Here is a 132,915-nt window from a genome sequence, read left to right as displayed (position 1 = left end):
GAAGAGAGAGATCAGAGAGAGATCAGAGAGGGGCAGAGAGAGATCAGAGAGAGATCAGAGAGAGATCAGAGAGAGATCAGAGAGGGGCAGAGAGAGATCAGAGAGGGGCAGAGAGAGATCAGAGAGAGATCAGAGAGGGGCAGAGAGAGATCAGAGAGGGGCAGAGAGAGAGATCAGAGAGAGATCAGAGAGGGGCAGAGAGAGATCAGAGAGAGATCAGAGAGGGGCAGAGAGAGATCAGAGAGAGATCAGAGAGAGATCAGAGATGGGCAGAGAGAGATCAGAGAGAGATCAGAGAGGGGCAGAGAGAGATCAGAGAGGGGCAGAGAGAGATCAGAGAGAGATCAGAGAGAGATCAGAGAGGGGCAGAGAGAGATCAGAGAGGGGCAGAGAGAGAGATCAGAGAGAGATCAGAGAGGGGCAGAGAGAGATCAGAGAGAGATCAGAGAGGGGCAGAGAGAGATCAGAGAGAGATCAGAGAGAGATCAGAGAGGGGCAGAGAGAGATCAGAGAGAGATCAGAGAGGGGAAGAGAGAGATCAGAGAGGGGCAGAGAGAGAGATCAGAGAGAGATCAGAGAGAGATCAGAGAGGGGAAGAGAGAGATCAGAGAGGGGCAGAGAGAGAGATCAGAGAGAGATCAGAGAGGGGCAGAGAGAGAGATCAGAGAGAGATCAGAGAGGGGCAGAGAGAGAGATCAGAGAGAGATCAGAGAGAGATCAGAGAGGGGCAGAGAGAGATCAGAGAGAGATCAGAGAGCGATCAGAGAGAGATCAGAGAGGGGAAGAGAGAGATCAGAGAGGGGCAGAGAGAGAGATCAGAGAGAGATCAGAGAGGGGCAGAGAGAGAGATCAGAGAGAGATCAGAGAGGGGCAGAGAGAGAGATCAGAGAGAGATCAGAGAGGGGCAGAGAGAGATCAGAGAGGGGCAGAGAGAGATCAGAGAGAGATCAGAGGGGCAGAGAGAGATCAGAAAGGGGCAGAGAGAGATCAGAGAGAGATCAGAGGGGCAGAGAGAGATCAGAAAGGGGCAGAGAGAGATCAGAGAGGGGCAGAGAGAGATCAGAGAGAGAGATCAGAGAGAGATCAGAGAGGGGCAGAGAGAGAGATCAGAGAGAGATCAGAGGGGCAGAGAGAGATCAGAGAGGGGCAGAGAATGGTGTCTCTTCATGTCTGTGAGCATTTGTTCAGCTCACTGTATTTATTTATTTATTTATTTATTGGCTGCCAGCCCTGACAGAAGTTTGTTTCTGTTAGCGGGCAGATTCCAGGCATGTTGACCTCCCGTGACCTCTCTCTCTGAGAAGGTTTATCTGGGACACCCAGCGCTCTCCGTGACCTCCTGTGACCCCCGTGCTGTTACGGGAAGAGGCACCTTCCTCAGCAGCGACATCTGAGACGCGCGCGGGGCAGACAGACGCCCCGCTCCTGACCTTGTGCGCTCGCAGTCGCGTCTCGTTCGGGGCTGTTTCCGCGGCTGACCGATTACCGGGGTGTCTGGGTAAAAAAAAAGCGGCCCGAGGCTTCTTCCTGCGTCTTCAGCTGCAGCCGAATTTAAACTTCCTATTCACAGCGCACGCAAAAAAACGGTCGGGTGCAACGACAGTAACAGACGCTGTTTTAATTTTTGCTCTGTTCACTTTTTGTTGTGAGTGCGTTCACATTTACGTAATCATCGTTTTATGTAATGCGGTCAAAGATTGTAGCCTAAACTAAATTCGGTGTAAATCCAGAGATATTGTTGATAGACATATTTGCAGTAACTGGGAAATGTGCATAGCTAAATAAATAGCTAAACATGAATGAATGACAAAATGGCTATCGGAGGTTCAGAGCACTTTCCATCTTGTGTCTGTGTGAATTCAGGCTTGTGAAGGGCACATTGTGCAGAGATAATAGAATGAGTGCTCTCTACCCTTAAAGCAGCATAGGCAATGAACAAGCAACTGCCTCCTTATTTCTGTCAAGTGATGCACACTAGACACTGTACAATCAAAGGAGAAAATGTGCATTATCATGTCCTTGTGCTTGTGTGCACCTACCCAAACTGACATTGAACCATGGGGCCTCCTTACAGCTGCGACTGAGCATTCCAAATTTAAATATATTCCATCTTATATTTGTATTAAATCTTTTATAGCACAGGAAGGAAATGCTTTTATCAGGAAGGAAATGCTTAGTGCTCAGCAGTTTTCTATCTCTTCTTTAACCTGCATTCTCTAGCCCCAACCAGCCCTTACTTTGGTGGAGCGCACCTTCCCGTGGGTTTGAACTGCCAGAATCCCCTCTCCTCATTGGTGAACTGCCGTCTCTCAATCCCCTCTCCTCATTGGTGACCTTCTGTCACTCAGTCCCCTCACCCCATTGGACAGGCCACAGCTACGGGGACACCGGCCAGTGTTTTTCCCCCGGTGGGCTGCGATTGGTCGCCGCGAGGCTAATTAGCCTGAGATCTGCGCGCGGTTGACGCTAGCGCTGGCTGCTGGTCGGAGCTGGTCGTGGGTCGGTTGGGCTGAAGACGTTTTTTGGGTGTTATTGAGCGGCGCTAAGGCGGCGGGGCGCCTCTCTTCGCCGAGGCACGTGGCTGGTGACCCCTCAAAGCGGGGCGCTGTATTACACGGCGCTGTTGGCGGTCGGCGGGCGGGAGACGGATTCCCGCCATTCATATGCTGATCCCGCCGCTGGGCCGGTCCGGATCCACGCTGCCCTCATTTCCATGTGCTCCGCTGATTTTTTTTCCGAGCGGACAAAGCGACAGGATTGAATAAAGATGAGGTCTCTCCCTGAGCCCCTCCACCCCACACACACACACACACACACACACACACACAGACACACACGCACACACACACACACACATAGACACAGACACACATAGACACACGCACACACACATACCCAAACACACAAACACATACACACAAACACACATACACACGCACACACACACACACAAACACACACACATGCACGTGCACACACACACACACACATACACAAGCACACACGCACACACACACACACAAACACACACACATGCACGCTCACACACACACACACACGGCTGTTTTCTGAACTGTGGCCCACCCGTTGGCTAACACTGAAGCACATTGAATCATTTTTCTAGCAGAGCGACCACATCTCCTCTCCTCATAACCCATGCAAAGCAATTCAAGCTGACAGCAGCTGGCCCTGCTTCATTTCTGGCATCTCAATTTGTGAGCATTTTTTCCCTCCCCCCTGGACAGTGGCTTTCTCTGTAATTTTGATGAGATAATGGAGGAAGGCCCCTTTGAATAATGCCCCCCCCCCTCCCTGCCCAAACATAAGCATGCCGGGGTCAAAGGTCAAGCCTGTGAAAGACCAGTATTGTGCGAGCTGACATACCTGAGATTTCCCTTTAATGCACTTTTCTTTTTTCCAGTTCCTATTGAAAATCAAATCTACTGTTAGTCCGATGTATACTATGCCTGCAAAGCAAGGAAGCTACTCAACACAGTTTAACTCGCTCTAAACAGACTTTTGTGTTAAACTTGAGCCATTACATTACATTACATTACATTACAGGCATTTAGCAGACGCTCTTTTCCAGAGCGACTTACACAACTTTTTACATAGCATTTTACATTGTATCCATTTATACAGCCGGATATATACTGAAGCAATTTCGGTTAAGTACCTTGCTCAAGGGTACAACGGCAGTGTCCTACCCGGGAATCGAACCTGCGACCTTTCGGTTACAAGCCCAGTTCCTTACCCACTGTGCTACACTCCGTCCTGACCATCTGTCCATTACATTTATTATGCCCTGTGTTTCCCACAAATTTAGAATGGAATGTCCAATTGACACCCATTAGTACTTGCATCCTCCAAAACACTTGCAGTGACCTGCTGTCCCCCCCCACCCCCATTTTGCAGCACATCAGATGGGTAGCTGGAGCTAATAGGCTATTGGTGTAGCTACCGCAGGAAAGCAGTTCACCAGAGGGGTCGCTGTTGAGCAGTAAGTGGGGAGCTCTCAGCTGGCTTTAGCCCTCCGTCCCCGGGTCACGTCACAGCCAGACGACCCCCGACCTCGCAGGAGTCCGCAGTGACGCCATCAGGGTCCCACTCAGGCGGCAGGGGTCATCATCGCCGCGGTAAAAACAAGCGCCCCAACAGGAGGGTCTCCCCACTCAGGAGGTCCCATCTGGCCCCTTTGTGTTTAAAGACTTTCCTGGAAAAATGAAAGTGACGTGCAGAATGTCTTTCACGCCGCGCGCGTCCCCCACAATGCAACGCCCGCGGCCTTCTCGCTCGCTCGCCCGCCGCTACGCTTCCTGCCAGAGACGTTACACAACTCTAACTCACACAATTAGAGTACCATTCCCCTTCTGTCATCGGCCGTTAAAAGAACGAGGCCGGTCCTAAAAAAAAAGAAAAGAAAGAAACGGCCCATAGCGAGGGTGAGTCCAGGTGTCCCCGCTCTACCTAAAATGCGTGGACTGCGGTGGGGCCAAAAAAAAAAAGGCGCCGGCTTTAAAAATGAACTGTCAGCGGCTGAGGGCTCGGGCCGGGCCGGGGGCACAATGGGGCATTGTGCGCTGCCAGCGGGAGTCGCGCGGGCATATTGTCGGTTTTAATGAAACCGCAGTCCGTAATGTTTCCCACCCACATCGTCCCACCAAAGGACATGACACGGCGAAGAATCGCTGCCACCCCCTGCCACCCCCCTCCCCACCTCAACCTGACTGATGCACGAGCACCGCGGTGCACCTGGCAACATGGGCTTCTCAGAAAACAGGGTTGTTTATGGCGGAGGGCTCCGATTGGCCGGCGAGGGGGAACGCAGCGGGGGACGGCCCCCTTTCACTTCCCCCCCTTCCCCCCCCCTTTTTTTTTTAATGGTTTGTGTTCCGAGATGCCCCATAGGCAGCCCTCTGTCTGCCCCCCCCCGCCCCCTTTCACCCCCCTTTCACGCCGTCAGCCCCCCTCAGTGTGAGTGAGAAAGGTAATGACGAGTCGAGGCGGGGAGATTCAGGAGGCTGACAGCTCGCCCCCCCCCCTCCCCTCCCCTCCTCCCCTCCTCCTCTTCTTCTTCATTCCACTCCCTGAAAGAGCGGCTCAGAGAATTACACTGTAAAGAATAAACGGAGGCTCCTTGTAAGACCCCCGCCTCGTCTCTGGAGGGAAGAATGGGGATTGTGGAAACCCGAGCGGGTGCAAAGAGGGGGGACGGAGAGCGCACAGGCCTCTCGACCACCCCCCAGCGACACGTGGTAAACATTGGGGGCGACGGGGGTTCGAAGCGTATCCCGGCTGTCTGTTTTCTTCGTCCCCCCCCCCCCCCCCCCCCCCCCCCGTGCGGGACCGGGGCGAATTCTAAGAAAGGCCCATCAAAGAAAGGCTGTAAATCCCCGCGAAAAATACTGTGACGGCCCTCCTGTCTCCTCCTGTTGATCGGCCCTTGGAAACCCTGGAGATGTAGACCTCGTATGTCTTGTCACGTGAAAGGTCTTTGATGTAAGGATCTGATGGCGAGAGGTTGCAGTAATTGTAGTTGTAATAGCAGCAGTGGCTTCCCCCGGTGTCCTGGCCCAGTTCCACACCTGGCCATCTTCTCCTACCCGTTGCATTGGCTGGAAATTTTTATTCATCCTCCCCCCCATCCTGGTCACCTGATGCGTGCTGTGTGTTGTGGTTGGATGCTTTTTGGGTTTGAGTAAGGCCTGTTTCCGTTTGCCACCGGTACGTGTTTGCTGTTTTAGCAGCGAGAAAAACCCAGGACTGGGGGCATGCTAAGCTTTCAGATGTCTTTGTGAAGTCCATTGACTTAGTTAGCTTGTGTGCATTTGCGTGCATGTGTGCATGTGTATGTGCCTGCATGTGTATGTCTATGCGTGAGTGAGCATCCTGGTATGTGTGTGTGTGTGTGTGTGTTCTGTGTTTCTGGGCACCCCTGTGTGTGCAGTGTTTTGGGCCCTCCCTGTGTATGCAGTGTTTTTGGGCTCCCCTGTGTGTGCAGTGTTTTGGACACCCCTGTGTGTGCGGTGTTTTGGACACCCCTGTGTGTGCAGTGTTTTGGACACCCCTGTGTGTGCGGTGTTTTGGACACCCCTGTGTGTGTGGTGTTTTTGGACACCCCTGTGTGTGCGGTGTTTTTGGACACCCCTGTGTGTGCGGTGTTTTTGGACACCCCTGTGTGTGTGGTGTTTTTGGACACCCCTGTGTGTGCGGTGTTTTTGGACACCCCTGTGTGTGTGGTGTTTTTGGACACCCCTGTGTGTGCGGTGTTTTTGGACACCCCTCTGGATTGGGATGGACATGCTGAAAAAAGGGCCTCTGGGCCTCAGAGAGACAGCTGATTTGATGCAGTGTTTAATTCCGAGCGATTGCAGAGGGAGAAAAGGCCGTTTTCCCCACCGAATCACAGCCTCCGCTGGCCTCACCCTCCTTCACCCCGGCCCTCACCCATCACCCAGCCCAAGTCCATCTCGGATAAATCACGCATCGATCCGGGGCTGCTTCGCCACAACTCCTTTTGGAGTCGCGCAAAAGCGGCGCGTTCATTATCCCACACGGGCTTTAGGATTCCGTGCGTGTTTTCGTGGAGCTTCGGGGTGGCCAGTGGGACGTGGGAGCGGGCGAATGCCCCGAGCGTGCTCAGGTAAATCATCAGCGGCGTAAAACTCGCGGTTTCAATTCAGTCTGTTTCATGTCCGGCGCTGGCGAGTCGGAGCCGACTGTGCGTTCCGCAGCGCGATGCCGAGCGCCGTAGAAAACGACCGGGAGTACGCGGGCCGCGGCGTTCCGTCTGGAAGCGCGGTGGAATGTGCCGGAGGCGCGGACGTGCACCGCGAAACGGCCGCCGTGGACTTAGCGGGGGATACTGCCTGTGGTCCCGGGACTCTTCTCTCATTCGATCGTGTAAATCGTCCGCCGTGAGCCTCCCGCGTTGATTCATGCCGTCCTTTGGCCATTTCAAACGAGGATATCTGAAAAGGAAATCCCCCCGTGGCTCCCTCTCGCACACTTTGCTGCTTCCATTGTCTCCTCCTGGCGACAATTACAGCAGCCGTTTGGCTCGGGGAAGTCCCTTTGGACGGACACAAAGGTTGCACCTGCTTTATGAATGTCTTTAGAAGGGCAGGCAGTTGCACTGTGCCTCGCCCGTCATCGGTTTTTGACAAACTTCATTAGGTCTCGTTAGTTTACGATGCGCATTAATTCGCCCTACGCTGTGTTTTCTCTCCTGAGCTGTCCGTCAAACCGCTCTATGCATATGCAGACTGCGGCCCAGAGAGGGATAGAGAGGGAAAATTCCACTCTTCTCTGATGTTTCATACACACAAATCGCGTTGCATGGGCTTACTAAACATCCGCATGTGGTGTAATGGACACCGCGCTGATGTTCGCCAGCCCCTATGCACTGACAGTACGATCGACAGGAATTGTGTGAAAGTCCTGGTGGAGGCCCAGCTGTGGGTACGCCTGAGGATGAAAACCTCCTGAGGGTAGAAGGATAGGACCTCCCTGGTGGCCAAGGCAACGGTCATCACGGCAGCAAAGCACCCCTTAGTCTCTTAGAGTCTAATTCAGACCCTGCTGGCTGCAGTTAGGAGCCTGGAGCCCCACCTGGAGCAACACCTGGAGCGCCACCTGGAACATCACCTGGAGCCTCACCTGGAGCCCCACCTGGAGCCCCACCTGGAGCCCCACTTGGAGCACCACCTGGAACATCACCTGGAGACTCACCTGAAACATCACCTGGAGAACCACCTGAAACATCACCTGGAACATCACCTAGAGCCCCACCTGAAACAACACCTGGAGCATCTCCTGGGCAGGGAGCGCGGCAGTCAGCAGGGCCTCCACGTCTTAATTCAGCCAATCAGGAGCCTGCAATGCGCCAGGCGTAGCTGCGCGTGGCGTGCGCTCCTGCAACGCAGCGGATGTCGGCGGGCTGCGGAGCGCCAGTGACCAGCAGCCGGAGGCACGAGCGCTCCAGGGGCTGCTCCAGGGGCTGAGAGCACTCCAGGGGCTGAGAGCGCTCCAGGGGCTGCTCCAGGGGCTGAGAGTGTTGGTCTTCAGCCGGCCAAACTGACACGTGAGACGGGCCTGTCAGACGCTCGCGCTCTGGGGGCTGAGAATGCGGGGGAGACCGGCAGAAAGCGAGCAGAGAGGGGCGACGGAACATCGCTAACGAGCTCGCTCTGGGAGCTGCGCGGCGGCGGCTTGGCGGACCCAGCGTCTCGCCTTCCGCCCCGCGGCTGGCGGCTGAGAGGAGGGAGGGGGCGGGAGCCGTAATCACAGCCGTCTGGCGCGGCGCTGCGGGGGGGGGGGGGGGTGTCTCTCGCCGTCCCGTCACGTCGCCATGGAGCGCGGCCCACGGCGACGCAGCGAGGCGCCAGCCCTCGCACTCGGGGACGGGCCGTCAACGTCCCGTTTTTTGAAAATGTTCTTCCTTTGTTTATCGTAGTCGGTTTGTGAGAGGGTTTATTCATCATTTTAAAAACTAACGAATTAATTTAAAAAAACATGTTAAAAACGTCATTGCCTGGTTCAAAGGAGCAGATTCCCAGACAGCTCAATAATAAACAAAATCCATTCAAGTACAATACAAACAGTTTCATCTAGAAAAGTACAACGCATCAGAAATATTCACACGAGCAAGACTGCTGCCTCACGCGCTTACATCGCAGAACAAAGTGTCCGACGCCCGTAGCCTTACTGACGTCTCAACCCGCCCGCCGGCCTTCCCCAGCGCCAGCGTTGACGGCACGAGCTCGGGCGCGTTCCGCCACTCTGGAGCTAGCGAGCGGCGGTGACCTCACGGAACGCTGACGCGGCTGTGTTCCGTGTTGTCTGGGCACCCGGAGAACGTCTGCGCTTCATGCAAATGGAGGGCGGCTTCTTCGGGGCTGATGGCGCTTGGCGTCCGGGTTTCCGACGCTGCGCTTCTCCGTGGTTACGCCCGGCGGGCTCGTCACACGTCGCTCTTGCCTTTGTTGTCATGGCGACGCGGAGGCATAACGCAAGGTGTACTGGAGAGCACGTTCAGGGGTGAAAGTGTACAGCCAGGTGCATGTGATGCCAAGGGGCTGGTACATCAGTGTTGTTGATGGTAAGTACAGAGAGTTACACAGTTTGGCCTGATTATGCCTATGGAAGGGGATAAAGGGTGTGAATGTGCCAGTGTGTCCTGAAAACCTGTCACTTGGTTTTGCATGAGCTGGAGCATAAAGCTCTCGACATAGCCTTATTTAGACACTCCTCATAGCTGCAGCAGCTGCATCACCGATGACAAACACGGGAGGGGAATGTGTTCGGCTGTGAGTTTTAAGATAAGGGAAACAAGTGTGAGAGACAGCGAGGCACGGGTGTGTGTGTGTGTGTGTGTGTGTGTGTGTGTGTGTGTGTGTGAAAGACTGCAGTAAAAGGTGTTTGTAGGAGAAGCCGAGATACAATTAGAGATGGTGTGTTAAATACATTACATTTCATTACATTTTCAGGAATTAGCGCAAGGCCACGGTTCCGGGCATCGAACCCAGAACCGTGGAGTTGCAGGCCCAGTTCTCTAACAGCTACACTACGCTGCCGCCCCCTCACTGAAGCAGGGACACCGCAAGTGTGACCCGGGTGCGTGTGAACCGCTGTGTAGGCATGCGGGACGAGGCAGGGAGTAGAGTGCGGAGGAGGAAGAGCGGGAGACGAGGGTGCGAGGTGCGTGACGCAGCGCAAAAAGGGCGCGGGGGGGGGGTGGTTTAGGGAGCAGTGGCTCATTACCGTGGTAACAGCTGTCAGAGGGAGGTGCCAGAAATCCCATCTGGAGAACCCACGCGGAGTTCAGAGCTTGGATCGGCAGGCCTGAGGTCTGAGTCAGCGGGTCGGCGGGGGCTTTTGAAAGGGCTCCCCGGCACCCCGTCCGCCGCGGCTGCTCAACTCTGATCCCGCGGGGCCACAAAACAGCCACGTGGGGCCGCAAAACAGCCCTGTGGGGCCACAAATCAGCTGTGCTCTGAGCTGCCTTTAAACCCTTATCACTGCTATCATTAAACGGCCTTTACAACTGAGGAGGCAAGCTAACCTAGTCTAGCCAAAGCTGTGATTGTATTGGTCGGGAGCAGAGTGGAGAGGCCCCTCACCCTTCACCATACCCACGAACCATCAGTCTAAAATTGCCACAGACTTGCCCGTCATAACCGTTTGGAGCAGTGCCCAAACGGGGACCGGAAGATTCTGCCAAGGTTTTTAATCACTTCTGTAACTGCTCTCGGAAAGCGTTCACTATTGCGGCGAGCACGAATTGTGCGGATATTAATTGTCGGAGAAGAACAATGTTCAGCAAGGCAGAACGATACAAATGAAGTCGTGTAGATTTTTTTAACCAAGGCTTGGATGAAGGCCCTGTTATCTGCCGCTTGTCGTTGATAATGCCGTCGGTTTCAGAGGCGTTTAAACGATCGGGAGGGGGTTGACGAGCGGAGAAACGCGGTTATTATCCGGTTCCACGCTCGGGAAAGGGGCCGCGGGCTAACGGGACGCTAACGGGCTAACAGGACGCTAACGGGCTAACAGCGTCTGTCTGCGCCGCCGTCGGGGACTGCAGGGGTTATAAAAAGCGAGCTCGAGACAGCCTGCGAGGACAAGCCTCAATGTTCCCCCCCCCTCCCCCCCCGAGTGCATTAACAGGAGCTTTCAGGGAGAATACTGCTTATCCAGCACTGTGCACAACACAAGTAAGAAGAGGCAGGAAATTGGCAAGACAGTGCGAGGACTGGAAGTCCCCTCGGACTGATGATGTGTCCAGAACAGGATCCCCGAGAAGCTCTAAATCAGGAAACCCTCGTGTGCACGGTCAATGGATCATTCCAGTCGACACCCAAAGTGTGATTTCTCCTTCTATATTTTTGCCTAATCTCAGAAGGAGTGGCACCGACTCCATGTCAGAACTTACAGCACAAAACAGGCATTTCTACCTGCAGCAACAGCCAGAAAAGTCATATTTACTGTATAATTTTGCCAAATTAACATTGTGAATACCGTTGCACAAATGTATATTTATTTGTTGTTTGGTTGATTCAGCTTTTGATTGGATTGTGGATCTGTTGATTGAACAGTCAGCTTGCTGGTCGGTTGAGTATTTAATCGTCCTGAATGACATCACAGCTTGCTTGATGAGTAACGGATATGACTGAAACGGCAATGCCGTGTGCTCTGAAGGTAGCCACGGTAGCCGCAGCATAAGTTCGTCTCGGCCACTTCCCCTCAAACGCAGTCCAAGTTCTCACGAACGCACAGATCCTCCTGCGAGGGAATTTCAAGTGCCAGAGTTTTGAAGTGGTGATATTTCCGAGCGGAAGCCATCCTCAGATCTCAGCGTTCGCAGCTCCTCAAGGACTCTTCGCCGGTGGGACTTCTGTTTTTATCGAAAACCCCGGGGGATGGGGTGGGGGGTGTCTGTACCATCGGCGGGGAGCGCGAGGCTCCCTGGGGGAGAGGGAGGGAGCTGCTCTTTGGATGTTTTTTGAGCTCAAAGTGGAAAGGTGGAGAGAATGGCTTATCTCTGACCGTGAGAGAGAGAGAGAGAGAGAGAGAGAGGACGAGGGAGAGAACACTTTCATAAGGATCTTTATGCATTGCCACTGCGATACAAGTGCATGGAGTGTCACACAAGTTTGTGTGAGCCAAAAAAAAAAAACTTTCCCCATCTCTTTGAGGAATTCGGATAAACTCTCAGCGCTGCGTCTCACTCTGTGGCCCTGGTGGTCACTGCTATCGTTCGGCCCACCCTGTCCTTCAGCAGTGTGCTGCATCTGCACGGCCGGCCGTCGCTACGATGCCCAGGCAGATGAGAGAATGAGAGAAGAAAGGGTTGCTGGAAGAATGGCAGCTATAACAGAGCAGGGAGGCGGGAGGTGGGTGAGCGTGATTCGGGGGGGGGGGGGGGGGGTGGCGGCTGCCGGCCCATCAGGCTCGCTGAGTCCCGTCGGCAGTCATTGAGGTCACTGGTGTGGAATGAGTCGGTCAGTGTGTGTCTGTGACATCACAGCGATTAACTGCTTACACAAGAGGATTGACCTGAGCAGGTGGAATTCGTTAGCCTGAATTACAGACTGGCACTACTGCCATTCTCTCTCTCTCTCTTTCTCTCTGTCTGTCTATCTATCTCTCTCTCTCTCTCTCTCTGTCACACATGCACAAAGCGGGATATGTATCGTATGATCTTTTAATTTATTGTTTCCTATTTTCTCTGTTAATATTGATGTGATGAATTTTGTTTGTTTCCTACAGGATTTGAGACTTTGTGGCAAGAACAAGACATTTTGATTATTGCAATATGTAAGCAAAAGTTTCTCCTCTCTCACTCTCTCTCGCTTTCTCCCTCAATCTCACTCTCTCACCCTCTCTCTCTTTCTCTCTGTCTACACCCCTCTTTTTGCTCTCGGCTTCATCCCAGTCAAGGAGAAAGAGGGGATGGAAGGCTCGCTTGTCTCCACAGGGATCACAAAGATTAATCACAGGTGCAGTTAATGTGCCTTGTTTGGCTCTAAAGGTGGTAAGTGTGGAATTCTCCTGGCAGACTGGCTGGAGGTGGTAGCGGGGACAGTTTAAGGGGCGCTGCTTCTTCGATTAAAGTTATCGTCCCGTCCCATCGTCAAAGCCGGGTTCTGCAATGGGCCTCCTGAGGGTGACTCATGAATCAGATCCAGTCTGTCTGGTCACTTTGTCCGGAGTGGACAAATCGTCGGAACATCGCTGGAGTGCTGTTGGAACTCGCCGTTCTGCCTGTAAGCTGGCGGAATTACTCCAGCCATAGTCCCGTCATGGTGACCCAGTGGCAGAGCTCACCTAGAGAACGTGCAAATTAAAAACACAGTCAGTATCCACAGGGATAAGAGCACCTCTCCACCAGCACCACCACCAAACGCACACTGCAGTACTATTTCAGGTAATCGAGTACAAAAACACTATGTCAATAAGATTTCGAACGGCGAGGCCCTCGTAGACACCCGTGTGTCCCAGTGAAAACCGTGTCTGGAACGCACAGCTCATCAGCTCGTGTGGACCTGGTAACCTGGCAACTGGGAGGCTGTACACAGGGCGTGCTGAGGAAATGATGCAATAATAATAACAGGGCTGGCGTCATGGCACCGGGCTAATTCGAAAGGTCAGGCTGAGCTCAGACGTTTCCCCAACTTCCCTGTTCTCTCCTTCGCCGCGAATGGCGTAAGCGACCGCCCCGTGACCCGACTGACAGATTCGCTCTCTCTCTCTCTCTCTCTCTCTCTCTCCGTCAGTCCTCCTGTCCGTCTGCGGTGAGTCAGGTCTCCTCCGGCGGGCTTACGCAACGCTGCGGAGAGCTGACTGGCAAGATGACCAATCCTGAGGCCCGTCTCCTCGCGCCGTTGCGGTAGCTAACGAGGCGAGAACGCGCTGGTATTGCGCCTGGCTGCGGCTCGGACGCCATGTCGGCCGGCTGCTTCCTCGCTGCTGCGCGAGGGCAACGGCGGGTCGATCTCCGTGGCCCTCCTGTCGCCCAAAAAGGACCTTGGCCTTGCTCGTGGGTCAAGCGCCATGGGGACAGAACGAAAGACCCCAGGTCTTCACCCAAGAGGAGTGAGCTCCTCTCCCCTGCCCCCACCCAAACTCAACAGCTTTTAGCACCATCACAACAAAATGCGTTTCTACGGGGAAGAAAACAAAATGGCTGCAACTCGCTAGGCCGCAAGTCACGTTACTGGTGGAACACTAGGCGTCTCCTGTTTTCTTGCCAACTTAGAAGTTTAAAGTTCCGTTCTGTTCAAGCTTTGGTTTTGTGTGTACTTGCACCGTAAGGCATGAGAAATGTTACTGAATGACGGTGTCAGCGCACACTCAGACTCGTCCTCCCCTCTGTCTCTGCAGACAGATTATAAGGCTTTGTTCCTGCTTCACCACTTCAATCTCCATCATCATCATCATCACCCAAAATCTAGACAGTAAAACATAAAATTGCATTGCCTCCTTCTTAGGAGTCTCTTCTTAACCTGAAACAGCAGTGTGATGGTGGGCTAGCACGGTAAATGCATTGAGGTATGTGGTTGGCTAAGCTCTGGCTATAATAGCAAACCCAGTTGGTTTTGTATTGGCATTACCCAGTTATTATATATGCCATGCAGAAAATGCATCATGGCCACAAAAGTGAATGAGTAATTAGGCTCAGCCATTTTGTTTTGGCTGTGTTTTCAGAAGGTAGACAGTGCCTACCTTGCTTTCCCTGACTGCATGCCATTGGGCTACAGTCACTGTACTGCAGTGCAGGGTGCATGTGGGCTTAGAGAAGAATGGAGTCAGTCATTCAGTCTTCAAGCAGAGATTACTATCCAGTGATGCAGGAGGAAACCATTCCAAGGTGTGGGAAATATTTTGGAACAGGTTCGGCACAATGCCGAGGAATCTAATTAGCCTTGCGTATTCTGGCGACACGTCTCTGCGTTATGAAAGTGAGGTATCTGCAATTTTCAGCTTTGTAATAAGGCAGGAAGTGAGGATGTTCCTCTTGAAACCAAAAATAAATTCAACATGCTGCTATTATGGTGGGATATCAGTATCTTCATGATAACAGCCGTAAGGGCGCTGGAAATATTGTTGTTGTTATTGTTACCATGGCAGCCGACAAATAATCTGCTCCTTTGTTGGAGAACTTCCTGTCTGTCTGTGAGCCTATCTACAGTCAGTGCTCAGGTACTCCTTTTCCACTCTTGAACCCAAGACACACTCGTTAGCCAGGTAAAGCTCCACCTCGTTTTCCTCACAGATTTTTGTCATTAGCGAAGTTAATAGAAGGGATTGATCAGGTCCATATTTTGGCCAATATTCATAAGATGTTGCCATGGTCTATAAATTGAAGAAATGCCCATTCAATGGCGTTCTCACCAAATAACTTTAGCACGCACTTACCTGTATATGTTATAGCCGCAGTTCTTGGTAGTTATGCTAACTCTAGATCATTTTTAGAAAGCATGACTATTGGATGTTTATATTTAGAAGCTTCTTTGTTATATGAATGATTATGAAGTATGCATATGGGTGCACAGGGGTGGCTATTTTTTTTGTAGTGAAATTGATTTGCTTGTTAGCTGGCATATAATTTATAACTGAAAAACGGAGAATGCTGTTAACTTTTCTGGTTCTTCTCGAAATAGCGCAGCGCAGCCACAGCAGGGCTCGGCTCGGCGCAGTTTCCCCCGCACGAACGAGGGAGTAACAGTGTCCCTCCAGATCTGGAGATTGGCATTTCACCCAGACGTTACTTCATCCTCCTGGGCCGAATGCCCGTTCGCCCCCCCCACCCCCCCAGCCCCCACCCCTCTTCAATGGCAAAACAAACTTCCACCTGTTGATAACGAGTCTGTGGCGCACACGAGATAATCTGCGGGAACTCCCTGGCTGAGGTGCATAGGTGGATGCGGAGCGGAAGATATGAGGCGCCTGAGATAACTGGCCATTGAAGCTGTGTGGCGGGAGGTGGACGTCTCTGCTGATACCCCTTATCTGCTTCTGTGCAAGGCCACAGATAGCAAAACAACAATGACACGCTAGCCAAATTTCAGCCGGGTCCCTGCGAGAGGAGTATGCCGACCTCCTCTGCTCTGCAGCCATCGATGTTCCAACTTCTTCCCTGCCTTAATATTTGGGACTGTTCTTAAGGTGTTTGTTTATGTTTTAACAGATAACCTTATTCACCAGATGGCCTTACTGGGGGGGGGGGGGGGGGGGGGGGATTGGCATTTTCTTCCTCCTGCAGAATTTCAGATGCTGGTACACTCTATGCCATACCCCTACACTGGCCAAATTTGATAGCTTAACACCCTTGTCAGACACTACATTGGTGCTTCTATTTTGTGTTCACCAGCGGTATGTACTTCTTTTTGCTCTTGAGTGCCCCTAGAGGGGTAATGGTTAGTTACTACACGATTTGTCAGTGTTACAAACATGGGACACTTGTCAGAGCACTTCTGCCTGTGTTAGGTTATGAGATTAAATATGTTTTCAAAGACTTCCGTTTTTAATTATGGTGTTTCAGATAGCCTTGTGGTATGTAGAATAATAATAAGCATAGCATAACCTTTTATCAGATACACAAACAAAAATGTGCTGTGTTCAGCTATAAACTAAAAGATGTGGTTAATGACTTTGCCAGAAGTGTTCACTCTACCTGATTAAAAGTAGGTTGGTCAGACATTAAAACCAGTCCGTGATGTAAATAATAACAATCAAGTGCATATCTCTAGGTCTGCAACAAATGATGCACAAAAATAAAATTAAAACAAGGAACCAAAAACAATCAAATTTATAATGTTCAGTATATGGTACTGCAAAATACGAGAATAATTGCACACTATTGTGTATTTGTTTAGCCACTTAGCCACGGCAGTGTATTGCCCATTTATGAAACTTGATGTTCACTCAAGCACTTCCGGCGCTGTAAACATCCAGCAATATGGCGCGATGCTCAGCATGGAATTCTGCTCTGCAGTCTTCCCTTACAGTCACACAACGCTGTGACTCAGCCATGCCGATGTTATTGCAGAGAATAAAGCAAATTATGGAAGAGCTATAAACACAATAGCTTACTTACAAAATGTTTAAATTATAGACTTCCAGGGCAACAATAACGATGGTATGTGTACATCTCCATACATATTAAAATGTGTGGTTATAAAGTAATGGAAAAAAACATAGAATTAAAATCAAATTATCAAAGGGCAAATTGTGCTGGTAAAAGCATTTGTTGTGAGTGCTGATTTGCAATTATTCGTCTTTCATGGATTCAGGTGCTTCGTATGATGAGCAGTTTGAAATGCCTTATGATTAATGCTTGGGACTGATGTTATCTGTGTATTATATATTAAAAATCTGTCTTTGACTGCAGATCTCAACAGTTTATCAAAAAAATTAATACGTCAGATTATTTGCCATCAAATAGCCAATATGATATGAAATATAATAAAGTTTTACATTTAGATATAAATGGCCCGTCGGACATCAAGAGTTGCAGATATGTTTTTTTTCGGTCTTTCTCCCAAACTCAATATGGGCGCAAGGTGGCGCTAATAGAGAAAAAGAGTTAAATTATTTTCTGTCGGATTGGACGACCACCCAGTAAATCATAGTACTGACACTTCCGTATACGGAATACGGGGCATGCCCCCGCCAAGGCGTAACTTGGCGGGATGGCATACCTGCCATCCCAATAAAACTAGTTAAACTAAACTAGAGTTTTAAATGGTCGATATATAACATTACTCCATATTCCATTTTACATTACGTCTGCATATTACATAACCAATTGCCATCATTGCTCTTTGGCGACATGGATTTTTGTATGTTTTAAAATCATTTCTGGTTGCCTGTAGCAAATAAATGTTGTTGGCAAACATCGTCATAATGTGCACGATAGTTGGAAATAGAATCCCGTTGCTCGTCTGAAGCCTGTCTATTATTTCTGCCTAGAAACACAGTTGCTAGAGAGGAGAAAACTTCGGGCAGATTTCATTTTCAGACGCTATCTTTCTGTTGCCGAGGGTCTGTGGGCGGGGAATCACGTATCACTTTGTGCGCTAAACTATTGGCCCATATGTGGCAACCTGGTTCTCTGAAGTTACAGTGGGCCGAGAGGAGCTCATTTCGAAACTAGCACCGTTTTACGGTCATGCAGAGAGATCACTGTTTGAACATGCTCATATGGGGCGTTTTTTTCTGAATTAGTAATGACAGAAAAACACTTAGGTTTTCAATCCATATTTTAACCAACTAGCATTATATGTAACCCTGAAATGTGAAATAATAGATTTATGATTGTGATTTTTAGAGCGGTTATAACGTTGGTTGGGTGCATTTAGACCTTGTTATCTTTCTTGTCCAGCTGGACTTTACAAAAAACTGCTTCAGTTATTTATAGACGAGACGGTTTGGGTGGGTGGGGGTCGGACACATCTGCTGAAGATCAGCGAGACAGCGGGGTCACACCAAGGTTAGGTTCTTCAATGGCTGCCTTGATTGGTCGTGGCTGGCCGTAATGAGTGTGTGTAATTCTAACCGCCCACACTCCCACTGGCTAGACCGGCCGGCCCCTCTTTCACCGCCATTGTCACCAGTCTCTCTCCTTGCAGACTGTCTCAAACGGCCCCACCCCCACCGCCACCCCACCTCACGTCTGGCTGGAAACGCTCCCTCTTTCAAAGAGCAGGAGGGGGTTGGGGGGGTTTTGAGCCTGCCCACAGGAGCACGTAACCGTGAGGCAATCTTTTGAATGAATGCGAGACGAGAAGACGGGGAACAACGCAGGACGGCAAGATGTGGGGAGCCGACTCTTAATTGCCAACGTTAGCTACGCCGGGAGGCAGCGATCATGGCGTGAAAAAATACGGGGCCGGAAAGGAAGACTTTTACAGCTGGCCGCTGTAGAAGTAGTCCTCCCTTTCCGCGTAGGGCCGCTAACTGGCGGCTCTTCCCCGGTATCCAGTTTCTCCCGATCCTCATGCAAAACCTAACGGTCCGGGGCAGCTCCAACTCAAACTCCAATGTCATTTGTTCCTGCAACTGCACCGGATCCCAGCCCCAGGGGATGGATATATGTAAGTTGTGCGGTATAATAAACTCTATTTTTTCTTCAAAATAATTTGTATATAATGCTTGGGGTTTTAAGCAGTTGAATTAGATTTCTGAAAATATGTTAATCAATAATAATGTCCGGTTATGGCCGAGACGGGATCGCAAAATAGCTAGAATATTTCTGGATTGACTGTGTTAGACTAGCTAACGAGCAAGTTAGCCAGCCAGCTAAAGGTTTTCAAGACGACAGTGAATTTGTCCGAGTGTGGGTGGGGGGGTGAACTGGATTTTGAAGGCAATACTTAGCGGTTTAGTAAATACGTTTTATTATTTATGTATATGCTGGGTTGTACTTTTTGAGTTAATGTTACTCTTTCGTGTTGTCTTTCGGTTATTGTAATAATTACCTAGCACTATAGCGCAAGCCGGATCGCTAACGTTAGCTAGCCAGTTGTCTGTTCGGTTTAAACTGATATGTCCATTTTTCAGAAAAAGAAACGGTTACCAAGCGTTTTATCCACTGGATGTTTCCGATATTATTTTTCAATTGCATAAAGCGGTTACCATGTTAGTAGAAGTTTGTTTTTGTAACTAGACGTAACTTAATGTTTTAATGTGGCTAGACGTAAACTTCTGTCTGGGTACATTCTCGTGTTGAAACTCGTATGAATCCCGAGGAAATTAGTGCGGGGCGAAAAATCTTTGCCTCGGTCTTGCATTTCAGACATTGCATGACTGCAAAGACGTGGGAACGAGCTAACTAGGTAGCTACCACTAGCTATCGTTACTACTGCGATAAAAATATTGCACCACTAGCTAACCTTAGTCTTTATATTGCTACTATAGGCAGACGTTATTGGTTTGTGGCTTATTTGATGGTATGTGATTTCGGATGTTTAGATCTTTATGCCATCATAAGTGTTTTGGGTTTTTTTTTCAGTAAATGCTGGCGGTTAAAAGTTTTTTTTTTCCTTTAGTGAAATGGACACAAATTCGTTGGAGAATAAAGCACTCACCCTTCCCCCACTTCCCCCTAGACTGTCTTGGTTCAGACAGAGCTCCGGGTTGTCTGAACCACACGGAGGACAAAGGGGCAGTAAAGAATAGGGTGGGGGGAGATTTTTTTTTTAAACCACTCCTGGGAACCGGACTGTCTCTGGCCAAATTATGACAAATGGCCAGAGATATTTGCTGATGAGAATTGAAATTGCAAATAGGAATCTAGCTCACAAGACGAGCAAAAGTGATCCAAGCCGTAATGGAACTAGCTATTTTTGTTCTTTTAGATAATGACATTGACAGTTAAAATTGTCTGCCCGAAGAGCTGTTAATTTATCCTTGTCATGTGACAAGTCCTGCAAATTTGATAAACGTTAATCAATGAATATTTCTGATTATTACTGTTTTTTTTGACCTTTTCAGTAAGACTTGTGTTTCTCAATGTCTCATGTTGTTAAATATGGGAAATGATGGTCTGCAAGACAATTTCAATTTCACAACCTAAGGACTTATTCTCTTTTCATGTAAATATTTACCTTCAGGTCATTGGCCCTCATGGCTTCTTAGCCTGAAAGCTTGACACAAAGAACATTTAAATATCATGGACGGGTAATTTCTGTCAGACACATGTAGCGTACGCTAGAACAACTAAAGTAGTGTAGCTACGCTGAGATCACAAGGCTCATTTTCTGGCAAAAATGTATGTTTGAAAACCCCTATTCTTGAACCTAAAAGAAACAAAAACTCTCACTAGAATGTCATTTCTTACAAAGGGCAAAAATTCAGACATCAGAAGGGTGCAAGCTCCTGCTAAATGTTAGACATTACTAGTGGAAATTGCACTTCGGGGTAACGAACCATCACAGAACTGGAGGCTGAGCCCTTTGATATTGTGGGTTTGAATCCTGGGATCTCCGAGACACTGAAGTTGCAGCTTTAAGCAAAATGAATTTAGCCCTGAGCAATCTTGGCAATTTGGTTGGAACGCTGGTTTCTAGATCTTTAGGTTGTGATTCTGAATCTCGGGTGAGACTCCGCAGCTGTTATGTAGAGCAAGACACTTAACCTTAATTGCTGCAATTAAAATTCCAGCTTATATTAGCTTGTGACATGTAGTGTATGCATTGTTTTTCACCTTGAATATGGGAATCCACCCACATAGAGCCTTGTATCGTATAAATAAGGCTATATCATGCAGTATTATGAAGTTCAATTATATGATTAAATGTATGTGTAAATATATATAAATACAATAATATGTGACCTTTGATTACACAGCTTTGTTCTGTCTCAAATGTGGTGTTTTTGTTTTGGTGTTTTGCATCTGTATTTCAGTCATGTAATTGAGCACTAATTATATGTAATTACACACTGACTTGCAGAGGTACTCATTGCAGAGGTGCTCATACATTATGTCTTATTAACAAGCTTTTCGATGTTTTCAGAAATGATTAAGCGACATGACATCACTACAATGCTGGCAGGAAGTGCAAAAGGAAGTTATCTGTCACTTACGGAGTTCTGCGACTCTCCCACCAATGAGAGATCAGGAACCCTTGCACAGTTCAACCACGCATAAATTAAATGGAATAAAATTAGAAGAAGTGTCAAAAGCTGAAGAGCTTCAGCATTATAACATTTACAACTGCCTTCTCAAATTCGTTAGCGAGTTATAGGCTGTGATTCCAACCATTAGGCTGATTGAGTAGGGAAAAACATGCAGTACGACACTAGGTGTTGCCTGGCAAGCCACCCCTGGATAGCGACCTAGCCTTTCGTCTGGTGTTTTTGTTTAGTCATTTGTCACTAGGTTGGGTTGCATAATTTGCAACAAATTCTGCCAGAAAGCCAGTCTTTTAGCCAGCTAGAGATTTTATTTGTTATCTCCATACAATTATGTTGCACACTTGTGGTCTACTTAAAAAAAAAAATGTGTACGGTGGCCCAAAATGCCAGAACAGACATTGACGTTCTTCTTTGTTGAAGGATTTTTCATTTTCTTTTGTCGTTTTTTTGCCTCTTCCTGTACATGGATTCTGTAGTCTTCCCCAGTCTATCACACACTTCTGTGATGTCATTGCCAGTGAGTTCTGGTTTTCTCCATATCCTCTGGGCCCAGGCCCTGGCCAGTAGTAGGTAGTAGGCCGTGGAAACAGACCCTGGGTCTGTGTTTAGGCAGCCGCGTCCAGAAGTTAACTGTAAACCGTGCACTGGGGGAAAGGGTCATGTCCTCATTTTATATCTTTTCCCCGACTGATATCGCACGTCTATACCGTCCAACCCACTTCCTTGCCGCGGTTGAGCTTTATTTTCTTGTTGGGGACGCGCAGTCAGAGCGGCTAGGCGTTAGCTCGACAGGATGTGCTGAATTCACGCGTCCGCGTGCGCGCTTCATTTTAACCATGACCCGATTTCTCTCGTTAATTGGGCGCGGGCTGTTTCTGTCTGAGTCTGGGTGGCGTACAGAGCGTCTTCTGTTTTCGGAATCAGAGGACTGGTCTGTGCGGAGGGCGGCAGGTCGCCCGCCCTCTCGCAAACGCCGCCGCGGGGAGGATCGTTTTGCTCGCGGTCGGCGTCCCAGTCCCAGTCGGAGTTTTCCCCGTTCCTTTCCGGAATGCCGCCTCGTCCTGGAGCTGAGCTCTGCACCAGCCGGAATAATACAGAGATTCCCGGTGACGTGATGCATGGGGTTAGGGGAGGGGATGCACTTGATGAGGTGACTCCAGAGGTCAACTGTCACCCCCCCCCCCCCCCCAACTAATATCATTGCCCGGGTTGCCGGTCAGGAGTGTGCTCTCTCCATTGTCTGTGTGCAGGATGGGTTGGGGTTGATGGTGGGGGGTTGGGTTCCGCGAAGAGGCTTTTTATTTCATTGTTTTTCTCCTCCTTGTCAGCTTGAAAACATCCCAGCGAAACCAAATGGATCAAAAACCTCACAGGGGGCTTTTGGTAGGCGCCGTGGTAACCAGAGCTAGCATAATTAATTTCAGGAGGAATTTGTACACAAGTGGGAGCCCCAGTAAAAAGCTCCTGTACATTCATTAGTCTTTTTTTTTTTGGGGGGGGTGGGAAGTACTGCATTCGTTTTGGGGTTTAGGGGGTTGGGGGGGGTGGGGGGCAGAACTCGGCCGGCCTGCTCCCTGTTGGGGGGTGTCATCCACGCAGCCAAGCAGAGGTCAGCCCTGGTTTTTGTGTATCCTGCCCCACCCCCCCCCCCCCCCCTCTCCCAAGGTGGCAGCTGAGCCCCAGGCCTGTGCTGTAGATAAGGGGGTGCGGGGGTACATTCAGTCAGCCTTGACTTTGGCCATGGTTCCCTTTGTTCCCTCTCCCCCGCCCCCCCGCGCCGCCTCTGGGACCCGGGGCAGATTGGTAGTCCCAGCGAAGCGCGGCGTGGGGGGGCGGCAGTCACTCTTTGGGTGGGTGTCGCTGTCCCGGCCGCCGTTTATTTACTCGGGGAAGGGTTGGGGGGGGGGGGGGGGGGGGGCGGTGTTTTTGACGCGTCGGGATCTCTGATGGATAGCGCTCAAGGTCGAGGTCTGCTCTCCCAGCATGCACCGCGCGTTTCTGGAGAGCACTGCGGTAGACCTGCGCTCGCGCGTCGGACGTTAATGGCTCCTTTGGCTCGTCTGAGAAGTGCTGGTGCAGTCGCTGTTTCCGCCCCTTGCAGGCTCCGGCTTTAGAAATATATTTATCTAATGGTTAAGTCCATACGCTTGCTCTTTCTGGATACTTCACCGAATTCGGTGTAATTTTTGAGTCTAAATTTGGAGTCGGGCGTGTTGGGCACCTAGGACCCGGCGAGGGCGAAAAGCGTTTCTGAATTTCACACATTCTCTGTCCTAATGCACCTATATTTGTGGATAACAATATTACGAATGGTACTTGAGTCATGTGAGAAATCAGATCAGACGTGAGTTCATGCAAGGTTTACATTCACCTCCTGATGTCCTCCATTTTATGAGCTCGGATGGAAATGCGCTTGGCAAATTAGAATCATGATTACGGTTCAAAAAAAAATCTTGCGAGTTTTGAAAAAGTCTTGCCGGACTTCGATTTTAAAAAATTTGTGTAGTCTGCTGTTCTTGTTTTGCAGTGAATTGATCCTGGATCCTTCAAGGTCATGGCTAAAGTAGCACAGGTGCTCCCTGTGCCCAGAGCTGCCCTGACTTTCACAATCAAAAAAAAACAAGACCAGGTTAAAACCTAGTATATGGGCGGCTGGACCTAACACACGTGATCCGGCCGACCAATGGTGTAACTTCATCACTCGGTCACTCACTCAGTCACAGACATTTGCGTTTGTAGGGCTGGCCCCGTCCTTGCGGTCCAGCCAAAAAAAAAAAAAAAGAAAAGAAGTCGGCGAATGAAAAGGCCGACAGTCTCATGACCGTTGCAAGGCGTGAGAATTACATTTGCGAATGTAAAGCGCTTAAAAAAAAAAAAATTTTTTTTAAAAACCACAAAAAAACGGCCAGTCACAGCGATGTGGTAACGGGTACATCTGTCGTTTTTTTCGTATGTTTGCGACGCGTCTGGTCGAATCGGATCTATTTAGAGCCTTTTCACAGGTTCTAGTCTGTCGCCTCTTCGTGCATCGCTCGAGTGCGAAGCGAAACCTGGCTGGTTTCACACGGGTGAAGTCCTGTCTGCTGGCTCCCCTGGAGATGGCCGATGTAGGTGACATAACGTCCTACAAGCGCTCGGCTCTCTGGAGGCAGATGGGTAATTTTTCTGAAGGGCGTCCGGTCTCGTCCTAATGGCCGATGTTGTTTGTACGGCACCGTCAGAACCTGCCTCGTTTTATAGATATGAGGGCGTAGCAGCTACTGTGGTGTACAGTACTGTAGCGCCTCTTCTGTGGTGTTCCACGTCCCCCAAATCCACTCACTCTCCCGTGCTTTAGTACATCAGCAGCACCACCGTTTCAAACGTCTGGAGAAACCGAACCGGAGTTGCGCTCTGTGCCGAGACGCGGCGAACGTCTTCTAGCCTGAGGAGTAAGACGGGGCTGAAGCTGCCATTTGGCTAAGTATAGGTGAGAAGCATCAGGGGGTCGGGCGCCGCGAAGCCGACGCGTTGGGAAATGCTGAAGGGCACGGGGGAAAGTAGGTGGCTATTTTTTTGAGATTTGTTGCTTTTTTCCCCCCCCCGATTTGTTTGCGCTAGCCCGAGAAGAGGGTGTTCTGATTTCTGCGGGGAGTCGGTTGGCGAAGCCGGGCTTCTTGCCTCAGACTAAACCGAGGGGTTCGGCGGAAACCGTTGGTGGAAAGCACCTTCGGCCGCGGCACCGTGCCTACCCGCCGCTGTAATGCTGAGAATTGAGGGGGCGTAAGCGTGGACCTGACCTTTTGGTTTTGACGGCTTGTGGCTAGCGTGATCCAGCCGGTGGGCCTAATGATGACTAAGTTAGCTAGCTGCGGAAAGTTGGCTAAACGGCAAGGAATTGATGCTGACTGCAGGTGCTGATGTCTCCCGTGGAGCTTGACCACAAAAGAAGTCACCATGGCACAGTTGAATGAGATCAGAAAGAGGAAGATTGGTATGTTCAGCAACAATGAACTGCTCACAGCACTTAGGGGTAGTTCACCCTATCTATCCATCCAGATAGTTTTGCTGAGATTGTATTATTTTTTAAATTAGATGAGTTTCTCTGGATGCAGTTCACCTTGATGCTATGGACCTCTATTGACCCATATTTTTGTGGCGCTTCAAAAAATTAATATTTAAAAAACTCATCGGCGACCTCCCTTCCAAGGTATAATGCCACAGTTACTCACCCCAACGTCCACAGAACTTAATTTGTGGCAGTTTCAATGAGAACTACTTACGCCACTTTGTATATCTGAGCACAAAGTCTTGTGCAGGCGTGTGAGTGTGAAACCTGAGTGGTGGTGGTGATGCTGGTGGAATGGAGCCGTTTGTTATAGGCTAGTTAAAGTATAGCAACCTGTTAGCAACTGACATAAAAAGCACATAGCAGCTTCAGAATTCATGGTTGAGATATTAACGGGTCTGATTTAATGTCGTAGACCCACATTGAGCACCACAAAAGTATGGATTTATAGAGGTCCGTTGTATCAAGGTGAACAGCATCTAAAAATATCTAGAAAACTCGTCAAATCGCAGCGAAACGATCTGTATTGATAGATGATACTCTGGCCAAATAGAAGCATCCTTCAATTAAATTTTTTGGTGTGAACTGCCTCTTTAAGACTACTGTTTTATTAACGAAATGAGAAATGACGCACTCACACTGTGGGGCTGTGGGAACTGGCTTAGCGTTCATTTTTCTGAGTAAGATTGGAGTGACCTGGACGAGATCGGTGGTCATGTGACTGCGATTCTCAGTCTCGTTTCCCATCCTGGCTAACCACGATGTGCAACAGCGCGAGCGTGAACGACGCGCTTTACTTCTGCAAACGCTTCTGTGCTTTGTGTAACAGTTTTTCTTTTGTTAGTGTGCATGTCAGTTGGATTGTTAAACCGTTTTCCTCTCTTCTGGTCCAAAACCAGCACTTTTCATGAAGTCCCAGGGATACATGTTAAATTAAATAATGGTTGAAAGTGATTTATTTATTTATTTTCTGAGCAGGAGTTGTCCATTCGCTGGTTATTATTTATCCCCTTGTGTTGTGCAGCCGTGGGGTCTGTGATGAAACATGCCGTCTGGATGCTATCAGATGCTCGTTGGACGCTCTGAAGCTGGAGAAACTGCCACTGGTGAACTCTGGCAGGGCGGCTTAGCAGGGTCCTGCTGCGGTTAGCCACCGTTAGCCGCGGTTAGCTTGGGGGTCTGCCTGGTCAGGGCGTGAGCTTCTTAGTACTGCGCGGTTACATATAAATGGAACTGGGAGCGGGTGGAACGCGCTAGGGTTTCGAAAGGTTCGCGTTTCGCGGAAAAGGGCTGTTCACAGAATGGGGAAGCAGAGTCCTTTCCTTAAATGTGCGGTGGGTGTTGAGTGCTGGGTAGTGGAGGCATCAGCTTCCCCACGTCTGTTCGCTGGCCCTGCAGAGTGTTCAGCGGGACTGCAGTAAGCCTCCCTGGAGGATGTGATATCTCTTGGATTTTAGCCCTTTGAAGAGTAGGTTTTTTTTGTAAAGTTTTGGAAGGTTTTTTTTTTCCAAAATTCAAAATTCAGTGTTCTAGAACTGCATTGCTTTCGGTCACCAGCAGCGATTGTGACATCAGCATTAGAATGTTCAGCTAAGAACGTTCTAATCACGTATATTTGCGATCTCACACCTTGAAAATAGTTAATTCCGCAGGATAGAAATAATAAAGCTGGGATATGTCCCCAACACTTGCATATGAAATGTGCCCCCCGGGGAAATTAACAGGCAAAGCGTTCTGATTTGAATTGCACGTCACTTGCGAAGAAAGGCAGCGCCTCCTTCGCCCTTTGTCCTCGGTGGCCAGACTACAGAGCTCGAGCAGGCCAGACCGCCATTGTTTTAATGCTCCCCTTGCATTCAGATGTCCTCATCCCGCATGCATTTATTCACCGTGGAGCGTCATCGTCCCAGGACCCGGCCTCTTGGGCTGACGTCCCCCCCGCCCCCCCCCCCCCCCCCCCCACACCCGTGCACCACAGTCCGGGGTACCAGTCAGGGGCACCCCCTTTGTGTCTGCTTCCTCCTGGACGGCCTGAAGAAGATCTCGCTGTCAGGCGTCTTGAGTCCCAGCTCCGCCACCTCCGAACGGACGCTTGCGCCTTCTCCACTGCCCCCTGATATTAATCAGGCTGCAGATATGAAGCTGACCGTAATGTTGGTTTGAAGCCTCGGTTTAATCAAGTTAAGTGTCGAGTCGTTGTCCACATGGCCCTCGTGAAATCTGGCGAAACTTTGGTATTGAAATTGAATTGCGCCCCATCCCCCACACCCCCCTCCCCCCCCCTTTTCCCCCCCTCCCAGCCACAATGCCGGGGCTAAGGGGGGGGGGGGTGGAGGTTGCGTCTGGTTTGACCCTCATTTATAATTCCGACAGGGATCTGATTGTCTCCCCTCCACCCTTCACGGGGTGACCCCAATCAGGGAGAGAGGCGGCTCCATTGTGTGCCGGGGAGAGGGGCTGTGCGGTCTGCTCTCCTGTGCTTTAAATTGACATTTTGAAAAATGACCCCTTTTGGACCCGAGCAGCTTGATTTGGGTGCCGTGCACTTAACAGGGCTTTTTGTTGTTGTTTTTGTTTTTGTTGTTATCTTTAAATTCATTACCATTAACTTTTCTCAAAAGTTGGAAGCTGGCTTATACACGGTCTTTGCTTCCTGTTTATTGATGGGACATTGATGGGTGCTGCGTTCATATGTTGTTGTTTGTTTTTTCTTTTTCTTCACTCAAAAACAGTTTTTGTACATCATTTTTACCGTACATACGTGCCACAAAAAACCACTGTGCCCTCTCAGAACACAGCTTCCCTGGTCCTCATAGAGAAATGGCAGTTTTACACCTTTCATCGTGTTGTGTGTGAACCTCTATGGCCCTTTCCCTCTAAAGACTGCCGCTGCTCGTTTCCAACGGGGAATGTTTTTTGTGAAACGGTTGCTTAGTTTGACGGGAATCAATCCGCGAAACAGCACGACACTGAGTCACGACGGGGAGACTGCAAACGTCTTATGGCTATAATAAAGAGGGTTGGTGATGTTTATATGTGATATGCCAGTTTAGGTGCACGCGCAGTATTTTTTTAAAGGATGTTGTTCTTATCGAGAGACGTGCTTACCTCAGGCTTCTGAAATGTTGGTCGAACTAGCATTCATGTAGGCTATGAGAATTTTTCTTGATGATGTAGGCCTATGTACACTTAGGATTTAACTCCTTCAAAATATATATTTTCTATGAGCCTAAAAAAATGTTCTCATGATTTACGGTGTCATCAACCTAAGCATTTACTTTACAGAAAATTATACATTATTCTGCCAACAAAGGATTTTGTAGTACATACAAATGCTGGATCTAGTAATATTTCTGATAAAAACGAGCTAATTATTATTGGTGACAATGTATAATCATTGATGTTGGGAATTCCTTTGTCTACTGTCTGGTGTAACTTCGTGTTTTATGTCTGGTCCCTCTTGCAAAAGAGGTTTTGATCTCAAAGGGGTTTTCCTGGTTAAACAAAGGTTAAATAAAAAAATTAATAAAATACGATGTGATTAATGCTATAGGTTAAGGCTTGGGTCTTCTTTTTAAGTTGCCTTTCATACAATTCAGCGGTCCACCTCCGAGGCGATACACTACAGGAGTTATGGGCCCGCTTATGAAGACTTAACAGTGGGTTAGCGTCGGTTAGCGAGCGCGCGAGCGTGCAGGAGGTTTCGCGGCTTGAAGGATGGCCCGTCTTCCGCGGGGCGGCTGCTAGAATGATAGCCGGCCGCGGATCGCGCTCAGGAGAGCTGATTAGATCCATCAGTCACGGCGAGTCTCTGCGGCGCAGACGGGCGCCCGCTATACTGCCTTAGGATCGCGCGCCGCGCAGGATTAATGTAGGTCAGTGGCACACCTTTCGCGAGCGCCAGCTGTCTGGAGACGTGAGCGAAGCGCATCTGCAGCCATAGGCCCCTGCCGCACAGGAAATTGGCTTTTTAATCTTGAGGCGGGCATTGCGCCTTAAAAGACGCGATCCGACTTAACGCGTGATTAATACTCGTTTATTACTGCGCGTGTCCATTTCGCGTTGCAGCTGTGGATAGCATTTTGCTTTGACATTTTTCACGTTGCCAAAACTCTGGTGTTGAACGCACCCTGCAGTCTACTGATTAGGGACAAGTCCAGCGGTCTGCCGTCTAGTAGGTTTCTCTTTTGTTGTTAAGGAAATGAGCAAGGTGCATCATCATGGGTGTGGTAAGAACAGGACAAAGAGAGGAGAGGGACAGTAAAACACCCATTTTAGTGATGCATAGGGTTGACTGAAAATAAGCAGATGAAGTAGCTTCAATGTAGTTAACTACTTTTTTTTAAAGTAGCTTATGTTTAGTGAACTACTTCTCTCTTATTGGTAGCGGTGCTATAGCTTAACTTCTTCCAGCATTGAGTAATTGGTAGCTTTGTTAACTACTGAGTAGCTGTTATTAGGATAATAGTCCAGTTGCGCAGTTTGAATGGAACCGTAGGCTAAAGCAGTGGGCTTGAGGTGAGCTCAGCATGTTAAATTTGAACAAACTTGTTTTGCAAATTTTATGGGAAATTACAAAATATGCCCGTGGAACTTTTTACAATCAATGTTTATTGTTTTGAGGCTATCTTTTTGTGTAGGCCTATAGCCTGCTGAGAAATGATGTTTTTGTGTGTGGGCGGAGTTCCGAATTGGGCGAAATCGTTCGGTTGGGTGTTCTGTGGATGAGTTATTGTGCGAATTCGGGTGAGCATTGACCTGCACGCCAACGATGCAATAAAGTTTTGTGAAAAAGCTGTACAAGAAATTGCACAGGTCCACTGCTGTGCGCCTCCCCAAAACTACAATATTAACAAAATGGTGAGAGCAAAGCCATTTTAAATGAGCGGTGGGCTCGACCCAGCCCTTCAGGATTGAGTATCGAGGCTCAGCTTTGCTTGAGCTTTGTCTGAAGTGTGGTACCTCTCCGAAGACGTTGCCGGCAGGTTCCACGTCCAGAACTGATCGTCGGAGTCAGGCCGGAGCTATTCAAAGTGTCGGACTTGTGTCTTTGGCTTGTGCGACCTCGGTTCGGTAGAATTTCGCACACTTGAAGACCGTGTTTGCAGTTACCCGTATCTGTCGTCGGAGTGGCCTGGAGTCGGTTTGGTCGTGTTAGTCAGTACCGAGCGTACGCGACGGAAAAAAAAGACGCGGGCATTCCCGAAGCAGGCGTGGGCTTATCAGCGCGGGGTGTGCGTCTGCAACGCGGTGACTCATCCGCGCTTTCGTCGTACATTAACAGACGGCTTTTCGCCCGACGCCGGGGCCGGCGCGCTCGTCTGCGAGCGGAGGTCGTCCCGGGAGACGTGACGCACTCTCCCCCCCCCCCCCGCCGAACGACGCCGAACGCCGCGCCAGCTGTACCGTCGCCAGGCGGCAGGATTCCGCGCGGGCGCGTCCGGGCGACGGGACGGATCGGGGATAGAGACGAAACGCGCGGAGGTGCGCTCGCTCTCGAGCCAGCTCGTTTCCGTCCGCCGCCGCGCCGCGCCGAACGCGGAGAACCGGAAAAAGCCGGCCGCCCTAATTACCCCGTTAATTACAAATGCCCCTCGTTGCCGTTTCATTAATTGCTGCACAGCGTTTTTAAAAAAAGAAAAAGAAAAAAGAAGTCGTCATAAATCCAGGTAAGTTTCCAGCCCTTATCGGTGTTATCTGAGGCAAATATTTAACAGTGGGGGGGTGGAGGGGGGTGGAGGTAGACGGAGGTAGACGGGCTCGCTGGCGAGGTGGCGGGGGAACTCGAGCGGGCGGCGTCTGGGCGGAAGCTGCGTCGGCCTCAGCGCGGGGTTAAATAATTCAGGAGAAAGTCTGCTGTGACACGGGGAAGTCTAGACCTGTCTGGCACCCGCTCCGGGGGAGCCTTATCTGGGGCTCGCCACGGGCGGGGGGGGGGCGACTGAACCGGCCTCCTGCCCTCCCGCACCCTGACCCCCGCCCGACTTTTCGACGCGACTCGGAACTGACGTACCGACGGCCACTGTGTTTACTTTTCTGTCTCGTTTCGTTTTGGAGAGGCGGTGGGGGGGGGGATGGGGATGGGGGGAGGTGTTTGGCAGGACAAAACTTGTTTTTGTTTGCTGTCCTGCTCTGTGTGTGCCCCCCCCCCCACCCCGGTTTTGTTATGTCTCAGAAAGCGCTGCTGCTGTTGGGTGCCGTCTGCCCTGTCTGGTTACATCATGCCCGTCTGTGAAAGCCAGGGTGCCGTTACACGCCCCATGTCTGTTGCTTTTTTCCCTTTTTTTTTTTTTTTTTTAAACCTTTTTTTAAAATCTTTCTGAAGATTGTTACCGAGCAGATTTGAGCGTGACCACGACGCGCGTGGGCGTTGCGCGGGGGCGGGGGCGTCTGCGTGGGCGGGCGTGCGTGCGTACGCGCTGCCTGTACGTGGGAGAGAGTGAGTGAGAGACGGACAGATAGAGGGAGGGAGAGAAAGAGAGAGAGGAGAGACGGAGGGAGAGGGAGAGAGAGAAAGAGAGACTTATGAAAGCCGCTGAGTTCCAGTCCGCGCGGTTCAGCAGGGGTTGCTCGGTCCGGGGCGGCCATGTTGTCTCTTTGTCACCTGCTTTCCCGCTCGTGACTCGCGCTCCGGCTGCCAGGAAGCGTTTCAGCAACAGACAGATTATTGTCCCCGGCGAGCCAGTCTCCCCCCCCCCCCCCCCTGCCCCCCCGTCTGGCACGTGCCCCGGGCGAAACCTGGCGACGGGCGCGTCTCCTGCCCACGTAGCCCGCGGCGCTACGCTACGCTACGCTCTGTCCTTTGTTCCCTCGGGCTCGGGTGCGACGGGCGAGATAAGGAGGCTTCGTTTCCCGCGGACGCACGGCGTCCGTTCCCGCCGCCGCTCGGAACAGGACGCCGGCCGTCGTGCCGCGTCCTTCCGACCCCGCCGTCCCCGCAGGACCCGACAGGGAAGGGGGGGTGGCGGCGCGCGGCGGGACCGAGCCCAGGGCGTGGCGGGCGTGGCGAAGCCCCGGGCGCGGTTCTGGATCATCGAGCGTCGCACGCGCGCTTGTTTGAGTCACCTCGCCGTACTTCCCGATCCCACTGGAGTGGCACGGGGGGGGGGTAATTCTCAGAACAGGGGAAGAGGATATCCCTCCTGTAAGGGCGGGGGTCTATTCTCAGACCATTCGGGAAATAAATAGAAATTCAGTTCAGTAATTGAAATTAATGTCCATAATTTTTTGAGGATTTTTAAAATGTATTACTCAGTTGAATATCAGTTAATTTCCTGAATGAATTGAAATAGAATTGAGCCCCAGCCTTATCCTGCTGTATAGTTTGGTACAGAGTGAAATGACTTTTTTTTTTTTTTTAAAAAGGTAACTTTAGGGCCTGTTTTAGATTAGACTGGTCGATGATGTGTTAAACTGCTTGTTCTACCCCGATGGTACAAGCGGTCTAGCCTGTGTGTCATTGCGTAGGCGTCATCTGAGTATATTTAGGAAAACAATACCCCCCTTTTATGATTTAGTTTCACCTTTATGTACGTGTTTTAACTTGTGCCTAATATGAGAGAAACGTTTAAGACCGACCCACATCAGGATGCCGGTGCCCCCACAATCTTTGGGGGAGCGAGGGAAGTTCCTCAGATGGTTGCTACTGACACACCACAGTGCTTGGTCTGTGCCAAGGACATTGTGTGGGCAAAGCAGGAATGTGTGTCATCCGATGCTTTTCCTAGCCAGTCATCCAGTCGTCATGTGACCTGTACCAAAACCTGTGACCTCAGCATCCAGGAGACTAACCCACCCCGACCCCGCCCCCGCCCTGCCGGTCTAGCCGTGTTCCTGGGAAACCAGAACGATGACCTCACCCAACCACAGCCATCCTCCCCACTTCCCCGTTCCCCTCACCCCCCCCCCCCCCCGACAAAGTCACATTGCAATGACTTGCAGTCACAGTGAAGTTTCCATTCCTAAACATCCTGCCCTGACCAAGATCACGAGAAAACCCCTCGTTTTCTCTGGTGACAAGAAAGGGCAGGAAATTTCCACGGCTGAGGAGACTTTTGGAACGGCGTGAACAGATTGCACCATATTTAGTTTTTTTTTGGTGGGGGAGGGGTGTGGGTATTCGGTTCTTCCCGAGAGAGAGAGAGAGAGAGAGATGTCCTGTGTCTCACAGATCCGGTGAGGTCCCTGGCAGTCCCCAAACCCAGGTGCTGGCGGCCCTGCTTCTCCGCATTGACGCCGCGGCGATGAGCGGATTTACCCGTCTGATCTCCGCGAGCGCGAGAGTCCACCGGAATACGGAATACTGCGCCTCCCTCTCTCCCTCTGCGCCTCCCTCTCTCCCTCTGCGCCTCCCTCTCCCCCTCTGCGCCTCCCTCTCCCTCTGCGTCTCCCTCTCTCCCTCTGCGCCTCCCTCTCCCTCTGCATCTCCCTCTCTCCCTCTGCGCCTCCCGCTCTCCCTCTCTCCCTCTGCGCCTCCCTCTCTCCCTCTGCGCCTCCCTCTCTCCCTCTGCGCCTCCCTCTCTCCCTCTGCGCCTCCCTCTCTCCCTCTGCGCCTCCCTCTCTCCCTCTGTGCCTCCCTCTCCCCCTCTGTGCCTCCCTCTCCCCCTCTGCGCCTCCCTCTCTCCCTCTGCGCCTCCCTCTCCCCCTCTGTGCCTCCCTCTCTCCCTCTGCGCCTCCCGCTCTCCCTCTGCGCCTCCCTCTCTCCCTCTGCGCCTCCCTCTCTCCCTCTGCGCCTCCCTCTCCCCCTCTGCGCCTCCCTCTGCGCCTCCCTCTCTCCCTCTGCGCCTCCCTCTCTCCCTCTGCGCCTCCCGCTCTCCCTCTGCGCCTCCCTCTCTCCCTCTGCGCCTCCCGCTCTCCCTCTGCGCCTCCCGCTCTCCCTCTGCAGTCTCCCTCTCTCCCTCCCTTGGGGGTGTTCCAGGTGCTCTTACCGCAAACGCTCTTGTACCCCCACTTTGTTCTTCCGTCTTCTGGTCTTCCTGTGGGACCTGTGTGCTGTGATGGAGGAATGGAAAATGGCCTCCAAACTGCCCCCCTCATCCCCACCTGCCGGTCCTGTCCCGTGCAGTGAAAAGGGCGGTTGGGGGAGTGAGGTGTGTACCCCACACCTTACGGGCCGCTCGTTTTTTACCACACCGCACCCCCTTTAGCTTCGACTGTGTTTTCGGAGATCGTGCCCCAGGCCTGTTCCTGGAGACCTACCGTCCTGTACACCTGTGTGTTCTCAACCCCGGTCCTGGGGACCCCCTGCCCTGCATGTTTTAGATGTCTCCCTGCTCAAAACGCACCTGATTCAAATGAATGGGTCGTCATTAAGCTCTGCAGAAGCCTGATAACGACCCATTCATTTGAATTAGGTGTGTTGGAGCAGGGAGACATCTAAAACATGCAGGGCAGTGGGTCCCCAGGACCAGGGCTGAGAAACACTGGTGTACACCTTATTCAGCGGCTAGAGATATCGTCTAGCCGCGGTCAGGTGCTCCACGTTAGGGTGGAAACAAAAGCCTACTGGACGGTAGGGCTCCAGGAACAGGGTGGGGGTGGGGGTGGGGGGGGCGGCCCTGCGTCCCACGCTGAGCTTGACGCTGTGCGGGTCGGAGGGGGAACGGACGGCGCGTTCTTCCGCGACGTGAGCGATGGCGCCCTGCCGCGCGCACAGGCGCGTCTTTTGTGTCCCGCGCGCACTGAGGCCGCGGCCCCCCCGCTGACGGGAGCGCGAGGACCCCCTGTCGATTCGGGCGTCTGCGCCGGTTCCCTGCCCCGAACGTTGGGTGGCTGTGAATGCAGCCTGTGTGGCGGTGCCGCCGGGAACGCCATCACTGCGGGCTCTGTTGCTCTGTTTTCGCCGTTTCCGTCGGCTGGGTACACGCTGTTCTGTTCAGAAAATAGTCGAGGTTGAGATTCTCTCTCAGAGAGCCGGTGCGCACTCTGTCTCTCTCTCTCCCTCTCTCTCTCTCTCTCTCTCTCTCTCTCTCTCTCCCTCTCTCTCTCTCTCCCTCCCTCTCTCTCTCTCTCTCTCCCCCCTCTCTCTCTCTGTCTCTCTCTCTCTCTCTCTCCCCCTCTTTCTATCTCTCTCTGTCTCTCTCCCTCTCTCTCTCTCTGTCTCTCTCTCTCTCCCTCTCTCTCTCTCTGTCTCTTGCTCGCTCTCTGTCGCTCTCTCTCTCTCTCTCTCACTCCCTCTTTCTCTTTCTGCCTCTCGCCCTCCCTCCTCCCACTGCGAGAGAGAGAGAGAGAGAGAGAGAGAGAGACAGAGACAGAGAGAGACAGAGAGAGAGAGAGAGAGAAGCTCTGTCTGTGCTCCAAATTCGGCTGCGTGCTCCTTATCGTAGCGGTTACATCACGTCCCCCCCCCCCCCCCCCCGGGTCCCTTAATCTGGCTGAGAGCCGCCGATCGGGGGGCTCGTCCGGGACGTGCGGGCGGCGGTAATGCGTCTGTCCCCCCCCTCGCCCCCCCCCCCCCCCCCCCTCGCTGCAGGCGCGTCCGAGCCCCAGCCGAAACGCGGTGTTCCCGGCTCGCGGCCAGGCAGGGGGGCCGTGTGAGGACAGCGGGGGCCGCTGCGTCAGAGCTGCGGGGCGGTCGGGGGCGGGGAACGGGACTCACCTGCGCGGGGGGGGGGCCGAATCGCGGGGGGCCCGCGGAACCTCCTCTGACGACAGCGGTCGCCGGGGCAACGTCCCCCCCGTCCCGTTTGGGTCACGGGTGTATCGGGGCACGAGACACAGGAAGGCAGACGTTCAGTCATTCCTCTGCATTAACGCGGTGCGACTGAACACCGGTGCTGGCCTGTTGCTCCGATACCCTCTTTATTAAAGCACTGTCTGCAGGCCACAGCTCTGTGTTCAGTGAAGCAGGGCAAGGTCCTGGGCACTGTGTAATGGCTGCGTTTCAGACAGCATACACACTGCGCACAGTCGTGTGGAGTTCTGCGTGGCGGTTAACACGAAGCGTTTCCTCCAGCCCGGCTCCTGACAGAGCGTCTGTCGGTCCGTGATCTTCCGCCTGTCAGCCTTCTCTCAGAGCCAGTGAGCTTTATACCCATCCTCCCCCCCCTTTCTTTTTCTCACATCGCCCTTCTTTCTTCCTCTCTTTCGCGGTCTCTTTCACACTCTCTCGCTGGGTCTCCGAGCAGGAAGCGTACCCGACAGGGCCACCGCGTGCTGCTTACCCCTGCCCCGCGTGCTGCTTACCCCCGATTGGCTCTGCCCGTCCGCGCCGAGCCCCGATTGGCTCTTCCCGTCCCCGTGCCGAGCCCCGATTGGCCCGTACAACGGGAGCCTTTTAATACGGCGGGAGGGGACGTGTGCGTGACTGAACAGGCCCGGGTCTGTTCTGTCCCCCCTGACCCCCAGACTGCCCTCGAACTGCCAGGGCGGGACAGCAGCAGATACCAAGCAACGACAACTAGTCCCAACGTAGACACAAAGAAACCGAACTGCGAATTATAAGTGTTACATTGCATTTATTTAGCAGACGCTTTTGTCCAAAGCGACGTACAAAAGTGCATTTCATGGTCATGGACAACTACAAAGCACAGGTTCCATAAGGTACGATGCTCATTTCGTATAGCTATTTCTAGCCAAGAACACAGTTCAGTTCACGGTGAACACTGCTATTCTGACCTAACTTTATGCCAAGCCAAACCAGGGAGAAGCAGTAGCACCGTATCGATCCCACATTCTGACGTTTATGTGCCTGTTATGCTCAAGTATTCAGATTTCGGACAGCGCATGGAAAAATGGCACCGAAAAAAAACCAGACACGACAAAACACAGACACAGAACGGCACACGTATACACTCTCGTTCCTAAGATGGCTTCCAGTGCGTTTTCGTTTTACTCAATCCGGAGCCTTAGTGCTCTGGGCACAAAACAGCTTTTAAGCCTCTGAGTCGACGTCCTTGATATTAATGAATATACTGGTTGCATAATGCAACTATCGTGGTGTGTATCATTATTTGTATGCCTGGTTACTAGGCTTTGCTGTACAGTGTAGTTTTCGTGCGTTCTGGATTGGAGTTTGAGCTGGTTTCCTGTGATGGTGAAAGAGGGTGTCGAGACGACAGGGCCTTGCGGTTTCAGACTGAATGGCGAGGCTCTCGCTTTGGGCTTATGGGTAACGTAGTTGCACCGCAAAGGGGTTTCGTCTTCTCTCTAGGGGTTTCGTCGTGCTTGTTCCTGGTTATGGTTATACACTTTGTTGTGCGTCGCTCTGGATAAGAGCGTCTGCCAAATGCCTGTAATGTAAATGTAATGTAATGCAAAATGGCAATGCTGTCACTTTGGAGGACAACGTGTACATTTCTAGCTGTGAGACATTGCAAAATGTCTCTTAGAACAAACTATTTGCGCTATGAAATCTGTGCTCTGCTGCCCCCCTGTGGTCGATCGATTCCACGGTTAAATGCAGGAAATGGCCAGGTTTCAGCAGCAAAAGTAAATATTAGGATTTATTGAGTTAGGAAGCAAGTTTGTTGTGTGGTGACTGACAATCCCTTCCCCTTTGTGTTTGTCTCTCTCTCTCTCTTCCAGCTGAACTGGAGTTTGTTCAGATAATCATTATAATCGTGGTGATGACTGTGATGATAGTAGTGATCGTGTGCTTGCTCAACCACTACAAGCTCTCCAGCTGGCCCCTCATCACCCGACACAGTCAGAGCAGGAGACAGGAGGAGGCGCTGCGGACGGTGAGCGACTCCCAGCATGCACCACGCCTCCCGGGCGTCTGTCCCGGCCTGTCGGGGCGACCCCCCGTCCGCCATTACGTGTCTAGCCGGGTCGTGGTTTAAAATCCTCTGATGATCTTTGTGCAGCTCTCTGTCTTTTCTTTCTTTTAATGTCTCCCCCCTCTTCTCTCCCCCCCCCCCCTTTCCCCCAGGATGGGTGCGCTTGGCCGTCGGATAGTCTGGTGTCCCAACACGGAGGCTCAGAGGTCAGAGGTCACCAGCTGCTCACCCCCTTGCCCCTTTCAACCCCCCCCCTCCCCGATCCCCAATCCAGGCCTCACCCCCTCTTTTCACAAACGAACGTAACGTGGAGGGAGATGGATTTATGTATGAGGAAGGGCTTGGTGCAGAATTAATCAGTTATGGTTTATTCACTGAGGAACCCGCGCAGTTTAATCATAGCGGAACATTTTAGTTGGGCACGCTACAGTTGCCGCGTAAATACATGTTGTGTGTCGCTGTGATTAATGTTACCTGCTTATCTGACTCGCAGAGATCTGCTAAAGTGTCTTGTTTTTGTACGGTTGTATTAAGCGTACGTTTCCCGTCGACTCGCACTCAAAATTGCACGTTTATCTCACAGATGCATATCGAGGAAGTGCACGGCGTGCGACGTGTACACTGAAACGCAGATAAACAGCGCCCATCAGCTACGTTTGTTGAGCCACAAATGATTGGAATACAAATGTTGGCCAATAAAGCAGGAGGAGATTTAATAATAAAGGATGGAAGCTCTTCCCCACACACACACACACACTAGGTCCTCTCCCCTCCCTCCCCCCACACACACGCACACACTGGGTCCCCTCCCCCCACCCCCACCCCCGGCATGATCAGGGTCTTTGTGTCTGGAGTCTTTGTGGGTGGGGCCAGGAGAGGTGATTGATGGCAGCGCTCCTCTCTCTCTTCCCCCCCCCCCCCCCCCCCCCCCCCTTGTCTGTGCAGACGATGTACGGGGCGAGGTCGCGGGAGAGGTTCACCGCCGCCCCCCCCTTCTTCGCGCAGAGGGACCGGTTCGGGCGCTTCCAGCCCACCTGCCCGCACCTGCGGGAGCAGCAGATCGACCTGCCGCCCACCATCGCCCTGTCGGACGGGGAGGAGCCGCCCCCGTACCTGGGGCCCTGCAAGCTGCAGCTGCGGGACCCCGAGCAGCAGCGGGAGCTGAACCGCGAGTCGGTCCGGGCGCCGCCCAACCGGACCGTCTACGACAGCGAGCTGGCGGGGGGGCCGCGCCCGCCCAGCTGCAACTCGGGCGTCAGCGCCGCCGGCTCGGGCGGCCGCGGCGGGCCCGCCGACGGGCCGCCGCCCGCCTACAGCGAGGCGGTGGGCCGCCACCACCACCCCGGCTCTTCCTCCTCCTCCTCCTCCGCCTCGTCCTCCTCCTCCGTACACCAGCACAGCAATAATCCTCCCTCCGCCCAGAGGCCTGGGAGCAGGACGGTCTCGCAGGGCAGGAACGAAAGCACAATAGTCCTAATCAAGGCCAAGGAGGGTCGGCGGGACAGACTGGTGTGAAGTTTGGGGGGAGGTGGGGTCCGGGGACCCGCCCCCCTCCCCCCCCCACCCCACCCCACCCTCACCCCACCTCCTCTACACAAAAGGGGTGTGGCTTCTTTTCTTAACACTCCCTGCACTTGATTCAATGTTGACTTGTACTACAGCAACGAGTAAGCAAGCAAACAAACAAACAAACAAACAAACAAACAAAAAGAGGAACCAACTTTCTTTTTTTTTTAAAAGAAAAAGAAAACGTGAGCTTTTTCAGTCGTTTTGCGAGGACTGCAGCGTGGATGTTTTGGCTTCATAGCTACTTTTTTATTCCGTCATTTCTTTCAGAAAAAGATGATTAGCACAGGTTAAACGACACCCGCCCTGCCTGAGGACTGACCTGGTCATGGGATGGAGTGTTAGTCTCTCTGCGAGACCAAGGTCTGTGCACAACCAAGACTCAAAACCAACCCAAATCTGAGTGCCAAGTTTCACGTGGAAGTCATTTTGGGGGAACTGACTCGTTTAGAATTCAAAAGGAAAACTCTATTGCACTATCTTATTGTTTAAAAGAGAAGAGGGAAATGCTGTTTATTATTTATGCTGTTTTTTTTCTTTTTGGCTTTTTTTTTTGTTTTTTTTTGGACCATTGGCTTCAAAGGTATTTTTCAGTGGGAGCCAACTGGCTTTTTTTTTTGTTATTGAAAACATGAGATGTACTCAGATCCAGCCTAAAATCTCCATGGTTCAAATGACTTGTGAGGAGACACTTGAAAACAAAAGCATACATACTTGTTCACATTCCATTACACTTCCAACAGACCACGTAAAAATGGCTGCTCTGAGTCTGGTGGGTAAGAAGGCCTGTGGACAGACTGTTTCGACGACACCGTGTGAAATCTTGTAGGCCACTTCAGGGCGTGGTCAAACTGGCCACAGCCGAGACGAAGCAGTGAAAGCCTTTGGGTTGTCATCGTGAACGCACCCGTCTTTTAATGACATACCAACGTACGTTTTCAAATTTTCTGAAGGCGGAGTCGTCTCTAAGCAAAATGTTCCTGTCTACCCACAGGCGTTTGGTGAGACTGAACAGCTGGATTTTTGTTGTATACATTTAATGTGATGGATTAGGGCTAAATTTGGTTCTGTGTTATGCGCCCCCCTCATCTCTCATCCAGTTTCAGCCGGTACCATGGAAACAGGCCGAATTCCGAGAAAATGGCCAGGTTAGCAGTCTCATGTTCATTCTCCCGTTTCCTGATCTATTGGAAGTCCTAGGGCTGGAATTTTCCAGGGCAAGCCCACCTGGCGTCGCGTACTGGTTAACGCACGCCTTACAGCTCCGATCACGCAGACGTTTACCCAGTCCACTCGGTCCACGTTTTCTGCACTTAGCGTCATCTGTCTCCATACAGAAGTGCCACGCGCATTCAGCCGATGTCCAAAAAAATAATAAATAATAATAATAAGAATCCAGTATCCGGAAGCTGGAAGAGCGCGTGCGTGATTGTGTAATCAGGTTTAGAACTGTGATTAAGTCAAGGGCTGTGCTTGAGAGGGTCAGTTAAAAAAAAAAAAAAAAAAAAAAAAAAAAAAAACCTCATAGATTTAGCCTCGTCCCGCTTTCGCCACGTTCTCCAGGTCACGTTACGCAGCGTTAATCCGCAGCCACGGCTACCACTCGTGCATTGTTTACTACCTGCCTTTGCCCACGTGCAGAAGGTGTCTTTTACCTTGCAGTCGGGCTTGCGGGTTCCTTCAGAGAGGAGCCTGGACGCTCTGGCCAAACTTCGCCACACGTGGGCTTTTCAGCGGGATCTTCCATGCGAAAGAAAGAAGAGAAAACTTGTAGCAACAGAGCAAGAAATGGCGGGTGCTCTTTATCGCGTGATGAGAGTTTGTGGTTTTGAAGCGCATCTGCAAAAATTCACTTTTGTACACTTTTGCTTTTTTTAAATACGAAAAATATTTTGTCACTATTTTGATTCGATAACTATGCCCTCGTTATTTGTGTAATATGTAATTAAGAAAGTAATATATTTGCTATGGTTAACCACATGTTTGTATAGAGGAGATACAGACAGGAACTTCAGATTTAGCCTCCAACCAACCCATGTCCACCGATAAGATGTACTTTGGGGCCCAGTTGTAAATGTGTACCAACTTATCTTTGCCTCAGACCAATCCCTTGAGCCCTGTAGGTGTATTTCAGAGTTTCTACGGGCACTGTACGAGTTTACTCTTGATGGCCGTCAGCGACAGGTCTGCATCATAGGTTAGGACCGATCTAAACTGACCGAAACAATTAACTTGGCACAAGCAGTGATTTATTTTAATTTTCTAATTATTACCCCCCCCCCCCCCCCCCCCCCCCCCCCCCCCCCCCCCCCCCCCCCCCCCCCCCCCCCCCCACCCCCCCCCCCCCCCCCCCCCCCCCCACCCCCCCCCCCCCCCCCCCCCCCCCCAAACCAGATTTTTATCCAGAGTTCCGCTCATAGTCATTTGCACAGTTGAAAATTGCATTTTCAATGGCCACGTGTTAAGCATACGTCTCTGATCAGTGCACAGTGCAGTTTTACACGTTTACTGGCGTCGTCGCCAATATCTGTTAGCGATGGAACGACGTAATGTAGCGTTATGCCTTTTGTGGATTCTTGCTATGCTTATGTAATGAGCAAATACACAGTTTTTCCACGTGGACGTACAAATGACGATATCGGCAGCCTAGAATTGTATGCATAAAATATCCTGACGTGGGTTTGGTAAGTGTTGAAGAAAAAAGGCAGGATCTTGATTTTCGACATTGACATAAAAAGCCACTTCATCGACTCCTAATCGGAATTTTGTTCCCCGGCACTCCTTATGAGTGCAGTTTGTATTCCTTCCGCATTTTCCTTGTTCTAAATCGCTGCTGCTGTTGCTACTGCTGCTGCTGCTACTACTACTTACTACTATTACTACCGCTGCTGCTGCTGCTGTGTTCTCCTGGCTTTGTTCCTTAATGTAGAATGCGACTGATCCTCCCCTTATTTCGAGTAACGAGCGGTTGTGTTTGTGCTTCTGATTTGTTTGTTTGTTTGTTTTCCCCTCTCGTTGTCCCTTTGTCCTAGTAAATAACGAAAAATTTGTATAAAAAAAAGATCTTCAAGGTTTGCATGTTACTATTATGTGAGCAAATATGGTGCCTAACGTTCATGTTTGAGCTGATGTAGGAACCCAGTTGCACTCAAGCTCCTACAACTTCATCGTGCCTCATTTCCAAAGGTGCTTCTTTCACTAGTCTGTCTCTCTCTGTTTATTTGTAAGGTGCTGTACATAACTTGAATATATTATGCACATATCCTACCCAGTGGGTAGAAACCACAGAAATACATTGTTAATAATGTAATATACAGAGGATATTTAAAAAAAAAAAACATTAACACGGTGGCATAAAATTTGGAAATGCCTACAAATGTGCTTTGTCTTTTTTATAAACAGAAGAATTGAAGATTTAAATAGCCTATCGCTTTCTTACGTTATACAAAAAAATACAACCTGCTAATTTCCCTAATAGCTACGTCTGTTACTTAAGGATGAAACATAATGCTCCGAAATCGCACTGTTTCTAAACAGAATGGGTACTCTCGGTCTTATTTTTGCTTTTCATGAGGATTTTCATCAGTGCCACTGCGCTTGCCATTTTTTTGTGCCAGTTACGCGGTTAGACCAGTTCGGCTGTTGAACACACGGCGTGAATAGTGTCGGCTGTTATTCGCACAACCTTCGATAGAAAAATACTTAAACGACGACTGAATAAACAGACACAACCCAAGTATTATGAGGTCTTTTTACACTGGAAAACAAGAAACTATCTTTTGCAGACCCTGCCTTTGTTTTAAACCCGTTCTCAAGGGAGGCCATCTCATGGGGTGGTCTGTAGTATAGAACTGTCATAAACAGTCTTGGCTTTGTTGCGTTTCCAGTGTCTGTATACTTCGAAGAGTATAATTGCAGTTTTAGTCATACCCGTACTGTGTCCCTAAGTAGCTTGTTCCAATGGCACATTGAGTGAACCCATGTTTATAAGGACACATTGAGCATGACGTCACTCGCTGTGTCCGCGTGAGTACTGTTACCCGAATTCTCAAGCTTTGAGTCGGACCATCTAGCTTTATGTTGATCTTTTAGAGGTGAAGTCCACGTCCTGGCTTTTGAGGCATGCACATTGGCACTGTAGGTAGAGGTTCTCCCCGTTGGTATCGGCCAACATTTTGATGTGTCACCTGTGGTGGAGAATTCTCGCTCTTCTATTGAGTCCAACTGCAATTGCCTCTCCTTAACGCTGTCCTGTTGATCGAATAGACGTTCAGACAAGTTTAACCGATCAATGCATGTACAGCCTAACAATGTATAGGGTATGTGGCACGATAACTTGCAGTTTGGCAAAAGTGTGGTCACCTTCACATTATTTTTCCACTTTTAGGAACTGAAATTATAAAGGGCTGGAATTCGAAATTCCTCAGTGCATTTTTAAAGGCATACTTTGTATTGATCCTAGTCATAAATTACCAAGCGACGCATTTTATTAAATGAAAGGTAAGCTACTGGAGACATCGTAAAACTTACATTATACAAGCCTGTCAACCAACCAAATATGGGCAATGCAGTTCCTCATTTCATCACATTATCTATTTTATACATAAAACGTGTATGGTGTACAGTATAGAAAAAATATTTCAATTGCACTCGATGCTAAATCCACTGTACAATAGTTACGCATGTTCATTGTCTGTGTGTACATAGAAATGTCATTTCTTAAACACATACGCACACGTACACAAATGCAGTTACGCAGTTTTGAGCAGTCACTATAATTCTTGTTCCGACTATAGGCTATTCATTTATTTCTCTGCAGTTGCTTGAACTAATGTGGGCGCTGAGCAAATTCGCCACGGCTTTCCATGAGCTACCATGAGCCTGTGTGCGATAGCTGACGGCAGTCCCTTTTTTCCGCTCCTAAATTATCACGAGTATGTCGGTCTTGGTAATGATCTGTGTAATTTATCGCAGGACTGCATCGGCTATTGGACTTTGTACCGTTTGTTTGCTTTACTCAAAATGAATCCCAGTGAATTGGGAAGAGAAAAAAAAACTGTATATTTTTGCCTCTTTATTTAAGCAGTTGTGATGTCATAGGTTTTAGACCGAAGGTCGGTAATTGCAATACATCTACGGAAAAGAAAAACGAAAATATATATATATTGCTCCAAATGCTGTTGTAGTCCTAAATAAAGAATCTATGCTTGTACTTATGCTGTGGTCAAACTGCAGCAGAATAATTAAAACTTTTAAAAAGATTTTAATTGTGTCCTGTCTTCTGTGGGAATGGGGTTCATTGTGGTCTTCTACAAAGTTAATTGCAAATGAAAGCATGTCTCACCTAAAATATTTTTGGTCAGAAAAATGGCTCTTTTTGATGCAGAACCTCCTTGGGTGTAAAATATATATGTTACAGTACATGATACATCACATCACCACCACACAGGCACAATTCTTCACTTTATTCTCATCACAATATCACAGTAGCTCAACTTTACAATTAATCAAGTTCAGTTTGTAAGGTTACTGTAAATTACACATTCGGCAAATCTAAATAGCTTTAAAGGATTTCAAATTTAAATCTTTGAAAAACCCATTTTGCTATTCTTATCACTGTTGAAGCATTTCATTTTGTGCATTGCAATGTGAACAGAACCTCTTCAGTGCAACTGCGTTCATTTGCCTAGTTTATTCATTAAATTATGCAAAGAATGATCCTTCATAAATAAACATCCTAGATTGTTGATTTAAACTGACTTCTTTCAGATCAATAACTAGAGCACAGCAGCAGAAGTAGTTGCACCATGGAACCAGGATTCAAGGCTAATATCAGGGTTGGGCCTCAATGAATATTAACCGTCTAGTGTTTTATAGTTTGTGGTCAGCCAGCTTTTCGCAGCACACTAGTGTACGTCTAAAAGACCAATGATAAGACTAGTTCAGCGTTATGAGGCAAAGCTGTGGTTTTAAAAAGAAAAAAAAAAAAAAAAAGTCGTTTACAACAACCTTTTTATTTCTTTTGTTTGACATTTGGCATTTCCACCACAGTACAGGCTGCCCGTTTTAAGTCCAGTGACTGGCCCCAAGACGCAGCCACCAGTGTGTCTGGAATGGTTTGTTCTGGAACATCTACACTAAGCATTTTTCTACGGTGAAGGTACTGCACCAGTTTCCATCGTTCCGCCTGGCTTTACTAAACGATGTCAACGGCTCTACTCCACTTTCTTCCTGAAAGACACCCTGCCTTTGGTTTCCTGCAGCCGCTCGGCGAACTTGTCCTTGGTCTCCCCCATCCGCTCGGAGAAGCGGTCCTTCGTCTCCTCCATCTTCTCGGAGATCCGCCCCCTCGTGGCCTCCATTTTGTCCTGGAGGTACTCCTTCACGGGGGGAGGGGTGGACATGTAGCCCTTCCTCCGGAGGTACTTCACGGAGAGGGACGTCCCGCCCAAGGTCACCGTGTACCTGGCCGGGGTCGCGATCTCCAGAAACGGCACACGTAAAAAATAAAAAAAATCGGTTGTGGGATTAAAGATCAAGATTCAATTGGCAATATGTAAATCCAGGCCACCCGTCCGTTTCTCACATTCGCCATTTCCATTATTTCTACCAGGCAGTGCTCCATATTCAAATGGATACACAGTATAGTAACCCCCTTGTTTATTTTATTATTTTCAACTTGCTCATTGCTTGTCTGTTTCATAGCTTGTTAACCTCAACATTGCATGGTTTTTTTATTTTTTTTTTTATTACTGTGAAAGAAATCCTGTATTTGGACATAAGACTTTTAGAGTATTGGTGCAGAAGAGTATTATTCATAGATTTTCTGCACTCACACCGTGAATGGAGAGAGTCTTCCACGAACAATTTCTTCAAGGTGACACGCAAGTAAATGTATCAATGAGACTATACGACAGTGTGGCAATCTAGTCAGTTACTTTATGATCAGTCTCACGAAGATAATACATTATTGCTCGTTGTATACTCAACTGCGTCCAAGGGCGTTCCGCACTCTCACCTTGTACATGGCATAGGCAGTCAGTGCGTAGCCACCCTGAGAATGTTCCAGAAGATCAACCATCTTTTCAGGAACCCCAATCATTTCCAGGAATGGAACCAGATTCACACCCCTACAGATAAGGATAAAGACTATGTCACCTTTGCAAATGTGTAAAAAAAAAATAAGGCTTATATTACTTGGGAAGGACATAATGTATAACACAGACACACACACCATACAGACGCGCACACACACACACACACAAAGCACAATTCATGCAGAACTGTTCTGTGCAGTGAAATCTTAATTTCAACGGGTAAAAAGAACTGATGTGTTTTTGGATCCCTGCGTAAAGTGGATGATGTATAGTAAAGCAGAATGGTGTTTAATTTGACCATTTCCCTGTATTCTAATGTAAGGCTTTCATTCAATACAAACAAAAATACTTTGTCCGTATTTTATCAACAGATATGAACTCACACAATGAAAATCAGCGACTAAATGTTAAAGGAAAAATGCATGTGTGTTAAAATGAACTAAGGCCTAGATCCTGAGAGAATGGGTTTGGAGAGCCAGTCTAGACATCTAATGCAAACAGGTTGTTTACTTATTACTTTTACATCCTGTGCCAGTTACCTTGAGCCACCAGGTTTATAAGGACCAAAGAGCAATAAAGCCAATTAGCTACTTACAGTATGCCTGCATGGAGGAAACAAGGGAAAAAAAACTTTCCAGACATACACCTCATCCCTAGTAGATTGCATGAAAGCAATACTTAATACTTAGTAGAGAAGACTTGACAATGAGTACAATGAGCTTCATAATGTTTGGGACAAAAATTTTTTTTTTTTCTAAATTTGGCTCTGTACTCCACAATATTAAGATTCTGCATTGTTTAATGTGTCTTCGTCCCAAACATTATATCAACAGGATACGCCGGATGGTATTTGCGGGCAGTTACATTCGGACGAAGGGCAGTGTACAAACTCTGCACGACCCGTCCCAGCCATTCTGCGGAGCAGAACGTTCAGTTCCAAAGGACACTGTTAATAACGTGAGAAAAGAAAGACCTTTAGAGAAACAAGCCAACGAGTGAATGAGGAGCCACTCACTTCATAGCAGCGTAGTAAAACGTGCCGAACCACATGGAGGACGTCAGGAAATGCACCGGGATCATGACCTTTCCGTACTGCTTAAAGGTCCTCTTGTACCTTTGGACCAAGCTCATGGACCTGTCCTGGAGGGGGTCGGGGTCGGGGTGGGGGTCTGCGGGGGTCCCCGTGGGGGATCCGGGGACAGCCAGGTCCCTCCCCGGCGGAGGCCGCGACTCGTCTCCAGCCCCGGGCCTGCGTGGCGCCCCCGCCACCCACGAGGTGCTCACCCACCGGCGGTGCGGGGTCGCCGTCCGCACGCGTCCCAACCCCAACCCCAGGGGCCCCGCGGGCGGCTGACGCCCTGCCGGGCCCAGCAGCGCCATGCGCAGGGCGGGGGCCCGTAGAGTGGCCCTGCAGCACAGGAACCGATGCATCCCTCTCCGCCCGTCTTACTCCGACCTCGCCTCGGCCCCTACGTGAACAGGGTAAGAGTCCAACTATTTTCACCTTTGCAGCTGGGGTGACTTCCTTTTTTTGAAGACGACATGCAACTGCAGTCATATTATTAAGAGCAGGGCTGCCCAACCCAGTTCCTGGAGACCTACCATCCTATAGGTTTTCATTTCAACTTTAATCTGGTGCACCTGATTCTACTAAATAGCAGTTCCCCTACATCTCCAGCCTCAGGTCCCAATCCGCCTCTTAAACACTCCCCCTCTGTTTCGAATTAAGCTTAATTATAAATGTCACTGATGTAAGGGCCTCTCACTAGAAGGCATTGAAGTGATAGGGATCATAAAAATCAAAATTTGTCAAGGACGCACTTTTGATCTGCTCCAAGGAATCGGAATTTACAGACTGGAATTTACAAACAATGAATTACTGTCAATAAAAAATCATCACCACTTAAAAGAATATGACTTAACAGGTGGACACAGAGAGCTACTTTGAACCACCACATTTGCATTACAAACATCAATGATTACCGCAATTTAGATTAGTGTTATCAGTACACTTTAATCGATGGAATTTGCATAATTTGAGACGCTGGTTTGTAAACAAGACAATACTGCATGACCATGATAACTGCCATCTCACGTCAAAAGACAGTCAAATTACTAAATGTGATTAGCTCTGCCCTGCTTTTACAACTCTGGTAACGAGCAAACTCGTCTCCTCCCCTCCACATACTTCCAGCTGGGAGATGAGTGGTAGAGGAGGAGTGAAAGAAAGGAGGTGAGGAGTGAAAAGTAATGGGACGCACCCTAGCAGGTGAACTGGGACCAGGCCTAGCTGTTGAATGAGGTGTGCTTTGTTAGGGTTGGAGTGAAAATTTACAGGGCAGTAGATCTCCAAGAACAGGGTTGGGCATTTCAGAATGAGCACCCGCAACTTTAAAAGAATACTAGCCGTTCACTTTTTCCTTTCCTGTGTAGGGTATAGGTAGCCTAGCTGGACCTGTAAATTATTTTACAATTGGTTCCCAAACTCAGTCCTGGTTTTCGTTCTAACCACAATTCCAATCCCCGAGAATTTGAACAAGCTGTTCATGTTTCTTAATAAGGCGCTTTTTATGTTTAGAGGAATTATTTATCTTCAGCCATATTATGTCAGAAATAGTTATGCATGCCATGACAAATAAAAGTCCTATGTTCACATTATGCTACATTGCAAACAGTTGCATAAAAAGAGGTAAAAACTGATCAAATTACAGACTGAGGTGACTCAACAGACTCCTTGCTAAATTGTGAAAGTGTGGACACATGGCCATTTGGTAGATAATGAATTCAAAGACAAAGTAAATGACAACGAGCCAAACCTGCAGTGTGATAATGATGTTAAGGAAAGGGGATTAAATAACTTAAACACGTGTTTAACAACTTAATTAGGAGCTAATTGATTTGAGGAAAAAATCCCTCTAAAATAAAAAGGCCCTAATTAGAAAAAATTAACAGTTTGTTCAAATTCTGGGATTGTAATTGTGGTTTGAATTAAAACAAGTATACACAGGGGGAACGAATTTGGGAACCAGCGCTTTGAGGAATCAACCCATCGTAGGTTTGTGGGATTTCCAGAATCAGTAAACTGAACTCCACTCTGGCCTCAAGACGCCCACTGTCAAAATAACTGAATCGATATGCCTGCGGTCTGTGCCACGGTTTCGGATTACGTTTCTTATAAATGAGAGGTTTTCACCAAATTATTATATTTAAACCAAAACATCGCAGTATATCTCACCTGGAAGTATGACCCAATGATGTTAATCTCGTACCTGCAATGAAACATTTAACGTTAACTATACCGTCAGCTCAACTGAAGACTTCAATAAAATCAGCTAACTGGAATCATAAACACAATCATAAAAAATCGTTAGCAAAAGGCTAACTTGTTGAAATGGTGACCGAATATGTTGCTAATTCGATAACGAAATATCTAACAACGATAACCTAAAATGTTATATTTTAAGATATCACATAACGGAAGCAACAACTGTGAAATTGGATATCATCAGTACAACTGCCAATGCTGATACCTTCTCAAGATCTCTAAACCGCCCCGTTATAATAAATGATCACAAAGTCAGATTCGTAAGCTACATCCACTGCACTTGAACATATATCTAGTCGATCCAGTACAGATCGGCTTAACATTGGTAGATAGGGCCCGTTAACTTTTACAAGCTATGTATGGCCCAATGCTAACTCCGGATATCACAGCAATTTCGGACTTTCGCAGCATATCTCTACAATCTAATCACCCAGCAATCTATAACAATGAATTTCAGTAAAAAGCTCAAATACGCACAAAAACGAATGAATCCTGCATGATGCACTGACGGGGTTCAACTGGAGTCACGGGACGATCTAAAGCAGGGGTGCACAACTCCCGTCCTAGAGACTGATGTGCGTGCTGATTTTTGTTCCAACCAATTACCTTAGTTTTTAATTTTCCTACAGCTCTATAAACTTTGCTGGTTCACTCCTGTACCAGAGCATAGTGCCATCTTTATGATACACTTGCAGTCTGCGGCTGTAGCCGGTGCTTATGTAAATGCCAAACAAACTAGATTGACCTAATTAAATAAATAAGAGCATAAGATGGCACAAAATCCTGAACCGGATCAGCCCTGATCTAATGTCCAATGCATGCCAAGTCACAGGACGCACACCCCGCGCACCTATATATCGCGCGCGCGATGTAACCAGGGAAACGTAGTATCCAATCTGCAACGAATCCCTTTTGACGTATCGCGTATTGGAAATGCTTAACTACACTTCCCAGAGTCCGTAGGAAACTTGAGGACAAACGCAAGACAGGAAGCAGAAAAGTGTTCCCCAGAACTCTCTGCTCAATGTTTTAGGTGGTGCGTGCATAATGGCGGAAAACTTAAGTGAGTGTTACACCGGTGAATTATAATGTCCTCATACGTTAGGGCATTGAATGCACAATTTTTGTAATTTATGATGATAAATTAAAGCTACTAGTAATTCTGTTTTATTTGGCTGTGCATTCTAGCTATATATTCTCTGACTATATTGCTCAGATGTTCTCATTTAATGCATCGATTTCAGATGATTAGTCCCGTGCTGTGTTAGTAAGCTTCGGCAACGTTTCCACATGCATGTGTTTATGTAGTGAAGTTGCATTGTTTTGAATATGTAAAGTAGGTCGGTACTTATGAAATTGCATCGTGTGATGTTTCGTTTCCATTTTACAGCTGTGTTCCCTTTCAGATCTCTGACGTAATTCAACAACTAACCTTTATCATATCCATTTCACTTCACTTTCAGCTAACGATAACTAACAGTAGCGAGATTTTTATGAAATTATAGCATATGACGTTATAGCCTTACTAAAGGCCAACCCAGATTCAAAGACAATTGTGAGACGTTCGTGTGAACTGTGAATTGTGGGACTGTCATATGTGGGGAAATACTGTAGCTAGCTAGTTAACTAATTTATGCAAAACAATGGGTACTTTGAATATTTTCTAAAAAATGTTAAACTTTAGCATTGTCTAACAGTGTCATTACAGCTACTGGGTTGGTCGTTATGCTATCCACCAAATTACGGTCGGGCGAGCCATAACCGATATCACGTTTCAAGCAATTCGGTGGAGCTACTTAAACTTTACGTTAAAGCACGGCAATATGATTTCCTGATTTGGATGCATTTCTAGTTAAGCTTCTAAGTTTGAAAACGTCGGCATTTCCTGCAACGATGGCTTATCTCACTATTGCACTATTTCTTCTTGTTTTTGAAGAAGAGAACCCCTGAGCAGACGACTTTTTGCCTACATCTACAAGAGTCACGTCAGCTCAAAAGCTCCAAAGCGAAGTGATACTGTTTTAAACTACCGTTATGGAGAAGGAACCGAATGCGGGCGTTTCCAGCATGGATTTGCCTGAGAATGTAAACCAGGAGTCATCACTGCACAGAGCGAGAGAAGAGGGTAACGGTCTGCCGACGTGCAGCACGCAGATCTGTGACAACTCGGCTAAACCACAAATATCCCCTCTGAAGAGAAAACATGAGAGAGATGATGATGATGATGACGAAGACACGTCTCCAGTTAAGAAGTTGGTATGTTCCTTGGTTGTCTGTTTCTAATATTTAGATTGCTTTGAAGGAATCTTTAGCACAGTCAATTAAGGTAGACTATTGTTTTCACAAGGTTTGCTAATAGTTCCCGTCTGTTTATTGTAAGGATACTTGGAACAGGGATTCATTAGAAAAGTATTTTGTTGCTTGACTTTTATTATGCACATTTTAAGCTGCTTTTCCCGCAACTGCTATATTTAATATAATGACTATCTAGTTAGGCCAGTGGTTTGGTTTGACCTTTTATACACCTGCCACTTTACCTCAACTGTCATCTTGTGGAGAGAGCTCAAAATTGCTCTTGATGTTGTGCTATAGATAGTTGCATTCGTAGTATTTTAAATTTTGACGTTTAATTTTTCATTAACTTTCGTCATCCTTACAATGACGGTAAATCTTACGGGTAATGGCTAACAAAGGAGTACGGGTCAGAGTACATACCATAATGCATTAATATATCGTTTCTTTTTACGGTCTTGTCAGTTTCATGTGCACCTCCACATCAGTGATAATACAGCCCTTTGAGTCAACAAGGTTAAACAAATAGTTTTTCCTTGCCCATGTCACCCTAGGTGTGCTCTTGTGGGGGATGGTTTAGGCCTGGATTCAGTAACGCTGCTTGGTGGCAGTGTTCTATGTAAAGAAAAAAAGAAAAAGAAAAAAGAAATCCCTATGAAAAATGAAGTAGAATTGAAAGTTGAGCGAATGCATTACATTACATTACATTACAGGCATTTAGCAGACGCTCTTATCCAGAGCTACTTACACAACTTTTTTACATAGCACTTTACGTTGTATCCATTTATACAGCTGGATATATACTGAAGCAATGCAGGTTAAGTACCTTGCTCGAGGGTACAACGGCAGTGTCCTTACCCGGGAATCGAACCTGCGACCTTTCGGTTACAAGCCCAGTTCCTTACCCACTGTGCCACACTCCGTCCGAATGCTCGTTCTCTTTTTCCTTGCGGGGCAGGACACGGGCGCGGGCCACAGCGTGAAGGTGGCCTCGCACTACAACACCTTGCAGGAGTGCGGCCTAGCGGCGCGTAGCCAGAGCAGGATCTTCTACATGCGCAACTTCAACAACTGGCTGAAGAGCGTCCTCATTGGTGAGATGCCCTGGCCTCACATGACATCCTCCCCCTCAAGTCCCCTCCCCTTATCGCATTGTGCTTCCTGTGATTCTTGAAGAGACGTGAAGTAACTGTCATACTTAGGGACTTGTGGGCCATGCGCTTGTGTCCTACGCCGCGTGGTTGCCAGATTTGGCGATTCGTGCACTGCTGGGCTGGGTTTTGTGAGAGCTGCCGATCCCTCCACAGGTGAGGTCCTGGACAAGGTGAGACGGAGGCATGGGGAGCTGTGCGTTCTGGACCTGGGCTGTGGCAAAGGGGGAGACCTGCTCAAGTGGAGGAAAGGCCACATCGGCAGGCTGGTGTGTGCAGGTACGCTGAGCGCAGGAGGGCGGTTTCTCCCCCGGCCTCTCTCTGCAAGCCTGTACGGAAGGTCTTCCCTGAAGAAGGAATAGAAACAATAAGTTTTTTTCCTTTCGTCATTCCCCTCCTACCTCTCTTCTGCATCCCGCCCTTCCTCTCTCCATCCCTCCCTACCTCCCTTCCGCCCTCCTATCCTCCCTCTCTCCCTCCCATCCTCCCTCTCTCCCTCCTCCCCTCCTCCCTCCCTCTCAGATATTGCCGCGGTGTCGGTGGAGCAGTGCCAGCAGCGCTACAGCGACATGAGGCGGAAGTGCCGTCCGAACGACGAGATCTTCGCCGCGGAGTTCATCGTTGCCGACTGCACCAAGGTACAGAGCCCCTCACCCTGCTCGGAAAAGTCACGCAAAACAACGTTCAATTCCGTTCTCTTCAAAGAACTTTATTGACATGAAAGTAGTGGAACAATAATGCCAAAGCTTATAGAGCTGATATACGTTGTTGAATAAGGTTTTTGCTTTTGACTGGTCACAATAGTGTGATGGAGGGACGGTTTATTTACAGTAACTCGGACTCCCTTGCTTTGTGACACATCTTTCCACAATCGGGGTAGTTATTCGCTCAGTAGGTTCACTGCAAGCTTTACCGTATGTGAGAAAGGCTTTAGAGGAAGACGAGTGCAGTTAGGCCATGTTGGTGGGCCAATTGCATGCATACTAAATAATGAACTCTCGCAGGTTTGTGCATCATTTAGAAATGATTTTGCTTGCTGGTTGCTGAGGAGCAGTTGTCCGTTTCTTTAAAAGTGACCTTTTTGGCAACCCGAGGAAGAAAAACATAGAAGTCGTTTTAAACAAGAACAAACTTCTATCATGTGTTTATTTTGAAGACATTTCTGAATATTCTTGCACTCCTTCTGAAATTTTGTTGTTTGGTGCGATGGTGCTCTTTTCAGGAGCTGCTGTCCGAGAAGCTGAAGGACCCGGAGATGACCTTTGACCTCTGCAGCTGCCAGTTCGTGTACCACTACTCGTTTGAGTCGCGGGCGCAGGCGGACACGATGCTGAGGAACGCCTGCGAGCGGCTGAGGCCCGGCGGCTTCTTCATCGGCACCACGCCGGACGCCTTCGAGCTCGTGTGAGCTAAGCCCGTCGGCCCGCCGGCGGCACGCCCTGCCGCCGCCGCCGCTGCCGCCGCCTTGCGTTTAGAGCTTTTATTCTGCTCTTAGAGCTTTTATTCTGCATTTAGAGCTTTTATTCTGCGTTTAGAGCTTTTATTCTGCATTTAGAGCTTTTATTCTGCGTTTAGAGCTTTTATTCTGCGTTTAATGCTTTTATCCTGCTTTTAAGAGACGCAGTGCTCAGCTCGACTCGTATCGTTCTACTATCCTATTCTGTTCCATCCTGTATTGTTTCCTGTATTTTCTTTTTTGGGGGGAGGGGGCTTGTTCTTCCCAGTCTGAGATGGGAGATCGTGTGCATGTGCATGTTTTCAGAACGGTTTGCTACGCAAATTAGTTTTCGCATAGTTACATTTTTAAATATAAAACCAAAATGACAAGTATTATGGTCTTATATTTAGACTTTAAATCATATTTCTGCTACTTTCTTGCGATATAAGGCAAAAAGATTGCCAGTCAGCCAGTTTGACTCATTTCACGATAAGCCAATGGGCTAAGACCATATCACTCCTAAGCCAAATGTTACTTTCTACAAGCTTATATTTTCTACTTGAGAGGAAAAAAGATCTTAAGTCCCATTACAAGACTAAAACTTTAAACAGGTGTTTCCCCCCCAGAACGCTAAGAACATGACCTTAGACTTCAAACACTACAAATAACAGCTGTTTTGACACTATTGAACTGTAAGCTAACTGATCTCAGCGAATTGAAAGAATTTTCATTTTCATGGTTTTTAGGAAGCGCCTTGAAGAATCCGAGTCCAATTCCTTTGGGAACGAGGTGTACCGGGTGACGTTTCAGAAGAAGGGAGACTACCCCCTCTTCGGCTGTCAGTACGACTTCAGTCTGGAGGGCGTCGTCAACGTCCCAGAATTCCTTGTCTACTTTCCGCTGTTTGAGGAGTAAGTCACCAGCATCCATCAGTCTGTTTTCTTTTAACATTTTGACTGAAATTGTAGCTCAATAGAAATGTATATTTGAATACTGCCCTGCTTTTCTTTCGGTACTCATTGGTTACTTTTATATTTTGCCATCTCGTCTGATGCGTGATTTATTTGGGGTATTTAGAGATGAAGTGAGTGTTTTCTAAAGCTGGTTGTTTTCTCAGAGCCAAATTCTTGCATGTTCCAACCCATCATGCACACAAGGCATAGATTGTCACCTGAATTTTACCGTCCAGTCCAGTAAAGACTAAAAGAGAATTTCTGAAGAGTTGTATTGGGTAAAATATATGAATTGCACATTTGTTCTATTTGCATATATACCAAAAATACAGTACATATTTAAAAATATGAGCACACAGTGCAGTTTTTCAGCCTGTTCATTGTCGTCTTTGTTTCTGTTGATCCCAGACCAGTTTCCTCCCTCACAGTAGTTGTTGTCTTTGTAGGAGAAATATCAGTGTTTTACATCCTGCAGACGTTCATAAATAAAAATATTGTGCTCTTGCCTCTTTTGTAGGATGGCAAAGAAGTACAACATGCGCTTGGTCTTCAAAAAGACTTTCCGCGAGTTCTTCGAGGAAAAGATACAGAATGAGCAACACAAGTTTCTGATGAAAAAGATGCAGGCTCTGGAGGTAATTCTCTATGCTGCTGTTGTGGTTGTTGTTATTATGTTATTCTTTACCAGAGCAAATGAATGAAACCCAATGGTAGGTGCTGAGATGAGAAACGCTTTGAAGTTCCTCATTCAAAAACCTCTGTAGTGTTATTTTTTGTGGAGACTTGAAAATGCTCTGCGATTTAGCCTGCAGGCATTCCTGATCTTTGTCTTCTTGAGCTGGAATATTCTGGAACCCCCCCCCCCCCCCATCCCTGCATCCTGTCTGCACCCTGTTTCCCCGCCTCCTTTTTGGGGCCCCCACACAGTGAACTGTGTTTTCTTTCCCTTCACTGAGCGTGCTTCTCTTAAGCATGTTCATGGGTTGTAGTGACCCCTGGTGGCGGTTGCGTGGAAATGCCACGCTAAACACTCATTAATGCCAAATTCCAAGGAGTCGGAGCAAGTGCAACAAGAAAAGGGGGCCCACGTGCGTGCCTCCTGTGGGTGCAATGAAAAGCCCTGTCGCTGAGGGGCAGACGTCTGTCTGTGGTGCCAGCCCTAGCCTTTGAGTCCAAAGCAGGATTTGACCTGCCCCCACCGGCACCCCATCCACCCTGATATATTTTAGAACAGTTAGGGGACCCCCCCTGGCATTCGCGGGGCCCCATAACCAGCTATTTGTCACTTGTTCGGTCGGGTCGGCGCTGCGTGATGGTATTCTGTCCACCCAGCACGAGCACAGTCACTGAAGAGATGCATCAGCTCTATGTTGTTGCAACATTTTTCGTTTTTTTTTCTTTCTTTCTTTTCTTTTTTTCTTGCCTGTGTTAATAGTTTATTATGCCTATTAATGGCTATTGTGTGTCGCTGGTCATCAGTTGAGGAATTCACTATATATATTGATTTATTTGTTTTTTTTCATCTCCAGCAATACCCAGCAGATGAACGAAACAAGCTAGCGTCAGACAGCCCTGCGGAGTACGAGCACGTTAAGCAGAGGATAGAGTGTGCTGATGTAAAAGCCCCTTTGGTGAGTGCCGCCCGCTGGTGTTGTCCTGGGGGGACCGTTCTGTGGGGGGGGGGTGGGGGGGTTTGGGGTTTCCCAGACAATGTGCTGCACCTCCAAGGACTGCCTTTTTTGCCTTTGAATCGCTCTACACTTCACCAATTTCTTTGAAATAATTTAAAGTGCAAAAATGCTTCTGGTGTTTGAAAGATGTTTTTTTTTTCCTCCCTCCTTCTTTGAACAGGGTACATTAAGCCAGTCTGAATGGGAAGCGACTAGTAAGTAAAAAGCCTTTCCTGAACGCTTACTGATTGTGAAGGTGTGCAGGATTCTGGGCCTTCTGCCCAACATTTCATTTCTTTCACTCAGTTTTTTCGAAAATCTGCCTGAACAATGTGAAAGTAATGTGTCCAATACAATGCACAGAATACTACGCGCCTTCGTTGAAGTGAGCTGTGCATGCAAAAATTGTGTCTGAAAATGCCGTCACACCAATATATTCTGAAAACATCCACTTTACATTTTTGACTGAATGTTCCCCTTTAAATTTAAATTATTTATCCCCCCTTTCTTCATGCCTCTTTCTCTGTTTTAGGTATATACCTGGTTTTCGCTTTTGAGAAAATGTCCTGAACACCTTTGGGCAAATGCCAGATCTTCATATGCGCATCTGCAGGTGGATTTGGACCAATGACAGCGGATGTTGCTTTAGTGTCGTACTGTAGTTTGTTTTCTTTTTTTGTTAAAGTAACTTGTGGTCTATTATATACAATTTTTAGAAAGCTCTGCATCTCAATAAGCTGTAATTGTACATTGTGTGGATGGACAGTAGCACTGTAAAACCTTTGTGTAATAAGATGTGCTTTTTTATGGATGAACGAATAGGATTTTTACAATGTCAGGTTGTTTTCTTTTGGGTTTTTTTTTCATATTGCTTTATTCCCCGGTCCCCGCCCCCTCCTATGTTTATCTGCCGATAATATTACAAGCTAAATGGTTTGCATTCACTGTCCAAAGACTGCAAAATGTACACATTACGAGTTGAGCATTGATGGAAACTAAAAAGGAAGAGATGAACCCTTTAAAGGATGTTTTCGGACATTATTATTACCCTGGAACCTGGGGTACTGAGTCATAAGGTTTTTTGGCTGGACCGCAACAGCGGGGCCAGCCATACAAACGCGAATGTCTGTGACTGAGTGACTGCGTGAGTAATGAAGTTACACCATTGGTCGGCCGAGTTATGATTTAGACCATTGGTCGGCCGGATCACGTGTTAGGTCCAGCCATATACTAGGTTTTGACCTGGTCTTGTTTTTCTTGGTTTTAGACTACCTCCGATCACAATGATGTTTGTGCACACATAATTAATGGCTGAGGCAGAAACTGGTAGTTGGGTGAATGTAATATTTGAAATGCCACAAAACATTTGATTTTGCCACAAAGTGATATTTCCACGAATAAAGCAGCTGCTGGTCCTCGAGCTTTCGTTTCATTGTCTTCGATCATTGATCATCTTGTTTTTAATGTGCACATCAGAATCACTCCTGGCTGGTTTCATTAAACGATTTTAACTTATTTAAAACTAATGAAGACCGCGTTTCCTCTTTCAGCGAGAAATTCGATGTATTTATTGCCATAGCCGTTGGTCGCTGCGCACCAAAGACGTTTTCGGCGTCATGTTGACTTCAGAAGAGAATGCATTTTAACTTGAAATTAATTGATGACCAGCTGGAATAACTTCAAACTTGCTAGCTAACATACTTTAGGCATATAGTGATTTGAACAGTTCATGTTACTGTTTTGAATTCGACTGAGCATAATTTACACAGGGCTCGTAGGTGTGGCACCTAAACCAGTATTGTTGGCTCATTAGTTTACTGGGGAAAGGTCAGCCTTAATTAACATTTTTAAAAGTGATTTAGGGACTGAATGTGAGCCTGCTTTTTCAATGTAAAATATTTAAACATTTTGTTGAAAAATCGATAACTTATGTTTGGGACAAGGTAACGTAAATTTTGATTAGTCAGTCAATAGTCAAGAACACTGTTTGTTCACAGATGTCATTGTGACATCACAGGAGCTATAACGGCAAAACCAAGTGTTTTTAAAGCGCGCTACTCTTGAAGAAAATAACAGATGTTGTATTTTCATTGGTGAGAGAACTGGACTAACGCCTGTGGACCGCAATATGGATCGTTGGTATTTGTGGGTAAGTTTTCCCTGATTTGGCCATGCTGCGCTCCTCTTAAGCGTAATTGTGATATATTACTGGATCGTGTTTCATTCTAGACGATTACATTTATTCATATTGCCTGATATATAACTATACACTGACCCTTGGGGTCTGGGAGTAATTGGTTGATCTACGAAATGAAGATTAATGCTATATTACGGAATAATTAATGATATAACACTCTCAACGATTCTCGGAGTAGAGTACGTTTTAGAATATTGCGTCTTAGAATGACGCACCAGCCAGAATTCCCACGTATGCATGTAATATTTTAGCCCTTTTAACAGCAGGCGGCGGTATATTGCATATTGGCTAAACTTGGTGCGTTAATTGTTTGATATAGCCTATTGAGATAGGGATAAACTGTTATCCCCGACCTGAAATTGGGTCTTAGACAACTATAATGCCTTTTATTTATAATAAATAAAATAACCATTATTCCAGTTTTGTCCATGGCTTTCTCGACGTTTTACCATGTCTGAAAGCATATAAAGTATAACATATAGTGACTGAACGCGAAGTTATAGAGCCCTTACAAAGAATTAGTAATTGCAGGCATTAATTGCTATTTAAGATCATTTGTGTTGTTCACAACCCGAACCCCCCGCCCCAGCTGTCTCAATGTTAGTTATAAATGATGAATTTGCAATATGCAATAGTACATGAAATAAGAAAGGGGGTGGGGTGCCAGGCACACACAGCTTATGGTAACAAGTCAATGCTATGTTCTGCTAAGCTCTCGTCTCTTTTCTAGAGTCAGATTTCCGATTATGTGAAGAAGATAGAGGAAGTTGTGACGGTGGAGCGGGAAATATGGGAGAGGGAGGTGCGCAGCATGGTGGAGGCGAGTAGAAGGGAGAAAGAGCAGATGCGGAAGGCGATGGACCACACCGTGAGAACACTGTTGGTGAGCATGAAAACAGTGGAGGAGGAGAGGAGGAGGGAGGCAGCACTGATGGAGAGAAACCGGGCGAAAACAGAGGAAGCCATGCTAATCGAGATAAAGAGGTTGCAAGAGGAGAGAAGGACCGAGAATGCACTGATGGAGAAAGAGAAGGAGAGAATGGTGCTGGCAACTCTGATGGAGAAAAAGAAAGTTGAGGAGGAAAGAAGGGTAGAGCAGGCACACATGGAGATTCAGAGGGAGAAAACGGAGCAAGAAATGTTGTGTGAAGTGACAGTGAAGAAGAGGTTGGCGGAGGAGAGGCTGACGGCAGAGCAGGTGCAGGCGGCGAAAGAGAGAGAGGAAACGGAAAACTTCCTGCTGATGAAGTTAAAGCTGCTGGAGGAGGCGAGGAGGGCAGAGAGAGCACAGATGGAGAAAGAGATGGAGAAGATGAACGAGCGGCTACTGATAGAGCTGAAGAGACTGGAGGAGGAACGGAGGGCGGAAGTGGGACAGGCGGAGTTAAAGAAGGAGAAAATGGCAGAGAAAGTGCTGATGGAGATGAAGAAAGTGGAGGAGGAGAGGAGACTGGTGCAGACGGAGAGAGGGAAGGAGAGATCCGAGGAGCCCGTCGAGCAGCCGGTGCTCACGGAAGCGAGAGCACTGGCTGAGGAGAGCAGGAGGGAAAAGCTGGAAGTTCAGAAGGAGAGGCAGAAACTGGAGAAGGAGATGCTGTCGAGGGTGATGGCCCTGGACGAGGCCCGCAAGAGAGAGAAGACACAGCTGGAGAAGGAGAGGCAGGCGATGCAGGGCGCGGTGCTGCTGGAGAGGAAGAGGCTGAGCGAGGAGCGGAGCAGGGGCAAGGAGCTGATGGACAGAGAGAAGAGAGAGCTGGAGGAGACGCTGCTGGCGAAGATGGAGAGAATGGAGGCTGAGATGAGGAGGGAGAAGGCCCTGGCGGAGAACGAGAAGGGCAAGGCGAAGGACGCGACGCTGCTGGAGATGGCCAGGCTGGAAGAGGAGGGCAGGAGGAAGAAGACGCAGATGGAGCGGGAGGTGGAGAAGATGAAGGAGGCCATGTGTCTGGGAATAAAGGCGCTGGAGGAGCAGAGGAGGTCAGAGAAGGCGCACTTTGAGAAGGAGAGGGAGAGCCTGCGCAACGCCGTGCTTATGGAGAGGAGGAGCATGGAGCAAGAGGGCAAGAAGGAGAAGGCGAGGATGGCGAAGGAGACGGCCAAGATGGAGGAGATGGTGCTGATGCAGAGAAAGAGACTGGCGGAGGAAAGGCGGACGCAGAGGGTGGAGGTGGAGAACGAGATGGCGAGAACGAAGGAGGCGATGCTTGCGGAGATAAATGGGCTGAAGGAGCAGAGGGACAGGGAGGGGGTGAGGGAGAAGGCGGATGAAAAAGATCTGCTGCAGGGGTTGATGGAGCAGGCGCAGATGGAGGAGAGGGAGAAAATGCAGGACACTCTGCTGCTGGAGAGGAAGAGGCTGGAGGACGAGTGGAGGAGAGAGAAGGCCCAGACGGAAAACGAGAGGACAAAGATGGAGGAGGTGCTGCTGGCCGAGAGGAAGAGGATGGAGGAGGAGAGAAGACGAGACAACGCGCTGATGGAGGAGGAGAGACAGAAAATGAAGGAAGCGGTGCTAATGGAGATAAAGAGACTGGAGGATGAAAGGAGGAGGGAGAGGGTGGAGATGGCGAAGAGGAGCGAAAGGATGGAGGAAGACATACTGATGGAGAGGAAGAGGTGGGAGGATGAGAGGAAAGAGCAGGTGCTTGCGGAAAAAGAGAGCGTGGAACTTTGAGCAAATGGAAATGTTTAATGAGAGGCTTGAGAGATTAAAAATGAGAATGACCGGAAGGGCGCACTTTTAAACTCGGCTCATTCTCCAGTGTTCCTGAGGGGCACGCGTGCAAAACAGCTGTGCCACACGCACGCTTGTGCCACACACACAAAGTACAGTATGCGGCAATAACAAAAAATGAACAATCATTCACTATTAGGTGACCGTTTGTGGTGGACATACAATTTTTTGTTTACAGCTCAATTAAAATTAAAATTATTTATATAGTTAATGACATGATGATGATGATGTAAAACAAAGAATAATAAAACCATGACATAAATATGTATAAATGTGTAGTTTGTGGTTACTAACTTTTCCTATGTTAGCTAATAAGAGTGTAGGCCCTGTCACCTGGTAGAATATGGGGCACCCTCACATTCTGGTGAGGCTATACCTGAAAAATAGGCTACCTTTTTGCGCCATGGGTATTTTTATTTTATGCATTTTTGGAGAGGTTTTGTATAGGTTTTTGGACCCTAAGATATCGTTGACCCCTGATCAATAGGTAGCAATTCCCACTTCAAAATAATGCAAAAGTCAAGTTTCATGAGTCAAAACAGTTGATTTGAAGTGAAATATGTGATTGTTATGTTTTACACAAATGCACAACATTTTGGATAGATTTGAAGACACTCTGGGAAACCATGGTAAACTGCATACTTTTTGCTTCATAGATCTTTAGTAGTTCTGCAAATCACACTCAGATTTTGCACACTTGCGATAAGGGAGTGTGTGATCCAGGGCATGTATAGTTTTGCCTGTTTTGTGTATGTGATCTCTCAGTATTTAATTTAAAACTAAAGAAGAACAACTTCCTTTTTGCCAATATAATTGTATTTATGGCACTTTATTTCTGCCTAAATTATGAATATAAACTAAAAAATAGTTAGTAAATGGTAAATTGTAAATGGTAAAGTATCTTGCCTCATTTAAGCCATTTTCCAAGTTTCTGTGATGCCCACATCTGGAGGTATAATGCCTTAAATGGAACAACCTCTAAATGTGTGAGGATTGGCCAGATTTGCAGGAAGGAGTTAACAAAGTTATCTAATTTAGCATAAATTGGTAGTCGTCGCTAGCTAAGTTACAGCCATACAGATGAAAACCTAGATGCGTCACTCGCCATGTGTGTGAAAAGCCACCATACTAGATCTACACCAGACAAGATCTGCATCTAAACCAGAAATTGTAGAAAAATGGGTCTAAGTTACACAATGTTGCCTCATTGAAGTGATGAAGCTCTTAAAAAACAGCTGTTTGAGCTATACAATGGGGTCTGGGATGATGGTGAACTCCCGTAGCTGGAACAAAGCAGTCAGCGTTCCTGTTAAAAAGCCGGGGGAAGGTCCAGTTCATTCATCTTAACCAGTAACCAGGTACTTTCAAGATTTAGAAATGACATTAATCCACATTGTGTTTTCTGTGAAAAGGAGGTGGAAACTGTTATACCAGAATTAATGTTTTCGACAGACTTATGAACACATGTTGCTGCCATTAAATACAAAATTTGGTTATATATATATATATATATTTGCATTATGATGTGCACATGCCTCTGATAACAGAACAATACAAATAATTTGATAAATCTCTACTGCATTTGGTAAGGGGAAACATAAGCTTTTAAATATTGAACAATTTAAGATAGAAATTAGACACATAAGTGCAGACTTTCCTTAGTACATCTATTTATTCCAACAAATGAACAAAGTTTTGGGAGGGGGGAGACTTCTTCTGCTGATAAAGTAGACAGGTTCATGAAATTTTGCTTGTTATAAAATTTCGGAGCGACACTGGTTAATTGATTTCCAAATTTCACAAAACTGCTATGTGTAAGGTAACCTTTTATTAATTATTACACTAGAACAAATAGTTGGTCTTCTGCAGTTCTGTGCTGGGGTCGTAAGAGTTTACCGCGCCGTTCACTGGCCCCGGAAGCAGTTTCCAATTCAAACGTAAACAAAGACGGTAGGATTGACTCCGTAACTCCCGCTTGTAAATTCAATTCGTATTTTTAATCAGCGTGAACGGGGAGAAGGGGGTTGTGCAAGGTAAGAGGTATGTGCACACGTTTTGCGCACATGTTTCAGGCGCATTTTTAAATGCATCTCGCAGATCTCAGTCTGCAAAAACCTGTATCCAAGCCTTGCTTGCAGGGCAGCAGGTTTGCTACGCTGGAAGGAAATAAATCCTCCATCTCGTTGTAGGTGTTCGTTTGCTTGCTAGTGATATTCTTTCCCATTGGTATTTATTGATATGCAGCCTATTCTCTACGCAGCCAAACACAGTATCTTGTTCCGTTTTCTCGTCTGCAACATGAGACGGATTTAGGTCTAAACGCAATTGTGTTTTCCCCAGATGCAACTAGAGCACTCTAGCAAGTCTTGCTAACTGCTTAATTGCTAGCTATAGCTACGGTCTCGGCAGTGTGTGAGGTAGCTCTGTGTAATGTGCCAGTTATAACTAGCTGTGCATATGTTCGCAGAATATTAGGTAAGTTTAGACGTCCTTATTTCACAGAATTGTGTTTTTATTTGAAAGTAATTTTGAAGGGTTTTAAGCACCGCCATCCTCACCGTCGGGCATGGCTTGCAGATAAGTTAGCTTTGTCATCATGTGCGTTATAGCCTGCTAGAATTAACGTCAGCACGTGCCTTAGACTGGTTAAAGGCAACATCTTCAAAAAGCCACAAATATTGTGTCAGCAGTTAGTCACAAACATGTCAGTTTATTAACTTTGATATTCGTCTTTTTTCAAACTTAAGTTGTATTGTAGGTATCTGTCCTGATAATCAGCTCCATTTTGTCAGCTGCAATGCAGTTTAAAAAACAAAAACAAAACCTGTGTGAGGTCAAGAGGATGTATGAGGTCAAGGGAATCATACTTAATGAGATTCAGACAAAAGCCTTAAATGCATCAAACACACTATAATGCCACAAATTTTTGTGTTTTGCTCTAATTAAAAAGGCAAAATTCCTTTGCGTCGGAGGATGTCACTGGGTTAACACTGACAATACATTTGGAGAAGTAGGCTTGAGATATTGATCTGTCATGCATTTTTATACATAATGCAAGGTTTTACCATATGTTGCGTACTGTATTTGCAGACGGCAGTGAGCTCCCCAAACGGCTGAATGAATCCAGAGCCCTCCAGTCTCATGTCTGAAGAATCTGACCAGCACTCTGCAGCGGAGGGGAAGGATGCGACGGGGTCGCCCCTTCCCAATGGCAGCGAACAGGCCCCCAAGCGTGGAAGGGGCCGGCCACTGGGGTCCGTCAACAAGACGCCCAAACCGGTGAAGGCACCGGGAAAGCGCGGGAGGCCGCGGAAAGTAGTTTTGGACACCTCGACGTCTGTCATATCCTCTGGGACGGTCAAGAAGCGAGGCCGACCCCCGAAAGTAATAAAAATGAGGGGGAGGCCCAGGAAAACTCCCCTCACACCCGAGCAAGAGGAGGAGAGGAAGAAGATGAAGAGCAAACCCAAGGGGCCACGAGTGTGGAAGCCCCTGGGGAGGCCACGCATATACCCCCGCGAGGACCCCCCCGCCCCCGCCTCGGAGCCCCGGGGGCGAGGGCGTCCGCGCAAGGGCCCGTCAAGGCAGGGGGCGCACCTGCGGAAGAACCCCCCGGCCTCCACCCAGGCCCCGGCGCCCAACAGCGCGCCCCGCAAGAGGGGCCGGCCTCCGGGCCCTACGGAGAACAGCGCCGCGCGGAAGGAGTCCCGCACGAAAAACGGCTCCGCGCAGAAGTCCAGCCCGTCCCCCGCCAAGCGCTCTCGCCGGTCCAGCGGGGCAGGGGACGAGCCCGAGGAGGAGGAGGAGGAGGAGGAAGAGGGGGACGCGGACGGGCAGGCGGAGCGGGACGCGGAGGCCGGCCAAAACAAGGCCTCGAACAGCACTGAGGCGGGCGGGTCGGGCGACCGGGCGGAGGGAGGCGAGGAGGGCGTCGCCGCGGCGACCCAGCGCAGGAGGGGCCGTCCTCGGGGCGCGGCGGGACAGGCCGGGCGGGACGAGAAGGGCGAGGGAGGGAAAGCGGCCAGGAAGAAGGGCGGCGGCAAGAGGGCCGCCGAGCCCAAGAAGCCGGCCGCGGCGGGGAAGGCGAGCAAGAAGGAGAAGCCGGGGAGAGAGAGCATCAGCAGCATCCTGTAGGGGCACACGGACAGACGGATGTTTTTAAGTGTTTCATGGGATTGCCCTAACCCAGCGGTCTCCGACCCTGGTCCCGGAGAGCTACGGGGTCTGCTGGTTTTCGTGGAGGACTCTGCACTTCCTGAATCAGTTGGAGCGGTTGATCACACCGTTGACTCAACTCACCTGGTGTGTCTTGGGTCTCAGTTGGGTGCTGAGTTTAAGGTGAAAACAAAAAACCAGCAGACCCCGTAGCTCTCCAGGACCAGGGTTGGAGACCACTGCCCTAACCAAATCCCATTGTTGTTTTTATTGATTAACCAATTTTATTTCGTTTTTTTCCAGTTTTCATTTCTACGTTGAAAGAGTAGTCTTGAAGATGCTGTCGGAATTGGAGCTTTTTTTGTAAAGCCTCCTCAGCCCTGTACTGATGTGAATACGGTGTGTACAAAAATAAAACGTTCAATGCAGTCAGATACCCAATACCATGTCCCTTTAAGTCCACAATTAAATCACTGTGTGCAAGTTCCTATAGGCATGAAACATAATGACTCATGTTGAAAAGAATGCTGTGTTGCGGACATAAAAAAAGGGCCCTTTTCGTTTTAAAATGAGATGGAAACTGATTAGGTTTAGGTAATTATGCTAGAATGCAGAATTAACTACTTAACAGTAATTAGATGACGTAGAATACTCTCATTTTTTTTTAAGTAATAGGAAATGATGAAAGTGGCAGTGGTTTTGTTAATAAACAGTTTGTTCACGTAGTGAAAGCTTTAAGAGGCTACCAAAAAACAAAATGCTATGATATGAAAGATAAATATAAACTAATTTCTAGAGTGCCAAATCATTGGATTGCTACAAATAACCCTTGCAGTTTCAAGGTGTGTCATCAAAGTTGATCACTTCAGATGCACGCCATTGAATTGCATTGCCTGAAACTACTGAAGAAATGTAAATGCATCAAAAAGGAATGTTCTTGTTCCTTCAGACAAATGAAGTAAAGAAACATGGAAGACACAATAGTACAGTCTTGTAAATGAAGTCGAGGTGATTATCAATCGGTCTTTCAGCCCAAAAAAAAGAACGCGCCTGCTTTTTGTTCACCTCTCCCTCGACTGTTTTTATGCTCTCGACATGTTTTATGTGCCTTACTTGCCAATGCATGAAATGTTCCAGGTTGGGATCTCCTCAAATACAGTGAGCCTAGTTTTCCAATGTGGTGAGTTGTTTAACTGTAGGTGAATGACAACCTTATGACCCCCTGCAAGTAGTCTCAAAATGCATTTTTACACGAGTACGCATTCATGGGAGACTAAGTGCATCCTGTAAATTTGTGCCAGCGTAACCATTTTTGGATGATTGTTTTTTTTTTTTTTTTGCACTCTAGCACATGTTTACTTAACTGTAATAATGCTATGCTTAGTTTGTCATTTTCATAAAATAAGTGCATATTATGTGTATCAGGTACTGTGTAGCATTTATGTAACATTTTCATTAATTATTTTGAAACCAAGTACTGTGTTCTCATGTGAAGATGTCTTTTAAATAACAATGGTCACAGCGTAAGGATGCATCAAAATTAAAATTGTACACCTTGGGCAGTTGCTTGTTCTGTCAGCTGTACGCTTGATTTTATTTGCTAGTTTGGACTGTCCTGTCGAGTCGCCACATACATTACTGAGGAGCATTTTGCCTCACGGTGCAAGTTCCTCGCACAGTGAAAGGTGAAGATGAACGCTTGAAGATGAATAGGATTTCTTCCCATAGAAGCCCTGGAAGCAAATGGTAGCATTTACATTTAGCATACGTTTAGAAAGTGGCTTCAGATCTTTGTCTGTCTGGGTTTGTGTCGATCAGGTTGTGGTCCTTGCGGGCTTTGGGTTTGGTTAATGGCCCTCCCTGTTTTAAAGCCCATGGCATCATTTCATATGTACCTTTCTGAGCAGGTATTAAGCCAATGGGATGTAAGTTGTTATTCCAACTAAGGATTTATTTTGGGTCCAAATCTGAATAGCCACAATTGATGAGCCTCTGGCTACCACAGCCCTCTAGAAAAAAAAAGAAAAGAAAAAAAAACAAACGTGTTCACTTGCAAACTACAACCAAAACTAAAACGGCTCATGCAAAATTCCAAATTATGTCTAGCTCTGGGGTTGTATAGGATGTTTTCACCTACGCATTGATGCATTGAGTTTACTTGCCTACTCCACCTGCATGGGAGATTAAATGGGATTAATACATTACCTGCATGGGAGATTTATTGGGATTTAAAAAAATAAATGTAGCCACCATTGGCTAAATTATCAAAGGCTTCTGTACTCTACTGTAAAATATTGGCAGCATCATTCTCAAATGTGAAGATAGTTGGTGAAGATTCAAGAACATTCTTGGTCAAGTGGCCTCCTTTTCTTGTCCTAAAACAAAAAGGTTGAATTCCAAGTAATTTGAACCTCTCATACTTGTATGGATGGAATTCTTCAGGACCAAATTTATAATTTGCTAGTTATAGACACAATAAATTCCTTGTTCCAGTTTCTGATGATTTTGTGACTAGTCTGTGTTTTTATTCTTATTTTACCACGGCTTTAAAAAACAGTACTTGTTGGTTTTCCCCCAATAGTAATAACACTTATGTACAGTATAGTTCTTTTGGGAAAAAAATGTCCATCTAGAAAAGTAGAGGTGTTTTGTTGGTTTTACTTGTGCATTTTTTTTTTTTTCGTTTGTTTGTAACAAATTAAAACAAATATTTTCCACTGTATGTATAGCCTAAACTGAATCTGATGTTGCAAACCCATGGCCAGCTGAAAATAATTAACCAGGGAAAACCGAAAAGAAAATGCTGTGCACCCTTATCTTATTTTTGTCAAATTACACCTTATGCTTTTGTGTATTACATTTGCTTTTCTTTTTACTGATCAGCACCAAAAAATGAGTGCATTTATTGTCAAGCCAATAAATAGCTGACAAAAATCAATGTATCTGATCCCACGTGAGTGTTATTCTCTGAAGTCAATTAAAACAAAGTCTTGCCATGAACAGTTCCTCTGTCTTGGTGTCATGTTTTAATTAATTGTACTTATTATATTTAATCATGCTTGGTTGTATTCATTTCCCAAAGGATGCTTGGTGCATGTGTTTCATATTTCATACTATGAATTCACTCACACTAATATTTAAAATGCAGAAACATTTCCCTCAAGGACATTTTTATGGCAAATGCTGACCCTATGCTGAGCTGTTCAGTCCTGATAATCAAAACAAAGGAAGCTACAGATCAAATTATATGTTAAACTAAGCTACAGAAAATATACATTTCCAGAAAGCAGAGGTGCCACAAGTGAACCTGATAGAGCACATTAGATCACAAATGTTACACATTCCTCACCAAAAGAAACAAAAACAATCTTAAAACGTTTTTTTTGCTGGGTTGACACAACGCATTTCGGAACGGCTAGTCAGCAGTATAATGTCCAAAATCTGTAAATCTCAGCTAAGTTAAATATTTGCATACTTAATGGTTGAATAGAGTTACATCAAATTAAATGAACGAAATTGACATTTTCCGGTTGTGTGATGTTTTTTAACTGCCTGATAACTACAGCTTTAGGATGATATTCTATTAACTAAAGCCTAATTATCTGGCTACCCCAAGTGGGCCCCGGTCACTAGAACTTTTGTGTGAGTTTACTTCCGGTAGACCACGGATGTTCCTTTGAGATGTTTACCGAAGAACATTGAATTGGAAAACTTAATGTGCACGTGCATGTGTGAAGCGTTCTGCTAAGAAGGTATAGTTGTCTATTACTGGCAATTTATACAAATATGTGAAACAGTGGGAATAATGATGGCGAAAGGAGTGTGATTCCTGAAGTTAGCGAGGTGGTTCAACAACAACTGGTAAGTGACTGACCAAATTTTACTGCGCTCGCAGAGTTATTTGGGTGTGCTTTTGAACGGATTTAACTGGGTTTAACGCTCCAGTGCATCTTGTTTTACACATACGTTTTTGTCTATGTATAAAATCATGGGGTATCAAAAACGCAAGATATACGTTTGAGTGGGTAAGCGACACAAAGCACTTCTGCCACAGAAAAGCTCCGTCTGTTAAAATCCTAGTGTTATCACATAAGCATTGCTGGTCAGAGGTGAGGGGAGCAACATAGCGAGTCGTTATCGAGCGCTATAATAGGTTAGATGACATATGAAAGTGGTTAATATAAACAAGCTGAAATAAGCAATGGTCTCCCAGTTTAAAATGTAAAAAGTTAGATTTCTTGCCAGTTCTCTAAGGTATACTGTTTATGTTTTTAACCTGTAATGATTAAATGTGGAACACACAAATCCATAACTGTGAGAATTTTTTTGTGATTTTCTTCTGGTCAGTTAATTTTAACTAGGCCTACAGGGTTTGGCATACAGAAAGGTTACAATGCTTTAAGAAAATCGTCACATGCTTTCAGCGAAACAACACTAACATAGGTGATTCACTTTTTCTGTCAACAGTCTTGGCAATGCAATTCAGAAGTTTTAATAACATTTGAAAAATCACTTAATGATTGACCCATTGATAACCTAGTATGTGCAGTTTGCATGGTATTAAATTTTTTTTGCATTAGAGTTGGCTTGCAGTGGTAATGTTGCGTAATGTTTCACCATGAAATGTGCAGAAATATTTGACTATGTTAGAAGCAATATGAGAGATCAAATAATTGTCCTGTTAGATCTCGTTTGTATGTTCCATTTTACTTCCATGCATTGGTTGGCTGTGGCAGCCATGTTTTCTTCACATTAAAAAGATGAAAAAGGGAACTGGAAACTATTAATTGCTACAGTAAAATTAAAACTCTAGGCGGCTGATAATGTTTGACATACTCTTCTTGTCTTCATTAGATCATTACATCGACTTTTTTGTGTGGTGCAACACAAGTGTTTTGGAGTTGCATTACACTTTCTTCACGGAAATATACTAGTCCACGATTATCGTGCTGAAAATTCCAGCTAAAACCAGCTGGGATTTTAAGCTGGTTTAAGATGGTTTAAACTGTGTTTTCAACACTTCTGGCTGGTCTTGGAAGGTGTGTGGCTGGACAAAGTTGGTCTCTAGCTGGACAAAGTTGGTCAAAGCTAGTTAAGCTGGTAGAGTAAGGTGGTGGTCAAACGACCCATAGAGTTCCTCTTGAGATTTCTTCCCATTGGGGAGTTTTTTCTCACCACTGTTTGAGGGTTTTCTCCCCACTGGGAGTTTGTACCTTATGTACTTGCTATTTGGGGGTTCAGGTCTGGTGCTTGCTCAGTTTACTGCTCTTTTTTTTCTGTTTCTAGCCTTGCTACTCTGTAAAGCGACTGTTCTCTGTAAAGTGCTATACAAATAAAATTGAATAGAAAAGTTCCTCTTTGTTTTGGGGCCATTTTGCCTTCAGTATTGTCTTCAGCGAGTCAAATGCATGTTTAGTTGGATTCAGGAGGGTGATTGACATAACCAATCAAGAACATCGCACTTTTTGGCCTTGAGAAACTTTTCTTTAGCGGCATGTTTGGGGTCATCGTCTTGCTGCAGGGTGCAAGCGCTGTCTGATTAGTTTTGAGATTTGGTTGGATCCGAGCAGATGTTTCTGTGCACTTCAGAATTCGTCCTGCTACCATCCACAGTCACATGATCGGTAACCCCTTTTCCCCCGGGTTGCAGGAAGTAAAAGCAGGCAGGAGGTATCCACAATGGGGATTTAAAATGGTTCCTGGAGCGTGTTCCTTTTCGCTTTTCCACCGTACTGTGAGGGCCGTGAAGATTATGCAATGTGGGAGGGTCTGTGTTCAAGATCTGCACCTATTGTATCAAACCATTTAGGCTACTGGTCCACAGGGTTCCTCCCAGCACTTGATAGGAGAAGAAATGCGCCAAGCACACTGAAGAAGGCACTGCGCCGAAACGCGTCTGTGCTGAGACGTTCTGACAAAAATAAAATCAGATTATGCAAAGTGCAGCCCTTTTTTTTTTCAACTTTACTGATTTACAGTTTTTGGTCCAGCACTCTGAAAGTTTCAAACAAATTTTGGGAGTGAAGCCCGTTTTCTGATTTTGCATTATAAGTAATACGCCTTGCCTAAATTACCCAGCACCTCCCCTAGCATTAAGGAGAAATTTCCGAAATAGGACTTGCTGCATTCTGTTGTAAAATATGAAAAAAAACAGGCTTATGATTACATTTGCAGTGCAACAACTGCTGTCTTTCAAAAACACTTAACTTTGTTTCCAATCACTGGCCTAATCAGTGCATTAGAAGCCAGCATCTGACGTCAGCGCATGTGGTCCCTGCAGCATACTATCATATCATACATAGGCGGCAGTGTAGTATAATGGGTCTTGTAACCTAAAGGTTGCAGGTTCAAGTCCCCGCTAGGACACTGCTGTTGTACCCTTGAGCAAGGTACTTAACCTACATTGCTTCAGTATATATCCAGCTGTATAAATGGATGCAATGTAAATGCTGTGTAAAAGTTGTGTAAGTTGCTCTGGTTAAGAGCTTCTGCTAAATGCCTGTAATATAGCCTAATATATGATTAGAATGTTGAGGAATTAACATTCTGAAGACAACACAATACTATCCACCTAAATATTTTCCACTGCTGTCTTATTGTGAGTAAGAAGGCCACATCAGTTAAATAAACAAGAAAATAATTATTCATAATCAATTAAGATGGGGGGGGGGGGGGGGGGGGGGCTTTTTAATTTTAACAAAGTAACTTAACGTTGCTGACATGGGACAGAAACTCACTTTTTGAATTAGGCTACTTGGTGCTGGTAGTACTAGGCTATGTCAGTCTTCCAAATTAGTTGCATAGGCCTGAGTGGGTTTATTTGCATTCATTCATTTTTTTCTATGGTGAAATTTTCAATTAGTCAATTGGTCTGGCCACAGTGTACCGTTTGAAAGCTTTAAAACTCTTGGATAAGTCTTTATAAACTATTTTACTTTGCTGGTTTTTTAGAGACAACGGTTCCTTATTTTGTAATGTTTGAAGGAAAACAGGCTAGAGTGGTGCTCTACTTCTATACCTTTTGAAAATCCAGACATGACTTGAGTCAGGGTAAAGGCGGTATCGTTGTCACGGCAAGGGTTCGGCGAACAAGATCCGTGTTCGTTTTTAGTCCCAAAAATGTGCTAACATGGAGATACGTGGATAGAATGTCATTGTTTACTTGGCAGTTCTCTGGTGGAATTATCTTTTTTTTTCGTTTTGTCATTGCATTTACACTGTCAGACAACTAATTCACCATTTGACTTAGTCTCAGCTCTGGGAAGCTTCTTAGCACTGCATGGAGATAAGACACAGGAGCAGGAACTGGGGGTAGGTTGATAGATTTCAGGTGTGAATGTGCGTGTATGCGTGTGTGTATGTGTGTGTGTGTCAGTCAGAAGGGGTGGCCTGGAAAACCCCATGCTGCATCTGGGTCTGATGTTCTACATTTAATCTCTGGCCTTTTTGGAATATTGTGCTGTCTTGGTTTTTGAATCTCGGCCTTGGTACATCCTTGGAATACTTTGGGACAAACACACTGTTTTTTGGTTATCTCTGCATCTTGTCCATGTTTGTAACCTTCATTATTTTCATTCAGAGACTATGTATAAAAAGGATCTGAAATACCCTCAAATTAAACCTGACAGTCTGTGTTTTAATCTCATATGCATTGTTGTATTTCAAATCCATTGTGCTGAAGTACTGAGCAAAAACAACAAAAATTGTGTCACTGTCTCGTTTGCATATTACTGTAACAACACAGCGACATGACAGAGACATTGAGCTGTGTAACACTGAGCTGTAGGCTAGTTAAATGGGAATCACAGTGGGAGAGGAGTGTTCAGGATGGTACAGCAATATTTCATTGTCAGGAAAGTTTACTGTGCTTTGTAATTTACCATTGCAGTTTTTTGTAGATGTAGGCTGTTCCATGCCAAGTATACAGATTGTCATTTATCTGAGGTTCCTCTAGAAAATTGCAATTTTTATTACAATGTTCTCTAGCTGCATTTTGTATCTTTCCTTTGTGAATAGATGTACCAAGTTTTTTTTCTAGCCAAATCCCAAATAGGTGATTAGTAAACCTGGCATGGAACAGCCTAAGTGGAAGAAAGTAGGTTTTTGAAGGCAAACATAATAAAAATATTTCCATTGTTTTTTGTCTTTCAAAGGTTGAAAAGCTGGTTCTGTCTAGAGAACTATTGGAAAACACTGGAATAAAGGTGAAGACAACTAATGGTATGGAGGGGGAGTGTGGTGAAGCTCACGTGGAGGTTGAGTATAGGCAAAGATTGGGAAATGAAAGTGGGTTACAGATGGAAGAAGGGAGCAGACCAAAGGAAGTGGATTTTGGAGGTTTAACTGCATCATATGTAGCTTCAGCACGGACAGAGACTATTTCAGAAGTCGGAGGGCTACCTTCTAATCCAAGGATCATTCCAGTTCCTTCCATCTCAGGTTCTCAGGAGTGTGGTTCAGAATCAGAGCAAATTGTTTTGGAGTGCAGAACTCCATTTCAAGAAGAAAAGGGGTCGAAAGTATGTAATGACATGCATACTCCTCCAAATACCATTGTGGATGATCAACTTGTAGCTGATGGAAATGGAGGAGCAATGACATTAAGTGAAGATACGTGTGAAGATAAGTGTATACCTGTATTGGATGTAATGTGCCCTGTTACAGAGTTAACAGTTGATTTGTCATGCCAGCGAGGATCTGGAGAGAGCACTTATTGCCCATCGGGAAGTTCAGATACCCAACCAGCAAAAGAGAAAAGCACAATTACAGTCTCACCTCCCTTGTGCAGGACTAGTCTGTCATTGGAGGACATGGAGACTCAGGCAGATTTCCTAAACAGAACTAAACTAAAGGTGAAGACAGCCGATGGTGTGGAGGGGGAGTGTGGTGAAGGCCACATGGAGGTTGAGGAGGAAAGGCAGACATTTGTAAACGAGACTGGGTTACAGATAGAAGAAGGGAGCAGAACAAAGGAAGCTGATTTTGGAGGTGTAACTGCATCAGGTGTAACTCCAGCATGGGCAGAGACCATTTCAGAGGTAGGAGGGCTACCTACTGATCCAAGGATCATTCCAGTTCCCTCCATCTCAAAATCTCAGGAGTGTGCTTCAGAATCAGAGCTAATGGCTTTGGAGAGCAGAATTCCATTTCAAGAAGAAAAGGGGTCAAAATTATCTTATGACGTGAATACTCCTCCAAATACTATTGTGGACGATCAGCTTGTAGCTGATGGAAATGGAGGAGCGATGACATTAAGTGAAGATAAGTGTGAAGATAAGTGTATACCTGTATTGGATGTAATGTGCCCTGTTACAGAGTTGACTGTCGATTTGTCATGCCAGCGAGGATCTGGAGAGAGGACTTACTGCCCATCGGGTAGTTCAGATACCCAACCAGTAAAAGAGGAAAGCACAATTACAGTCTCACCTCCCTTGTGCAGGACTAGTCTGTCATTGGAGGGCATGGAGAGTGAGGCTGATTACCCAAACACAACTAAACTAAAGGTGAAGACAATCAATAGTGTGGCAGTGGAGTGTGGTGAAGGCCACATGGAGGTTAAGGAGTACAGGCAGAGATTGGGCAATGAGACTGGATTACAGATGGAAGAAGGGAGCAGAACAAAGGAAGCTGATTTTGGAGGTTTAACTGCATCAGATGTAACTCCAGCACGGACAGAGACTATTTCAGAAGTGGGAGGGATACCTTCTGATCCAAGGATCATTCCAGTTCCCTCCATCTCAGATTCTCAGGAGTGTGGTTCGGAATCAGAGAAAATTGCTTTGGAGAGCAGAACTCCATTTCAAGAAGAAAAGGGGTCGAAATTATGTAATGAAATGCATAATCCAAATACTATTGTGGACGATCAGCTGGTAGCTGATGGGAATGGAGTAGCAATCACATTGAGTGAAAATCAGTGTCTACATGTACTGAATATAATTTGCCCTGTTACAGAGTTGACTGTTGATTTGTCATGCCAGCGAGGATCTGGAGAGAGCACTTCTTGCCTATCGGGATGTTCAGATACCCAACCAGCAAAAGAGGAAAGCACAATTACAGTCTCACCTCCCTTGTGTAGGACTGGTCTGTCATTGGAGGATACGGAGAGTCAGGCTGATTATCCAAATGCAACTAAACTGAAGCGGAAGACAACTGACGGTGTGCAAGTGCAGTGTGGTGAAGCCCACATGGAGGTTGAGGAGCATAGGCAGAGATTGGAAAATGAAACTGGGTTACAGGTGGAAGAGGGGAGCAGAAAAAAGGAAGCTGATTTTGGAGGTTTAACTGCATCAGATGTAACTCCAGCACAGACAGAGACTATTTCAGAAGTTGAAGGGTTACCTTCTGATCCAAGGATCATTCCAGTTCCCTCCATCTCAGAATCCCAGGAGTGTGGTTCAGAATCGGAACAAATTGCTTTGGAGAGCAGAACTCCATTTCAAAAAGAAAAAGGGTTGACATTATGTAATGACATGCATACTCCTCCAAATACTATTGTGGACGATCAGCTGGTAGCTGATGAGAATGGAGTAGCAATGACATTTAGAGAAAATCAGTGTCTACCTGTACTGGATGTAATGTGCCCTGTTGCAGAGTTGACTGTTGATTTGTCATGCCAGCGAGGATCTGGAGAGAGGACTTATTGCCTATCGGGAAGTTCAGATACCCAACCAGAAAAAGAGGAAAGCACAGTTACAGTGTCAACTCCCTTGTGCAGGACTAGTCTGTCATTTGAAGACATGGAGAGTGAGGATGATCTCTCCCACACAACTGCCACATTGCAACCATCCCTGGAAGAAACTTTCTCCTCACACACCCAAGGTAAAGACACAGCAGACGAGCGGACGCAAGATAAAGCCGAAAAGTCAGAGGCATCGAGACAGACAAAGATTGATGTTAGCGGACACATGCATACTTCCATGGGTTTAGCAGATGCAGAAAAAAAATGTGATGCCTTACCCCCAGTCAATTTTCTGACTTCTGAACTGAAATGCCTTGAGTCTAAAGTCCGGTCTCTGTCACAGTGTAAGCTTGATGAATGTTTAAGAAACTGCCACACTTTTGCCCCAATAATACCCAAACATAAGCACCCTAAAACTGACATGTGTCCGCCAACAGTGATGACAGAACAACTTTCTTTTGAACCTGAAATCAAAAGACGTCGAAAGAAGGGCAGAAGGAACAATGCAATGCCAGCAGAAACGGTCAGTTTTCCTCAGGAATGGGATGCTGGACCCTCTTATAACGAACAGAATAATCCATATTCACTAAGCCGGGGCAATAATGCCGCTGAGCAGCGACTTAAAATAACATCCAACCAATCAAAAAGGAAAAGGAATACCTTAAAGATGAACAGAGAAATAGGAGACAAATCTGTTGATATGGGTAGCGTGGAAGCACCCATTAACCCAGAAGAATGTAAGACGGCCCTGGATTCAAGTGTACCTCAAAGCCAGCCATCTAAAAAATGTCAAGAACCTAAAAACTGGATATCGTCACTGCTGAAAACAGAGGTGCCTGGGGAAGGGCATCAGGCTGTTGATTCTATTAATGCAAAGCCTGAAGAGAAACCTGGGCAGCCAGAGTACTCATTAAAGAGTGTAATGGAGGGCAGAGCAGTTTCAGGGTTGCCTGATAGCAATACTTCTGGAAAGCAAACCGCAGAGGAATCTCGTCTAGCCTTGACCGACAGTGTATTCCTTGAAACTGCCATTCCTCGTGCTGTGAAACCAGTTGGGAATGTCACAGAATCTACTGTAAAGCATGCCGTAAAGATCCCCGGAGTTGAAGATGAAAAAAAGCTGATTGATTCACATCCCGATAATAGCCATTTAACTGAAAGTTTTGAAGTGGTGAACAATTCCACGGGGATTAGCCCAAAAGTACCGAGGAAAGAGAAGAAAAAAAGAAAAAAAGTGAGGAAAAAGAGGGCACAGACTAAATTAGAGATGGGTGTGGGAGAAGTCCCTATTGGCAGAGTTGGTGATAAAGAGGAAATTAATGGTCAGTGCAAAAATGAGACGGAAATTGCACAGGACAAGGAGGAAGATGCCAAAGATAAATCTCCTGCTTGTTTCAGAGAAAATAAAAATATTTTGAGTCCTGAGAGTAGTTACCACCATAAGTCCCAAATACACAAAACAAAGAAAGGGACCTATGCTAAACAGCTTACATTATTCCCCCCAGAAACCCATTTAAGAAGGTACAGCAGCACATGCAGTGACATCTCAGTCGATCCTCCCCATGCTCCAGAGAAGACTCTTTATCACTCGCCAACAGTATTGACAGTGTATAATGAAGTTGAAGATGCCAGTTTCATTAAACAAAAGCCCTGTAGAAAAGGGAGGGCCCGAAAAAACAAAAGAAAATCCCAAGCAGTTGTTAAAAACCTCGGAAGTCAAGAAACATCCATAATAATCCATGAAGAAGAGGGAGGAGCTAATGGTGACGGCCCAGCTGTTGCATCAAATGCATCAACATCAAATGATTCTGTGTTTCACAATATAAAGAAATGTGGTCATCCAAGGAAAAAGATTATGATAGAAGAGGCTAATGACACGCAAAAGAACCTGCAAACAGTCAGTAAATTTATCAACGGCTCTTCTGAACAGCATAGCCAAAATGTTTCCCAAATGGTTTTGATGCTGCCCTCAGAAGTAAAGAATGAGTCTGGAGGAACATTTCAAACACCCACTACAAAGAAGAATCCCAAAAAACAAAAGATAATTTCCAGAGTGTCTCCATTTGAATTGGTTGAGAGTAAGGAACGTAGTGCAGACATGAAGATTCCTGACCCCACAAGTGACCTTCTAACGCCAGAACCAGGTGGAAGTGAAATAGTCGGCACATTCACACAAGTAGACAAAGAAGCACAGGGCAAGGCAAAGAAGGAAATTAAAGCACAAAAAGAGGAGACAAAGGCAATTACATTGGTGAAGGAAGAACACAGGGGGACCAAGGAAAGACACAAAGGGCTTAAAATCAGTGGATCTGTTGGAAAATTGAAAAAGAAACTTGGCCGGCCATACAAGAAGAAAACACTTATGAAAATGGTAAAGCAGTTGAAGTTTTCAAAGGGAAAAAGATCGGAAGAAGGGGGTGCATCTACTCTTACTGAACTGAGAAATGACTTGTTGCCTCAGGGCATTATTTTACATGTACCCAAAAGTTGCAAAGTAAAGGAAATTAACAAGAAAGTAAACCAAGCATTAAGCCCTCCAGTAACCAGTAACATTAACTTCAGAAAGTATAGTCGAGCATGCAAATTAACCACAGTTAAAAAAACGGAAGAGTTTGTTGCACATGACCATAATCGACTACCATTGCTCACAGATTCAGTGGATCCACTTCATGTTCAAAATGGAGGGATTTCCTCATCTCCAGCAGGATCTTCAGCTCCAGAGGCATCCAAAGAAATTGACGCATTGAGATTTATTGACCAGAAGCCCAAAAAACAAAGAAGGCCCCCAAAGAACAAAACAGAAACACAAGCTGTAAACAGTAAAGATGCAGGTCAAGAGCCATTGTTGATTACCCATGAAGGTGGGGCAAAGGCAAAATCTGCCATCCCTAACAATCTGGCATCCATCAAACAAGGGAAACGTGGTTATCCTAGGAAAAAAGTATCAAAAGAAGAGATTACTTATATCACAAAAAATGTTCAAACAAGTGAGAATGTTCTTAGTAATCCTGAACAACAACAGAGCCACAAAGTTTCCCAACAAGAGTCATCCTCAGAAATCAATATGGATTTAGAGGGACCATCTGTCTTGTCTGTGAATGAAACCGTGAAGAAGCCAAAGAAACAAAAAAGCATTTCCACAGTCGATCCAAAAGGGTTAATTGAGAGTACAGAAAATAAAACCGACATGAAGATTTTGGATACAACTAGTAGCCTTGTCATTTCACAACAAGCTGAATGTAAAATGATGAACACATTACGACGCGTAAACAAAAGTGAATGTTGCAATCATAAAAAAATAAAAGGGGTGAAAGAGGAAGTAATAGAGCCTACATCTGTTCTGGGAGAATATACAAAAGCAGAGGACATCATTGTTGGCCCTGAGGCTCATGGGACTCTTATAAAATCAAAAAGAAAAATTAGCAGACGATGTAAGAAAAAGACACAAAAAAGAAAAATGGCAAAAGTGTTTGCCATGGAACAAAGATCAAACTGTGTGGATGTGTCTGCTGCAAATGGACTGGAAGAAAGCTTTCCTCTGGACATTTCTTCCCAACAAGTAAAGAAATGCAAAATAAAGAAAGAAAGTAAAAAGGTAATATCAGGATCATTTACTTCTTTAACCCATTTGAGAAGATACAGTCGATCATACAACATCACCTCCACAGATAAAATGAAGCGCCATTGTGCACAGAACCCTGATATGAGCATTTTGCTTGCTACATCAGGTTCCAGGAATCAGCTTATTTTTCCAAAGGAAGAAATATCTCCATCTCCTGCTGGATCAGTGGCATCTAATAAAGCTCACAATTTTGAAGAACATAAGCCACCTAGAAGAGGAAGGGCCCCAAAGAAGGAAAGAAAGCCTCCAAAAAGGAAAGATAAAGGGCAAGGAAATCAGGAACAAATTCTGTCAGTCAATGAGCGTGAGGTCGAGGCCACCTCTGTTAGCGAAAGTACAGGAACTGCAGAACTAATTCCAAACAGTTTCACAACCCATAACCCACCTAAGTATGCCAATCCTCTCGAAAAAGTATTAAAAGAGGAAACCGTTGTCATCCAAGAAAACATGCAAAAAACTGTCCGTGGAAATTTGTTTGAGCAGCAAATTTGTAATGTGCCTGGGCAAGCTCTTGAGCCACCCTCAGACATTAAAAATGATTCAACTGGATCATTTGAAACATCATTCTTGTCTGTTAAGAAAAAAATAGTGAAGCGCAGGATCCAAAAACCTAACTGTAATACATCTCCAGAAGAGATGTCTGACAACACAGAGCACACTGTAGACATTAGTCAAGGTGTTGCAAATGACATTTTAACTCCACAGCTACCTGGGTGTGAAACATTTGGCACAGTCTCATGGGTTGTTAAGGGAGCACAGAGCAAGATGAAGAAAAGGAAAGCAGTAAAAGAGGAAATTGTAAAGGTAAAACCAACCCTGGGAGAACCCTGGAAAGCAGTGGATGTCCTTGCTATACGTCAGACTGGACCTGTTTCAAAAATAAAAAGAAAACTTGGTCGGCCTTACAAGAAAAAGACACTTATGAAAATGGCAAAACAGTTGGTATTTATTGAGGAGCAAAGATTAAATGGCACAGAAACAGCTACTCTTAATCAAATGGAAAATCACAGTGGACCTCAGGAAATTTCTTCCCATCAAGCACAAGCATGCAAACAAATTAAAACAAGTAAAAAGGTCAAACTAACAAGCCCTCCAACTCCAGTTGCCCACTTAAGAAGGTACAGTCGAGCATGCAAAGTCACCACTGACTACACAGTTGATAAAATTAAAGACCGCCTTGAATATAACCTTAATTTGTCTTCTTCAGCATATCTTGGTGATGCCCTTCTGTCTTTTCCTGAGATGGACATTAAACAGGAAATTATAGAGTCAGTAGAGACTGGGAGAACATCAGAAACAGTGGTTCAATTTGCCTCAGCGAACACTGCACCTTCAGAAGCGCAAAGCCTCTCACAAGAACATTCCAATATAAAAACCCTGGAATTCAGCTCTGTGCTGAAACCCCTAGAAGACACTAAGATACACGAGAACACCACAGCATTCAGTACCTTGCTTTCATTAGACACTGGAATGACTCCATCATATCAGGAAACTGTTGGACTTAATGCCGCAGATCTAGGCACAAAAAAGCCTCGGAAAACCATAGGCTCCAAAAAGAAGGGCAGGAGGAGGAGAAGGACCTGTTGGGACCATAGGAGAAAAGCAAAGAGATTACTCCGCACTACACGGGCCACTTCACTGGGGACATCCCAAGACGATGGAAGGTTGGAACCTCCTTTAGAGGTGAAAGTACCAGCTGAGCAAATGCATAATTCAGATACCAAATTATTGGTTCTTGGACAAGGAATACATGTAGAATATTTAAATTCTGATGGAAGTGGGGCACAGTTACATGAGGTTAATTCAGAAAAGGTAGAAAGGAAAATATCCGTGGGTGAAGACCCATTAGCTAATAGTGAAAATGATTTTCCTTGTGCTTCTGAGAACCTGAAAGTCACAACTATGTTGAACTGTAAGAGCCAAGAATCTAAGGATCTAGAAGTGGGTAAAGGACGAGATATTGCTCATGTATACAGCCAAGATGCTAAGGTTTTACCGAACACCTGCAGTTCAGTGGGAGACCCTCGAACAATTGATGAATTTCTGCCACCAAAGTCTGAAAAAGAAACTGAAGAAGAGACAACTGCATTACTTTCTCGGGTTGAATCGGCTGTTCTTTCAAGGGAACAACAGAACACTACAGAATACCACGTAGAAGAGGGGAAACTAGTAAAGATAAAGCCCATTGAGGGTCTGGAAGCAGACCTGCAACCAACTTCAGGCCCTCTTAGCTATACACAGGAGAGATGTAAAAAGAGTACGCATCAGAATTGGAGTGTTATAAAGGAACCAAGGGTACTGAGAGACAGAAACCGAGGAAAGATCAAACAAGGTACTCATGGGGTCAACTTGACACCTGTGGAAATGTTCCAATCCAATTGTGGATTCACAAATACAACTCTGGAATCCAAAATGGAGGGAGCTGGCAAGCTGGGAATTGAAGTCATTTCGACAGAATCTGAATCTTCAGCATGGAGGAATGCCCCTGAAGAGGACCTGACTATAAAAGATGAGTCTTCTACATCCTTGTTAAATCATTCTTGTATGGAGGACCCACAGGTGTTTGCTGAAATGGAAGAACAGTCAGTCTTAAGCAAAGCTGTTCAAATAGGTAAATCGGGTATTGAAATGAAAGACCGAACCTTGTCTGAGGCATGCTCCTCACAGTCCTCACTTTCCAAATCTGTAGTTTCACACGACATTTTAATGCCACAACAAAGTGGGAGTGACACATTTGGAACAGTCACACAGGTTTGCAAGGGAGCACAGAACAACGTGAAGAAAAGGAAAGCAGTAATAGAGGAAATTGTGAAGGTAAAACCAACCCCGGGAGAACCCAGGAAAGCAGATGATGTCCTTGCCATTCTTCAGACTGGTGAAGCTGTTACAAAAGTAAAAAGAAAACTTGGTCGGCCTTACAAGAAAAAGACACTTATGAAAATGGCAAAACGGGTGGAATTTATGGAGAAACCAAGATTAAATGATACAGAAACAGCTGCTCTTCATCAATTGGAAAACCACAGTGGACCTCAGGAAATTTCTTCCCATCAAGCACAAGCATGCAAACAAATTAAAACAAGTAAAAAGGTCAAACTAACAAGCCCTCCAACTCCAGTAGCCCACTTAAGCAGGCATAGTCGAGCATGCAAAGTCACCACTGACTACAGATTGAATAAAATGAAAGACCATCCTGAATATAACCTAAATTTGTCTTCAACATACCTCATTGATGCCTCTTCGTCTTTTCCTAAGATTGATGTTAAACAAGAAATTATAGGGTCAGTAGAGACTGAGAAGACTTCGAAAACTGTTTTTCAATTTGCCTCAGCAAACACTGCACCTTCAGAAGTACAAAGCCTCTCACAAGAACATTCCTATACAAAAACCCTTGAATCCAGCACTGTGATGAATTCCCAAGAAGACACTAAGGTACATGAAGATACCACAACAACATTCAATACAATGGTTTCATTAGATGCTGGAATGACTCCATCATTTCAGGAAATCTTTGAACTTAATACCACAAACCTAGTCATAAAAAAGCCTCGGAAGTCCATAGGCTCCAAAAAGACGGGCAGGAAGAGGAGAAAGACCTGGTGGGATGAGAGGGGAAAAGCAAAGGCATTAGTCACTACTGCACCTGGCACTGCACTGGAGCCATCTCGAGATGAAGGAGGATTACAACGTGCTTTTGAGGAGAAAATGCCAGATGAGCAAATGTATTCAAATACCAAATCATTGATTCTTGGACAGAGAATACATGAAAATTATTCGGATTCTGACACAAGAGGGGAACAGTTATATGAATTTCATGTAGAAAAGGCAGACAGGGAAGTATATGTGGGTGAAGGTCCAGCTAATGGTGAAAATGATGGTCAATGGGCTTCTGAGGTCCTGGAAGCCACAACTAAGATGAACTGTAAGAGCCAAGTATCCAAGGGTCTAGAAGTGGGTAAAGAACAGGACGTTGCTCATGTATACAACCAAAATGCTATGGTTTTAACAAACTCCTGCAGTTCAGTGGAAGATACTGGAACAATTGATGAATTTCGAATTCAAATGCCTTCGAAAGAAACCGAAGAGACAAATACATTATTTTCTCTGGTTCAACCGGCTGTTCTTTCAAGGGAACAACAGAACACTATAGATGACCAAGTAGAAAACGGGAAAGTTGTAAACATCAAGCCAATTGAGGGCCTGGAAGCAGACCTGCAACCAACTGCAGGCCCTCTTGACCATACACAGAGGAGATTTAAAAGGAGTAAGTGTCAAAAATGGAGTGTTATGAATAAACCAAGGGTACTGAGAGACAGAAACCGAGGAAAGATCAAACAAGGTACTCATGGGGCCAACTTGACACCTGTGGAAATGTCCCAATCCAATTGTGAATTCACAAATACAACTCTTGAATCCAAAATGGAGGGAGCTGGCATGATGGAAATTGAAGTCAATTCGACAGAATCTGAATCTTCAGCATGGAGGAATGCCCCTGAAGAGGTACTGACTACAAAAAATGAGTCTTCTACATCCTTGTTAAATCATTCTGGAATGGAGCACTTGCAGGTGTTTGCCGAAATAGAGGAACAGTCAGTCTTAAGCGAAGCTGTTCAAATAGGTAAATCGGGTATTGAAATGAAAGACCGAACCTTGTCTGAGGCATGCTCCTCACAGTCCTCACTTTTCGCATCTGTAGTTTCACAAGACATTTTAATGCCACAACAAAGTGGGAGTGACACATTTGGCACAGTCACACAGGTTTTTAAGGGAGCACAGAACAACATGAAGAAAAGGAAAGCAGTAAAAAAGGAAATTGTGAATGTAAAACCAACCCCGGGAGAACCCAGGAAAGCAGATGATGTCCTTGCCATTCTTCAGACTGGTGAAGCTGTTCCAAAAGTAAAAAGAAAACTTGGTCGGCCTTACAAGAAAAAGACACTTATGAAAATGGCTAAACAGGTGTCATTTATGGAGGAACAAAGATTAAGTGGCATGGAAACAGCTGCTATCAGTCAACTGGAAAATCACAGTCTTCCTCTGGAAGTTTCTTCCCATCAAGCACAAGCATGCAAGCCAAGAAAAACAAGTAAAAATGTCAAACTAACAAGCCCTCCAAGTCCAACAGCCCACTTAAGAAGGTACAGTCGAGCATGCAAAGTCACCACTGACTACAGATTTGATAAAACTAAAGGCCACCTTAAATATAACCAAAAGTTGTCTTCTTCAACATGTCTCAGCAATACCATTCCGTCTTTTCCAGAGATGGATATTAAACAAGAAATAATTGGGCCAGTGGAGACTGTAGAAACCATTGTTCAGTTTGCCTCAGCAAACACTGCACCTTCAGAAGTGCAAAACCTCTCACAAGACGATGCCTATATAAAAACCCTTGTATCCAGCACTGTGATGAATTCCCAAGAAGACACAAAGGTACATGAAAATACCACAACATTAAAAACTATGGTTTCATTAGATGCTGGAATGACTCCATCATTTCAGGAAGTTGTTGCACTTAATACCACAGACCTGGTCACAAGAAAGCCTCGGAAATCCATTGGCTTCAAAAAGAGGGGCAAGAAGAGGAAAAAGACCTGGTGGGATGAGAGGGGAAAAGCAAAGGCATTACTCACTACTGCACCTGGCACTGCACTGGTGACATCTCGAGATGAAGGAGGATTACAACCTGCTTTAGAGGAGAAAATGCCAGATGAGCAAATGTATTCAGATACCAAATCATTGACTCTAGGACAGAGAATTCATGAAAATTATTGTTATCCACCTAATGGTGAAAATAATGTTCAACAGGCTTCTGAGGCCCTGGAAGTCACAACTAAGATTAACTGTGAGAGCCAAGAATCCAAGGATCTGCAAGTGGGTAAAGGACATGACATTGCTCATGTATACAGCCAGAATGCTAAGGTTTTAACAAACTCCTGCAGTTCAGCGGAAGATACTGGAACAATTGATGAATTTCTGCCACAAATGCCTGAGAAAGGAACCGAAGAGACAACTCCATTGATTTTGCAGGTTGAATCTGCCGCTCTTCCAAGGGAACAACAGAACATTGTAGAAGACCAAGTAGAAGATGGGAAACAAGTAAAAGTTAAGCCAATTGAGGATCTGGTAGCAGACCCACAACCTACTGTAGACCCTCTTGGACAAATACAAGGGACACATAAGAAGATTATGCATCAGAAATGCAGTGATATAACAGAACCAAGGGTACTGAGAGACAGAAAGCAAAGAAGGATCAAACAAGATGCTCACAGAGCCAATTTGGCTCCTGTGGAAATATCTCGAACTTTCTGTGGAGTCCCACATGAAACTCTGGAATCCACATCAGAGGGAGATGGCAAACTGGAAATTGGAGACATTTCAACAAAATCTGAGTCCTCAGCACAGAGGAAAGCCCCAAAAGAGGTACTGAGTACAAATAATGATTCTTCTAAGGCCTTGTTAAATCATTCTGGTATGGTGGACTTGCAGGTGTTTTCTGAAGTGGAGGAACAGTCAGTCTTAATCAGAGATGGTCAAAGCGGCAAATCAGCTATAGAAATGAAAGACCCACACTTGTCCAAGGCATGCTCCTCACAGTTCTCATTTTCCGAACTTGTAGTTCCAGAGGTCCAACAGATAAGTGATGAGGAAAAACAGGTAGATGGGAAAGGCAAAGAGCTTGAAGATGCTGATAAAGGTGATGGAAACAATAATGAGGGAGGTAATGTAGGTAAGATGACAGATGAACCAAAACTAGTTGCTAATCCCTCAGAATTACAGGTATCTGCGTGCCTAACTAAGAAAAGTAAATTTTCTGCGAAGTGCCATTTTTGTGGACGCACATTTCTTCACATCACAGCCTACATCATCCATCGCCGCATCCACACTGGTGAGAAGCCTTACAGGTGCCAAGAGTGTGGCAAGACCTTTGCTCAGCTGTCTCACCTGAATGCCCATAAAAAGATCCATAAGCTATCTGGACATCTTCAGTGCCCACTTTGCACCAGCAGGTTCTCTCTCAGAGATAAACTGCTTTCTCATTTTCTGACACACACTAATTACCTAAATCAAGAGAATTTGACTGGGGAATCTGTGAATAATAGTGCTGGAATTAAGGCCAAAAACATTGGCCGTCTCTCACAGTCAGCTTTTTCTGTGCGAGATGTAAAACCTTTCAAATGCTTAAACTGTGGGAAACAATTTCGCTACAGTGTCACCTTAAAAAAGCACACCTGCATCCAACCAGAAGATGCGCCCTTTTCTTGTAAAGTATGCGATAAGGCTTTCAATAAAACCTCTAAACTCATTGATCATGAGAAAATACACTGGCCAATTAAGCCATTTGCCTGTAGCGTGTGTGGGAAAGGGTTTAGTCAGCTTGGAGCACTAAAGACTCACTCACGTACACACACAGGAGAGAAGCCTTTCTCCTGCGCTCGTTGTGGTGATTCCTTCCTTCTGCTTTTATCCCTGCGTGCACACCAGGCGTCCAAACATTGTCTGTCCAAAGGAACGGGCGAAGATGGAAACAATGGCTGTATGGAGGATTTTCTGGAACGCCAGAGTCTAGAAGTGCAAGAAAACCCTACAGTGCCCTTTAAATGTCATGTCTGTGGCAAGAGCTGTGATAGCCAATCTGAGTATAACTTTCACCTGCTAACGCACACTGATGTTCAGACTTCTGTTTGTGGTGCTTGTGGGCAGCAGTTCAACACAAGCTCCGATCGCAATGCCCACCTGAAAATTTGCTGCAGATTAAATGACAAGGAGCCACGAGATGCAACTCCCTTTAAAGTTTATGATGCATCACATCTTCAGCATAATCAGCCCGTTCTGTCCCCAGATCATCCGCAAACACTACGCCTAAACAGTCAACAATCAAAGTGCACAGATCCCTCGGTAAACAGCGTGCAGGGTTTGGTTACTCATCCACAGAACAGCTGCAAATCTGCAGAGCTGCTGGAAACACATCAGTCCTCATCCACTGACTCCAGGCTGGTTAGTACCCCCACTAGTAGGTCCATTGGGACATACTGCAAACTCTTTAAAACTCCTCAAAGGATAAAAGCCTGCATTCCGACCGCTACCCCTCGTTACAGTTATACATGTGGGCGCTGTGGCAAGGCTTTGGGAAACTGGAATAAGTACTGGCTGCACCAGCGAGTGCACCAGAAAAAACCAGGCGGCTTCTGTTGCCCTCAGTGCAGTAAGCACTTTCGCTTTCACGGACTGTACAGGGAGCACATGCTAGAGCATGCAAAGCAGAACCCTTACGCTTGTCCCATTTGTCCCATGGCTTTTGCTGACAAAGAACGTTTGATGGACCACCAGGGAGAGGAACACGGGGCCTGCAAAACCCATAACTGCCATACCTGTGGAAAGTGTTTCATTCATCTCGGGAACCTGGAACGACACAATCTCCTACACAGATGTGCCCGCCGACGCAGGCGCTGTCTTGGCCTCCGCTCGGGTGTTCTTCCACGTCAGCTCACTGCCGACTCGCATAGCCTTCCAGTACCTGATATGGCAGCTGAAGCCATTTCACTCCACAGGTGTGGGGAGTGCAGCGCCAACTTCACGACTTTGGACTTGCTTGCCGTTCATCAACTTTGCCATTCCACTGGGGCCCAGAATCCTCATGAAGATGGAGAAATTCTGGCAGGTTCACTTGCACCAGAACACCAACCTCGACCTCGATCCACGCCCTCACCCACACCATTGCTATCCTCATCACCCTTGGTTATCCCTGTTCAGCATGAGAGCTTGTATGCCTATCCACACCCTGACAACCTCTACGTTTACCCCACCCCGTCTACCTCCTTTCCACCCCCAGTTCTTCCTTCTGTCACCAGTGTGCTGTGCTACCGTAACCCCTCCCAAATGAACGCAAATGACTCTGAACTCCCTGCGGTTTTTAACACTTCCGATTCCAGCAGGTCTCCTGTGTGCAAGAAGCAGGTCCACTCTGACCACATTTATGCTGCGCCTGCTCCGGCAAGCCCAACTCAGTCCTCGTCGCGTTCTACTTCCGTCTCATTCTCAGCACCTCAGCTCCTGATGCACTCGCCTCCGCCACATACCAGCGACCCCCTTCAACTGTCCCTAAACAATTCCTGGGCTCAGGCTTCTCCCAGTGCTGAGATGGACTGGATCCAGCTCAAGTGCAATGGGGATTCAAGCGGGGACGTCTTCAGGGTCCCTTTGTCCTATGTCAAACTTAAGAACAAAGAAGAGATGCAGGAGAGTTTGGAATGTGCAGAGTGTGGGATGGAATTTGGAGCGGTTTCGGAATTGTACGAACATTACATACAACATGCCAGAGGAGAGGTGTGAGGGATTGACAAAGGACAAGAAAATACAAAACGAAAACCTTCATTTTGTTTAGAATAGGTTATTTTGAGCTGTTAAATTGTGACAGTGTGCCAGTTCTGTGCAGGGGAAGGTAGATAATGAACACAAAGAATACCTCAGTGAATGTGACTGGTCTTTTGGCAGTAAATTGGTTATTCTGTGATGGGTTTTTTCCACATCACAGGCTAATATAGGTGTAGGTGAGTGTGCATTTAAGTTAGTATGGTTATAGACTTGTGTCTGTCCACTGCAAAGCTTTTGTGTTAGTCTTGCTTTAGCACATGCTGCTAAATTCCTTAAAAGGAAACTAATTCAGTTTTATTAGTATATACTCACTTTCTGACTCTTCTAACAGTATTTCTATCATGGGGGCGGGGGGGGGGGGTACAGACACTACCTTTGGGAGACTTTGATGTGCAGTCCATAGGGCACAGTTCTCTCAATCAAACCAGTGTGAAGTGGGCAGAAAGGTGACTGTCTGCTGTGCTTTAAAAATTCACCGTTTTCTTACTGATTGTTCTTCCCAGAAAATGTTGAAGAATATTTTGTTGTGTTTTGGGTAGTCTGGAACACTCCCCCCCCCTCCCCCCCATCAGTCTCACATATGTTTTCCTATCAGATTCATGAATGTTATGTACATAAAATATACCTCAGTACATCTATATTATTTTTTAAAACATTTTTTTTTTTACAGTTTTTTGTTCATCTTTATCAAGGGTGTGAATATATATGTTTGTGCTTCTTATATAAAAAATGTTTTGCTTGGATTCCTTTTCAAAAAAACTACAGTAAGTATAGAAAGTCCCGTTTAGGCTTTCTAAACTTAATACAACTAATATTAGATGTTTAAATCTGATGTCTGTAAATCTTGTAAGGTGAAGTATAGGTCATTGTTAGAACAAATATTGCTGTTGAACAAAAGTTTCATCCATTGTTCAGCAAATATGAATGCCTTTATTTCAGGAAATGCATGTTCTAAATGATACTGCAGCGCATATGTAGCTACATAGTTCATGTTTGCTAAACGTGACTAGAGAAGCGTACATTATAGACAAAATAGTTCTGGAATATATAACCAATTGTCACTTTAGTCTTGTTTATAGATTACATTTTTTTTGCAGTTTTGTTCACATCTGTAGATGAATAAAAAAATTCAGAATTCAAAATTCATCCTCAGGAGTGGCATATTTTTTCTTCTTCTAGTGTTTAGCATGGCTACCTCAAGTAAACACATTCAAGTAATGTATATTCAGATCTAAAATGAATAGGTTCTTGTTATCTCGTTGGATTTAGTTCGCACTTATTTAATAGAAAGTTCTGTAGCAGAAAGGTCCAAATTGAATTGCACAAAAGTCTTTCATATGATGCCAGTGGGTTTCAAAGTTTGTGTTGTTTTCTCCCATCTGCCACTTAAACACTTTGGGCAGAATAGATGGGCATGTTTCTGGAAACATGGATTCCAAAACATTACTGACTGACGTCCTGCAGGAAAGAAATATTGTTCAAAAAAGTAACATCTTCATGTAGAGCTCAAAATGCAAGCCAGTTTTGCTTCACTTTAACTTTGCACTACTTTGGTTTCCTTTTGACGTGCAGAATGTGAGCATCGACATAGCTGGCACAGTCCCAGCACAGATGTGTACATGGACATGTGATTAAAACAAGAGCTTCCACAGACTCATTTCACAAGTCCAGAGGGTGTGCAGAAATCGGACTCTTTCAGACAAATAATTAAAGCCCATTTTTAAAAAACAAACATTTGAGCACACTCGGAGCCCAAACCCATTGCATACGGAAAATGTTGTCACATTTTGTGAGGTAATTCAGTGCCAGACAGGGTAATTAAAAGTTGGTGATGCCAACTGTGATTGGTAAATATGTAACTTAATTAGGATGGATAACGATAAATTGCGATTAAATGGAGGAATTGCAAATCAATTTTGTTTTTAGTAGGGTAAAACAGAGGTCCTTAAATGTGGATGCTATTAACAAATATATTGTGAAAGGTCTTTCAGAAACAACATGATCTCTGGACCAACCAAGCTTAAGTTGCATTACTAAAGAAAAATTAATATGTGATATTCCCCAACCCCACTATGTATGGTCATACTTCTTGCTTGACTACTTAATGGAACTGGGATATGGTGTACGCCTGCTGGTGTAAGTTACTGTTTCACAGAAGGTACCCATACCTTCTTACACCTGGTTGACGATAAGCAGTGAATTGGTGAGTTCAAATCTGAGGGAAAATAACCTATCCAAAAGACACAATTTATAACCAGCGGATTACTTATTACTATGTTTAAAGCTACTTTTTAAGTCTAGTGCAGACCAATAGTAGGCTGTACATCAGAGGCAGAGAATTTCATCCTTGTCACGTGACGTGGGTGGCAAGACCTTCACTGCGTCGGATGCCACTGGAAGGTAAGCAGCGTTATTCTTCCCGTATTTCCATGCCTTCATGTAATTAAATTACGGCAACTTACATTCTTATCGAAAAGTGGTGATCCAAACACGATATACAACAGCACAATAACCTGGCAAATGTGTTCGTTCAGTCATTTTCTATTTTTGTCAAAATGCGCCGTTTTACCATTTAACGTTAGCCAGATACTTGTTTCCTTTTGTCAAACCTATGTCTAGCAAGCTGCAAGCTAACTACAGCAGCTGAAGTTTCAGTGCAAACTTGTAACCGTGCTTACTGCACTACAATTTTTAAGTACGTTTGCATTTACATCGAGTAACTTGTAGCTATCGTTTAAAACAGCATTGCACTTACGGGGGATTTCATGCTAATTTAGGTAGCGGTCGACACGCTTGCGGCTGTCAGTGACAGCATATACAGATGGCTAGCTGGCTAAAAAGAATCGCTAGGCCTACATTGAGTTTGGAGCTGGTGCTAAGTCGACTGGCGCGGTATTCTGGAATGCTGTGATGTACAAGGTACACTAGTGCCTCTGATTTGAGTTAACATTGGCACATTTATTGGTTACGTTTAGCATGAAATGTTTTAACGAGGTTATACCAGCTATACCGGGCGGCTGTACTTTTAAAATCTGAACTACGTTGCTTTGCAAATTGGATACACTGTCAGACACGTTAGGTTAGATTACCAGCGTTTTTTCCTGGCTCAAAATCAGGCACATGTGCTCAACCAAAATCGTGCAGGAGGAATCAAATTCACCACGCCCTTATTTATTATTTGTATTTTTGTAATAAAGTTTTGAATTCCCACATGGGGAATTGCATTGTTTTCTTAGTTTAGCAATGCTTGTTCCAAGTACGTAATTTAACAATGTACCATTCCTGTTTTATAGTACTGCAGCACCATAACATATTTATATATGTGTAATAAGAATTAATAGCACAAGTTGTGCCAGTTTGCTCCTCCACCTGAAACAAGAGTGTGTAAATAATTCAGAATATTTTAAAAAAATTGTTCATTATAAAAGTAACATAAATAAAACATTAATTCTTTATATTGATGAAGTTTGGGGGAAAAAATCTGATAACATTGATTTTCATTGGCTGTAGCAGTAGTAGACTTCAAGTGGAACACTGCTCAGAATATTTAAATTTCAAATGTAATGTGAGGCGACAGGTGTAGTCAGAATTCTAATTTCTGAAACAGCGATGCAAGAACTGGCTTTCAGTTTTGTAGAAAAATTTCGCAAATACAAACAGGTGTTGTGAGAAACTACCGCAAACTACCGCTCAGGATGAGAACATCAACAGCCTAAAACCGGAAGTGTGCTCGTGCCTTATTGTAGATAGCATCAAGGAGCTGTACAGCTGCACAGTAGCGTTTTTCTGCGTCCTCACCGAGGTGCGTTGGTGCTGATTAGTCTACGCTACAGCGCTCCTCTCGAGTAAGTACCGCCGTTGCGCGTTCAAATGATAGCAAATAACTGTGAACAGCGCTTTTGAACAAGGCTTTATTTTTTATTGCCAACATCGGCCACATTTTTGTCAAGGGAACACGGAAAATGATCAAGGCAGTGATCTTGGATTTTTCTGTGCAGGACAAACCCAGGATTACATCCATGCAAGACAAGTTTCCTCAGTTTCTCTGGCACTGAAGTGCTGTCCGAGCGTTTGTGCATGCTTAACGGCACACTCGCAATGGCAATGGAGCTGGACATGATGGAGGTGAAGCAGGTGGTGGTAGGGGCGGGGATTGAGACCCCCATGGACCTGGCCTCCGACAGCACCGAAGATTCCCATAAGGCTTTCGTCGAGGAGGAGGAAGCCACTGCACCATCGCTTATACAGACCTGTGAGTAGCCCTGTGCATTGTTATTTAATGTTAGGATGTGTATTGTAATGCTTATTTTTAAACTGGTCCTTCCTCTCTTTCTGAGAGATTGTATGAATTAGTCCTAGATTGTGATGCGCTCACACACACAGTCATTTAGTAGTCTTGCATGTATAATAAATTTTAAACTGTGCCAGATTTTTTATTTTTTAACCTTTATTTACCCAGGGATGCTCTTTTGCAGGAACGCCCTGCTTCACACTCATACACATTCACACCTGGGAGCTGCCCAGTACAACCACAATCCTCTATTGTTGGCCACTGAGCAGCTCCAATCCTTGGTGATATTAAAAGATTACCATGAAAATTATTTTTAAGAGGCTTTCAATTCAAAAAACCTATTGAAAAAGGTTTGCAGATATTTTCACACTGCACACGTGGGAATGCTGGTATACCTGGCAAAAGCATAGTATGCCACTTAATTCATTAATGCTGGGCTGCCCAATCCTGTGCTGGAGATCTACTGTCCTGTAGGTTTTCATTTCAACCTTAATGTGGTACACCTGATTCTACTAATTAGCAGCTCAAGGAGATCTGTAGCTTTTAAGTGAGGTGTGCCTTGTTAGTGTTGGAGTTAAAACTTACAGGACAGTAGATCTCCAGGAACAGGGTTTGGCAGCCCAGCATTAAGGTCTAAACTTGTATTTAAAAGTCAACAAAGAAAATAGTTCCTCTGTAATTTTACTTTGACAGCTAAGGAGCCTGTTTTGGTTTCATTGTTTTATGGGCCGTTCAAATGCATTTTGACGGCACTGTTAACAACAACAATAACCTAATGAAGAACGTGTTGCAAGAATGCATTCAGGTCCAGGTGAATATCAAAAAGCATTGCTCTGAATATCATGAAGCAGTGTTGGAATTGATTGCTGAACATGTTTAAACCCTCATTACCGTGCTGTATATGTTTTCTTTCTTTCATTTGTTGCGTATAATTATTGGAGTGATCTGAGATACTCCATTTTGTTACCTGTGGCCAGTCTTGCTTTAATGGCATTTTTTTCCCCCTTTCCCCCCCCACCCCTCATTTTTCACCCGTTGACTGCGTCTCCCAGACCAGCATGACAGCCTGCAGTGTTTCCAGTGCTTCATCACCTTCTGCAACTCCAAAGCCAAGGAGAGGCACATGAGGAAGAGCCACCGCGAGGAGTACAAGCAGCAGCTGCAGCAGGTACAGCGCTGCTACACAAAATGCAGGCTATGGCACTGCTACACCAAATGCAGGCTATGGCACTGCTAAACAGAATGCAGGCTATGGCACTGCTAAACCAAATGCAGGCTATGGCACTGCTAAACCAAATGCAGGCTATTGCACTGCTAAACCAAATGCAGGCTATGGCACTGCTACACCAAATGCAGGCTATGGCACTGCTAAACAGAATGCAGGCTATGGCACTGCTAAACAGAATGCAGGCTATAGCACTGCTAAACAGAATGCAGGCTATGGCACTGCTAAACCAAATGCAGGCTATGGCACTGCTAAACCAAATGCAGGCTATGGCACTGCTAAACCAAATGCAGGCTATGGCACTGCTAAACCAAATGCAGGCTATGGCACTGCTAAACAGAATGCAGGCTATGGCACTGCTAAACAGAATGCAGGCTATGGCACTGCTAAACAGAATGCAGGCTATAGCACTGCTAAACAGATTGCAGGCTATGGCACTGCTAAACCAAATGCAGGCTATAGCACTGCTAAACAGATTGCAGGCTATGGCACTGCTAAACCAAATGCAGGCTATGGCACTGCTAAACCAAATGCAGGCTATGGCACTGCTAAACCAAATGCAGGCTATAGCACTGCTAAACAGATTGCAGGCTATGGCACTGCTAAACCAAATGCAGGCTATGGCACTGCTAAACCAAATGCAGGCTATGGCACTGCTAAACAAAATGCAGGCTATGGCACTGTGAAACAGATTGTAGGCTGTGACACTTTTTAAAAATGGCAATGTTTAAAAAAGGAGACTGTAAAGAAATGCGCCGTTAAAAAAAATGCGAGATGCCTGACTCCGGAGCTGCTGGTGCAGGTACAGCAGAGTCTTGATTTATGTTCTTTATTTCTCTCCTGATCCCTGCCGTGGTGTATGAGACCCGGGGATGTCCTCCTCTGATGGCTCTGTTGTTTTTGTTTAGCAGAGCGACACGCTGTTCACCTGCTACGTTTGCGACCGCACCTTCCTGTCCTCGGTGGAGCTGACCGAGCACCAGGGCGCCCACAGCAAGGAGGACAAGCCCTTCAAGTGCCCGCACTGCCAGGAGAGCTTCCGCACGTTCTCGGAGGTGAGAGGATTGAGGCAGGTGTGGTGATTTCAGGGAGAGACAAGAGAGAGGCCTGTCTGCAGCTCTCTGCCTACTAAGAGTGTCGTTCTTTCTGAAGTGAGGATGGAAGGGATTTGAGGGTATATGGGCCCTGGAGTAATTCTGATTTAGACAATCACTGAATTCTTATTTGGAGGAAGTGGCTATAGTGGTTTTTGGGACAGCGTACTTGTTTTGTGCCCTTCACGTTGAGAGCCGCTAATGGGGACCTACGGACATAAAACCTTACCTGTGGGGAAAAAGTTTGGACCAGACACGTTACGTTAGTTCTGTTTCGAGTTCAGAAATGGCAGTTTATTAACTCTGAAAACATGCTCCATTTGCAGCCAGGCCCCTGTGGCAGAACAGAGGGAACGCTAGCTTAGCTACCTTAGCTAGCCGTGCTCTCGTCCTGTGTGCCACCCACTTGCAGTACCGCACACAGAGGGACCCGTGAAGCTCTGCAAAGCCTCCCTTCCGTCATCCTCTGTTCATCTCCCTCTCGCTCACTGTCCTCCAGATGACCTCTCACCGACGGCACGTCTGCACGGAGAAGCCGTTCGCGTGCCGGGACTGCGGGAAGTCCTTCCGGGGCCCCCACCTGCTGCGCACGCACCGCGCCGCCTGCCACCCCGAGCGGGGCCAAAACCACGCCGACGACGACGAAGGCAAGACCCACCGCTGCGGCAAGTGCGGCCGCGGGTTCGAGGAGGAGGCGGAGCTCCTGCAGCACCAGGAGAACCACGCCGGGGACCTGCACTGCAACGGCGGGGCCGCGCCCAAGAGACGGGGGCGCCCGCCCAGGGAGGCGGAGCCTGCGGAGGGGGGTGGGGAGGGCGAGAGCCTGGGGGGCCGCGGCGGCGGCCAGGCGGAGGGGGGCGCCGGGGGGGCGGCGAAGGGCCGGAGGGGGCGCCCTCCCAAATCGGCCTAGATGGCCCCACTCCTGCAGGCGGAGGCGGAGGCGGAGGCGGAGGCGGAGCCCGCGCCCCAGCCCCGCCCCCACGCCTGCCCCGAGTGCCAGGCCGGCTTCCCCGCTGCGTCCCAGCTCCGAGCCCACAGGAGGGAGGAGCACGGGCGGAGGCCCCACGCCTGTCCCGGCTGCGAGGAGAGCTTCTCCAGGCCGGGGCAGCTGGAGGCCCACGCCGCCCGCGCCCACGGCGCCGGCCGCCACGCCTGTCCCGCCTGCGGGAAGAGCTTCGGCCGGGAGAACAGTCTGAGGGCGCACCAGCACACCCACGCCAGCCCCCCAGAGCCCGCCCACGGGGCCTGCAGATAAATCGGAGAGAGGGGGGTAAAGTCCGTCAAGGATGGGCCTATGAATTAACCGAGGGGGCTGGCTTATGAACGAGCACCGGTTTCTAAAACGAAAGAAAAATCGGGCTAGAATAAAAAATTAAAAAAAAAGATATATATATATATTTGTATTTGAATACAAATGAGGCAGCTGGGATTTTTAAGTGTTTGAGTTGTTGCTTTTAGAATGTGAAAATAAGGCTGGTCTGTGGCTATTGGGGGAGGTTTTATGTATCAGAATTTAACCTGAACGAGATGCTGTGGCTGGTTGCGAAGAATTGATCTATTGAAAGCGACGTTTTTATGACGCTGGGATTTTCTGAAGTGGAATTGGGGGTTTTTGATCTTTCATCTTCAGTCTCAGTATTTCACTGCCCACAGATGGGTTTTCATACGGTAATACGTTTATATGTATGTCCTGGGAGTTATTAAAAATGCAACAAATGATTTTTGGCTCTGAGAAGAGCAGAATGCACCTAATTTATTTTTTCAGTGGGGAAAGTGGGCTGCTCTCATTCCGGGACACTTTCAACGCCTCCGTGATCGAGCCTTTATTAAAATTCGGAGGCACTTTAAATCCTGTTTGTTCTCCATTCGTTGTAAATCAACGCCTGTGCCCCAACTTGGTGTCAACATTACTAGAATGTTTTCTCTCGAACCAAATTTGACTCAGGGAGAGTTTCTGCGTGCAGCGGACGTGCGTGGTGCCCTCTACCTTGTGTTAGCGGTGGGCTTTTGCGCGAGCTGAAAATGGGGGCATTTCCTGTCTTTTTTTTTTTTTTTTTTTAAAGGCGCAGTCACAGGTGCGAAGACCTGTGGAAATCACCATGGTAACATCCACATTTGCAGGTGCGCACACCATTCTACCATATGGCGTGATAAAAAAAAAAAAACCTGGAAGCGAGTGTGTTTTGTTTTTTAAATTTGACTGATAATTAGGAAATGGATTCCGTAAATTTTTACAAATTTATATTCCTGTGAAAAAAAAAAAAAAAAAACTAAACCCGTAATGTTTTATTTTTTGTGTGTTTTTAATACCCCAGATTAAAAAAAAGAAGAAAAAACATTTTTCAACGTGTAATATGTTCGTGTGTTTTTGTACGATTAGCAGGAGTAGACTTGATGTTGAGGTTTGGAGGGATAAGTCTGCTGCTACCTGTATGTGGAATATTTGTGCAGTTTTAAAACAGAAAAGGGCCCATGTGAGTTTTAAAATTTTAATTCTAATTTTTCAGAGTATTTATAAAAACCTATCAGTGAAGCCATTCAGAAGTTCTCCAAAAGTTGAAAACATTGGGACAGACTTTAAAATAGAGATTCCATTGTTTCTGAGAATGTGCTATTTTGTGTCGAATAAATTTTGTTCTGGCTTCAGCCAGTGGATCACAGATTGGTCAGTGCTTTTTTTAAAATCTGTTTTTATTGGTTGATGCGTTTTATTTTGTCATGCTCATGTGGGAGTGTCCTATAGACACTTGAGAACTCGCACAAAGTTGTATTTTGGGGGAAATGGATTTCTAATGGATCTAAAGTAGGTAACCGTCTAACGTTTTGTCCGATTACGGTAACATTGGGTGTGGTAAAAATGGCTATTTATCTCTCATGGGTCACTTTGTAACAATGCAATCCACAGGATATCTCTAGAAGATCCTCTTGACTGCTTATTGTTTTTCTTTTGTATATCTGTCTCCCCTTGGAGGCAGGTTTCTATGGAAACTAAACTAACAGTATTTACTGGACTGAGGTGTGTGCTGCCTGACCCCGCCCACCTTTCATAGTGTTTTGTCGGAGAGTTTATCACACTGATGCATGGAAATAATAGTCACCGTTTGTTATTAATGGGCGATTGAGGCGTCTTCAGTGTCAAAATGGACAGGTCTACTGGGGACGCACTGATTTGAACGGAGAATTGTCTTTGAACACAAGGCTGCTTGTGTCGACAGAGTATTGTTGCCCCAGTGGTTACGGTGTTTGTGAAGCCACGCTCTCATTGCTGTCCGTCTTCAGTGTTCTTTGGGACAACGGGTTAAAAAAAAGATGTCAAAAATATTAACTAAGTGTTCTTATTTTTTATTTTATTTTGGTTTTTGTTATTTCTGCTGTTACGCACTTGGCTGTGTGTGTGTGTGTGTGTGTGTGTGTGTGTGTTGTTGGACACTACCAACATCCGTGTGCGATTAACGGACTGCCACAGAATAAATCATTTGTTTACAAAAAAATCTATTTTTGTTTCAGATGTTATATGCCACTGTGTGTAATTTGACTGTAATGAACACCGCATTGCTAAGTATGGTATCTGCAGCCCTAACCCACGTTTGATTCATGGGCTAGCTAGTGAAGTGGAACCTCACGGAACGAGCATCGGTTGCGGAACGGACCAAATTGATCGCAGCCGTTCTGGTTATCGTATCACAGATTCTGTGGACCAGTCACCAACACAGATTCTGTTGGTGTTCTGCGATATTAGCACTGAACTGTATCACAGTACAGAAGGTCCATTGCCACAGTTTGTGGTCCTCTCACAGCTTCAAGTTAACTTCAGCAGTTCCTGGTCCTGCATACCATGTGCAGATCATACCAGTAAGCACATACTAAGAGCAAGGTTGAGACCACAAAAATGTATGTTTGTATACATTTTTAAAAAATCATCATTTGCATGTATTGTAATTACAACATACACTGTAATTCTCCTCATGCGAGTTAGAGCTTACATTACATACATTGCCCATCTATGCAGTTAAAAAAAGCATTACTCCTGCAACACTCCTGTTTGTAATATGTCAGCATGCTGTACATATTTTTAAAAACCTACACTGTAAAAATGCATGACAATTTCATAAAATCTGTAAGGATGCATTTAGTATGTATCACACATCTTAAAATATAATCCTAATTCAGTTAAGCGGTGTTACCTCCCCATGATTTATGACTTAAGTTATTAACATGCAAATTCGTTAGCGCGTTAGTAGAACCAGTTATTAATGGTAACATTTTTTTTTTAATGAAATAAAAGGTGCAGGGTCACTTGAGCGTTCCGCACTGCCGAAATTCGTGAATAATTTACTAGTTTATGTGAATAATGTACTTGTTTCTGTGCGTATGTTACGTCCCCTGCCTCTGCTTGCCTGGGTAGTACAGGTGGAGGTAATTACCTAATTACTTAATTGCCCCCACCTGCCTGTGGCCCAATATAAGCCCGGTAGTGTGAGGCTGAAAAAGACCACACACAGTCCCAAAAGAAGAATCTATGTGGTTTATGGTTTTTGTTGGGATCTTTCTGTTTGGTGAACTTTGTGGATTTTCGTTTGTTGTAGTTTGCGTTTTAGTTTATCATTTGTTCTAATAAATGTCTGGGTTTTCTTTTTAAATCACTTTCTGGATTGTTTTTTTTTGGTGCATTTGGACTTGTTTGTTGCGGCCCTTCGAGCCGGCCGTAACAGCGCGTATGAAGCTCCGTATTACAGCGCTTTTCTGGGGCTACAGGATGGAGACGCAGACAGCGAGACCTCGATAGTCACATGACAACAAGAGGCCCGGAAATAAATTGTCACACTATCGTGGTAAAATTTAGGGGCGGGAATGAAGATTAAATCGCTACAGTTATTTCAATATGCTTTAAGCGTGTTATGCAAAAACATTTTTCATTTTCCATTTTTATTCGCTAGCTAGCTAGAAAAAATATGAAAATAAACATTCTGGTGGCAGGAGGGGGGAGGGATTTTTCTAAGATTATAAAAATAGACGATTTGTAATTGCTCGATACCTCAGTCTTTGTGCACGCAGCTTTTATATTTAATGATTTTTTTTTTTCCGGGGAAACAAAATGAGAGGAATACCGTATCTCGGCGAAAGAAACTGCACGTGTGTTCATTTCAAATGGACAAAGATAGATTGCGTGTAATCGTAAGTACGGACAACGTATATGTGCCACAAACGACAGAGGTCATAATAGCTACATAAAACGTTTTAAAATCTGGGTAAGTAGCCTGTCTGCGAATATATGACAATCGATAAGCTTAGATCAGCATTTTGAGTTGCAATGGGTTTTATTAATAGTTTGATGCGACCGGTCCCCAAAAAAAGGTCATTGATAGTTACTTCATATGTCATATATCTGCGTCAGATGTAGTTCTATAACGTTACCCAGTTGCAAGATAGATGTTTTAAGAAACATGTAAATACACACTTAGCTATCCACCGACATCATAGTTTTTGCAACGACTTCTGTTGTTAGCTCCGAAAACGAGACACCTTTGACTACAAAGCATTGCAGGATAAGTTTCGAGCGTTAAGACACTGTCGACTGGTTTGTCTTGGACACAAGCGCACGTCAGGCAGTGATGTCACGCACACACTTTTCAGGTTCGCTCGACTGAAATGCTGCACGAGACTGCCACGGTCCAGTTGCTCATTCTATAAAAACGAAACACACTCCCAGTTCTGTCAAAACTGCTCTTCTTACTTTTCTCTTGTTGCCGTCTTCTTTCTCATCCACTCCTTCCCTCCAACTGTCACTGTCCGCCCCCCGTCGACCCCCAGCCGCCGATGCGGTGGGGCAGGTAGGCGATGCAGCAGTTTGCTGAGCTCATGGCCAGCCAGGCAGTGAAGGACTACGCCCAGCAGGAGGCGCACCGCGCCGCCAGGGAGGCTTCGGGGCAGAAGGCTGCGGGGCCGAAAGCGCCGGCCAGGCACCTCCACGGCAAGCCGCCGCCCGGCTACAGCCTGCCGCCCCGCCCCGACCAGAGGGAGCCCAGCAGGGAGGAGGCGCGGAGCTGCAGCTGCGGTCAGCAGGGGGAGGGCCAGGGGGAGCAGGAGGTGCAGGGGGAGGGAGTAGGGGGAGCAGGGAGAGCAGGAGGTGGACCAGGAGGAGGACCAGGAGGAGCAGGGGGAGCAGGGAGAGCAGGAGGTGGACCAGGAGGAGGACCAGGAGGAGCAGGGTGAGCAGGGGCTGGACCAGGGAGAGCAGTGGGAGGACCAGGAGGAGCAGGGGGACCAGGGAGAGCAGTGGGAGGGCCGGGAAGAGCAGGAGGAGCAGGGGGAGCAGAACGAGCGAGGGGAGTGGGGGGAGCAGAAAGAGCGGGGGGAGCAATGATAGCATGCTGCGCTATCGTCCTGCTGTCCCTCTCTCCGTGCTTGTTCCAATATGTGTATGAGATGAGATTTATACGTATACACACACTTATATGTGCATTTATGTATGCATTTTCAGTTCTTCCTCATGTACTTTGTTTCCCTCCTCTGTACTGTTTGAAACTAACATCCCTTTTCTCGTTCTCCTCCATCGTGCTCCGGCTTCCCCGGCTTGTCTCCTCGGCTGCAGACCAGCAGCATGCCCGTAGCTGCCCCGGCTACCCCCTGCCCCCCTCCTTCGCCTCCTTCCTGTCCCTAAAGCCCAGAGAGACGCCCTCCTCCCGAACCAAAGCGCCCAAGCCCGACCGGAACTGCTTGCCCAAGGACCCCGGCGCCGGGTCCGTGGACCCGGGCCTGGGCCTGGCTTTGGGGATGTCTCTGGAGGGGCCGGCCCACGACCCGGACTGCCCCTACGTCCCCGACCCGGGGCAGCAGCTCCCCAAGCGGCAGGGGCAGGACCCCGCGCGGGACGGCGGCCCCCAGCAGGCCCCCTCCCTGCCGTGCCTCTGCTTCCAGACCTGCGCCCAGTTCCTGTGCCAGTCCCAGGCCCCGCCGGCGGACTCGGGCCTCCCGGCCCCGGCGCAGTCCCCGGGGCCCTTCCCCTGCTTCTCCTGCCAGCGCAGCTTCCCCACCTGCGCCCAGCTGCTGCGCCACCAGCAGAGCCACGGGCTGCAGGAGGGCGCCTCGCAGCACCTGTGCATGCACTGCGCCGCCGCCTTCGCCCGCCCCGCCCTGCTGCTGCAGCACCAGCGCGAGCGCCACGCCGCCGAGCCGCGCGGCTTCCTCTGCCCCGAGTGCGGCCGCGCCTTCAACTCGCACGGCAACCTGCGCATCCACCTCAACGTGCACACGGGCGCCCGGCCCTACTCCTGCGCCGACTGCGGCAAGAGCTTCAGCCAGTCGGGGGCGCTGCGCGTGCACCGGCGCATCCACACGGGCGAGCGGCCCTACGTCTGCGCCTACTGCGCCCGCGGCTTCTCCAACCTGGCGGGCCTGCGGGCGCACGAGCGCACCCACACGGGCGAGAAGCCCTACCCCTGCCCGCAGTGCGGCAAGTGCTTCACCCAGTCGGGGGCGCTCAAGATCCACACGCGCATCCACACCGGGGAGCGGCCCTTCGTCTGCGGCCACTGCGGCAAGGCCTTCTCCAGCCACTCGGGCATCCGCTTCCACCACCGGACGGTCCACGGCGCCATCCCCAAGCTCAGCATCACCGTGGGCCTGAGCCCCTGCAGCACCCCCACCACCGGGTCCAGCGCGGGGCCCGGCTCCGACACCAGCCTGGGGGGGCCCGGGGGCCCGAACTCCAACGTCAGCTCCCCGGCCTCCATGTACTCCAGCGCCAACGCGTGCTCCGGTGGCCCCCACCCCAAAAGCCCCGGCCTGGACGCGGCCGCCGCCTCCTCCTCCTCCTCCTCCTTCCCGGGCCCCGCCTCGCCCCCCCGGCCCAGCGCGGACCTGCGGGCGGGGGACGAGGCGGCGCCCAAGCTGGGGGCGGACCCCGCCGTCTCGGGGCTGGACCTCAGCCGCGGCTCGGCGGGGCGGGAGCAGAGGGCGCGGCCGTACGACGGGGCGGGGCGCGGGGCCGCGCGGAGGGGCCCGCACCGGGCCCCCGAGCACCAGAGGGCCCGGGCTGGAGCGCTGCGGGAGAAAGAGGCGGGAGAGAGGGACGGCACGGGCGGCCTGACCCACTGAAGGCTCCCGTGGGGGGGGGGGGGGGGGGGGGGCAGGGGGGGGAACAGACCAAGCGGATTAGGACGAAGAGGGGGGGGGGAAGGTGGAAACCCTGCCCTGTGGAATCAGAGCTGTGGAGGGTGTTGGGGGGCGGGGACAGAACTTTTGAGAAAAGAGTCACTGAGCTGGACAAGAAGGTTCTGGAAGGTTCTAGGCTGAAAATGGAAAGGAGAGTTGTAGAGCTGACAAAAAAAGACCTGGTGTGTCTCCAAAAATGTTCAACAGCTGTGCCCTTTTTCTGAGCGAAATGTTTCTTTTCCTCTAGAGCAAGCACTTTAAAATTTGGGTTGCCAAGAAATAATTGCGAGATGTTATTGCGGGACACTTTGTTCAAGTAAATCAAGGAAAATCAATGCGTTTAAAACGAAACAAGACCGCAGTTTTGTCAGGATTTGAGGCACTGGGGGGTGGAGATTTACAGTGCATTTGCGCTGTAGCGTAGATCAATGGACCCATTTCCATCTTCCTTTTGTATCACGTTTTTTGGACGAACATGAAATATGGCATAATCCATATCGTCTGTGGCCATGACTGGGCTGTTCAAACAGAGATGGATCCCGCTGTCCGAGTGATGAATTAGATATTGCTCTTGAGTCACTTCCTCCAGTGGAAGAGCGCCTTTTTCCCACTACCTACCTGGGGTTTGAACCCGCGACCTCTCCCCTGTTGTTTTTGAACACGAACTGTGTCTCCGCGCTGCTACCTCACAGCAGCGATGCTAGTCACATCGCTTCATCCTCACCGTGTGTGTGTTTTAAGACACTGTTTTCAGAAACCGTTTCGGTCGCCACCGTTGTGTAAAGAGAAGAAGTGGTACGTTCTGTTGTGTTTGATCTGTTTTGGTGTACTTAACACTCTGTCGTCCTGTTTATTCTGAGATCAAGCGTCATATTTCCCGTGCACAGCCCTGGACAAATCCATGGGGCAGGGGGGAACTGTTTCTTTGTCCACAAACAAATAAAACTTGCCATGTATTGTCCAATTGACAAATAACGTATCAGCTCCTTGTTTACGACAGCTGTTGTTGAAATAAAGTAGGTGAAAATTGGCTGCTTACCAGACCAAGTCAGTAAAGCTTCTCCCCCCAGACTCTGGTTTCACACTCCTTGGACCTTTAATATTATCAGGGCATGTCAGACACAGATTCATTTCCAGTATATATATATATATATATATATATATATATATATAAAAAGCATTTTTGATTGGGCTGATATTTTAAAACATTTCTGGGACTATTCACCGGTGCACACAGCAATGCATTCTGATTAGACGCAGCTTTTCCCACTTGTGTGCGCCTGTGGCAAGAAATTTTGTCCAAATCGGAAAGCGACAGTTTTTCAGATCTGGGAGTAAGAAGTAAGGCGTTGGTAAGAAGTGTTTGAGATCTCGGAGTAAGAAATGAGGCGTGAGATCTAGATCTATATAGACTTCTGTGGATTGTGATTCCGTGGTAAATGATGCCCATTGGTAACATAACTTATGTGCAAAAAGTAATGTTACCCAATCACATTACTATGTTGATGCAGATTAGTAACATGACTTTTGTGCGAATAATTATGTTACCAAATCATGTCACTGTGGTATGTTACAGTGCTAACAAATGCAGATCAGTAACATAACTTTTGGATCCTTGTTAGGTCTGGCGCAAAGAGAATCTTTTGTCAGTAAAGGATTTTTTAAGAGTACCTGTTTGTTTGAATGGGGTGAATATTGATTTTGTGCCAGTTGTGGATGTGTCCTTGTGGATGGAGGTGGCCATCTAGAGGACAAAGGTGGCTATTGCTTATTTATGAAGCAACCAAAGTGTATTATTGGATTCTTACTCTGTATCTGCTATATCCCTTGATGATATATGCAAATTTAGGTAATTTGCATTTGAAAAACTAGAAAGTTAAAAGCACAAATGAATTTTTAAACGTGAGTGTGTACACCTTTGTCTAAACGTTTAATAAAATGCAAACAAGTATTTGCAAATGCCTTTTTAAATGTTTGCTCGATCAACTAGCATTTTGAAATGGCAAAGCAGCCACTCGGTCAAATGTATTTGAAGATATGTAAAAATATCCTCTACCAACACTTTGCTTTCACATTACATTTTCAATATATGACAAATGTGTCTTATTCATTATCATTATTTTAGCTTTCCAAGTACTTAGAAGTTTTTCCACTGTACCTTTTAATGGCAACCAATCACCCCTTACCTCATTTTCGCCTCCACCAATAGAATTGGCAGTTAAATCAGTGACGTTCTGAACTGATGCTGTGATGAGTGATATAAAAACCTGTGAAGTGTACACACTGTACTGGTAGAGCGTGTTCATCATCAGCCAAGACACTGTTGGCAGTTTTTTAGTAGGCTTTTCCTGTTCTGTGCTCAGGAGCCAGAGCAGAAAAAGGAAGGCAAATTGGCCGATTTAGAATAAAACCTAGTTTATTGAGGGGGGGGGGGGGGGGGGGGGGGGGGAGGGGGTACTTTGACATGGCCTCGGAGTGTTTCGACAACACTTGTGCCAATGCCCAAAACGGGCACCCATTGGTGCGCTTCTTCAGTGAGGTGTCCAGGAAACAGGAAGCGGGTCATGCTTCTCCCCGGGACCTTTTTGACGTTACACCGCTCAGACTGCAGTCTAACCCAGTGGTCTCCAACCCTGGTCCCGGAGAGCTACAGGGTCTGCTGGTTCTCATAGTGACTCTGCACTTCATGAATCAATTACAGCAGTTGATTACACAGTTAACTCAACTCACCTGGTGTCTTGTGTCTCAATTGAGTGTTGATTTTATGGTTAAAACAAAAACCAGCAGACCCTGTAGTTCTCCAGGACCAGGGTTGGAGACCGCTGGTCTAAGCATTGCAGCCAGAGCCGAACGTTGGTGTGCTACAGCATGAGCGCACCCCTCTCACCCAGCGAAGAAGGCCAAAGGGCCCGTGGGCGTGGCGCAGAGGTAAAACGAAAGACAGCAGACACTTTGCTTTTCGAGACCTGTTCCTATGCCTGGTACAGCCTGTTCCAGCCCATGGAAAAAGCACTATCTGTGTAATAAATATTCTTGTAGCAAATATAAATTTTGTCTCCAGTTTTGCGTTCATCATATCATTATTAATGTTCATTGAACCCTGGCAACAGACTGAGGAAAATCTGATAAATCAAAAAGATGGAAAACAAGGCAATGGCAAGGCCTGTTTAAATAACTCTGTATTTGTGTAATGTTCTCAAAATGCTTGAAATTCATTAACGTGTAAGAAACAGTAATTTTACCACATCACTGACCAAAACCCCAAGTGTTCAAGATGTTTGTAATATGCATGTCACTGCACTGCATCTCACTGTGTGAAATGTCTAAATCTGAGATATCCTCTGACTTCACCAGTGTTTGCACTACAACTGTAAATTCAGTTTCTGAACACTAATGAGCTGCCAATGGTTCTTAATGAGACAGATTTCACATCTAATGAGGAATGATTCACCCCAAATAGATATTAAGTAATTATTTTTACATTATGAAAACAAATAGCATATTCATGTTACCAAGAGTTCATAGTCAATATTAATTTCAGGGCTTTAAACCAGTTGTCAGACAATATTTCATTTTCTTTAATGAGCTCTATGGCAATTATACCTTTAAAAATAAGTGGGCTTTTTAAAAATGATTCATTGATAGTCTGAAAGGTAAAATAACTTGGTTCCTGCTGATTTTGTGAACTTGATCACTGAACAAACAAATATTTCTGTAAAATGAAGCGCTGGAAGACAAAGCATATATGAATTAAAATCTATGAATGCTTATTCACTGACTGTTAAAAAAATCTAAATTCAAAAGGAGGAACCAGCAGAATTCTGGACCCGGTTTGACGGGCAGGGGTTCCTGATTCCAGCCCCAAAGACCCACACGGTTTCCGTTTTCACATTAAAACCAACAATAAATTAAATTCCAATAGATTATTGTTAGATGAGTTAACTACTCAGCCTCGATTAGGCACTGAGTAATAATGTGAACCTGCGGACCTTTCGGCTCTCTGGGACCAGTGTTGATGAGCCCAGGTTGAGCGGGTGAGATGGAAGGTTGATTTATCTGTTGAACTGTGCTCGCATCCCAAGTCCAGAATTCCCCATGTAATGTGAACCGTTATGCATGTCAGGAACGTTGTTTGCATATCGTGACGCTAGCTTTCTGAAAAACTTTAAAAACGCGAGGATTTAAGTAGTGGATATTATTTTAAACTGCATCCTCGCAGGCAAAGGCATACTGTTTTTCTCTTCGCTTGTGATTCTAGCTATGCTCTGATGGAGACAGTTCCCTTCCGTACCAATTAACATTCGTGAGGAAATTGTGATGAGTGTGGGTAGAGAGAACGAGACACAGTCGCCCTCTTAATAACTCTTGAATTTTTGATTTATGAATATAACTAAACACAGCGCATATTACTTTGTGTATATACCATTAAGGGACCGACAGGTCTGATAAATCGTAATTAGAAGTAAGCGACGAAATTAATGGAAGCCAGCAGTAGAATTTAAGTACTTCCCTTTAAATTGGCACCTAAATCCAGCCATTTATTTCACGCTATCCACGCCTCTATTCGCACACAGCTAGACACCACTGGCCGAAATCTCATACCCGAAGCCCTCCCCCTTCTAGCGTTTTAAAGTAACATTCTAAAGTAGGAGAGAAACCCAGCAGAACCTTTAATTTGCTTTCAGTTAAGTCAGTTATTGTACATGCGCGTGCGAATATTAGTATGTAATTGACAAGGAATCGAGAGTCCTGGATTTTAAACAGGCGACGTAGACTGAATACATAGGTGAACCGCTCAGTGCCCGTTATTCTGTTCCGAAGAGGAGAAACAGGCAATACATATTTGCGATAATGGCATTATTCACCGTATGGAACTACTACGCTTCGCTTTCCGTCGTTTTTCTGCTGATCTTTGCCCGCACAGGTAAGAATCTCAAATGAAAATACCATGCATGCTTGATATTTTAAGTGACACTTGTCAATCGTTCGAAACGAACTTAGCATGATGTACAGTATTTTAGCCCCTTCTAGCATTGTGCAATTCGGCTGTGTGAAAAGTCCTTGTGAATGTGAACAATGTATGTATAGATCTGTCCCGAACGTGCAGATGGTAGTACGTCATGCAATAGAGCGCGAGAAAGATTTTTTTGTGAACGGTTTGGGTTCTGGCGCAATACGTTCTCTCAGTTTTTTCCACACTCAGTTCCCCATGTGTTTGTTGACCTTTCATCAATGTAGGCGTATCACGCCACACAACTATCCATTCTTTCACCTCTGCGCGGTTCTTGCTCTTAATGTGCCTAGTGATGCTATAATATAGTGCGTGCACGCAAGGTTGGGTGCCGAAGTTGTTTGTGTGTCCGTGTAACTGTCAGTGTGTGCATGTGCGTGAACTGTGAGACGACCAAGTTTGTGACCGCGTCAGTGCAGGCACATTCGCTGTGACAGCCTGCTGAATTAGCTATCCTGCTCCGTCAATTTTTCATGCATATGCACGGGGGTTAATTAGTTTGTGTGCGAGTGCCTCCCCTGTCACAGTGTGTTTGTGTGTGCACTGCAGTGGCACTATGGTGGCAATGATGTCATTAGTGTGTGTGTGTGTGCGTGCGTGCGCGTGTCTCTCTATTTGACATCATGGCGTGATTGAGGAATACCAGCAAGGTTAAGAGTGGATAACCTATAGATTCACCGCAACATAAATCAGCGCTGGAGTGACGCGGTTGGTGCTGCGGGGGGCGCTCTTTCCACGCGGCTCCGCGGTCGGGGCGTTTGAATCGGGCTTTGTCTCCGTGCCTTTCTTCCTTCGGGGGTTGTTCCCGGGTTCTCTGCTCTGCCCGGCGTGTGAATGTGCGCGCCCCAGCGATTGAGTGACACCTCAGTCCCCAGTCGGGGCGTGGCTCTCCTGCACCCTCTGCCTGTGTGCTGTGCCCCTCCGGCTCCCCCACGACTCTGCCACTGTTAATGGATGCTAAGCAAATACAATTCAAATTAAAATTGATGACACAATGTCTCGATATCGAGGCTTCTCTGTAGCTTCTCAGCTAAGGCATTTGTCATTATTAAACTGGCACTCCCGAAGGTATGTACGCAGCCTGACCTGATCATTGTTGAAATCACAGGGAAGCCTGGGGGTGCTCAGCCCTCTGTCCGAAAAGTGCCCTGCGCCCCCTCAGAATAAATCATATCACAACCCCCCCCCCCCCCACCCCCCTCAAGTTGGCAATCATAATCTCTGACCGTCCCTCCCCCTTCCCCAAAATAAAAACTGTAACTCCAACCTTAGACCAGATGATTCCAGTGGCAGCAGTGACAGTGTCGAGGAGGATGACGCCCAGCTGGCCTTGGCGTCGCCCAGAGAGGGAGGGCGCCATTCAGCAGGATGTTCCCCCGAACTTCTTGCACGATCGGCGACTGTGGCGGTTGACTCAAGCACAGGACAGAGGATGTGTGTGTGCGCTTGTGTGTTCACCCGGTGGGCATTGCCATGATGGCATGTGCTAACACACACGACCGAGGGAATAGCCATTTTGACAATAGCAGAAAAGTAGGAGGCAGAGCGCTCCAGATATCCACGCCAGTCCAGCCCGACAGTTAGTGTGCTCATGTTGGGAGGGAGGGATTTTCTAGTGCCCCCAAACCACGCTACAAGTTAATGGACTTTACATGCAATATTGCACTATAGAAATGCCAAATAAGAAAGGGAATACAGGGAGACTCTTAGAGAAATGGAATGGAATATATTTTAAAATATATCTAGAAATGCACTGCTGTGAAATATATTTATTGTAGTAATATATTTTCCATAAAAGTCCATATATTCGCAGTGTGTTGCAGCATAATGCATGTCCTCAAAGCAAGCCTCTCTGTCCTTTACTGTACATTACATTTGGCAGACGCTTTTATCCAAAGCGACGTACAGTAAGTGCATACCGAAGGTCATTGGAAAACGCAGGTTTGATAAAATACAATACTCATTTTTTATTCATAGCCACGAACACGTTGTGTCCAGTTCACACAGTGAACATTACTCTCCGACTGTCCTGAGACCGGGGGTCTGGCTCAGCTTTTTTGGGGGGTGCGGGGTGCTCCGCCTGAGTGAGTGAGGACAGGGGGGCAGGGCTGCAGCCGCTGGAACACTAGCACCCGCCTCGGAGGCTATTTGCCCCCCCCCCCCCCCGATTATCGTCCCTCAGTAGCTCATAATAACAGTTTATTCACTCAGATGCGTTGTGTAGCGTCTGTCCCGTTTGTTCTCATCTCCGTGCGATTCGTCACGGTGCCGTCTTCTCCATGCGCGCGCTTCTCGGGGCTCTGTCGACAGATTGTCACGCCAAAACAAACAAAAAAAAGAAATGGGCCCTGATTGAAAGAGGCGTGGGACAGAAGCGGAGAGGGGAGGTAATGGGTGTAACGTCGGCCCCGGTGCCATTTAGATGGTAAGAGTTCACGAAACGAGGGGAGACTGACAATAAGGTGTGGGACCGAAAGAGAGAGAGAGAGAGAGAGAGAGAGAGGGGAGGGTGTGGTGCGAGGTGAACGTTCTATCAGCCAGTCCATCAATGTTTAATTTTTTTTTACGCAGCCGCAAACAGCCAGGCTGCCACCAGAGGTTTAACGTCTCAAGTCACGCAAACATCACACGGGCTGTCCTGTGGGGACACCTTGCATACCGTAATACAGATAGACGAATTTCCCGTTGAAGGGACGAGTGGGGAAAAAACCCCTCCTCGAAACCAGGAACGAAGACTTGGCGAGTCTTAGCGAGCCGAACCCGTTCATCCACGTGCGCTGAGACCGTACTGTAAGGGCCCGGACTTATGAGGACGGCAGACGCTAACGAATCGCAGCGCTAACGATTCGCAGCGCTATCGGGCATTGGCTGAGATAGCGCTGAATCGGGGGAAAGCGGGCCCAGCATGGCCCCTGGGAGCTTGGCCTCTGAGTCTGTGGCGGGCGCTCGGAGACGCAGGCTGATGTTTAAGAGGGCGTGGGGGGGGGGGGGGGTTGGACACTCCAGTCCCCGGGGGGGTGGGAGGGGGTCGTGCTGTCCACAGCGTTTCGTCCCGTTGGCTGCTGATTTGAAAGGAAACCGGAAGGAAAGTGTGGAAAACGCTGCGGCCTCCCTGGATTTTAGTTTGGCAGCACCCCGGGTGTACCATCCCAGTGTCAACGTTCCTGGTACAGATATGCGGGGAAGGAGATATAGGTACGTTGGTACTATCCAGCTGAAAGGGGGGGGGAGGGGGGGTTATGAGGAATGGAGAGAAGAGAGAGTGGAGAAGAGCCCACAGACCCCTGAAGTACTCGCTGAAAGATAGTGCAGTAGGAGCCTGATAGCTGTGGAAAATAAAAATCCAGCCTACGCCATGGGACACAAAAGAAGCTCAGCAGCAGGAAACCATGCCAGCATAGCCACGGGTGAAATGCACACACTACAGGGAAATGGGCTTTTTTTTTTCCAACAGTGAAGCGGATTAAAGAAACAAAAGTTTTTACTCTGGATTTCCCATACTCAAATGAATCTCCCAGATCTGTGTGCGTCAAAGCTAAGCGTTGCTTAATTTCAGGGACCCGCACTTGCCCGTTGTGTGTGTGTGTATCTGTGGGATGGGGGGGGGGGAAGACTGCGCTGGTACGACCGCACCAGCCAATTCGGCTTCGGTGGGGAAATTTTAATGTCGGCTTGTTGCGGAGATATTAGCGGGCAAAATATTCATTCCAATTTGATACCAACCTGCTAAGTGCCCTGTTGCGTAGGCCCTATCTCTTAAAGGGGGGGGGGGGGGGGGGGGGGGGGGTGAGCTAATGTAGCATGGTGCTGACACTTGTATTAAGAGTCATTACGCTGGATCAAGCACCGTTAAATCTTCCGCGGCTTGATTAGTTGAAGGAGTCGTTGGAACGTTTAGCTCAAAGGACTGAATCCTCCATAGAGCACGGAGCAGCACTGAGGGCATGTAATTGCTGCATTAAAAAAAACCGAAATCAGGTTTTTTTCAGTTTTTTTTGTGGGGTGGAGGTAAGGGTAGGGCCATGATGGGCAGCTAATGGGGCGAGACCTCAAGGCTTCCGCACAACGAAAATTGGGGGAGCGGAGAAAGAGGGAAGGAGTGGTCGGGCCGGAGTAAAAAAAAAAGTGGTTTGAAGAAAAGGTGAAAGAAAAGTCAGAAGAAGTAACAGAAACGGATGAGTCAGCGGGAGCTGGGTGGGACCCGCGCCGTTAAATAGCCTAACAATAATGGAAACGGTACAGAAAATTATTAAAGCGGCCCGCGATGACTGGGTGTCCTTCTGCGAAAGGGCGACTGTCGTGCCTGGCCACCGAAAATGAGTGCGAAAGTAAAAAACCTTATCTGTGCAGACTCGGCTAAGCGGAGGGTCAGAGCGGTGCAGGTCGGGCCCGCATTAAAGCCGAGGAAATTGATCAATGATAGTCCATCAATGTCAAAATCCTGGCGGTTATAATGGCCCGGAGCGTGGGACGCGTAACGGGGGATGATCTATTACCCGGGCCGATGATTTGTTGATGTAATGCCGCACTTGATCACTGAAGCGATGCGGTGTAATGAAGTCACTCTGCCCGTGGAGACTGAGGAAACGAGCCTTTAATGTGGCTCAGTGCGTTGTCATGGGACAGTAGGTAGTGTTTATTAATTAACTGTTTAATGTGATCCGGGTTTCCCGGTAGCCGGCGTATAGTAGCTAGTTAAAGACCCTTCCTGAGCCCAATAAATTGAGTGCAGTGCTATAAATACACAAAAAAAATCTGAAGAGAAATTGCGTGTCACAGCAGTGGCTGTTAGACGGAATTTAAGTGGTGACGTTACTGTGGATACCGATCGTATGAAATGACTTGTGGTTTTGGCAGTTGTGCAAAAAGACACAAATGCAGTCGGCGTACCTTGAAGCAAGGTTCTCGCTTTAATTGCATCCTTGAAAAACCCAGCTGTTGAAGCCGTATGTAAAATGTACGGCGTGTAAGTCACCTTCGGCGGTGTAGATTTAGTAGGCGAGGAAAACAAAGTGTTAAGACGGGCAGACAGTGTTTTATTGTGTATGTAAGACATTCAGAAGTGAGTGTCACACTTGTGACATACAGTATGCGGAGACGTGGAGTGTATTCTAGATACCAGGTAAATACTTGAAGTCCCTTTTTGGCATGGGGACAAGCAGTTAATGAACAAAATGTTTAAAAAGGGCAAATGGTAACATATAGAGTACATACACATGACCATTCTTCACTGTTCATTCATTTTTAACTCTGAACATGATTTTTTTGGATTATATTTGTTGTTGTCCATGTCAGTAGAATATGACTGCAATATGACTGAAAGCAATGTAGCAACAGCACATTGGATCTTTTGGATCTCAGTGTCTGGTGCCATGCTACCTGATCCAATCTCGTATTGGTTTACAACACTTGAACCAGGCCCCAGTGTGCCATTAAGTGATACTCTACTTGTAAGATTAGTGCGTGTGCGATTTGTTCAGAGTGTGTTTTTTACGTGCGTTATTTCTGGTTTAATCTTGGCCAGCCGACGACACAACACAGGTACATATTAGCATAAAACCTTGAGAGATACAGTAGGGGTTGGGGAGAGAGGGGGGTGGGGGGGATCCTTTGGAAGCCATCGTTATTGGGAAAGAATAATCTGTTTCCAATTCATAAGGTCACACTGAGTCATTGTGTCGCAGCCAAATAAAGGCAGCGGTTTGCCTCAGCTGAAAATCGAAGAGCAACATCGGGTCTGTGCATGAATGGGAGCTCTCACAGGGCTTTCTGAGGGGTCATTTTTATGTTCCCAGGGTCCTATGTTCCCCAGATTTATATGGCACATAATGGGAACATGACAAAGGGTCTCGTGTTCCCCAGCTCTACATGAAATCTTATCTGTATTCAGTAGATAGAGACAGAGACAGCAAATCAATGATTTTCTGTCTTACTCCAGAAAACGATGTCAGTTCGGTCTATCAGCAAACAAATGGCTCAGCTATGCTCAGAAGTCCTCAATAATAATAGCATTTTCCAAGAAATTAGGAAAAATTGTTCACAACGTTTCGTCAGGTGCAGTGACTTTTACTGCTACCACAGGGTGAATTCGTAAGTGTATGCGATGATGAGAAAACTTTCAGTTACGATGAGATATAAAACACTATTCCAAAAGCAAAATTAGACATGTTATACATCGTTAGAAAGCCGTATACTCTCACCTACTGAATAAATGAATTGTCAATCAAGACAGACTGTACTAAAAAGGGCGACAACGCCGTAAGCAACAGGTGTGGTATTACACACGGGGTCATTAGAACTTAGGACCCTGGAAACATAGGACCCTGGGAATATAGGACCCTGGAAACATAGGACCCTGGGAATATAGGACCCTGGAAACAGAGGACCCTGGGAACATAGGACCCTGGGAATATAGGACCCTGGGAACATAGGACCCTGGGAACATAGGACCCTGGGAATATAAGACCCTGGGAACATAGGACCCTGGGAATATAGGACCCTGGGAACATAGATATGCTCCCCTTTCTGAAGCACCAGGGTCCCAGTACGCATTTTCGGCTGTCCTGTAGACCCATCATGGCTGAACGACAGGGCTAGATTCCCTTAGCGGGGTTAAAAGAGTGAGGAATGCGTGCCACAGCATTTCGGCGCGCACCCGAGCTCGCGTTTTCACTTCTTGTCAGTTGGTGTTTAAAGGTTCACTGCGTCTGTATTTCACACCTAAGAGATGAAAAGATGCCGGCAGGTTCCGTCAGGCAGAAATATTTTTAACCAAGCGACGGCTTCCTTATCTGCAGTTCCCTCTTACCAGTTTGCCTCTGGAGAAAACAGGCAAACCTTCCTGATAACTGAACTGAATTGAGTGGCTGAGCAATTTATTTAGAGCTGAAGCCATTGTATCAGTGACTCCATAAATACTGTTCCACCTGTAAATGCATTATAAAGTTTAAATTATTTACCTGTGATCCCTATTTTATTGTTTTTCTAAGGGAACTATATAAAAATAAAATCCGAAAACCTGCATTCTCCTGAATGCTGCCATTGTACGAGAAGAATTAAACGATAAACAAAACAAATTATGATAATCAAAGAGCACTGTGAGACTATCAACAACTCTTTAATGATAATTAAGTAGAGATATGGTATTATTAATAATGAAACCTCGTAAAAGCTATTTCCCCCAGCAGCAAAAATAATACAATAAACAGACAAATAAATAAATTTGCCATCTAGCAGGTGCTCTTACCCAGCCAGTCAATGGTTACATTTTTTCCCACATACCATCCATTTATACAGCTGGATATTTTATGAAGTAATTCGGGTTAAGTACCTCGCTCAAGGGTACGGCAGCAGCACCCCAGCTGGGAATGATTCAAACAGCCTTTGAGTTAAGAGCCACGTTCCCTAACCGTTATATTACACTGTCGCCCGATAAAGAGGCTGTGGCTGGTTGTGCCGACTGTCAAAAAAAAAACAACAGTCTTATCGTCACGCAGTTTATAAGTCGTTGTAGAAATGTCCGCTTACCTCTCTGATTTGATCAGATTTGTGTTTTCTTGCTGCGGATCGCTTGCGTGTGTTGAGCAGGGTGCAAATAAACCGGCCTCTCTTTTTCGCCCGATGAAAATGTTGAGAAAGTGTTCCAAAATGAAGCTGGGACAATTATGTCAAGCAGAAATGTTGCTGTTTCCCGCAGCACCAGCAGTTGCCGCATTTTTAATTCGAGGCGATAGTGGGAGGTAATTAAAAGAAATTCTACAATGAGTTTGTGTACAGTTCACCAGGCGTTCTGAATGCGATGGCATGTAAAACAATCGGAAGTAAACTCAAATAGGAAAATTAAATTATTATGAGCTTACCGATAATAACGAGAAACAAGGCTCTAGAAATATTAAGGACGGCTGCAGGCAGCCTGTAATTAAGCAGCGGTATCAATTAGACATTAGGCACTTGAAACGGAGGCTGCACACTTTGCCGTTTCAATTCCTGCTGAGATAAGTACAACTTTGCCCGCAGCCATTGACACCAACACTGAAAGACTCTCACTCTCGCACGCTGAGAGTGATGTCGCAGACAAGCGCTGGAAGCTTACGATGCGGCTCGGCGAGAGCGCGGGTGGTTCGGTGACATTTTATTAACCAATATTTTTTACCCTTGTTTTTTTTTTTTTTGCTTTTATACCGCTCTCAAATGCCCACAAATGCGGCTTCTTTTCGCCCCGTGGTGTGGTCTGCTGGTCGAGCAGCGCTGCTGCCGCGTCAGCGAACCGCACCTCACGAGCAGCTGGCCCTGCTGCAGTTACGTGACATGACCAGAGGTGTCGCTGTTGTGCGATTTGACACGGACGGTCCTGGCGACTGAAACCCCCTTCCCCTCCACAGTTGATGCTTCGGCCAATCTCGCATGGCCCCTCCAGAGCTGCTGGCCAGAGCTGCCGCCGCTGACCTGGTTTTGATTCCAGGGTTTTGCTCGAATCTGCCTCCTAACTACTAACTACTGTGACCTCAAAATATGTACTGTCTGCTAAGCATACTGTCTACTGTTTAGTGCCTACGCTTTAGTGCGCGATGGGCAGTGTGCAATAAACTGTCGTACTGTGGAAGTGTCGTAAGGCATTCTGCCCATGCTCACGTGTTGTCGTTGTTATTGAAGGAAGATGAAGTAAGTGAAGCTGCGTCCTGTTTTTAAAGTGAAGCCACGAGTCATATATTTATGGGACCAACATGGCTGTTTACTTCCTGAAAAGTATGCTCCTGAATATACTCATCGACAACATATTATATATTAGATTATATTTTATATATATATATATATATATATATATATATATATATAATCCTGGGACTTTAAGTACACTACAAGCATTTTGTCTACTTGACAACTTTCTCATCCAGTGTACTCAACACATACTCAATAGTAGGCAAGTGTGCTGATTCGGACATGGCCCGGGTCACTAAACTGCTGGATCCGCCTGACGGAGCCCCCTGTAGAGCCCATATTTTCCTGCCAATTTTTCTTTTCACATCCTCCTCATCTGCACTCAGTATATATCTGCCCCCCCTCCCCCCCCCCGAATATATTTGACTTTCATTTATCTCGTTATGACTCACTGCATAATCCCTCTCTTGCGTCCCCTCCCTCTCCCTCCGTAACAAATTTTAATCTTTTCTTTTTTTGCCACGGCCATTTGTATTCCTTTTCCCTCCCAAAAGTTTGAATCGAAAGAGTGTGAGAAATGGGCAGAGTGTGGAGTCAGGGAGAGTATCGCATTAGGGAGAAGCAAAAACCGAAAACAAGCAGGAGCCACAGATTAGTCCTATAAATTTCTCTTGCGAATGTCAGTAGGTGACACAGTGGTAATTGCTTCATATTATTTAAAGACAAAGAAGACTAAATAGAGGGACGTAAAGAGCGGATAAATACCGGCTTTCAATGAAAATGAAAGATGCGTAAGTCTTTAGAAGTTTTAATTGCTGCCCCGGTACTTGCAGAGAAGTGACTGCACGTGGAGCCATTTTGAAATAGAATGATGCCCGAAAAACAGCTTTTCCCCGTGTTTCTTAAAGACTTAGAAAACAACAGGATTAATGGAGGAAAATGTCCCAGCGAATGTACAGTTGAGGCCAAAAGTTTACATACACCTTCACAACTCCAAAAATTTCATGGTACCATACATTCCCTGTGTTAAGTCAATTAGGGTATCTACTTTATTTACATAAGAGGTCATTTCAAAATAAAAGCTAAAAGACAAATTTATTTCAGCTTTTATGTACTATGTCAGATTTTCAGTGGATCAGAAGCAAAAACAAAAGCAAACAACAAAACAACAAAAACACTTTGTTGGTGTTTGGTGGGATTGCCTTTTAATTGCTTAACTTTAATCAAACGCTTGGGGTAGCCTTCCACAAGCTTCTCACAATACTTTGGTGGAATTTTTGCCCATTCCTCCTGACATAACTGGTGTAACTCACTCACCCACTGGTTTGTGGGCCTCTTTGCTCAGACACGCCTTTTCAGTTCAGTCCACAAATATTCTATGGGATTCAGGTCAGGGCTTTGTGATGGCCACTCCAATACTTTCACTTTGTTGTCTTCAAGCCATTTTGCTACAACTTTGGAGGTATGCTTAGGATAATTGTCCTGCTGGAAGACCCAGTTGCGACCAAGTTTTAACATTTTAGCCGATGTCTTGATGTGTTGCTTCAGTATTTCTAGATAATCCTCCTTCCTCATGATGCCATTTATTTTCTGAAGTGCACCAGTCCCTTTTCCAGCAATACATCCCCACAACATGATGCTGCCACCCCCATGCTTCACAGTTGGGATGGTGTTCTTCGGATTAAAAGCCTTACCCTTTTTCCTCCATACATAGCACTTATTATTATGGCCAAACAGTTCAATTTTTGTTTCATCTGACCAGAGAACACTCCTCCAAAAGGCTAGGTCTTCATCCTGGTGATCACCTGCAAACTTCATTCTGGCTTTTTTATGCCGGTCTTGGAGTAGGGGCTTCTTCCTTGCGCGACAGCCTTTCAGGCCTTGGCAGCGTAGGATTCTCTTAATGGTGGATGTAGATACTTTGGTATCTGATGCCTCCAACTTCTGCACCAGTTTCTTTGTTGTTGTCTTGGGAATCAGTTGAACCTTTCGGACCAAAGTTCGTTCAGCCCTGGAAGTTCATTTGTGCCTCCTTCCTGAATGATGCAGTGTCTGTGTGGTCCCATTATTTTTCTGAGGTCTTGGCTGAGTTGCTTGGATTTTCCCATGGTATCAAGGGCATAAAGGCAGTGGCTCTAAATGTAGGCCCTTAGATACAGCCACAGGTCTATTTAAATCTGTCTCTAATCGATTGTTTTAAAATGATCTCTGATGTGAACAAAGCAGATGCCCTAACTGACTTGCCGAAAGAAATGTATGGTACCATGAAATGTGCGAAGTTGTGAAAAACTGAGATTTAATATCTTTAGCTGAGGTGTATGTAAACTCTTGGCCTCAACTGTATGATATATATACACACACACACACGCACACTGTGAGGACATTATTATTTTCCATTCCCGGAGCCAGCAATTAGCACTATCTGGGCTGGTGGCTGGTATTAGGGTGCTTAGCCACTGTGGATACAGCCTAAGGTCTGGTATTGAATGTGGCCAGCAGTGTGCATAATTGGCTGTAGCGTCACCCAAGGAGAAACGAGCGTGTCCAGCGGTTATGACTGTGTGTTCCAAAACTGAGAGAACAGAGGAAAGAGCATTAAAAAAAAACAAACAAACTGTAGAAAGTGCTAACTGTGACGTCCATCTGCACCAAATTGCTTCACACATCCCAACTGCTCATTATTTTACAGTGCAGCACAGATAGCTCCCCTCTCAACCGAAGGTCATTCCGGAGCGTGCCAAGTCGTGACTCATCATCATCATCATCATCATGGTCGTCATCATCATCGAATGCGCGGCCGTTCCAGTTCGCTCTCGGTCGGGGTTCTGTCAGAACGCCCCTGTGTGCCAAAGCGCAACGTGTCGCCCTGAGCCTGTTGATCCAGCTCCAAGCGGCCATACGCACGTTAGTCTCACGGGCCTTACGACTCAGGAGCTCGCCGTGTGGCGGGCGCAGACCGGAGGGAACCGGTTCCTGCGGCCGCACGGGAGAGATGGAGATGGCGGGACACGTGCATGTGTGGAGAGAGGGGGCTGCCCTTGTTTGGTCGCGTGCAGAACTCATCTGAAAGTGCCATAGCTGCTGGAGTGAGACTGTGGGCCAGGGCACTCTGAAGTGTCTTGTGCCCTTGGTTACTGATATTGCCCTCAGCCTACTATTTCAGGTTTTCCCCAGCTTTGTGTAACAGACACATACACACACACACACACACACACACACATGCTTATATACACACACACACGCGCGCGCTCACATGACACGGCCATCATACACACACACAAAAAAAAAGATACACACACACACACACGTTCAGATAATCCAGGGGTGTGGTTTTCAATGGTCAATCACTTGAATTAATGTATCCACATTCAGCTAAATGCCACTGTTTCAAACAAATCAACAACTATTCAGATCGCACCGCTCGACGCCAACAGTAAACGATCCTCCAAAAAGGAAAGCTTTGGAGCCGGAGGACCAGCGCCCCCATAGTGCATTGCTTCATCTTACATCGGCCAAAATTGCGTCTGCAATTTTGAAATGAAAATCAAATGTGACAGATTATAAATTTACCATTTACCAATCTGTTCATTTTGAGTTAGTTTTCTTCCAGCAGGGAGTCCTTTAATTAAAAAATACAAGCTTATCTTCTCGAAACCTGCTTTACCTTTCAAATTCAATATTGGCTCCTTTCCATGATCTAATTGACAATTTGCCAAAACAGTTGCTACAAATGCAATCTTCATAGAGCTTGGATACGAATGTATTGGCCTTCTCCTCCACACAGTATAACTTAGGTCATCAATCGTGACATCACATAAATCTGTAACCGGCATCATGGTGTAGTTTTCGTGGCAGTGTCAAAAACGCTAAAATAAAAATAACAACAAATTACACCAGTGGACCGTGTTAAATTGAATTGATATACAGAAGTGGAAAATGGAATGCATTTTTTTTTTTCTGTGATCATCCTTTTCCTGCAAATGTTCCTTGTTTTGGTTCCTTAGCTTATTCTGTTGTTCTTGCCCTTCCCTGTTTGTCACCTCTATTTTGCATTCTGTTTTCTATTGTCTCACCCCCGCCCCCCCCCCCCCCCCCCCCCCCCCACCACCAAGTTTCTCTCATTCAGCGTGTATTCAGTGGAGTGTGTAGTAATTTGAAACGGTCATAAGAAATAATTGTTCTCCCGAGCTGTAAATGACTTCACTGTGACTCAAACTCAAAATTCACAACAGAGTTTATATCATTACACTTTCTCATTTCTTCATAATCACGTTCTCTCGCTCTCTCTCTCTTTCTCTCTCTCTCTCTCTCTCTCTCTGTCTGTCTGTCTGTAATTCTTCTTGCTCTCCTCTCCTCTCCTCTTGTCCCTTGTCTCTCCCTGAACAATTACTGTTGTAGATTAGAAGCGTAGATGGCTAAATGCAGTGACAATGCATTTGTTTTTCTGTGAGCGTTTTTTTAAATCTTGGAAGTATTTGCGTGAATTATCTCAACTCGAGTGTACTGGGTAAGCACCAGATGGCGTAATGGGTATGTTACGACCCCTGTCGTATGTTTGTGTTTACATTTTGTCTCCGCGCGTGCGTTTCGTGTTTCGTCATCTGATTGGTCGTTTTCCGTCTTCGGTTACTCGGCTTGAAAAAGCCGCCGTTTGTCCCCAGTGGAGACGAGCTCTTTGCACTCGCGGTTGGCGGGTTGTTCACACTGATTGCTTTGCTTGACTTTGCATATTTAAACCCTGTTTTTGTTTGACTCTGATTCCCGTCTAGCCCTCCTCGTTTGTTTGCTGATTCGATCTCGGTTATGACCACTGACCTGTTCCCTTCGACTCCTATTCTTGCCTCAGCCCTTGTAGTTTGTTTGCCCCGTTGTTTTTGTGTTTCTGACCATTCGCTCTCGTATTCGATTCCGATCCTGGCCTAGCCCCTCCGCTTTGTTCGCTGTTTGGGTTTTGTGTTTGACCATTCGCTCGTTCTTGACCTCTTCTCTCGTTTTGTCCTTCCGCCCACTGTGTAGTGCTCCGGTTGGTTAGTGTGTTCCCAGCTGGACTACAAATCCTTCCATCGGGACACAAGTTTGTTATTTTGCTTTGTTATTTTTCCTTTATTATTTTTGAAGGTACTCTGGGTGGAGATTTAACACTCTGTCGGGGCTATGCTATTCAGACTGTCGGTTTCAGACTATTGGTCATCTGTCTAAAGTTCAGCATTCAAAGCCACCCTGTGCCCAGAACCCTTTGAAGACTAGCCAGCTTACAATTAGATTTGGATAGGCAGATAGGGACCAAAATTACTCTTTGGTTTACAGTACGTTTCCCTTACCCATTTCCCACTCATTTCCCTTGAGTCTGACCCTGGACCTGGTCGTAACAGGTATGTTTAGGGATATTACATTACATTACAGGCATTTAGCAGACGCTCTTATCCAGAGCGGCTTACATTGTATCCAATTATACAGTTGGATATATACTGGCGCAATGCAGGTTAAGTACCTTGCTGAAGGGTACAACGGCATTGCCCTATCGGGGAATCGAACCTGCGACCTTCAGGTTACAAGACTAGTTCCTTACCCATTACACTACACTGCTGCCGGATATTTAGCGTGTTTCTCGCTGACGGCAGGGGGCCGCTGATCCGTAATGGCAGCGAATCACGTGTGGGGGCGGGGCTTACAGGCCGTCTCTCGCTGACGCGGGTCCTGTGCTGTGGGCAGCCGATACCTGTGCAGGGGGTGTGACTGGAGGACGGTATGATTTGCACACGCAAGGTGAGCACTTGGTTTAGCTGGCATTCCTCGTGCTGTTTATTCTGCTGGCCTTGTGTCTAGATTTATTTATAAACAGTCCTTGTGCTTTCATTCACACCGGGTTTAATTTATTAAGCTTTCTTTGGCTGGCATCCTTAAGCTCATTATTATATATGGTGCATGTCTTTCATTTTGTTCATTTCATTTCACTGTCCTTCGGTTGTGTTCGTCGGTTGGGTTCATGTTGAGCTCTGGCCAGGATGCTATCCTCGTTTCCCTGAATGCGGAAAAAAAAAGCCTGGAAATTATGTGTCTCGGTTTTTCGACTTTTTATCACGTTTTCCGAGGTCATCGGCGACGGCGCAGTCGCCCGTATCGCTCCTCCTCTCGGCAGAGATAAGTCCGGAGAGCCGGTCCAGGAGGGAGCGAGGACCAGCGATTTCACACCATTATCAGTCCAGAGCCAGGCTCCGCCCAGAGTGTGCTGATACACACTGGCTGGTCCTGCGAGACTGCCGCGCTAGAGCGAATCCTGGCACTCTCGACATCCTGGAACGTAATGATTAATCGGGGGGGGGGGGGGGGTAACAACAACAGATCCTTCTTCCTGCACTGGGTCATCAATAGTAATGGGTCAGATCACGATGTAGTTGTTCGCCGATTGTCCCTGTTTGTCCTCGCCGAATGTTTACGGTCGTGGAAGCGCGAGAACTGGAAGCACGACTGCAAAAGCCGCGCCACGTCAATTCATCATAATTATTTGCAGCGATGACACGTTGGGTTGAGAAATGAATGGATAATGTTTCCGAGAGTTTTTTTTTTCCATTGTGTAGAATTACGGAATCAAGCCGCCCCCCCCCCCCCCCCGCGCTGCTGTAATTACCCGAGCGAAGCTGTCGCCGGGAAATGAACAGAACTCGGTAAATAAGACGGAGAAAAAAAAAAAACGCTCAGAGAAATAAGGCTGGAAAAACAGTCCTCCAGTTCGAGCCTTCCGCTCCTGCTTTCAGACTGCGCTGGGGTTCCTCGGCGCCGTGGGGGGAGAGTGCTCCGAACGTAATGTTAAAATGATTAAATGTCACCTTTCGAAAATGTCAAGACGCAGCCCTTGACAGAGGTACGTCAGCCGCGCCGCCGCCTTTCAAGTGATCCAGCCGGGCGCAGCGCGCTTTTTTTTATCTGGTCGGCTCCCGGGGGCGCGAGCAGCCTGGCGGCCGCGCCGAGCCCCGGTGGAGGCAATTTGGCGCCCGTTTAGCTAGCGAGCCCGCGGCGCAGAACCCGTCTCTCGGGGCCGGGGTCGTTCGTTCCCCTGACCGCCGTCGACACCGGGTCTGGCACTGGGTCTGGCACCGGGCCTGGCACTGGGCCTGGCACTGGGCCTGACACCGGGCCTGGCACTGGGCCTGGCACCGGGCCTGACACTGGGCCTAACCCCGGGCCTGGCACCGGGCCTGGCACCGGGCCTGGCACCGGGCCTGGCACCGGGGCCGGGTGAGAGGGCCAGCACGGCGTCAGGCTCTACCGTAACCAGCCAGTCCGCCACGATCGCGTCCCCGGTGCGGAGGGGCCTCCGTGCTTCCGGCTGCGGTTACTACCGTTCAGTTTAAATACGGGGAACAATCGCCCTCTTTCCGGGGCTGGCACTGAGGCTGTGCTCGCTCCGCCCGCGTCTTTTCGCTTAGAGAGGGAGACGGTCGGTGTCGCAGTGCACGGATAGTCTTTGAGCACTCCCGTTTGTTCTCATTAACGCAGGTCTCTCTCCTCGTTTATTTATTTGTCACTGGCTCCTCGTATTCCGTGTCCGAGGTAAATATCAGAGATGGCCGCTGGCGTGAGCACTCCGTGCAGGGCCACAGCCGTCCCTGGGCCACACAGTTCAAGTTTTAGCGGTTGGTGTGATTTATGTTGGAGCACTTTTCGGGCCACCAAACCCCCAGGGCTGACTCTGGTAAATATTCCTATTTGTTTATGCACAACACTCTGCACATTTCCATATATATTTAGTGAGCTCCATGTTTGTGCCAAAAACATTTTCCTTGACTCTATGCTCCACAATTTTGAATTTCAAATGTAGTTCAGGTGCACCTGCTCACGTTTTATGAAGGTTATTTATATACATTTTGGTTTCACCATGTAGACATTACAGCATGTTTTATACATAGCCCCCCATTTCAGGGCACCATAATGTTTGGGACATATTAATGGTATGCAAATGAAAGGAGTCTTGTTTAGTACTTTGTTGCATATCCTTCGCACGCAATGACTGCTTGAAGTCTGTGACCCACACACATCACCAGGTGCTGAGTATCTTCTCTGGTGATGCTCTGCCAGGCCTGTACTGGAGCCATCTTCAGCTCCTGCTTGCTTCAGGGGCAAGTTGCATCAAGTTTTCTCTTCAACATATGAAATGCACGTTAAATTGGATTCAGATCAGGTGAATGACTCGGTCAGTCAAGAATTTTCATGTTTTTGCCTTTGAAAAACGTGTTTGTTGCTTTAGCAGTATGCCTGGGATCGTTGTCTTGCTATAGGGTGGGGCACCGTCCAATGAGTTTGGAGGATTTTTCTCGACCTTCAGCCGATAAGAAGCTTCTGTATACGTCAGAATTCATTCTGCTGCTGCTATCAGCAGTTACTTCATCACTGAAGACAAGTGAGCCAGTACCTGTGGCATCCGTACATGCTCAAGGCATAACACCCCCACCACAATGTTTCACGGATGAGGGAGGGTGCTTTGAATCTTGGGCAGTTCCTTTAGGCCTCCACACTTTGCTCTTTCCATCCCGCTGACAACAGAATCTTGGTTTCATCTGTCTGCAAGACCTTTTTTCTAGAACTCTGCAGGCTCTTTTAGGTGCTTCTTATCACACTGCGACCTGGGAATCGCGTTTTTCCAGCTAACTCATGGTTTGCACCTTACAGTGTAGCATCTGTTGTTCTGTTTGTGAAACCCTCTGCTGACAGCAATCACTGACACATCCACGCCAGCTTCTTGAAGTGTTTCTGATCTGTTGGACAGGTGTTTTGGGGTTTTTCTTCATTATGGTGAGAATTCTTCTGTCATCAACTGTAGAGGTCTTCCTTGGTCTACCAGGCCCTTTGTGATTGCTGAGCTCTCCAGTGCTCCCTAGCTTCTGAATGATGGTCCAAACAGTGATTTCAGTAAGCCTAAGGTTTGGCCTATGTCCCTGACTGTATCCTTTGCTCATAATGGTTTCTTTGACTTTCATTGGCACAGCTCTGGTCCTCATGTTGACAAACGCAAAAAAACTGACTCCAAAGGCAAATCAAAAGCCTCCATTCCAGACTCGATACTGATATCTCTTTTATACCTTCACTGAAGACGCAATTGAACACACTTGACTAATCACGCTCGACTAATATGAAAAGTGCTGTAATTTCGACATTGTGAAACTAAAATATACTGTATAAGAATACTATACTATTGAAAGCTGAGAATCTGAGTGTTTCATTACAAATCTACCATTGTGCTAAATCAAGAAATATATGTTTTTGTCCCAATCATTGTAGAGCTCACTGTATATGTAGTAAAATACAAAGGTATTAGAACCGTGACACAACTTTTGTTGTTTTTGCTCTGTTACTCCATCTGATTGGATTTGAAATAAAACAACGAATATGAGGTCACAATGCAGAATGTCAGCTTTAATTCAAGGGTATTTATATCCGTGTCGGATAGACCGTGTAGGGATTACAGCCCCTTTTCTATGCGCGTATTTCAAACTCGTGACAGCGCAGTCGTTCTGTTCTGGATTACTGTCATTCTCGCTGTCATTCGCGCGGATGTCTGCGCGCGCCGCGCGTAGCCGGGCCGCTTTTTCCACCGTCGTTTATCGCAGCGCTCCCAGACCTGTGCTACCTGTTTCGTCTCCTCTACCTCTTCTCTGTCAAAATTACCTCGATGCCTCTCCCTCGACCGTGCTGGCGGTCCGCTCCCTGCCTCTCCAGTCTCATAATGACTCCATTCGCCGTTAGCCGGGGCCATCAGACTTGTATTTTTTTTTTCAGTCCCGGCGAAGACCGAATGCAGATATTCGTGTCTCCGAAGGTTTGTTTTTTTTTTTCTCCCTGAACGGGTCTCAAGAGGAGGACTGCATCTGTTCCATCTCCCCGTTCCCTCCTCGTCTCTCTGTTTGCCTCTCCCTGCCTCTTAAATTCCCTGCCTTTTAAAGATAAGTTCCTGTCAGCCGTTTCTGGAGACAAAGGGAGGAGAGGTTCGTTGCGGGAGCGCACCCTCTCTCCATTACTCTGTCTTTCTCCTTCTCCTTTACTCCTCTGTCTGAAGACCCCACACAGAAATGAAACTCGCCACACTCAGTGAAATCCCTCAATCTCTTTAACTCCTTATTGTGTCCCTTCCTTCACTCCTCCGTCCGTTCGTCATCACCCTGCTGCTGTTGGACGCCCTCTTTCGCCGTCTGTTTTTGCTTTCTTTTCCTCCCTCCATTATTCTCCAGTTAATGAACGGAGCTGTTTGCCTAACCCCTGTATGACAGTTATGCCACTTCCAGTCTTAATGGGCTCGCGGACTGCCTGTGACTCTCTCTTCCGTGACCTCTACCTGTTAGAAGCTCTTCCAAAGATCTTTGGTGCTTCGCTGAAAGCGTTTTTACGCCGAAATTGTATTTTTTTTTCTTCTATTTTTGCTTTTTTTTCCCTCTCCACTCGACTGTTTTTCCATCTTTCCACCCACACTTTCATTTTTCTATGTAATACGCGAAGTGTCTTTCAAAGTCTCCTGCTGGGAATAGCCATTTATTATAGCTGTTATACAATATGCTCTCCAATATCTTCTGAATGTGTCCCTCTCTCTCTCCAGTATTCAACATTTCGTTCTTTCTCTCTCTTTCTTTCTCTCTCTCTCTCGCTCTCTCATTCTCACCCACACACACAGACATATGCAGACACACACACATACACACACACACAAACACACGCACACACACCATGTTCTCTCATGCCCCAGTTCTGAAAAATGGGCCTCAGGAGACAGCAGTGTAACTAATGTAGAAGCTGAATTAAATCCTTTTGTGAGAATTGACTTTTATTAGTTTGCTGTTGTTCGTATATTTTTACGTGAAAACATTTTATGCGTCTGTTAGTGAATGTCTTGTGTGCATGTGCGTGAGAGCGAGACAGAGGGAGAGTGAATGTGAAGGCACAGCGTAGATATGCATGGTTGAATGTTTGTGTTTTGTAGGTTGAAATGTTTGTCCTAATTTTGTGTCAAGGCAGAGAACTCTCTTTTTAGCTCTTCAGGTGTTTTTTAATCGCTGATGACACATTATTTCTCGTTATGACAAGCATTCTTCTGAGAGCCACAGCTTCCGTGGAGGACAAGAATACACACTGTAACACCCAGAGTGTACATATCAGCATTGTTTAGATTTTTTTTGGAAAAACCAAAGACTTGATAACAGTAAGAGCTGATACACAATGCCCCTCTCCATCTCTGCATGTCTATTTTTCTCTTTAAAGTACTCGCTCTCTGCACATCAGTTTTTCTTTCTGTGTCTCACCTCCTTCTCCTGGACATTTAAGCCCTCTCTCCACTTTCCCTCCCCTCCCATCTTTCTAGCTGGGCCTGCATGCATGTGGAAGTGACAGGTGCAGGGATCAAAAATCCTTCATTCCCTTTTATAATTTTCACGCCGGCTTCTCTTGCCAACTTTCTCTCTCTCTGTCTCCCTCTCTCAATTCAATTCAAGTTGCTTTATTGGCATGAAATACAAATGTAATTATTGCCAAAGAATACATACATAAATAAATAAAATGTAGCATACTAGTAATATTAAAATAATAATTATCAATGTAACAACATATGACAATAACAGCAACAACAGCAACAGAAGAAAATCAATCTCACTCTTTCTCTCTACCACACTTTCTCTCTCTCTCTCACTTTCCCCTTCTCTCTCTCTCCGTCTCTCCCTCACTTTCTCTCTCCCCTTCTCTCTCTCTCTCTCTCCTTCTCTCTCTTTCTCTCTCTCTCTGCTGGAAGGGATAATTTGTCACATTTCTGCAGAGTGACGGTAGGAGAGAGGGTTCGATTTGAAGGGACATTGGTCTGTTCCCCCCCCACCCCCACCCCCCCTCTTTGAGAGATGGAGAACATGTGAAGGTTTAAGATGGAGTGCTTTCTCTGTAAGCGAGCCCGGAACGGCGCGCCGCGGTGGAAGGATCGCAGGTCCGCTCTGGGGCTGAGCTGCTCCCTTTCTTCCCCCCGTTCGTTTCTTTCTCTTTTCGTTTGCGCTCCGGGGCTTCTCCTCCGCGCCGCGCCTCACTCTCACATCCGCAGACGTTCGCCCTTTCATTCCGTTTTGAGAACCTGCCACCGCTCGATGGTTCTTGCTTGAGGATACGCATGAGCCAGTTGTGAAAATCAACAGCGCGGGCGGACCGACACTCAAACGCTGCAGACGATCGGGTGCCGTTCCCAGTTGGCTGGAATCGCACTTCGGTGGCTCGTGAAAGCCGGAAGGAGTCAGGATTCAGATTCGGGTGCGGAGTTGTTGTTCATAAGTTCGATCAGCTTGCTGATCACAGGTGAATGAATCCCGACCAAAACCTCTGAAACTACATTTGCAAGAAGGCAGGTGATTGCATCTGAAACTCTGAGAGATTACATTCTAAAATCTGAGAGATGGCATCCTGCAAGAAGGCAGGTGATTGCATCCTAAAGTCTGAGAGATTACATTCTAAACTCTGAGAGATTACATCCTAAACTCGAGAGATTACATTCTAAACTCTGAGAGATTACATTCTAAACTCTGAGAGATTGCATTCTAAACTCTGAGAGATTACATTCTAAACTCTGAGTGATTACATTCTAAACTCTGAGAGATTAAATTCTAAACTCTGAGAGATTGCATTCTAAACTCTGAGAGATTACATCTTGCAAGAAGGCAGGTGATTGCATCCTAAAGTCTGAGAGTTTACATTCTAAACTCTGAGAGATTAAATTCTAAACTCTGAGAGATTGAATTCTAAACTCTGATAGATTACATTCTAAACTCTGAGTGATTACATTCTAAACTCTGAGAGATTAAATTCTAAACTCTGAGAGATTGCATTCTAAACTCTGAGAGATTACATCCTGCAAGAAGGCAGATGATTCCATCCTAAAGTCTGAGAGATTACATTCTAAACTCTGAGAGATTAAATTCTAAACTCTGAGAGATTGAATTCTAAACTCTGAGAGATTTAATTCTAAACTCTGAGAGATTGCATTCTAAACTCTGAGAGATTAAATTCTAAACTCTGAGAGATTGAATTCTAAACTCTGAGAGATTACATTCTAAACTCTGAGAGATTACATTCTAAACTCTGAGAGATTTCATTCTAAACTCTGAGAGATTTCATTCTAAACTCTGAGAGATTTCATTCAAACTCTGAGAGATTACATCCTAAACTCTGAGAGATTGCACCCTAAACTCTGAGCGATTACATCCTAAACTCTGAGATCCCTGTTCCTTTTCCGTTAGAACAAAAAACGGCTTAATCGTCTTAAATTATGTGTACATTGTTATGGATAATATATGTCCATGCAAATATACTGATAATGTATTCACAAGTTTTGCTGAAAGATTTCCTTGGAAGTACTGTGGGTTGCAGTGCCACACAGACCGTCTCAACTGGTCCACCCTGACCAGCCCTATGCACCAATCGGATCTGGGGGGTGGGGGGATACTGTGACCCGAGAGAAGGGGGGGGGGGGGGGGGGCGTTTTGATTGCAAACCAGGAGGGAATGATTGCGATGCGGCCCGAAAGTGGCCCAGCTACCCAAATGTGGACCCCCTCATCGGGCATCTGTCAGTATTGCGGTACGGCCTGTCCCACTGTGGACACGCGCGTCGCAGAACGGATCCCGAGCGGCGAACCCTCTTCACCTCCATCGCTCCATCACTCCATCTCTCTATCACTCCGTCACTCATCACTCCATCGCGGAGGCTTCCTTTCTCCTTTCCGCCCACTTCTCATTCTCTCGCCGTCTCTCTTCTCCGCTCAATTCTACGCGGCGTTATTGGCATGGCACATTTGAATATACTGCCGGAACTTTGCATAACCAAACAGTATAAACACACTGAATTACGGGACGGCAGGCTATATTTGAAGCCTGTGCTTTGAACTCAGTCTCTCTCTCTCTCTCTCTCTCCCTCTCCCCTCTCTCTCTCTCTCTCCCTCTGTCTCTCTCTCTGTCTCTCTCTCTCTCTCTCCCTCTCCCCTCTCTCTCTCTCACTCTGTCCCCCCTACTCTCTCCCATCTCTCTCTCTCTCTCTCCCTCTCCCCCCTCTCTCTCTCACTCTATCTCCCCTTCTCTCTCCCATCTCCCTCTCTCTCTCTCCCTCTCCCCCTCTCTCTCTCTCACTCTATCTCCCCTTCTCTCTCCCATCTCTCTCTCTCTCTCTCCCTCTCCCCCCTCTCTCTCTCACTCTATCCCCCCTACTCTCTCCCATCTCTCTCTCTCGCCTACGCCTGGCCTCTCTCTGTACGTCTCTAGTTTGGCGTCTTGATTGAGCTGTGCGTTAGATGTGAATCAGACCGGCTCTCATCTTTTTCT

General features: G+C 46.6%; 9 protein-coding genes and 1 long non-coding RNA gene across 17 annotated transcripts in view; 8 read left to right on the top strand and 2 right to left on the bottom strand.

The window, feature by feature from the left end:
- Nucleotides 1-12,246: 12,246 nt before the first annotated feature.
- LOC118234373 lies at nt 12,247-19,633 on the bottom strand. Its single transcript, XR_004766657.1, has 2 exons — nt 19,593-19,633; nt 12,247-12,828 (listed from the first exon to the last, which is right to left on the bottom strand). It is a non-coding gene; the product is annotated as an uncharacterized LOC118234373 (long non-coding RNA).
- LOC118234357 (low-density lipoprotein receptor class A domain-containing protein 4-like) lies at nt 18,004-39,477 on the top strand. Of its 2 annotated transcripts, none has more exons than XM_035430841.1 (4): nt 18,004-18,599; nt 37,715-37,869; nt 38,061-38,114; nt 38,854-39,476. In XM_035430841.1, the coding sequence occupies exons 1-4, from the start codon at nt 18,503-18,505 to the stop codon at nt 39,421-39,423; spliced, it is 876 nt and encodes a 291-aa protein (XP_035286732.1). In that variant the 5' UTR covers nt 18,004-18,502; the 3' UTR covers nt 39,424-39,476. The 2 variants fall into 2 exon arrangements, with proteins under 2 accessions (XP_035286732.1, XP_035286734.1); XM_035430843.1 differs by lacking the exon at nt 18,004-18,599 and adding an exon at nt 30,351-30,858 and having other exon boundaries at nt 38,854-39,477.
- A 5,445-nt stretch (nt 39,478-44,922) lies between these two features.
- On the bottom strand, nt 44,923-50,721 carry fam210aa (family with sequence similarity 210 member Aa). Of its 2 annotated transcripts, none has more exons than XM_035430846.1 (5): nt 50,503-50,721; nt 49,807-49,840; nt 47,587-48,040; nt 46,493-46,604; nt 44,923-45,956 (listed from the first exon to the last, which is right to left on the bottom strand). In XM_035430846.1, the coding sequence occupies exons 3-5, from the start codon at nt 48,000-48,002 to the stop codon at nt 45,690-45,692; spliced, it is 795 nt and encodes a 264-aa protein (XP_035286737.1). In that variant the 5' UTR covers nt 48,003-48,040; nt 49,807-49,840; nt 50,503-50,721; the 3' UTR covers nt 44,923-45,689. The 2 variants fall into 2 exon arrangements, with proteins under 2 accessions (XP_035286737.1, XP_035286736.1); XM_035430845.1 differs by having other exon boundaries at nt 50,374-50,720.
- Nucleotides 50,722-50,828: 107 nt separating this feature from the next.
- Nucleotides 50,829-58,820, top strand: rnmt (RNA (guanine-7-) methyltransferase). Its single transcript, XM_035430828.1, has 11 exons — nt 50,829-50,959; nt 51,833-52,152; nt 53,147-53,282; nt 53,496-53,618; nt 53,862-53,977; nt 54,562-54,743; nt 55,524-55,688; nt 56,248-56,365; nt 57,260-57,361; nt 57,582-57,615; nt 57,933-58,820. The coding sequence occupies exons 2-11, from the start codon at nt 51,931-51,933 to the stop codon at nt 57,968-57,970; spliced, it is 1,236 nt and encodes a 411-aa protein (XP_035286719.1). The 5' UTR covers nt 50,829-50,959; nt 51,833-51,930; the 3' UTR covers nt 57,971-58,820.
- A 1,506-nt stretch (nt 58,821-60,326) lies between these two features.
- LOC118234350 (calponin homology domain-containing protein DDB_G0272472-like) lies at nt 60,327-62,529 on the top strand. The gene has a single exon (XM_035430823.1). It carries the CDS (start codon nt 60,409-60,411, stop codon nt 62,269-62,271), a length of 1,863 nt encoding a protein of 620 aa, XP_035286714.1. The 5' UTR covers nt 60,327-60,408; the 3' UTR covers nt 62,272-62,529.
- Nucleotides 62,530-64,176: 1,647 nt separating this feature from the next.
- Nucleotides 64,177-69,491, top strand: LOC118234356 (myristoylated alanine-rich C-kinase substrate-like). Of its 6 annotated transcripts, XR_004766655.1 has the most exons (3): nt 64,226-64,364; nt 65,422-66,529; nt 66,707-69,491. XR_004766655.1 is itself a non-coding variant. In XM_035430839.1 (2 exons), exon 2 carries the CDS (start codon nt 65,449-65,451, stop codon nt 66,463-66,465), a length of 1,017 nt encoding a protein of 338 aa, XP_035286730.1. In that variant the 5' UTR covers nt 64,177-64,281; nt 65,422-65,448; the 3' UTR covers nt 66,466-69,491. The 6 variants fall into 6 exon arrangements, 5 of the variants coding, with proteins under 5 accessions (XP_035286730.1, XP_035286727.1, XP_035286728.1 ...); XM_035430839.1 differs by having other exon boundaries at nt 64,177-64,281; nt 65,422-69,491; XM_035430836.1 differs by having other exon boundaries at nt 65,422-69,491.
- A 693-nt stretch (nt 69,492-70,184) lies between these two features.
- On the top strand, nt 70,185-91,301 carry LOC118234348. Its single transcript, XM_035430820.1, has 2 exons — nt 70,185-70,347; nt 74,640-91,301. The coding sequence occupies exon 2, from the start codon at nt 74,709-74,711 to the stop codon at nt 90,111-90,113; it is 15,405 nt and encodes a 5,134-aa protein (XP_035286711.1). The 5' UTR covers nt 70,185-70,347; nt 74,640-74,708; the 3' UTR covers nt 90,114-91,301.
- A 1,269-nt stretch (nt 91,302-92,570) lies between these two features.
- On the top strand, nt 92,571-100,059 carry LOC118234226 (zinc finger protein 135-like). Its single transcript, XM_035430635.1, has 6 exons — nt 92,571-94,000; nt 94,154-94,407; nt 95,499-95,614; nt 96,583-96,726; nt 97,265-97,612; nt 97,676-100,059. The coding sequence occupies exons 2-6, from the start codon at nt 94,233-94,235 to the stop codon at nt 98,018-98,020; spliced, it is 1,128 nt and encodes a 375-aa protein (XP_035286526.1). The 5' UTR covers nt 92,571-94,000; nt 94,154-94,232; the 3' UTR covers nt 98,021-100,059.
- A 1,500-nt stretch (nt 100,060-101,559) lies between these two features.
- On the top strand, nt 101,560-104,862 carry LOC118234225 (zinc finger protein 497-like). The gene is made up of 2 exons (XM_035430633.1): nt 101,560-102,820; nt 103,358-104,862. The coding sequence occupies exons 1-2, from the start codon at nt 102,604-102,606 to the stop codon at nt 104,860-104,862; spliced, it is 1,722 nt and encodes a 573-aa protein (XP_035286524.1). The 5' UTR covers nt 101,560-102,603.
- Nucleotides 104,863-109,249: 4,387 nt separating this feature from the next.
- Nucleotides 109,250-132,915, top strand: part of LOC118234354 (cell adhesion molecule 4-like) — a 65,265-nt gene continuing 41,599 nt past the window's right edge. The window contains exon 1 of the mRNA XM_035430829.1: nt 109,250-109,843. Within this exon, the coding sequence (XP_035286720.1) occupies nt 109,771-109,843 (73 nt within the window). The 5' untranslated portion in view covers nt 109,250-109,770. The remainder of the gene's footprint in view (nt 109,844-132,915) is intronic.

The sequence above is a fragment of the Anguilla anguilla genome, chromosome 8, assembly GCF_013347855.1.
Source record: "Anguilla anguilla isolate fAngAng1 chromosome 8, fAngAng1.pri, whole genome shotgun sequence".
NCBI lineage: Eukaryota > Metazoa > Chordata > Actinopteri > Anguilliformes > Anguillidae > Anguilla > Anguilla anguilla.
This window is presented reverse-complemented; position numbering and strand designations above follow the sequence as displayed.

Bases quoted from the DNA above. Each gene is read 5' to 3' on its own strand.
- LOC118234357 (XM_035430841.1), top strand. From the start codon at position 18,503: ATGCAAAACCTAACGGTCCGGGGCAGCTCCAACTCAAACTCCAATGTC. The intron at 37,870-38,060 runs GTGAGCGACTCC...CCTTTCCCCCAG, and splicing joins AGGAGGAGGCGCTGCGGACG to GATGGGTGCGCTTGGCCGTC. The intron at 38,115-38,853 runs GTCAGAGGTCAC...TTGTCTGTGCAG, and splicing joins CCCAACACGGAGGCTCAGAG to ACGATGTACGGGGCGAGGTC.
- fam210aa (XM_035430846.1), bottom strand. From the start codon at position 48,002: ATGCATCGGTTCCTGTGCTGCAGGGCCACTCTACGGGCCCCCGCCCTG. The intron at 46,605-47,586 runs GTGAGTGGCTCC...CCTTATCTGTAG, and splicing joins TTTTACTACGCTGCTATGAA to GGGTGTGAATCTGGTTCCAT. The intron at 45,957-46,492 runs GTGAGAGTGCGG...CCGTTTCTGGAG, and splicing joins CTGCCTATGCCATGTACAAG to ATCGCGACCCCGGCCAGGTA.
- rnmt (XM_035430828.1), top strand. From the start codon at position 51,931: ATGGAGAAGGAACCGAATGCGGGCGTTTCCAGCATGGATTTGCCTGAG. The intron at 54,744-55,523 runs GTGAGCTAAGCC...CATGGTTTTTAG, and splicing joins CCGGACGCCTTCGAGCTCGT to GAAGCGCCTTGAAGAATCCG. The intron at 57,616-57,932 runs GTAAGTAAAAAG...TCTCTGTTTTAG, and splicing joins GTCTGAATGGGAAGCGACTA to GTATATACCTGGTTTTCGCT.
- LOC118234350 (XM_035430823.1), top strand. From the start codon at position 60,409: ATGGTGGAGGCGAGTAGAAGGGAGAAAGAGCAGATGCGGAAGGCGATG.
- LOC118234356 (XM_035430839.1), top strand. From the start codon at position 65,449: ATGAATCCAGAGCCCTCCAGTCTCATGTCTGAAGAATCTGACCAGCAC.
- LOC118234348 (XM_035430820.1), top strand. From the start codon at position 74,709: ATGGAGGGGGAGTGTGGTGAAGCTCACGTGGAGGTTGAGTATAGGCAA.
- LOC118234226 (XM_035430635.1), top strand. From the start codon at position 94,233: ATGCTTAACGGCACACTCGCAATGGCAATGGAGCTGGACATGATGGAG. The intron at 94,408-95,498 runs GTGAGTAGCCCT...TGCGTCTCCCAG, and splicing joins ACCATCGCTTATACAGACCT to ACCAGCATGACAGCCTGCAG. The intron at 96,727-97,264 runs GTGAGAGGATTG...ACTGTCCTCCAG, and splicing joins GCTTCCGCACGTTCTCGGAG to ATGACCTCTCACCGACGGCA.
- LOC118234225 (XM_035430633.1), top strand. From the start codon at position 102,604: ATGCAGCAGTTTGCTGAGCTCATGGCCAGCCAGGCAGTGAAGGACTAC. The intron at 102,821-103,357 runs GTCAGCAGGGGG...CCTCGGCTGCAG, and splicing joins GGCGCGGAGCTGCAGCTGCG to ACCAGCAGCATGCCCGTAGC.